This window comes from Cupressus sempervirens, chromosome 11 (assembly GCF_028749045.1).
Source record: "Cupressus sempervirens isolate cs-2001-9-10 chromosome 11, ASM2874904v1, whole genome shotgun sequence".
Classification (NCBI taxonomy): domain Eukaryota; kingdom Viridiplantae; phylum Streptophyta; class Pinopsida; order Cupressales; family Cupressaceae; genus Cupressus; species Cupressus sempervirens.
This window is the reverse complement of record NC_143128.1, coordinates 618075860-618220038: the sequence shown is the minus strand read 5'-3', so window position 1 is coordinate 618220038 and position 144179 is coordinate 618075860.

The following is a 144179-nucleotide window of genomic DNA, read 5'->3' as shown; positions in this document are numbered from 1 at the left end:
AAAAGAAATTTGATTGGATCATAGAAAATGGTTGTTCACATCATATGTGGTGATATGGATACATTTAATGAGTTCAATAGTTGTGATGGAGGAACTGTTAGAGTTGGAAATAATGTAGCTTGCCACATAAAAGGAATAAGATTTATTACTCTTGATGGGAAAAATGACATTGATGATGCTTATTTTGTTGATGATTTGTAACATAATCTTTTGAGTTTTGGACAATTGATTGACAAGAGACATCAGCTACAATTCATAGAGAAGACATGTATAATCAAGGATAAAGATGGTAAACTAATTGGTACTGGCACAAGATCAAGAGGTAATTTTTTTCAGTTGCATCCTAATGAGATGACATGCTTAGTTTCTAAGGTTGATAATAGTTGGTTACAACACAAAAGGTTTTGTCATATAAATTTTGATAACATTGTGAAAGTAAGGAACACACTTGTTATTAGATATTTGGTTGAAATTGTAAAGCCTACTAATGTGGTATGCAAAGAATGTGTTATGGTAAAGCAGAAGAAAAGTTCTTTTCCAAGAAATAAGTTTACTACATTAGTGAAGTTGGAGATAGAGCGCGCGCGTGCACACACACACACACAAACGCACACACACACACACACACACACACACACACACACACACACACACACACACACACACACACTTGAGTGGTCGTACAAGGACAAGAGGATTCTATGGAGAGGTATTTCACAATCCTTGTTGATGATTTTACTAGGATGATGTGGGTAGCATTTATTAGAGAGAAATTTGAAGCATTTGAGAAGTTTAAGGTATTTGAGATAGAGTTGAAAATGAATCTAGATTGAGGATTAAATTCTTAAGATCTGATAGAGGTGGAGAGTTTACTTCGAATAAGTTTAATAGCTTTTGTAAAGTGAATGCCATTAAGAGACAACTTTCAACTCCTAAGACACTTGGGCATAAAGGAAAAATATACCATTAATAGAGGCAACACGAGCTATGATGTTTGAGAACAATGTTTTGAAGATATTCTAGAGAGAAATAGTTAATACAATGGTTTACACCATGAAATGAGTAAAAATTAGACAAGACAATGGTAAGAACCTTATGAGCTTTGGTTTGGACATGCACCCTCAGTTAAGTATTTCAAAATCTTTAGAAGTAAGTGTTACATTAAGAGAGAAGATGACCTTGGTCAATTTGATGAAAGAAGTGAGGAAGGTATTTTTCTTAATTATTCATTGAAAAGTAAGGCATATAGATATTTTAATTGAAGAACCAAGACTATTGTTGAGAGTGCAAATGTTAGAGTTGATGAGAAGTTTGGAATTCAAAAAAGAATTCTTGATTATAATTTTGACGAAGAGACTAATCCAAAGGATAACCATGAGAATGTTGAATTGTTTTATGAGGCTGACACATATTTGCAAAATGATATACAAATTGTGGAACAAAGAGAAGAACCAATGAGTGAACCTAGGGCTAAAGTAAGAGTTGAGGCAATTAACACCTAATAAAAATATGATAAAGAATCATCCTACTAATTAGATCATTGGGAGCAAGGATAATGAGTGATGACAAGGAATAAGGTACAAAGAGAAGGATTATGTTTTACTTCACAAGTATAACCGAAAAGTGCAGATGAAGCTAGCAAAAATGATTTTTGGATTAATTAGATTAGATTGAAAAGAATGATACATGGGGATTGGTTCCTAGACCTAAGGACAAGAATGTTATAGCAACTAAGGAGGTTTTTAGAAATAAGATGAGTGAACAAAGTAAGGTTGTGAGAAACAAAGCAAGACTGGTATGTAAAATTTATTCACAACAAGAAGGTATAAATTATTAAGAAACATTTGCACTTGTTACTAGAATAGAGAAAATTAGATTGTTTTTGGCTTAAGTGGCTAACAAAAAATTCAAAGTGTATCAAATGGATGTAAAATCAACATTTGTGAATAGACAACTTGAAGAAGAAGTTTACATTGAGTATCCTAAAGGTTTTCCTTTGACAATAGAAGGAGATATGATTTGTAAATTAAAGAAATCATTGTATGAATTAAAACAAGCGCGTATAGCCTGGTATGCAAGGTTGGATAAATATTTGGCAAAATTGGGATTTTCTAAAGGTACTACAAACAATAATTTGTATTTGAAGGAAATTGAAAATGGTTTATTGATTGTTAAAGTGTTTGTGGATGATATAATCTTTGGAGGTGATGAAACAAGTGAAGCATTTGATGGTGAAGTGAAGAAGGAATTTGAGATGAGCATGATTGGTAAGATGAAGTACTTCTTGGGATTGTAGATTGTGCAAAATAGTGATGGTATATTTCTATTTCAGAGTAAGTACTTCAAATATTTTGATGCAAGAGCATCCTGGGTGTAAGAACAATCTTGCATCACCCAAAAATATTTCATTTTTGTTTTTCTTGAATAAGAGTTTTCTTAGAGCAGAGTTATTGTTTCTGGAGGCTTTCTACTAAGTAAGTCAGTCATACGAGCTTGGAATGTCCTCATTTCAGAGGTGGATGTTCGTCTTGGATATATCAGCCTACCAGTTAAGGCTCAGTGTCATATCATGCATATTCATGGATTATTGCAGATTTTTGGTGTGTAATCTTGGTATAAAATATTCAGGCTCACCATTGAAGGACTAAATGTTCTTAGATGAGGCCCAAAAAGTTGACAAATGGGCGCTTGCCTGGATAGAAGCCTATACATCAGAAGTTGAAGATTATGAAAAGTAGTTATAATAGCCAATCAGAGTAACAATTCAAAATTTATGGCCTTCAAAAGTTGGGCTAACCAAAACTTCTAAAATAAATGTCAAAGGTGTATTTGGCCGACTCTATATGTATTGTTAAGGTTTGTTAGCCTCAGGTATTAAGTTTGAATGTCTAGAACCTTCTTGAGCGACATAAAATTGCCTATTTAAGAAATGCCTATACAACTGATCAAGTGCCCATTGTAATTCCATCACACTTACTTATCTTTACTCAACAACTTTAATAGTTACTCAATGTCCATAAGTACCATTTGAACAATCAAACATTAAACATTCACTATTCTGCTTATCCTGTTGTGGCTCGATTTCTATAGTATACTAATAAAAAAAATTACTAGTAGTTTGCTGTCCTATTATAACATACTTTTCTGAATGTAAAACATGTAAATACAAAACACCATAAATCATTCAACACAAGTTTGACACTAGGATTTTACGTGGAAACCCAATTTGGGAAAAACCACCAGCAACATGTCACCACTTTTTCACTCTTTTAAAGTGATCTCTATTAGAATCCAACATTGTTAAAGGTTACAATACACATTGTTAAATGTGACATAGTTAAATGATTTAATCACCCATATTAGGAGTTGTCTTGTCAGAGGACTTTGATCATTCTATTTAGAATGTCACCTTGCTAATGAATTTCCATAGACTATTAAGTCTTTCGAATGACTATTAGGTCAACTTTTGATTAAAAGAATTTCAATACAAACTGTTTACAATTATTAGAAATAAAATAGTAGGGTTTTGATCTGTATGTTTACAACTCACTTTTGGAGGTTCAAATTATAGATTGGTTCATGTGTTGATTCACTGATAAGTCCCCCTTTGTCAAATTTGTCCTTGACTTACTTGGTGACCCTTCAAGAAGTTATCCTTCTTCCAAAAACTTTTAACCCTTCTACTCAAACTCACTTATTAACTTCAACATCATCTGCACAAATATTTCCTTCCCTTCACTCTCACATTGACACACTTGTGCGCCTCTGTTCCAACTTTCTTTGTGTGTATCTCTCTAAAGTTCAACTCTATACCTCCTTAAATAGGTAATTTTGGCATTGTCATTTTCCATGATCACTATAGATCTGAGGGTTTATGATATTGGTCATTAAATTTGTACGATATTGTTCATTAGATTAATGCTATCTGTCCATCTTCCTTCTTTTCTAAAAACTTCTCATCCATCAAATTCAATCTTAGGTTTGATATCTAATCCTCTCGTTGAATTAAATGATCCAATTCATCAATCTTATCTTTAATATGGTTTCCATATCCCAAGAAATCAATTGAGTCAGCTGGAAATCACAATTCGTCAAACACATTCAAGATACTGTTACTTGGAACTCACTAAGTTTTGACACTCATTCATTACGTAATCACTTGTCACAATTAACATTTTGGATTGGCATTGACTAGCTTGCTCAATCAATACTAATGCTAGGTCAACATTGAATTTTCTATTCACTTACTATGGCTCAGTTGACACTAGCATCACTCAACATTCTTTAGTCTTTTACTTCATTACTCAGTCAAACATTACGTCAATAATATAAACAATCACTTTGTCTTATAAAAGTCTAACTAATCAAATGTCCATTGTAACTTCCTTTTCATAACTCAATCTTTCCTCTAGATACTTTTGTTATGAGCATTCTCTCAAATCCTCTTCATCAATTAAAATAGATATGACATTTAGATCAGATAGCAACATGTCTCATTAGTAGATTTGACATCAATGACAAAGCAAAAATTGTTCCAATCATAGTTTCCAAAAATATCCCTCTTTTGCATTTATGGAAACACCTCAATACATCTTACAATAATAGGAATACAATCTCCCTCTTTGTTACCATACAATCCAAAAAATTTACTGTCATGAGTGACCAATATCCTTAGTTTCATTTTGATTTTCATCTCTGCAATTTTAGACAACTCCTCTATCATTTTGTCTCATTCTTCATATTCAAATCTCTCCCTCTAGGGTTTATCTCTTCCTCTCTGTAACTCTCTCCCTATCTAAGTCTTTCTCTCCCTCTATGGTAATAATCCTTTGGTAATTCTCTCTGTCTTTGACAGCAATGCCAAAGATGCTCAATAACTTCATACATTTGAATTATGTAGATATTTGCATGTCTGGCTGAATTCTGTCATCTATATATGATTTATCTGTTATGTTGGTCTTGTTCTTACTAAACTTCACTACTTTAGGCATTGCTAAAGTAGAACTATTTGCATCAATGTGTATGATATTCTGATTAGCACATTTAATGCAATGCACCATATCTCCTTAAGTTGCTTTGTTTATGGGAATGGACCCTAATTTATCTCTAAGATATTCATGAGCATCTTTAGGTAAGGCTTTAGTGAATATGTTAACAATTTGTTCTTTGGTGTGCAAATATTTGAACTTCACATCTTTGTTTTGAACTAGTTCTCTCTGTTAGAAACAATAGTCCACTAAGATAACTTGGGGGTAGGGGGGGTGAATCAATTATCGAACAATCAAAAAAATTATCTTCTTTAAATAAACTTAACCATTCAACCAAAGTAAAAAACAACCATACCAATATGCTGGTGGACAAGTACACCATATATATTAACTAGGAAAACCCTTGATCAAAGGGAAAACCCTGGTGGAAATGATGCCCACAAGATGATGTACTAATATAAATATTCCTTGTTAAAGGATGGACCTTGTTAGAAGTCTATTACAACATTTAGTACATATGAGTCCCTGTTAGGAGACTTTGAATCCCTGTTAGGAGATTCTAACCCTATTAGGAGTTGTAGTACAATGTATGCAAGATGAGCCCACTACCCAAACATGCAATTTCAACTACAAGAAGAGCTCATCACTCAAACATGCAATTTACTATTACGTTCCTTCTTCCTTTGTTCTATCAACTGAACCAATCACTTTTAGACCTTGTAGACTAGGTCATGAACCTCAGATCCAAATATCAAACCTTAGATCACTCAACAAGACCTTAGCAATAAAGTTTCCTTTACTTCCGCTCTGCTCTTCTTTGCTCAACTTCACATTCTGCTCTCTGCTACTTACAATCAATTCTTCATATTATAATTCCATCTCCTATGCTAAAGAAAAATGTCCTTCCTTTATACCAAGTCCATAAAACAATTCCTTGAGTCAGCTGTTAGACCTTCTCATTATTATTATAGGACCATATTAAGAACACGTTACACTTAGTGAGAACATCAATCTTCCGACTTGTAACTTAAATAACTTTCTATACATGCAATATTATGACAAGAAAAGTTAGCCACATCATCACTAACATGTCTTCTTCATATCCTCAACCTCGATTCTTAGAATAACAACTTTGCTGAGAGATATAACAAGTTTACTACAACATGCCTTAGTAAACTCTATCTCAGAAAAAACATCACCAAAACTTACATAAATTCTTCCAGACTTATCATTTCTTCATTCGACGTTAACTGCATATATTGGATACTCAAAAGTATCTCCTATAACCTTAGATAGTTAGAATACTCAACTAGCTGTCTGTACCAACTTGATCTTTTTGTTGTTCTTCTATTAGATACTAGTGAAAACTGCTATGTTGACATCAATGACAAACTCAATCATGAATATAACATATCATCATAGTAGCATATTTACAATGCTCCCCCATAGGAATATTATTAGCATTCATGCGTCCAACCATCTCCCCTTTGGCATTGATGACAACATAGATGAAAAACATCTAGTTTCAAGAATACCAACTGCAAAAGACTATTAATCTTTCCTTTCAAATCCTCTTCATCAATCATTCTCCCCATCGATATACCTCAATGTGCTTTCCATCAAAGTATCATTCCATGCTTTACTTCTTCTTGCTTGTTTTTGCTTTCTCCTGATGATGTTCTTCCTCATGATCTTCTCCCCCATGATGTTTTTCCTAATGATATTTTTGCTTCTCCCATATGATGTTTTTTCATATTGTACTTCTCCCCTATTGGCATTAATGTCAAAGGTTTTAGCAACCATTAAACTCTGCAACAACTAATTCTTACTAGCTTAAGTGTCCAAAGACACTGTTCAAAACAACATCCAATAAGAGTCCTAGATGACTCTGTCCATCAAAGATACTCCTCCATAAAGGAAGCATCAACATTCAGTCCAGACAAACAATGGTGCTCTATTACATTGGATTGATGTACTCTTGCATCTTCTACTTTGATGTAGGAAGGGGCATAAACCCTAGCATACCTCACAAATACTCAAAAGTCTCTTTGAGAAGAGGCTTAGTGAATATATCTGCAATCTGCTATTTAGTGCTAACATACTCCAATCTAATTTTCTTTTCTGCAACTTTCTCTCTCAACAAGTGATACTTAATAGAAATGTGCTTGGTCTTCAAATGCAACACTGGATTCTTAGACATATTTATTGTGCTTGTGCTGTCACAATGTACGACAATAGGTTCATTGATTTTTATCCTTATATCCTTTAGCATCTGCTTCATCCAAACAACTTGATTACAATTATTTTTTGGTGCAACATATTCTGCTTCTGCTATACTTTGTGATGTATAATCTTGCTTCTTGCTTAGCCAAGAAACCAATCTTCCTCCAAGAAAGAAGGCTCCACCACTGGTGCTCTTTCTGTCATCCATACTACTTGCCCAATCAACATTAGTATAAACACTTAACATAAAATTATTCAATCTATTATACCACAATCCAAACTCTGATGTTTCTTTCAGATATCTAAATATCCTTTTGACTGCTGCATAATGTACTTCTCTAGGGTTAGCTTGGAATCTTGCAACAATAACAACTACATTTTCTATATCTAGCCTTGTGTGAGTCAAATATTGCAAACCTCCAATCATAGATCTGTACTTCTTCTACTCAACAATAGGCATCTCATCCTTTGTAGATAACTTGTGTCCAGTTACCCTAGGTGTTCGAATGGGTTTAAATGTTTCCAAACCAAACCTTTTCAGTAAATCTTTCAAATACTTAGTTTGAGAAATAAAGATTCCTTCTTTATTCTGTACAATTTGTAATCTTCGAAAATATTTCATTTCTCCTATCATGCTCATCTCAAATTCTTTCTTCATCTCTTTAGCAAATTTGTCACTTTGATCATCATTTCCTCCAAATATGATATCATCAACAAATATTACCAAAATCATCAAAACATCATTAATTTCTTTCCAATAGAGATTACTACTTGCCATACCTTTGCTATATCCAAGCTTTGTTAAATGCTTGTTCAACTTTGCATACAAGGTTTTGGGTGCTTGCTTCAAGCCATACAATGCTTTCTTTTGTTTGCATACTATGTACTTATCATCTGTCAAAGGACAATCTTCAGGCTGCTCTATGTACACTTCTTCAAGTTCACCATTCAGAAATGCTGACTTGACATCCATCTGATACACTTTGAATTTCTTTTGTGCTGCATAGGCTAAGAATAGTCTTACTACTTTTATTCTCACCACAAGAGCATAGGTTTCATCATATAATATTCTTTCTTGCTATGAGTAACCTTTACGTACCAATCTTGCCTTGTTCCTTACAATTTCTCCTTTCTCATTCATCTTGTTCCTAAATACCCATTTAGCTCCTATCACATTCTCATCTACTGGTCTGGGGACCAATTCCCATGTCTCATCCTTTACTATCTAATCCAATTCCTCTTTCATAACTTGTTTCCAATAATCATCTTTACATGCTTCATCTACATTCTTAGGTTCAATTTGAGATATGAAACATATTTCTTCATTGACTTTGCTTCTTGTCATCAGACCTTTATCTCTGATTCTGATGATCTTCTCAGATGGGTGATTCCTTATCATATTCTTTCCCGAAATAGGAGTTGCTATCTCAACTCTTGGCTTTACTAAAGATTCTGAGCTTTGTTCCTACCTTGGCTATCCTTTATTCTGAAAATCATTGTTAGTTTCAAGAAATACTTCATCGTTCCTTGGTTTAGTAACATCATCATCATTTGAATTGTAATCAACTATTCTCTCTTGTATCTTAAATTTCTCATCAATTCTCTCATTTGCACTTTCCATAATAGTCTTAGTTCTCAGATTATAGCATCTATAAGCCTTGCTTTTCAATGAATAACCAAGAAACACACCTTCATCATTTCTAGCATCAAACTTACCAATATCATCATCTCTTTTGATATAACACTTACTAAAAAAAATTCTGAAATACTTAACTGTATGTGAGTGGCCAATCCATAGTTCATAAGAGGTCTTGCTTGTGTCTTTCCTAACTTGCACTCTATTCATAGTGTAGACTGCTATATTCACAGGTTCTCTCCAAAACATCCTGGATACATCATTCTTAGCAAACATAGCTCTTGCTACTTCTATAACTACCTTGTTCCTTCTCTCTGCAATGCCATTCTGTTCAGGGGTTCTTGGAGCTGATAATTGTCTTTTGATTCCATTTTCTTCACAAAACATGTTAAACTCATTTGAAGTAAATTCTCCTCCTCTATCTGATCTTAAACATCTAATCTTCATACCAGATTCATTGTCAACTCTATTCTTAAATATCTTGAACTTATCAAATGCCTTAGAAAAGTCATCAACTAGAATCATAAAATACCTTTCACCATAGAAACCTTTAGTCTTCATAGGACTACTGAGATCTATGTGTACAATCTCTAATTTTGTTGTAGTAGTAAAGTTCTTACTAGGAAAAGAAGACCTGTTATGCTTTCCAAAACACACTCCTTGCAAATTGTGTTAGTAGGTTTTACAATCTTAGGGAAATCTCTAACTGCAAACATACTACTAGTCTTCACAATACTGTCAAAGTTTATATGACAAAATCTCTTATGCCATAACCAACTGTCATCTACATTTGCAACCAAACATGTCATTTTAGTAGGATTCAATTGATATACATGACCTCTAGATCTAGTTCTTGTTTGAATTACCTTTCCATTTTTGCCTCTGATCATGCATGTCTTCTCTATGAACTGCAATTGATAACCTTTGTCCACTAGTTGTCCAACACTCAAAAGATTGTGGTTCAAACCATCAACAAAATATACATCCTCAGTGTTAGTTTTACCATCAAGAGTTATAGATCCAATACCTTAAACTTGGCATGTTACATTGTTTCCAACTCTGACAATGCCTCCATCCCAACTTTTGAATTCAACAAACTTGTTCATATCACCAGTCATATGATGTAAACAACTATTGTCAGTTATCTAATTAGATTTCTTTTCAACTTGTGACACCAAAGCCACTTTCTTTGGACTTTCTTCTTTAATTGCTTCAAATCCAATTTCATCATCACTGTATATGAGCAATGTTAGTATGCTAATAGAAACCAAATTTAAATAAAGCTTCTACAAACTAAACAAAATTCATAAACTTCAAGATAGACTAAGATGAGCTCTCAATTGAAAATATGAGCCATTAATGGGCTCTCTCAATGAGAAGCTCTCTTGTTGAGTGGCTTTATCTAAATGGATAGGATGTATGCTCAATATGCTTCCAAAGGCTTCAATGGATGATTGTGGATTTTTGGTGTGGATATATGGCTTTAGTATGGATTTGGCTCTCAAAATAGCATTATAACTTTACTTCATGGATTGTGTTATTTTGCAAAGGGGAAGGATCCAATTTATAGGCAAGAGGCTTGAGGGATTGAGGGCTAAGATGCAAGGATGGGAAAAAGCTCATGGAGGGCTTAGATTGCATGAGAGGAGAACACATGGATTGTGCTTCCTTACAACCAATCAAAGACTGACACATGTCACATGGTGAGAGGATGGAGGAAAGAGGAAGGATGAGTCAACAAAGGAGGCTCAAGGGATAAAATCTTCATAAAGACCCTTCATAAGTGCTTTGTAAGAACATTTATGACTTTGTGGGCTTTATAAAGTTTTGTGGTTGAAGATATTTGTGAGAGATACCATGAAATTCGAATTTGAGGGTTTAGGGAGGTTTTAAGCTTGCTTAAGGTTGTAAAAATGATTAGAGGAAGGGTTAGAGATGGCTTAGGACTAGGCAAGTGGATGGCATGTGGATTGCAATTAATGAGGGTGGGTGAAGGAGGAGATATTTGTTAACTTTGGCTTGAGTTAGCAAGTCTTAACCCATGTTTAGGGAATGTGACAAGGTTAGGAGGGGATTAGAATTAGGGTTAAAGACATCTTCTAGAAGAGTCTAGGCTTTGGATGAGGATAAAGACTTTCTAGAATAGTCTAGAATTTCCTAGGATGAGGATGAAGACTTTCTAGAAGAGTCTATAACTTCTTAGGATGAGGATAAATTAGATTTTTAGGAAATAAATAAAGTTTTATTTATTTCAAAGGTTTGGGTTGAGGAGATATTTGTTAAAACTTTTTTAATAAACATGAGGATTAATATTTAATCTTAATTAAATATTTTGAGTTGGGATTAGGGCTAGCAAATGATGGAATTAGCCTTTAATCAAAATTAAAGAAGGATTAGAAGATTTTGGAAGAGGTTAGTGGTCTTAAGGAAATTGGCCAAGTTTTGGGCAAAAAATAAATTATTTATTTATTTTGGGTTTTTTGGTCAATTTATTAATTAAATAATTAATAAATAAGGAAATAATGTTTAAATAAGATTTAAACATTTTTGGGAGGGATTTTTTAATTAAATATTTTTAATTAAGATAAAGGGATTTAATGGCATAAAAATAAATAAATAAATAAATTAATAAATGATGATGTCATTAGGAATTTTTAAAAAAATATTTTATTTTCTAATGGTTTTTTAGGTGTCTACTAGCACTTAATACTTGTTTATTAGAATCATTTTCTTCATTTGCATACAAACACTCTCTATCTCTTCTAGGTTTGTAATTTCCTTTATACTTTTTCTCTTTTTTAGGACACTTAGATGCATAATGATCATATTTATCACAAGTCCAACATTTAAAGATTTTCTTACCACCTTTTTCTCTTGGTACCAGAAGGTCTACTCCTTCAATCTTTCTGTCCTCCTTAGATCTGTTGCTGCTAGTAAAATCTCCTCTAGCACTTGTGCTCCTTGATAAACTACGTCAAATATTCAAGGCACTAAAAGCTATCTCTGTTCAAGTCAATTCTCTAGACTGTCTAAGCTCATTCTCAACTACTTCAACTCTTCCAAGCAATGTCTCCTTTGTGAAATCTTTGGTACAAGATATCAACAACTGTATCATTTGAATTGCTGGCTTAAACGATGGTGTTAAAGTTTTCAATATCTTCCATATAACCTCATCATCTTCTTTGGTTCCTCCTTGAGATTTAATACCTACAATAATTTTTGATATCTTGCCTACATATTTTCTTATAGATTCATCTTCATTTTAGCATCTTGAAATGCACAAATCCAACTTTGTAGCCTAAACTTCTTAGAATGTGCATCACCTTCAAAACTAGTTTCCAAATCTTTCTAAATCAAATGTGAAGTAACAAGTGATTTTACCTGATTGTATTTAATTTCAAGAAGTGCAGTCAATAGTGCTTCTCTAGCTCTCATGTTGCACATAAAAAGATCTCTTTCGTCCTTGGTACAATTTTCCAAATCCTTTTCAACAATGATTTTTTTTTACTGATTTTGTCAAGATCCAATATCCTAGACCCATACATAGAAAATGTGTCTTCATCTTTTCCTTCTAGCTATCATAATTTGTTCTATCAAACTTGGGACTATCTTTCTTGAACATACTCACCATGGATCTCCCAAATTTGTTAAAATTTATCTCCAGAAATCTGATGCTCTGATACCAATTGTTAGAAACAATAGTCCACCAGGATAATTGAGAGGGGGGTGAATTAGTTATCCAACAATTAAAACTTTTATCTTTTTTAAATAAACTTAACCATTCAACCAAAGTAAACAAAAACCATAACAATATGCTAATAGACAATTACACTAGATATGTTAATTAGGGAAGCCCTTGATCAGAGGGAAAATGTCAGTGGGAATGATGCCCACAAGATGATGTACTAATATAAATATTCCTTGTTAGAGTATGGATAGATGCAATGGTACTAAGCTAAAGAGGATGTACAAGCTGACAGACCAAGGTATTTACAAGTGAGCTAATCAAGATATGGTACAAGCTAACGGACCAAGATAGTTACAAGCAAGCAAAAGCTCAGGATGATAGGATAGCGGGATGGTTCGATGTTGTGCAAGATGTGAAAGCTAAGGGTGGGATGATAGTGAAAGATATGGATTTGGCAGGATGCATCCAATGATGATGAGAGATTTTGTGACCAAGGATAGCTAGAGGAGCAGGATGAGATGGCTAGATAGGATGGTAGATAGCTAGGATTATGATGGATATAAAGAGATGACATTGGGTTTGCATGAGGATAGCCTAGAGCTAGATACCAATGACAAGCGAGGATGGACAAGACAAGATCTCCAAGGAATATAGTGCCCCCAATCAGAAGATAACATGCGGAAGGAGGTCTTATGATGGATGTGATAGGATTGAAGCTAGGATAGAAAAAGCTGAAGGGGCTAGGGAGATGGATGATAGCTGAGATGATTGGCTGAAGCTGCATAAGATTAGTGGATGGTGTGAGATGGAAGCTGGAGGATGGAGGATAGGTGGATAGATTGGAAGATGGAGATGGATGTCAAGAGATGACCAAAAGCATGAGGGTGATAGGCTAAGCTGGGGATGGCAGGATTACGCATGACGCTTGTTTGCCAAGTTTTCATCATGGTACTTGTCCAAGGTGCTTGAATTGCCAAGTTTTCACCAGTGGACGCTTTATTTTTCTTTTCTTTTTTGACTTTTCGACTTTGGACTTAGCTGGAATGATTTTGGCTTTCTTCAGCTATTTTGGCTTTTTTGGGATTTTTCACTGGCTGTTGGAATGTTCAATTTTGTTGCTAGCTGTTTGTATGCCGGATGTGTGATTTATGCAATAGATCGGATTAGATGGGATTGATGGTAGGAGATGGAGGGATGAAAATGCTGGAAAGGAGCATGAGATGGGGATGCTTGCAAGAGCAACATTGGCACATGTTGGAATGGGTGTGAAAAGAGCATATGGGGGATAGATGGTAGATGCGAGCGTAATGGAGGATTTGTGGAAGCGTGCTTGGGGATATAGGCACCCAAGATGGAGTTAGGAGATGGGGGACATGAGTCACTAGATGGGGGATTAGCAATGGTGGATGCCATTATGCATTGGGTTTCAACTTTTTTCTTGGGGATCCACATGGTTTTGGATTTTCTTTTCATAGGCTTTTGCATTGTTTTGCATTCTTTGATTGGATTTTGCCTTTTTGGAGTATGTCTTTTAGAATAGACATATGATTGCCTAGGATGTGGATTTTTAGCTTTATGCATTTTGAAGTTGGCATTCACATTGCTGTGGTAAGCTTTGGGAAGATGGTTAGGAGAAGCTTTGTGAGATGGAGAGGATATGAAAGAGCATGTAGGGGGGATGATGATGGATGATGTGCCCTGATATGTGCCTTTGTTGATCTTGTATAGAAATGGATGGAATAGGATTTTTATGATGGCTGATAGGAGGATGGAGGATGGTAGATTTTGGGACATAGGGACCCAAAATGGATTTAGTGGATGAAGGGGGGATATGGTAGGTTGTTTTGGGTTGCAAAGATGGTGGAGGGGGGATGACATAAGATTTCTTGAAGGAGTGATGGGAGGCTGGCATGGTGGGCTTGGAGATAGGCTTGGTTTGGGGGTGTGGTGTACCAACACCTTTAGATGGTGAGCCTTTGGATACATATCCAAGACCATGAAATCCTAGATTTTTTTGTGCAATAATAGGCTCTCTGATTCCTTGCTCTTGTGGTCCTAAACCTTGACCTTGATAATGCCATCGATTGAGCATTTGAACAAGCTGAGGAAACTTTTTGCTTGCAGAAAATGGTAGAAGTGATTTATTAGGTGTATTGCAATGGGGAGATACTGTACTTAATTCTTCTGCTAAGAGAGGGCCATCGTGGATGAATGTAAGTGAACCAAGAGGGTAGATTATAGATGGTGGAATAGCTTGGATAGGTGGTAAGATGGAAGCATGGAGCGGGGGAGATGGAAGGATAGGATTTTGATGTAGCTGGTGGGATGACAAGATATCTTGTAGTGGAGGAGATATGGCTTGAGGTTTTGGAGATGGAGGAGATGGTGACTGCACTATGGATGGAAGACATGGTACGATGATATCTTCATTTATGCTTTGGGGGATGTCAACATGCTTTTGGGCAAGATCTTGATAGGATTGGATTGGAGTGGATGGTGCGATAGGAGGTGAAGGGATGGATTCTTCAAAGGCAGCGGATGGATAGATGGGAGATTCAGTAGTGGAGATGGGTGAGTAGAAGATGTATGCATAAGGGTCATTACGAGAGATTTGGGAAATGCTTGGAGGCGATGTGGATAGGATTTGGAGGGATTTGACAGGTGGTGGGATTTTGATGCTTGCGGGAAGTGGACGGATTTAAACAATTTGATGGATGGTATGGGGATGATAGCTATGGGAGATGGAGGTGATATTATAGATGGGGAAGCTTCATCACTGACTACTTCACATGGTTGGATTAGATGACATGGCTTATCGACTGTTGGAGGCAACTTTTTTTGTATTTCCTCTAGGAGATTCCTTGGAGACTCGTGTGTCGAAGGTGGAGGTGGATTGACAGGAATAGCTAGTGTGATGGGGGTGGAAGATTGGAAGCTTGGTTGATGGGGTGATGGAGGGGAAGCTAGAATATCAAATGGCATGACTAGATAGTTTGGAATAACTCTTGGATTTTGGGGGATGCTTGAGGGAATGTTTCTAAGGCTTTCAATATACTCGTCATAGTCAACAAGATTTTCATCATCATTGGAATAGGAGGTGGCGGAAGCAAGGACAATGCGACCAAACACATCATGATAGGATTGGTACTTCATGCTTTGATGATGAGTTTGATGGGGATGGGGTCTTGCGTATGGATGAACACAGAAGCTCATGGTTGGATTTTGGTTAAGCACAGATTTTGGATTGGCTGATGAAAGATTTCCTAGGGAGAGTCAAAGTTGCATGACAGACCTAAGGAGGATTGGCTGGAGATTTTTGGCTTTCCTGTGGATGGAAGACTTCAAGGGCATGTTGTCAAAAAGTGAGAGTTTTGCTTTCCTATGTGCTGGATTGGTGGAGATTGTGTCAACCTAAGAATAGACTAATGATCCTATGGGCATGACATGAGATTGATCACTTGTGGATCCCAACCTTTAGCTCAAGGTGATGAGGGATAACAGGTGACAAAGCTAGATTACCCTAGACAAAGCTCTGTCAAAAGGATAACCTTGTTGAGGCTGGTGGATTGGTCAGATTGATTGGATAACAAATTCTAGCAGAATGACAACAACTCTTTAAAGGCTTGGGTGTGATTTTGGATTGGGTTTCTAGCTGGCTAGGGGGGATGATTTGGAGAGACTTTGGATTTGGGATTGTTCTAAAGCAAGGAACTAGATAGATTTGGTTGTAGCGGGGGAGCTTGGATGATTTTATGATGAGGCAGTGACTACGCTAAGTATGCCTTGAGTTGGGAGATTTTTGCTTTTTTTGGATTTTGACCAAAGTTGGCAAACATTCATTCAAAAGCTATGAACAAATAAGCAGACAAAATTTTTGAGCAAGCACGTCAAACACACCAACATCCTAGGAAGCTTTCTACAAGGATGAAATTTGTTATAGCTAGGGAGTCCTCGATATATGCAAGGTACGTAAGGCCCAAATCCGTAGATGAAACCAAAAAGATGTCACACAGCCGAGAGGAGCGGTAACCCACTTCTCCTCTTTCACTTCTCAAGGGTATAAAGTTCCTTGAGGCTTAGCCCGAGTGACAACATTTTGATCCCAAGAGAGGTGTCTTTGGATTCACCTCTTGATCTTTATACTCCACCGGAACGCTGGAGTTGAGGTCGTCCCAAGGGGTGATGAAATCCCCAAGCAGGCCTCCTAAAAAGTGTAAAACAAGACCACATACATGATCTTGGGCTTTAAAAGACACGCGTTCATTCCAATTGATGATTTAAATTTTGTAAGCTATGATTGAAGACACTTGTGATTATGGCATACAATGTTCATTCCAATTTGACAGCGTCATTAGCATAATGAAAGTCGAGAGATCGTCAACATAAGAAATGTGAGTGCCATTGAAAATACGTCAAAACCATGCGATGTTCATTGATTTTTAGATAGTCAAGATTGAGTGTGAGTTTATTTTAAGCCCAAAACAAAGATGTGTGAAACTCGATTGCCAAGTGCGCGCTCGGAGGCCCTCCACGTCAATAGTTGTTCAATTTTAGTGCCCAAACTTGAAGTGTGATCGATTTAATCTAGAGTTTTGGTCATTTGAAATTTTTGATAAAGTTAAAGCAAACGTTCAAAGACCAAGTGAGTGAGTTAGATTGTGGAACATTTAACACCTTTTTCAAGTAGACCCATCCCCATAAATGGTGCTGAGATTGCAACCAATGGTTGAATTGATGGGTGATTAGAAAAGAGGTGAGTCCAAGGAACTACTCAAATTGATTTTTGCAAATTTGTATTTAACTTAACAAAGTCTCTTAAATATCCAAAAATCAAACTTTACCTAAATTGCATGTGGAAAAGAGATTTGTTTTGTTCAATTTTAGAAGCTCCAAATGAAGTGTTTGATATTGCAATAGTTAATTGATCCTTGGAATTCAAGATTGGATTTGTTGTTTTAATCATGCATTCAAGAAAAATTTGATTTTAATCCATGGTATTTAAGAGTGTGTTTAGCAACATGCATTCAAAGACAAGTGATTAAACATTCAAGTTTTTTCCTTTGAGCATTCAAGATTGAGATTTTGTGTGTTGTTTTAAGAACTTTGAAGTGCTTTGTTTTAACCTTAGATCATTCAAGATTGTTTTGGACTCAAAAGTGAAAATGACTCTTTGGACTTTGCTTTTCATTCAAGATTTTGTGTTCTAGTTTGCATGTTTTAAGCCCAAAAATGATATTCCTAGATTGTTTTGATGCATGAAAAATTTAAGAAACATCTAAGATTTTGCAACAAGACATTTGTTTGGAACAAATAACAAAAGTTTTAGGACTCTTAGTTTTCATGAGATTTTTAAAAGAATTTTAAAATATTTTCAAATGAGGTTCATTTTATCCTTGATTGATGCTTTGAGTTTGATTTAGATTTTAGTGTGCACTTAGTGTTGATTTTGAACCTTTTGAAATGGAAACTTGAAGTTCTTTTTAAATTCCCAAAAATGAAGTGTTCCTAACTTTGCATGAATGCATCTAAAACCTTGATGTTGCAAGGATGCAAATGATTAGATTGGTTTAGTTTTACTTGTTAAATTTTTTTTTCTTTTTTGCAAATTTTTAATTTTTTAATGGATTTAAGTATGATTTGGGGGTTCATTTTAAGCACTAAAAAAAAGTGTATGATTTTGCTTCCTTAAAAAAAAAATGGCCAAGATCTCCCACAAGAAGAAGAAGAAGAAGTAGATGGAATAAGAAGAATATAGACAAGAAGAGGAAGAAGAATTTCAAGTTCTTTGTCCACCTATAAGCTTGAAAAATCTGCAAACACTATGAGATAGATTATAAGTTCCTTTGTCTTCTTCATGCTCATGTGGATCTACAAAACCAATTTATACAATCCTACCAATCACAAAAACAAGTAAAATTAGCCAAAATCAGCAAATGACATACAAAACTTGACTAAAAAAGCTAATGAAGATGACCCATACGGGGTCCCATCGAGCGTGCCAAAATGTATATGAGCAATGTTAGTATGCTAATAGAAACCAAATTTAAATAAAGCTTCTACAAACTAAACAAAATTCATAAATTTCAAGATAGACTAAGATGAGCTCTCAATTGAAAATATGAGCCATTAATAGGCTCTCTCAATGAGAAGCTCTCTTGTTGAGTGGCTTTATCTAAATGGATAGGATGTATGCTCAATATGCTTCCAAAGGCTTCAATGGATGATTGTGGATTTTTGGTGTGGATATATGGCTTTAGTATGGATTTGGCTCTCAAAATAGCATTATAACCATACTTCATGGATTGTGTTATTTTGCAAAGGGGAAGGATCCAATTTATAGGCAAGAGGCTTGAGGGATTGAGGGCTAAGATGCAAGGATGGGAAAAAGCTCACGGAGGGCTTAGATTGCATGAGAGGAGAGCACATGGATTGTGCTTCCTTACAACCAATCAAGGAGTGACACATGTCATATGGTGAGAGGATGGAGGAAAGGGGAAGGATGAGTCAACAAAGGAGGCTCAAGGGATAAAATCTTCATAAAGACCCTTCATAAGTGCTTTGTAAGAACATTTATGACTTTGTGGGCTTTATAAAGTTTTGTGGTTGAAAATATTTGTGAGAGATACCATGAAATTCGAATTTGAGGGTTTAGGGAGGTTTTAAGCTTGCTTAGGGTTGTAAAAATGATTAGAGGAAGGGTTAGAGATGGCTTAGGACTAGGCAAGTGGATGGCAAGTGGATTGCAATTAATGAGGGTGGGTGAAGGAGGAGATATTTGTTAACTTTGGCTTGAGTTAGCAAGTCTTAACCCATGTTTAGGGAATGTGACAAGGTTAGGAGGGGATTAGGATTAGGGTTAAAGACATCTTCTAGAAGAGTCTAGGCTTTGGATGAGGATAAAGACTTTCTAGAATAGTCTAGAATTTCCTAGGATGAGGATGAAGACTTTTTAGAAGAGTCTAGAACTTTTTAGGATGAGGATAAATTAGATTTTTAGGAAATAAATAAAGTTTTATTTATTTCAAGGGTTTGGGTTGAGGAGATATTTATTAAAACTTTTTTAATAAACATGAGGATTAATATTTAATCTTAATTAAATATTTTGAGTTGGGATTAGGGGTAGGAAATGATGGGATTAGCCTTTAATAAAAATTAAAGAAGGATTAGAAGATTTTGGAAGAGGTTAGTGGTCTTAAGGAAATTGGCCAAGTTTTGGGCAAAATTTTTTTATTTATTTATTTTGGATTTTTTGGTCAATTTATTAATTAAATAATTAATAAATAAGAAAATAATGTTTAAATAAGATTTAAATATTTTTGGGAGGGATTTCTTAATTAAATATTTTTAATTAAGATAAAGGGATTTAATGGCATATAAATAAATAAATAAATAAATAAATAAATAAATAAATAAATAAATAAATGATGATGTCATCAGGAATTTTAAAAAAAATACTTTATTTTCTAATGATTTTTTAGGTGTCTACTAGCACTTAATACTTGTTTATTAGAATCATTTTCTTCATTTGCATACAAACACTCTCTATCTCTTCTAGGTTTGTAATTTCCTTTATACTTTTTCTGTTTTTTAGGACACTTAGATGCATAATGATCATATTTATCATAAGTCCAACATTTAAAGATTTTCTTACCACCTTTTTCTCTTGGTACCAGAAGGTCTACTCCTTCAATCTTTCTGTCCTCCTTAGATCTGTTGCTGCTAGTAAAATCTCCTCTAGCACTTGTGCTCCTTGATAAACTAGGTCAAATATTCAAGGCACTAAAAGCTATCTCTGTTCAAGTCAATTCTCTAGACTGTCTAAGCTCATTCTCAACTACTTCAACTCTTCTAAGCAATGTCTCCTTTGTGAAATCTTTGGTACAAGATATCAACAACTGTATCATTTGAATTGCTGGCTTAAACGGTGGTGTTAAAGTTTTCAATATCTTCCATATAACCTCATCATCTTCTTTGGTTCCTCCTTGAGATTTAATACCTACAATAATTTTTGATATCCTGCCTACATATTTTCTTATAGATTCATCTTCATTTTAGCATCTTGAAATGCACAAATCCAGCTTTGTAGCCTAAGCTTCTTAGAATGTGCATCACCTTCAAAACTAGTTTCCAAATCTTTCTAAATCAAATGTGAAGTAACAAGTGATTTTACCTGATTGTATTTAATTTCAAGAAGTGCAGTCAATAGTGCTTCTCTAGCTCTCATGTTGCACATAAAAAGATCTCTTTCGTCCTTGGTACAATTTTCCAAATCCTTTTCAACAATGATTTTTTTTTACTGATTTTGTCAAGATCCAATATCCTAGACCCATACATAGAAAATGTGTCTTCATCTTTTCCTTCTAGCTATCATAATTTGTTCTATCAAACTTGGGACTATCTTTCTTGAACATACTCACCATGGATCTCCCAAATTTGTTAAAATTTATCTCCAGAAATCTGATGCTCTGATACCAATTGTTAGAAACAACAGTCCACCAGGATAACTGAGAGGGGGGTGAATTAGTTATCCAACAATTAAAACTTTTATCTTTTTTAAATAAACTTAACCATTCAACCAAAGTAAACAAAAACTATAACAATATGCTCATAGACAATTACACTAGATATGTTAATTAGGAAAGCCCTTGATCAGAGGGAAAATGTCAGTGGGAATGATGCCCACAAGATGATGTACTAATATAAATATTCCTTGTTAGAGTATGGACCCTATTAGGAATCTATTACAACATTTAGTACATATGAGTCCCTGTTAGGAGACTTTAAATCCCTATTAGGAGATTCCAACCTTGTTAGGAGTTGTGCCAACCCTGTTAGGAGTTGTAGTACAATGTATGCAAGATGAGCCTACTGCCCAAACATGTAATTTCAGCTACAAGAAGAGCTCACTGCTCAAACATGCAATTTATTGTTACGTTCCTTCTTCCTTTGTTCTATCAATCGAACCAATCACTATTAGACCTTCTAGATTTTGTAGACTAAATGCATCTCCTATGCTAAAGGAAAATGTCCTTCCTTTATAGTAAGTCCATAAAACAATTCCCTAAGTCGGTTGTTAGACCTTCTCAATTAATTACTATAAGAACATGTTACACTTAGGGATAACATTAATCTTCTATCTTGAAACTTAAATAACTTTCTGTACACACAATATTATGACAAGAGAACTTAGCCACATCATCACCAATAGCTCTTCTTCATATCCTCAACCTTAATTCTTAGAATAACAACTCTGCTAAGAGATATAACAAGTTTACCATAAAATGCCTCTATAAACTTTATCTCAAAACATACAGCATTAAAACTTACATAACTTCTTCCAGACTTATTGTTTCTTCATTTGATGTTAACTGAATGTTCTAGTTACTTAGAAATATCTTCCATAATCTTGGATAGTTAGAATACTCAACTAGCTATCTGTACCAATTTGATCTTTCTACTATTCTTCTGTCAAATACCACAGAAAACTGCTATGTTGACATCAATGTCAAACTTAGTCATGAATGTAACATATCATCATAGTAACATATCTACAATGCTCTCCCATAAGAATATCATCAACACTCATGCTTCCAACACTCTCAAGTGGTGATCCTTGATAGTAATGCGTTTAATCTTAGTGTGGATCATTGGATTTTTTGATACGTTTATAGTAGTTGTGTTATCACAATAGATAACCACTAGATCTGAAATTTATTCCTTCATCCCTTTCACCAATTGCTTGATCCAGATAATATTTGAATAGTTCACTGCAACAACTACATACTCAGCTTTAGCTATTGATTTGGAAAAAAAATTATGTTTCTTTCTTGTCCATGAAACCAATCTCTTTCTTAGAAAGAATGCACCTCTACTAGTGCTTTTTCTGTCATCAATATTTCTGACCTAATCAGAGTCAGTGAATACCTTCAATTCAAACCTATCACTTCTCTTGTAATACAATTCATAGTCTTCTATAGCTTTTAGATATCTCAATATCCTTTTCCCCGTCATTTAATTCTCGTTAGGATTTGTTGAGAATCGAGCATCTATCCCAACTGCTAATGCAATATTTGGTCTACTATGAACAACATATTACAATTCTCCAATCATTGGTCTGTATAGTATCTAATTCACATCAACAAATTCATCATTTTTCGACAACTTATTTCTTGTAGACATAGGTGTAATCATTGGACTTGATTCTTCCATTCCAAAAGTTTTTAGTATCTCCTTGATATATTTGGATTGAGAAATAAAAATACCAAATTTTATTTGATATACTTGCAATCCAACAAATAATTTGATTTCACCAAACATTTAAGTTTCAAATTCCTTCTTCATTTCATCAGCAAATGATTTTCAAAGTGCTTATTTTCCTCCAAATATAATGTCACCAACAAATATTTTAGATAACAGTACTTTGTTTTTTTTACCAATCTTCAAATATAGGTTATTGTTATCATTTGTCCGTTCAAAACCAATCTTTACCAAATGATTGTGTAGTCTTTCATACCATGCTTTTGGGGCTTGTTTCAATCTATAAAGAGCTTTGATTAGTTTATATACCATATTCTTCTTGTTTGGATCCACAAATCCTTTAGGTTGTTCAATTTACACTTCTTCCTCAAGTATACCATTTAGAAATGCGGATTTGACATCCATTTGATATACCTTGAAATTATTGTAGGCTGAATATGGAAGAAGAGTTCTGACTCCTTCAAGTCTTGCTACAAGAGTAAAAGTTTCTCCATAATCAACTCCTTCTTCTTGAGTATATCTTTTGCATACAAATCTTTCCTTGTTCCTTGTTATTTCACCATTTTCATTCAACTTATTCTTCAAAAACCTACTTTGTTCGAATAACATTTTTGTCATTTGGGCTTGGTACTAAGGTCCAAGTATTGTTCTTCTCAATTTGTTCAATTTCTTCATTCATTGCTTGAATCCAATCTTCATTTTCTAGGGAATTCATCAATGATTTGGGCTCAAATTCACAAAGTAATCATGTACCATCTTTGAGTCTTTTTCTTGTCATAACACTCGATTCAACATCACCAATGATTTGTTTAGGTTTGTGATGTCTTCTTACAAACTTGGCTAACATAGATGGTTTACTTCTCTATTCTTCAATAGGTTCATCTTGAAAAATAATCTTAGGATCATTTTCTCTTTCATGTTCAAGTTTTGTTCTAGAGTCTACATGCTCGACATTGTCTCTTTGATGGTCAACATTGCCTGTCAGTAACTCACCATCTTTAGTTTGTTACTTGACACCCATTATCTACTGCTCAACAACCTATTATTGCACCTTAGTATTCCCTGTCTTCTGGGGAATTGCAACTTCATTTTCTTGTTTAGGAGGAGTTCTTGAACCATCATTATACACAGAGATGAATGAACTATAGTCTACAAGTTATTCATTACATGTAAGGTCATTTCTTTATGCAAACTAAAAAAAATTTACATTTGCACTTTCCACAGCTTTGTTAATGTTAGAGTTCAAACACTTATAAGCTTTACTCTTAGTGGAATATTCTAAGAATATACCTTCATCACTCTTTGCATCAAGTTTTTCATTCCTATTATCTTTGAATATATAACATTTACTCCAAAGATCTTGAAATATTTCTCAATAGTTCAAAAGGTGTAGCATTTGTACCTTTCTTGACTTGTACTCTATTTAGAGTATAGACAATAGTGTTAACAACTTCTCCAATATTTTTGTGATACATTCTTCTCCATCATCAACGTTCTTACACAGTCCATTATTGATATGTTTCTTTTGTTAGGATTAACCTTAGACAGAAATAACAATTCAATGCAAATATAAACAATATGAAAAAATAATAGATCACATAAAAAGGAACACAAGACACCAAGATTTAACATGGTTCACCCAATCCTTGGGTTACGTCCACCAAACATCAAGTCTAATATTATTACAATCCAATGATTACAACCTGATTACAATCCGTAATCCCTTATAACTCAATACCATCAGAAGAAGTAATTTTTGCATCACACCTTATGAAAAAATCCCTAACCCTAAGCCTTTTTATACAAGTATTTTTGCCACTTTAGTGTTAAAATTAGTTACAACATGTCGGCCATAGATTGGTGAATATAAGCAATATCCATTTGGAGAATATTAGCCATTTACAAATAGTAGCCCACCATTAGCAAATAGTATGTATGGTACTTCCTTGATTAGTCACCACAAAATAACAATCGCCCACTTGGGGACTGATCAGACTCCACACAAGACAACAATCTCCCACTTAGAGACTGATCCTGTAGCAATACGACTACCACATTGGGCTCCCACCAGATCAAACCACCCTGGACTTTGTTGTTCTTTTATTCCTATTCAATCTAGAAGACTAATTGAAGCTAAAGAGGAATTTAGCTTCTCCCTTGCCACTACCTTTGTAAACATATCTGCTTGATTGTCATCTGTATGTATCTTGTCCAACTTTAACTATCCATCATCCAAAACTGACCGAATGGAATGGTACCATAACTGAATGTGTTTTGTCTTTGAATGCAAAACTAAATTCTTTGCGAGATGAATGACACTCTGGCTATTGGGAAACAAATAATTATCCCTTTGAGGGTGTCCCAATTCTTCCAAGAAGAACTGAAGCCATATCATCTCCTTAGCTACCTCTGCAGCAACAACATACTCTACCTCTATACTTAATAAAGCATTAACTTTCTATAACCTAAAAACCCAACTCACGGCTACCCCACCAACAGTAAATACATAACTTGTAGTATTCTACTTGGTATTAATATCCCCTACCAAATGTAAGTCAACATAGCCCTGTAAGTCAGTAGTAGAGCCCCCAAAGTGTAAACACTTACTAGATGTTCCTCTCAAATATCTGAGAATCCATTTGGCTAAATTTCAATCCTCAATTTCTGGATGACTCATATACTTGCTAACTACTCCCACTGTATGTGCAATATTTGGCCTTGTACATACCATAGCATACATGAAGCTTCTTACAGATGAAGCATAGGGCACCTTGGACATCTTATCCTCCTCTTCTTGAGTCTTGGGACACATCTCCTTAGTTAACTTTAAATGACAATTTAAAGATGTGCTGCTAGCTTTAGCATTCTCCATAGAGAAATGTTGCAACATTTTTTCAACATAATCAGCCTGAGATAGCATCAATTTCCTATTCTTCCTATCTCTGGAAATCTTCATACCAATGATTTGTTTTTCTGCCCCTAAATCCATCATAGCAAATGCATGTGCTAATTGTTGTTTTAGCCCCTTAATGTGATCCATGTTAGACACAACTATATGCATATCATCAACATATAAATATAAAATAATGTAACTATCATCATCCAACCTCTTAAAATAAACGAAATGATTTGAATGACATCTACTATATCCATGCTCATGCATAAAATTGTCAATTTTCAGATACCATTACTAAGGTGCTTCCTTCAAACCATATAAACTTTCTTCAATCTGCACACTATGTTGTCCTTACCTTTGACCTCAAAACCCTGTGGTTGAGCCATATATATTTCTTCATCTAAATCACCATGAAGAAAAGACTATTTTAACATCAAGTTGCTCCAAATAAAAATCTTCAGTAGCCACAATAGTTAAAATAATGCAAATAGAAGTCATTTTAATAACAAGAGAATATCTCATCAAAATCAATGCCTTTTTTCTGTGAAAATCCTTTTACAACTAACCTAACTTTAAATCTTTTCTTACCTCGATCCTCTTCTTTCAACCTAGAAACCTACTTATTTTGTAAAAACCTTTTACCTGCGAGAAATTTGGATATATCCCAAGTCATATTTTTCAGCAAAGAGTCCATTTTGTTTTTCATTACAGACTCCCACTTAATCTTAGTATCCACTTGCATAGCTTCATCATAACATTCAGGTTCACCAACATTTGTTAGTAAAATAAAATAGAAAAAGGGAGAAAATCTTTCTGGAGGTCTAATTACCCTTGATTGTCTAACATTCATTGGTGTGTGTGATATTTGTTGTTGCAGTTGTTGCACATCGTGAGGAATTACTAGAACATCATCTTTTGGAGTATCATATAGCACTATATAATCATCTTCTTTCTTCTCATGTTGCCGCAATAGATCTTTGTACAACACTTTCTCATTGAATATGATATCCTTGCTTCTTACAATTTTACGATTTTCAAAATCACAAAGCCTATAACCAAATTCATTAATGCCATATCCAAAAACTACACATTTCTTTGACTTAACTTCTAGCTTGGTTCTATTTTCATAATATATATGATAAAATACTTCACAACTGAAGGTTTTGAGAAAAGAATAACTCACCTTCTTACTAGTCCATGCTTCCTTTGGAATACCACAACCCAAAGGAGTAGAGGGACCTCTATTAATCACATATACAATAGTATTGATAGCCTCCACCCCCATGTATAAGGACAACCCGACATGCAACCTCAAGCTCCATTATAGTCCTATTCATGCGTTCAACCAGTCAATTTTTTTGTGGAGTCTTTGGAACAATTTTCTATCTACAAATACCATTAGTGGAGCAATAATCTTCAAATTCATGATTGCAATACTCACCACCATTATCAGATCTGAGACATTTTAATTTCTTACCAGTCTCATATTCAACTAAGCATTCCCATTTCTTAAAAATTTGAAATACATTAGATTTTTGTCTAAGGAAATAAACTCATACTTTTCTAATTGTATCATCAATAAAGGTAAGATAATAATGAGTGCCACCAAGGGAAGATACCTGAGCTGGTCCTCATACATCTGTATGCACAAGCTCTAATTTCTCCCTTTTACTTTCCTTCGTAGTCTTCACAAAACTCACTCTTTTTTTATTTTCATACGCACAACTTTCACAAAAATCCATATTAACACATTTTAGATCTGGTAAAACTTTCTTCGAATGAAGTACTTTCATACCTTTCTCACTCATGTGCCCAGATCTGTAGTGCCATAGTGTTGTATCAAAATTTACAACAACTATTTGTTCTCCCTGCTCAACTGCAACATCTATCCTTGAACATTGATGTTTCTCTGAAATAATCAAAATAGAAGGAACAATATGACCTATACAAAGATATAAGGTGCCTACTTTCACACCTCTTGCTACTACAAGGGAACCTTTTGAAACCTTCAAATTTTTATCATTTAAAGTAATTACACAACCCTCATCACTAAGTTGCACTACTGAAATTAAACTCCTACTTAGCCTTGGAACATGTCTTACCTCATGTAGTAGCCAATGATTCCCATTCTACAACTTAATCTTTACTTTTCCCTTTCCAACAATCTTACAGGGTTCATTATCCCCCAAATAAACAATCCCAAAATCCCCTTGGACATAATCAATGAAATAACTTGTATGAGGTGTAGCATGAAATGAAGCATCAGAATTTAAAACCCCATGAATCATCAACACTTTCTAAAGGAAAAAGCAAAACATCCTCTTCGGATTTGTTACTTACCATATTTTCCTTCTTGTCTCCATCTTGCTTTTCTCTTTCATTTTTCTTTTGAATCCAACAATATTTCTTCGTATGCCTTGGTTTCCCACAATACCAGCTATCGTTTGGTCCTCTCAATTGAGACCTCTTCCCTTTTGACTTTCCTCTTGATTTCTCATGATTTTTGAAATTACTTCCTCTTAGTTATTCTGCCTCTGCTTTGTGCATTCAAAGCACTTCCTGATGTAGATCCACTTGAGGATTTCCTATGAGTTTCCTCACTCAAAATAACACCGATCACATCATCATATTTTATTGTATTAGATCCATAAATGGAATTACTCACAACCATTACCAAGCCATTCCAACTTTCAAGAAAATAACACAAAATCAAGAGAGCTCTAATTTCTTTATCAAAATTAATACCCAAAAAAGATAACTAACTAGTAATAGTATTAAACTCATTTAAATGATCTACAAAAAATCCACCTTTTGCCATTTTCATAATAAATAAACACTTCATGAGAAATACCTTATTTGGAGCGGAGGGCTTTTCATATAATTTTGCTAGGGTTTCCATCAACTCTTCTATCATCTTCACTTTTTATATATTAAATGCCAGTGATGGTGTTAGGCATAATCAAATTCTTCCGAGTTCCTTTTTGTCTAAAAGAGCCCAGTCATCATTTGTCATAGATCCTTGATTCTTGATTTTTCCTTCCAATAGCTTCCATAAGTGCTTCTGATAAAGATAGTCCTCCATTTGAATCTTCCATAACTGAGAGTTCTTCCCATAAAATTGTCAACCCTCAACTTACCCTTATTCGCCATCGCTCCCACTCAACCGTGAGACTCCCTCTCAATTGTGAGACTTTCCTTTAGAGGATAACTGAAAAACAACCTCACTCTGATACCACTTGTTAGGATTAACCTCATATAGAAATAACAATTACATGCAAATATAAACAATATCAAAAAATAATAGATCACAGAGAAAGGAACACAAGACACCAAGATTTAACATGGTTCACCCAAATCCTACGGTATGTCCACCAAACAACAAGTCCAATATTATTATGATTCAGTGATTATAACCTGATCACAATTTGTAATCCCTTATAGCTCAATACCGCCGTAAGAAGCAATTTTTGCATCACACCTTATGAAACAATCCCTAACCCTAAGCTCTTTTATACAAGTATTTTTTTTTGCTTTATGGTTAAAATTAGTTACAACATGTTGGCCATAAATTGGTGAATAGAAGCAATAGCCAACTGGTGAATATTAGCTATTGGCGAATAGTAGCCCACAATAATTTATGAAGTATGTATAGTACTTCCCTGATCCATCACCACAAACTAACATCTTCTTTTAGCTATCCCATTCTAAGGAGGGGTCCTTGGTGTTGGCATCTATCTTTTAATTCCTCTTTCATTGCAAAATATATTGAACTCATTGGAAATGAATTCACCACCTCTATTGGATCTCAAACACTTCAAACTCTTCCGTGTCTCTTTTCAACGTTGGATAAATACTACTCAAATAACTAAAAGATACCAGATTTAGCTTTGAGAAAAATCATAGTTATCATCCTAAAATAGTCATCAACAAAAAAAATGAAAACTTATCTCCACAATAACTTTGATTATCAATTGGTCCACATAGGTCAATATGAACCAATTCTAGAATATCACTATATGTGAATGTCTTTCTCTTGAAACTAGACTTTGTCATTTTTCCCAATTGACATTGTTTACACATAACATTGTCACGCTTCTTCAGTTTTGGAAACTCTCTTACTTTCTTCATTTTACTAATATTCACCAAATCATCAAAATTCACATGACATAACCTTTTCTGCCATAACCAAACGTCTTTCTATTGTGCAAACAAACATGTCTCATTAGATAAAGCTAGATAGAATAAGTTACCTCTTGTCTGATCACCACTTCTAATCAATTTACCATCAACATCATATATTTTGGCCTTCCTTGGATGGAATTCAACTCTGTATCTTGATTTGTTCAACTGTGTAACACTCAAAATATTATAGTTAAGTCCTTCAACCCATTAAACATTGTCACATTTGATCTTGTCGGTTAATTGAATTGTACCTTTACCTTTCACAACACATGGAATATCATTGCCAAACTTAAAAACACATCCACCTTTGTATGGTCCAATGTCCTGAATTTTTTTTAATCACCACCGATATGGTTAGAGAAACCACTATCAATTATCCATCTACCACTCTTGTTCAAATAAGAGATTAATGCAGTTTTTTCATGTTCATCAAAATATTCTTTCATAGAAACATAGACAACTTCATTGTCATTACTTTCAGATTTTGTCTCAGTTTATTCTTCAACAATATAACAGGAATTCTTACCTTTGTCATCCTTGTTCTTCTTGTAATCTCAGTCATCTCTTCTTCCTTTGTACTTTCTTTCCTTTCTTTCATCCTTGTCTTCTTTGTCTAGACATCTAGCAGCAATATGACCAATCTTGTTGGATGAAAAAATAATAATAGGTAACTTACCTCTGCATCTTCCAAATCTTTTAGCAATAAGGGCTTCAAGTTCATCAAGCTTATAATCAAAATTGTCACTATAACTCTTCACATGTTTTCCTTTTATTTTGCTAATAACCAATTGTGACTTGAAAGCAGATTCAATAATAGTAGGTCTCTAGTTATCAAAGTTAGACATCTCAAAAGTAGCAAGTCTACCAATTACACCTTCTAAGGTCACAGTGTTACTTGGAGCACATCTCAATTTCTGTATTGTAGTAATTCTAATGACATATATAGGGAGTAGAATCCTCCATACCTTTCTTATCACTATTTTATTTTTTATTTCTCCATTTGCACCTTGAATAGCATTGCCAACTTTTTTGACTCTTGTGCACTATTGTATTGTATTCTCACCTTCCATCATTCTCATTTCATCAAATTTACCTCTTAGGTTCTCTAATTTGGCTCTCAAGACATTGTCATCTCCTCCATATATGATCTTCAATTTGTCCCACATCTTCTTTTCACCATCACATTCTTTTATATAATCAAACTCAACATAGCTTAGGCTTGAGGCAATCTCCAACATTGCTTGATTGTGTTCTTGCTTTCGCTTCAGTTGTTCAACTATTAGAGGAGTAGTTATTATTTTCACATACTCATGTCCACAAAGTTTATAGTAACATCACTGATATTGGATATATGTAGCCTCATGAAAGTTTTCCTTGTTCAGCTTTGGTACCTCCCTTTGGTGAGTCATGATCTTTAGCTTTAAGTACCTTCAAAATTCTCTATGTAAGTACCAATTCTCTGATACAAATTGTTAGAAATATTTAGAATAATTGAGAGGTAGGGCGGGGGCAGGTGTGGGTGTGAATCAGTTACTCAAGGTCCATACATACCATTTGAACAATCAAACATTAATCATTCACTGTTCTACTTATCCTGTTGTAGCTCGGTCTCTACTGTATACTCATAAACAAAACTACTAGTAGTTCATTGTCCTATTATAATAGACCCTATTAAATATAAAACATGTAAATACAAAACACCCCTCTCATTTATTCTAAAAATTTCTAACAATTTTTATCCATTGATACTTTGACTCTAAGTGAAATATTGAGTCTTTTGGGGACTTTAAAATGAAGGTAAGATGCATTGGAGTCACAAAGATGAAATAAACACATTATAGAGATAAATGCATTCAAGTAAAATATGGAAAATGTATCATAATAATCCAAAAAGAGGAAATTGAAATCTTGGAAAGTCAACTCCTAATAAAAATGTAAATCTTTTGCAGAGGAGATATACCATCATAATAGCTGGCTTGTTGCAAAAGAAAAAACATTCAACCTCACACACAAATCTTGTGATTAAAATGAACTCACATTTCTTTTACTATAATACTTGCATCCATCAAAATTATGACAAACACCTCATCATAATCTAGTAAACATGGGCAATTTTTAAAGAATTTTTTTTTTTGATATAATATGCCTTGTTTGACAAAAAAAATGTTGTAATTTGAGCCCAAATTTATTAGTGATAGTTGATTTTCGTGTGGAATGTGATATTATTTCCTATGCTCCATTGTTGTACTTCATGAGTATCATAATTATTGATTTATGAGAAGCTTATGTGGAATTAATTTTCTCGCTTTCTTTTCTTTCTTTTAAATGGAGACTTGGGGTTAGTTATCTTGGTGTATAGAAGGGAAGTGGCTTGCAATAGGGATTGAGGCCTAAATAGATGTCAGGATAACTAATTGTAAGATACTTAATTAAGTGATAACACTACACATTAAATGGGGGGATTTTAAAGTGAATTCATAAGATAATTGTTTTCTCAACCATGCTTTGAGTGCAAGCATAGCCTAGGATGGAAGTTGGAGAATATTCTTGATCAAGGTCTTCCATAGTTAGTAACCCTTGCATATATGAGAGGATGTTGAAGTTTAGAAAGACTACTACAATTATCTTAGAGTTGGCTTATGTGATGACACTTCCCCATATACATCTTAGATTTCCTATATATATGTTGGTTGCCTCTAGGATCATCTTTTTTGTATATGTTAGTTTTACCACTTATAATAGAGAGCTTTAAAGATTCCTTTCCTAAGATTTTTGTCATATATTTTATGGTTTTTTATTGGAGTGGGACTTGATGTTATCTCCTTAAAGTGGGAGTGGACATTTAATTCCACGTAGTCAAGTGGTAGTGATTCTATTACCATTGATATTTTCATAGACTTGTACCAATGTTGGATGTTCTTGTAGAATTTATACCTTGTTCTTCATAATGTTGGAGAATTTCTCTTATTTATTTCCTGTGTATCACATATCTTGCATAAGTTGAGATCCTTATGGGATATGCTATTGTATTTGTACTTGGACTATTATTACATACCCTACGGATTATGCAATGAATGGTATTTCATTGAATATACCTTATGATATTAGATGTATTTATATTCGTTTATGAGATGATGTATTTGATGTTCATATATGGTTTTGGGATATCGTACTTAATGTTAATCTAATTAATAAAATTACCACATATGTAATTTTACGTTAAGGAACCCTTGTGAAATGTAATCAGTGTTGTATTGCATTCATATGCATGCAATAATTTCTTTATGGTATTGCTTCTGCTCTATTATCATTGATGTTATATAATTTTTTAAGAAAACAATTGTTTAGTAGACTTAGTAACATATTTAGGCTAATTTTTCTTGGGTCCCCTAGGGGGGCATTACAATTTATACACATGATAGCTTGAGGGAAATATTTGTACAAAAATTCAAAATCATTAAACACTTAATAAATTTATAAAGGTCCTAAAGAAATACCTTCAAATAAGAAAATGGTCCTAAAGAAAGCACATAAAATTAGAAAATGTTCTTGAAGAAAGAGATAAACATCAAATTTCTTGAAAAAATGGTTATCTTGGTAAAAACATGACAAACAAGCACCTTGATAAGAGTAAAAACATCATAAAAATTTATGAAAAATACTTATCTCGATGAAATGCTGGCAAATGGACACCATGATAATAAAAGAAAAAAGAAAAAAGAAATCAAATATGATAAAATATTGCAGCAAAATCAAGTGGTGAAATCCTAGCAAATAGATGCTACTAGCACCAAGTTAGCTCCTTCATCTATCAAGTGCATAACAATGCATTCATTTGTATTTTCCATTCTTGTACATTTTCATAATAAGGCTCCATATGCATATCAAGTAGTCCTACAACAAGCTCTAATCAAGGTTTGGAATTTGTCCTTGTTCATTATCATTTTGTCTTATCAAATTAGAGCAAAATCCTAATCCTAGTAGCAATTATATTGTCTTAAAAATTATACTCACTTTGTACATCCTTTTATCCCTCCTTGGTATGGTTTGGTATGTTATGACCTCTTATTGCATTTAATGTCTTAAATCAAGGTCTTTCTCTCTCTCCCAATCTTGCTTAATACTATAAGTTTTCATTAATTTATATGCATGGTTCCTCATTTATTCCTCCAATCTTGAAAATTTGAATTTAAGTGCATTTGTTTACTGATTTTATCACATTTGTCATCATTTTTTCTCCAACCAATGACATTTCTTGAACCCCAAGCCACCTAACCTTGGATTTGTACCTTAACCTCTACCCTAGATAAGGGCCAAGGTTGACATTTACCTTTGGGGTAAGGGTAGGGTTGAACCTTTACCCAAGAAACAAATTTTAGTTGGTTCTTAGGCTAGATGCAAAGTGTGATATTTTTTTCTAGCCTTGTGTTGTTCACCTTTTGAATTTTAACCCTTGAAATACTATAAAAGGAAGTTTACTCACTTCATTTGATTATCCATTATCATCATAGTAAATATATTCTCAATCTCTCAAGATACATTCAAAGATTTCTCAAGCAATAAAGAAAGACATTCTCCTTCATCCATTCAAGTATTTAGAGGGAAAAGGGAGATTCTTTTAAAGGGTTGTAGATCTCCAATTTTCTAGGCCACTAAGCTATTCAAATATATATGAGAAGGAAAGAGAGGAATTTGCAAATATGATTCCACTTATAATCCAAATTAGATTAGGTAGAACCTAAAGGAAGAAGCACACCAATACAAAATTCAAATCATAATGGGGGAATGCAAGACAAGGAAATGTACTCGTTATCCCTTATAGGTAATGTGTATGTAAAATTGAACCAATTGCTTAAATAATGTAAGTTTAGATGCTATGTCTATACAATTATCCCAATTAAGATATAGATCTACGGTAAAGATATGACAAGAAATAAATAATGAAGGAATTGCCTTAAATTATGTAGAGGAAGATGTATTTTAGCTCCAAAAGTCATAGATCTAAACCCTTTATTGAATGTCTGGCCATGGAAGTTGGAATGAAATGATGAAAGGAACTCTTAGTTCTCAAATTTTTTGGCTAAAAACCTACAAGCTTTGCCTACTCTATGTTGGGAAATCAACACAATCTTGGTCAACAAAGAAGGCTTAGACATAATCAATCAACCTCTACACTTTAGGGTTTGCAAAACTTAGGTGGTTTTACCTTCTATCTTGACTCTTAAAGAGGAGAAAATTTCCAATGTAGACTTTTAACTAATACTCTTGAGTAGGAAAGAAATTTCTCAAGGAGAAATCAAGTTTGAAAGGGATTTTTAAAATGTAAATAAAATGATGGGAGAAGAAATATATGTATGCACATGAGCAAGACAAATATTATCACCTTCAACAAAATAACACTTTTCTTCAAAAAAAAGGCCAGTCCTTTTCTAATGGAAGGATAGATTCAATTATAATATTTACTTCAAAAATCAAATTACTTGGAGATAGGCACACTTCCATCAATTTATGTATAGAGAATTCAAAGTTCTTAAAAACCTAGTCAATTGAGTTTAACTTCAATAAGATGAAGACCATTTACACCAAACCCCTATATAAGTTTTTCTTATTGAGGATTTTCCTTGATTTTAATCTATCAACAATGACATAAATCCAAGAAGACAACTTGAAAATAACAATATTTATGATCAATTCTTGAGATTTGGAAAGGAAATAGATATTTTTATTGATTCTAAAAGTAGTAAAAGTAGGGTTTGACTAGTAACAATGCCTAATTTATACTGCATATACACATTTTGATAAAATGCCCTTTGTATCTTTTTCTTTTTATATCTTTCTTTTTGCATATCTCTATAAGGTCTTGGTACCCTTTCTTATAGAAAATGAAAGGGTGTAAAAAACTTCAGACCTTTACAAAAGAAACTAACTAATAACTAATTGCAATCATTCACCAAAATTTACAATCATAAAGACTTAAAGAAGCTTAAAACAAAACTATAATTCTTGAATCATATCTAAAATTTCTTCAAAATCTTTATTCCCACAAAGGTCAACGAACTCAACCAAGATGGCACAGACCTTAGCTATGTTTTCTTCAAGCTCCATTTCATGAGTACCATTGACATAATTGGAATAGGTTATCTGTAGTTCCCAAACAACTGCATACATGCTATTCAAGATGTCCAATTAATCTTCCTGGCTAGTGATAAGTTAGGTTTAATGACTGGCTTTGGGTATCTTCTTCATTATAAGCCTGAATTGGTAATCCCATGGTGAAGAATCCCTAGACTTGCACAAACATAGAATAAAAAAATCTTGCACAACAAGAATGTTATAGGTGAATCATCCGTATAATGTCCTTTTAAGAAATGGTCGGGTGATGCATTAAATTCAACCAACTATTCACATGCATAGATATAAAGAAATTGTCGCATCTATTTCAACTTTAATTTAAGAAAAATGAAATTATACTTATCCTTTTAATGTGCATATCTTGTCATAGTACTAAAGCAATATTGCTTCAAAATAGTTATTTTCTCAATTGCAGTAGAAAGAATTCATCCCTTCACAAAATTGCAAAATCGGCATGTTAGGAAGTCACAAGCTATGAAATGGAGAAATCAAATAGAAGAATCCATGTTCAATGTGAAATCATGATATCAGAATCAACAAATCCCTCTTGATCCAAAATTGCAAAATTGGATGACTAATTTTCTATGCCTAGCAAAATCATAAAATCAGAGAACTATCATTCATTGCTTAGTGAAATTACAAAATCAGAGAAGCTAAGTCACTTTATTTCCAAAATTTTGAAATTGGGATCTATGTTTTACCACATAATAGAAACTCTAAAAAATTGTTAAATCATAGTTTTGCACATCCAAAGCATGAAAATAAGGAATGATTTTCTTATCGAGCATAAATTTTTTGAAGCTACATCAGTTACAATTTCTGGAGATACATATTCATATGAATTTGACAAGAATCCAGCTATCTCTGCAATAAGAAAGCAAATAAAATTGGCCCTATTCTAATAATATACAAAAATGACATGCCATTTAAAAGAAAAAGGGCAATTGGGCATGAACATTCATGTATACTCCTATTCGTGTCCTAAAAAATAAATGAATGCTCTCCTGCATTTTTAGACATCACAAAAGGTCCTAACCATAAAGCATCAAATTTTCTATGCTTGCCTTGTCTTGATCCTTAATATTCCATTCTAGAACCCAATCACCAATTAAAAAAGTTCTATCATTTGATTTCTTATCATGAAGAATCCTTAAAATTCCTTTGATCTAAAGTACATTCTATTTTCAACAAAAATCTTTTTAGGAACCTAGAATCTAGTCAGGATATTATTCATCATAAAATCAGTAACAACCATGCTAGTGGAATGTCTAGTTGGTATTGCTTCCACCCATTTAGTAAAATAATCTGTGGCAACAAGAATCTAATTGTGTCCATTGCTTGATTGATTGTTGATTTCACCTATGATGTTGATTCCCCACATTTGAAATGGTTCTTCAACTTATAGGATTCTATGATGAAAGGCTCTATCATACTTACGCTTTCTCAAAATATTTTGGCATACTTAACATCTTCTAACATAAGCAATGCAATCTCTAAAAATATGTGGCCAATAATATCTTTCCCTTAATATTTTTTGAGTAGTGGTTATATTAGAGAAATGTCCTCCATAAATCCTTTCATGTATTTCTTTAAGAATTGCAAGTGCTTGCCTCATATCTAGGCAAAAATGTAAAATTTCATCCCTATTTTTCATGTAGAGATCACCTTGAATAAGGATGTCTTTTTCAGCTTCCAACTTTATAGTTCTCTTCTGATTCTCACTTAGGCCTTCATGACATTTCATACATCTCAAATAGTAGACAATATTATAATACCAAGGACACATCTCAATACTTTCTTGAAGATATTCTTCATCCACTTGATTTATTTGTGTTTCTTCCAAATTTGAATCATCCATAATTTTTGCTAACCCTTGAACTCTAACCAATTTGGTTATTTGGATATTTATATTAAATTCTTGTTTTTGATTGATCAATCTACATCTTCTCCCTGTAGTCTTAGTTTGTCTAAAAATATCTTCAATTGCAACATTGTTGACCTGTCATTTTGCACAATGTTGAATGACAGGGATCCTTTTGAATCCCTTTCTTGAAAAGTTGATCGAGGACCAACTCCAAGGTTTTAGGTGGGCTTTTCAACCTATTGGGTTTTCTCAATTGAAGATAAATGTGTATGTTCATGAGTAGGCCTTTTCTCGTTTGAACCAATCTTGGACAATATGTTGTTTGAAATATAACCACGAAAGAGATATATTTTTGTATTTTCTATTTTATGATGAATGCAATTTATAAATGAAACTATATGAATTTCTATTTTAATCAAATGTTTGAAAATAAAATAACAAGATAGAGTAACGAGCGATTAAAGAAAATAAATGAAAGGGAAATTCCTAACGGACATAAACCAAGCTGACAACACGTTTGCAAATTAAATTATCAAAAGGACCAAGTAGGAAACCAATGAAATTAGGAGCAATGTTTCCTCAACTCCATTGATGCAATCATCAATGGGAACTCAATATAAACCAAAATATGTTTCACATTTCATCAAATTGCAAGGCCACAGAAAGTGTGCTCATGTGAGACAAGATGCTATGCAGGAAAAAAGATGGTCCTTTTTCGAATTCATCACAACAATGAAACTTGTTAACATGAGGCAAACACTAGAACTAAAATTTCATACAATCATAACTAGACAATAAAACCATTGGCTCCATTATTATTCATGAACATGTAGTCACAAAAATATAAAACTCCAAAAATAATTACACTCAGAATGAGAGCACTAATAGCAAATATTATTGCATCAAAATAACAGCCTAGAGTACATAGTACATCCATGTATTTATAAGAAATCATCTCCTCCATTTGTGTTGGGGGTGAGAGATCTTTAAATGCAAACCTATTGAAAAATCTAATATAAAAAATCTAATTATATACAAACTGACTCTTTAAATGGTGTTAAGTAGGTATACACCCTTGTTTATATTATTAATGGGTGCATGAGCCTTTACATGATAGAAAAGAATAAAGGAATAAGAAGATAAGAAGACAAAAACTGTGAGATGATCTAGATGTCTTTGGAATCTCTAAAAATGGGATCAGAACCTTCTCTAGGCATTTTTGGGAGTTGAACTACCATCAAAATGCATTTTTGGTGAATGAAATATGCTAAATTAGGAACTAGTAGTTAACTGTCAGCGCACTGCTTCTTCTTCAAAACTGTTAGTGCACCTCTGTAAAAAGTGACCCTATGCACTTGCACACCTTGGTGACAGGTTCCAAAAATCTTATTAGTGTCAAAATTGAATTTCCAGCATCTGGGTTTTCTTTCCCTTTAGACCAAAATGATCTTTGGATGTTTATTCTTGAATTTCTCTATCATTTTCACTATTTGTCTAGCTTCCAATAACTCTAAAGCCTCATACTTATTCTTCACTACTTTTTGGTCATCAATGACTTCTATCCAAGTATCCACAAAATCTTCAAGCTCAATGTCTACTTCCAACAATGCTTCTTCGATTTTAAACGCTTGTCTGATGTCATCTTTTGATGAAGCTTCTTCAAATGTTCCTCTAAACTGTTGAACTACTGATTGCACTGCAAATAGCTTGGCCTTAGAATGATCTTCAAAAATCTCAAGGCATGCAGAATTATAGTAACTATCCACTTCCAAAAATTTCTCTTGAGCTTTGTCTTTAATCCATTGGATTTCCTAATGCAATCACTCGATTACTTTATTTCTTGTTGATATCTTTTCAATCCAATCATCAAGCTTATCAAGCTCATCTGTAGTGTATACCTCCATAAGCATCTGATACCTCTGAGTCTTTATTGATCTTAATGATTGTAAGTCCTTGGCCTAGGTATGTACTTCATCTATCAACCCAAAATATTGGTTTACTATAGAAACCAACTTGTTGGCACTTGACTGGATGTGGTACAATAGGTTCAAATTGCCCTATATTATTTGCACTCCCCTCTCTTCAAAACTATCACGCCATAGCTGACATGCCTTCAAAAATGAGTCCAATTGTGTTCCTAACTACTTTTTTCCTAGTGTAGCTCTAAGGGTGACCTCTCAATTTTCAAGGTCAATAGGCCCTACTACTTCACTGAGGTAGTCTCTTAATAGCTCCTTCTGCTTCGACAATTTTGTCAGTTCTGATTCATCCTAATCTATGTGTTGGAATACATCCTTCAGGCCTATGGTAATCAACACTTTGGTCATGTCTACCATGGGATTTCCCAACATGACCTCCTTGATTTGATAATTCTTTGGTGTTAGTACTTTGGTGTCGGCATGAGGAGGAGGAATGACGATATGTGTGAGAAGGTCTTGGTCTTGGTTCTTCATCACGAGGGCCAGTGTCCTTGCATCACGGTTAGGTGGCTTAGACCTCTTTACTATTATAATCAATTCTTTCATTCCTTCCTCTGCTATCAATTCCAACTACCTTTTCTATCGAAACATAACCTCACTCTTTAGTCATGATGATGTTGTGCCCATAGGTGACATATACTTGGTTGAAGAGGTTGGTTCTCCAGCAAGCTCCTTTCCCTTATCACTTTTCTCTGGAGTCTTCTCATGTTGATGAGGATCTTTAGAAGGAGTTTCCATGTTTTTCTTAGCTAAGGACCTAGCCTCTATATCTCAAGGATTTTGTTTAGTTTCTTCCAATACTTGTCCCTTGGATACTTCATTGGCACAAAGGTATTGGAATTCTCCTTCCTTGATTTTTTCTTCTTTTGCTTCTGCTCGAATGATTAGAGGAGGTGGAGTTACTAAACCTTTATCTAGAATGGCCATATCCTAAGATGGTGGTGGTGGTGGTGGAATGCCTAGAGGTCCTTGAGGTAGAGGTGGAAATTGATTCCAATCCTCTCCTAAAGGTTAACTTGTGGGAGTATCTTTGATCTTCTCTCTCACCATCTCAATGCCATTGGTATAAAATCAAAGTCTGAAAGATCAAAGACATCAGTTCCTTTACTCTCCATCTCTGTTATCCACTCTTTTTTTCATCTTCTAAAGTTGACACATTGATAGGCTCTCTTGGAGTAGATGGAGGTGTCTATTTAGAGCTTCTGCTCTCTCTTCCTTTGTGGTTTTGTCCAAGTGGATTCTCTAGCTTAAGGGGACAAACTCTATTTTCCCCCTTCTTCATCCTCAGCTTTTGAGATGGTCTTTGGAACCTATGGGGATGGAGTATATTTCTTCTTCAATCTCCTTATCCATGTACCCACCATAGTTGTGTTGTGGTTTCCACAACACACACCCCATTCCTAACTAGGAATGGGGACCCCCTACCTTTTTTTTCAAAAAACTCTTAGACTCACAGTTCAAGAGTTAGGAGAAAATTGTTTGAGTTAAAGAGTCATTAAATTTTTTGAAAAACACAAAAATATTATAAAATTAAAAAAACAAAAAAAATTAGAAAATTAGAAAAATACAAAAAATACAAAAAATTAGAAAAAACACAAAAACATCAGAAAAATTTTAAAAAATAAAAAATTGGAATAAAAAAATAAAAATTCAATCACACACATGTGCATGTGGGTGAGTGCATGCTGCACACCGGTGCACATGTTTAGGCATGTCGTGCACTAGCCCAACACATGGAAGGGTTATACACCCCTCCCAATCAACACTTCACATCCATTTCTCATTTTGCTTTCTACACGTGACCACAAAGTATGAATGACATGCTATTTCCCTTGGCCCTAGGCAAACCGCATGGGTGCCCATGTCTTCAATGCTGCATCTCCCAAGTGCCACTAGTGCCTTATCACACAAGCACCACAAACATTGACTGTGTGCCATAAAAAGTAGTCGTGTGCTATAAACAAGGACTACATGCTCCACCAATGCTATGTGCCACGAACCTTAGTTGCGTGCCACAAATAGCAGCCGTGCACTTCACTAGCATTGCATGCTGCAAACAGCGACTACATGCTCCACCAACATGGTGCACCATAAACCATTGACCGCATGCTCATAAGCACTCTACAACCTCCATCGGCACCATGCACCACAAGTGCCATGCGCTCGCAAATGCTACATGCCATTGGCTGTCGCACACTGCAGCCTTGCAAACCCTAGCCACGCGTGCCTCCATGTTTTCACCCTATTTAAACTTAAATTTTTTTTAAAAAAATAAAAAAAATAGACTTTGAAAAAACTTAAAATTAAAAAAAATATATAAAATTTTGAAAATAAAATAAAATAGAAGGGGATAAAGTAAAAATATGAATATAAATAAAGTGCCCAAATAGGGCATTTTTTTTCTCCTTTATGCTTATTTCAATTCATAGTTTTTACATTTTTATCTTTGACTAATAATTTTTTTTTCTTGCAATGTGTAGGTGATTAAATGGCGTCCACATTTGGAGTAGCGCCCAAACTTGTAGTCTTCAAATTCCAAGGTATACCGTCAAAGTCAAGATTCCATGATGATTACGCAGAAATCAGAGATACCAACCTCAAACACACAAACTTAGGAGAATTCTTAAGAATTTGCAACAAGCTAATAGAGAGGTCAAACATGATGTCCACATTGATCCATTCTAGATTGGTGACCACAACATCACATCCTCTGTAAGTACAATTAGTTGAACTGATCATGGCCCTGTTATAGCATTTTATTCTTGATGAAAGAATAGTCAAGAGTGTCGTCAGAGAAGTCATGTTGGATCTATGACCTAACAACATTAGAGGATCTCCCATCTTCCTAGAGACAATCAGTTTATTAGGCTATCATATGAAGTAGCTAAGAGATGGTAAAAGGAGCATCAACAAGAGGAAATTGGCATTATACAATCCTCGTATCTCATTGAGAAGCCTCCTTGGGGAAGGATAAAGGAAAAAGTGGATATGACTTGAGGATACATGAAGGAAAACATTGGATACTCTATCATTCTCATGAGTAGAGTCATGGGCTTATTTGCAGCAGGTCACCTCAGTATATTTACAGTCAACTTCATTGAGACCATTAGACAAGCGAAGATACCACTAGACTGGGCCACTACACTAAGTGAGAACTTGTGTGAGTAATTAAGGATGGAGAAGGACAAGAAGAAGTTTTACATGACTTCTTACATGGTATATCTGCTTGCAACAAGGGCAAAAAATTATCCTGGTTTGTACACGACAGGTAGTATGTAGGACCCCAATGCCTAGCCATATATAGTTTACCCTCAACTGGTGAAGAAGAAGCTCTTAGCACAAAGTAAGGAATATAGAATAGTGAATGATGCATTCATCTTTGCAATCATTTGATTCATTGGGGGAGACTATGGGAAGAGGTTATCTAATGAAGCCAAAACATAGGTCACAGCTCTTGGAGCCTACTTCATCCAATTCAAGATGTTCACTTATCTACGTGTAGTTGGTGCCTCCCTCAACCCTAAGAAGCTCCCAAGATACCCAAGTGACAAATTGGTGCTATTACAAATATCTCGACAAATTGAGTCAGCCTATGAGAAGATTAAGAGGCAACGAAGACCTTGCTGGGCATGGCCATTGGTCATTGGACCATATCAGGTGAAGAGGAAGCAGGATATTCTGTCCTTTGAATGGAAGTGGGAGAATCATCTTCTTGAAGAATACAACTCTCCCTAGCCAACAAAGACCTTAATGGGCATGGCCATTAGTCATTGGACCATATTAGGTGAAGAGGAAGCAGGATATTCTATCCTTTGAATGGAAATGGGAGAATCATCCTCTTGAACAATACAACTCTCCCTAGCCATATTTTGATAATTTCAAGAAAGTGGAGAGTCTGGTAGGAAGAGACTTCCATCATGAGGATGCTATTGAAGATCACTAGATGAAAGCCACAAATGACTACAATGTTCGCATTAGGGACTACTATAGGATGAGTTTGAATCTAGCAGAAAAGGCTCTCCAATTGAATATCCCAGAGGAGGTAAAGCAACAAGATTCTAAGGAGTTATTGGACCTCCTATTCAACTCTGAAAAAATTGGTGAAAGACCCATTATGAATGCTGAGGTTGACAGAGAGGAGGTTGATGATGTTAATCATACAACGAGACATCTTATCAAAATGATGAAGGATTGGATCAAGAAACCTTTTTCACTTGATCCAATGCTTGATACTATAATCTTCCATGCACATGCTCACCCAGAAAGAGGTAGAGAAAGGAAAGTAACAATTCCTACCTTCGCAGCTTAGTCTCCTATCAGGCCATAAATAATGTGCTAGCTTGATCACCTAGTTGGATATTATCACCCTTCTGAAAGGAAGGGAAAGAACAAAAGAAAGAAAATCTCTACTTAGAGGATTCAAACAGAATAGGCACCTCCCCAATAGTAGGAATAGAGTCCACAAGGGCCTCAAGATACTGGAGCTACCCAAGTGCAAGATGAACTATAGTTGCCTCTCATTGTGTCTTCTCAAGAAGAAGAAGGAGACATTCCACAAGTCTCCATTCCTCTTATGCAAGATGAGCTAGCTTCTCCTTCTACCTCCAAGAAACAAAAGAAAAGAATTAAGATTCAGATGAAGAAAATGAAAAGGATTAGTAGAAGATTAGTGTCTAATCCATCTATCCCCAAAACCATTCTAAAGGGAGAAGAAGAAGAAGAAATAGAATCAGAGGAGGAAGAGGAAGAGCAAGTGCCCCTACAAGGAAGAACTCGGCTAGCAAGAGCCAGAAAATTAAAAAGAAGAAAGAGTGCCTAGGTACCCTGCCATCCACTCAAGCAAAACCATTAGAGCTCTCTTCTTCAAAAGATGAAGTACAGTAGTGGGTGGATGAGCAGAGTGAAGAAAGCGATGATGTTTTCTTAATGTCAAATTTTGATTTCATGCCTATAGGTACAGATTTGATCGAAGATAAGATCAAGGACACCCTTATAGGTGGAACTCCACAAGAAGACTGGACATAGATTTTTCCAGATAGACAGGGTCTTAAACTTACTCCTCCATTTCCACATAGAGTTACAGTGGTAGAATAGGGCTTGGTGACTACTCCACCTCAGAGTATAGAGGAAGAACAAGTTCATAAGGAGTCATTATCAGAGGAGAGACCCAAAAAAATGGCAACCAATAAAGTGTGAGAAGGGAAAATGGTGGAATATTCTCAACCACTTTCCCATGACACCGAGGTACATGCTATAGGATCTACTAAGAATGAGGCTACACAAGGAGAGCCCTCCCAATAGGATACAAATCCTGGTAGGAGTGACAAAGGGAAGGAAGTTGTAGAACATACTCCTTCATAATTAGGAGCCAGGTCCTCAATAGGACACATCCCTAGATGGATTCAAAATGAAATTATGAGAAGTACTAAGCCTCAATTCCATGCTTGAGAGGAAGACATTTGTGACATTACAGAGATTTTGAAAAAACCTGAGTCTCCATCACATAAGGGAGCACCATTGGCATCTGTCATCACCATATAGAACCAAAATTTATTTGCACAAGTGGATCTCCCTCCTAAAGCTATAGATACGAAAGGCCTTAGTATCAAAGATTATAAGGTGAAGGATGTTATGTTGGGAAGGCCTACATAGGATTCAGCCTGACAAATGATGACTATGGGAGTCAAAGAGGTCCTCAAGTACATGGAACAAGAGGAGATTGAACTCCATGCACTTTGAAGGCAAGTTGAGATCCTAAGAGGATATCTAGGTGAAGTCATTGGTCCTTTTGATCCTAAACACCCTAAGCATACTTTGAACATTGTACTTAGAGAAGGGGGAGGTGTACAATTAGACCCACTTTTGAGAGCTTTTCAGGAGTGGTGAGAAAGTTTTGAGGAGAAAGGTGTCACAACCATCATGGGAAATTTGAAGTTACTACATGCTATGTAAGAGAATTTGAATAAGATCGTAGCAATTTTGAAGTAGGATTTCAGTATTATGGATGAGGTACAAGCCTGGAGTAAGGATTTGTAGACTCTACAAGCCATAAAAGGCCAAAGATATCAAGTTTTGATTAATGTATATATTGGAGAAGAATTAGACATGATTGATGACTGGATAGAGAAAATAGCGGATAAAAATAAAGTAATGGAGACATTACATGAGGATATTCATCGGCTCAAGGACCAAGCTTGAGAGTGAATTTTGGAAGCAAAAAGACACTACAATGATGCATGCTTGGATATTTTTGAAGATGAGGAATGAGGGAAATTTTTACCTGTAGAAATAGTAGTGGAGAATTTTAGGAAGATTTTTGTGAAGGTTGTTGATGATGAGGACATTTGACAAGCCTTCAGGATAGAAGAAGCCCTGTTAGAGTTAGATACCAAACTCAGGGATTTTGCAGAAAATCGAATTAAGGTGGACAACTATGGATAGAAGGTAAAGAATAAATATGAGCCTTTAGATCTTCCAAATGTTACTAAGATAACTAATATGATAGAGAAATTCAAGTACAAACATCTAAACTTAGATTTGGGATGAAGAAGAACAAAACCCAGATGCAAGAATTTCAATTTTGACACTCAGTAAAATTTTGAGATTTTGACCCTGTCAAGGTTCGCAGCTCCGTAGCTTCATAGCTCTGTAGGTGCACAACTCCATAGGAGGTGTACTGACAGTTAACTACTTGTTCCAAAAATAACACTTTCCATGCAATGGGAACACATTTTGATGATAGTTTAACTTCAACACATGATTAGTGAAGGACCAACTTCTATTTTTGGCACCTCCAGATGCTCCTATTTTGACTGAAGGATTCCTCCTACTTTCTCTCTCATGTTTTCTCTATTTTTGAAATGTAAAGGGCTCATGTATCCAATTGATGAATAAAATATGGATGGAGTCTCTCTAAGCACCAGATTAATTGTTAATTTATATATATTTAGTTTGTTTTAAATGTTTTAAAAGCATTTTATTCCATGAAGATATCTCTCACTCTCAACACAAATTGAGGAGATGATTTCTAATAAATACCTCATTATAAAATGTAATAAGGGCCAGCATTATTATGCAATAAAATTATACTTTTGGTGCTCACATTTGGAGTGTAGTGATTCTTTCTTGAATGTGTCATTGTTTTGTGAATTTTGTTCATGAGATTGTGATTGAGCCAAAGCTTTATTGCGTTATTTCTAGTTGTGTGATCTTTTAGTTCTAGTGTTTTCTATAGATTTATGAATTTTGCTGACGTAACGAGCTTGAGAAGAGATCACCAAATTGTGTCTACATAGCTTTTTGTCTCGCATGAGCGTACTTTCCATGGCCTTGCAATTTGATGAAAAGTGAAATATCATATGATTTTTAAAGTTTCTCACCGACGATTGCATCAGTGGATTCTAGGAAGCGATACTCCTATTTTCATTGATTTCGTACCGATTTATTCAAAAGCTTAACTCACAACATGTTGTTTTCTATAGCTTATGTTTGTTAGGATTTTAATTTAAAGTTATTTCAATTTTATGTTATTTTTTTTTAGTTTCATTATTTGCTTTGCTAACCCCTTGCTAGAATAGGAACTCATTTTAGTTGCACTGTTAGAATTGCATTCATTAAAAATTAGAAAAATACAAAAATATTTTTCTTTTATGTGTGATTTTGAGACAAAAAATTGATTTACTTCATTCTAAGATCATAATAGAACTAGCAAAGGTCTCCTCTTGAACAATCACATTTATCTTCAATTGAGCAGATTTTGGTACGTCACAAGACAAATATTGAACCTTGGAGTTGATCCCAAAAGGATTAGCTTTTCAAGAGAGGAATTGCACAAGGGATTCTTTCTATTGACCTCGTGCATAATGACCGCCCAATAGAAGTTTAGAAAATTTCCTAATTTTTTGATAAATTCAGGTCCGCAACTTTGCAGGTAAGTAGGTCCCCAAATCCCCAGCTACACAGGTTCGTAGATCCACAACTTCATAGTTTCACAAAACTCTATGGTGCACAAAATTCAGAGAGCTAAGAAACTGTACTTTTGTAGAGGTGCACTTTTTCCAAGAGTTGATGCAAGCTAGAGGATATTGATCCAAAATCCCCATTTCAATAAGCACTAAGGTCTACGCCAAGTGCACACGAGTTTCTCAAGCTTACCAACTTCTGTAAACCATGTAGTGACAAGGGAACATCTTGAGTTCAACTACTTCCTTTCAAACTTTCATTATTTTCTTCAACTCCACCTCCACTCCAACCACCTAGTGGATCACCACATATTCCTCCAATAGCTACTCCTGAACAACCACCGTTAGGTCCACCAAACCCTCCAATGGCCTTTTTCACAAATGCTATAGACTCACCAATAGACTTCAGAGGTGCACTCCATGACCTCCCTAAGAATCCTAAGAAGTTTTGCCCAAGATTCATCTATGGTGAGACTCAAACCATCGAAGATCATGTCAAGGTATTCAAGGAAATTTTCCACTGCAAGAAGGTTTCTAATGAGGATGTGGCTCTTTTCTTATTCCCCTACTCTTTGGGGGAAATTGCCTTCAATTGGTACGTTAATTTGCCACCTGGGTGCATTGGAGATTGGGATACATTTGAAAAATTGTTCTTAGAACAATTCAAAACATTCATCAATCCAGCTGTGATACATCACCAATTTATATCAATCAAAAGAGATCCAGCTGAGATAGTTTCCTGCTTCAACCATCGCTTTCACATGGCCTACCACAAGTTGGAAATTCCATACACTATACCAATTGAAGCCATTATTCAAATTTATCTAAATGCTATGGATCACCTTACTATGATTTTTTTGAGAAGACTTCCTATAGCAAATATCAACACATTGGATAAAGTCTTCGTAGAGGCAATCATGTTTACGAAGCAAGCCTATCCTAATGGAGGAGGAATGATGCTTTTAGCACAAGTAGTCACTATGATGCCAACATACCCAGTGGGAGCACCCATGGTGTCTAGCCAGTTCATACCTATGAAACTAGTTCCATTACAATAGGAATCCACTCCATAAAATCAAGCGATAACATATCCAAGGTATGAGCCCCCAAAAACAACTTTCTTTGAACAAAAGACCATAGTTCCCGTAGAAACATACAATAACCTCATTTCAGAAGTTGGTCAAATGAAGAAGACTATGCCACAAATGAATAATGAATTGGCCCGTCTTAGGTTGTCACAAGGACAAAATAACAACTTCCAAAGAAACAATGCTAGCCCGTACAACAACAATTTTGGTCAGAATTATAATAGGAACTTCAACGGTAACAATAACAACAATAATGCAGGAAACAACAATGGAGGAAACAACTTCAATGCTCCTGATCATAACAATGGCTTCCAAAGATAGAAATGACAATGGAAGAATTCCTACTAATAACAACAACAACATTCAATATGCTGATATCAATCAGTACGATGGTATCCAAAATGTGCTCAATAATGATAGTTCTTACTATAATGGCAATCAGGAGATGAATCAAAATTCACAAGTAAATTAGAATCCTCCTCCTATACAATTCAATGCTATGTTATTGGAATCCTACAATTTTACAAAGAATACACAAGTGGAATAACTAGCAAGTGATGAATTCTCATTCTCATTTAGTCAAGAACCTAATATTTAGCATGATGAGATGTTTGCTTTTTGCAATGACAATCAGAATACATACAATCTCAGAAATGGAAAGGATCCCTTGACGGATGGGATTCCTCCAGGTTTACAACCAACTCCACTTGATCGAAGAGCAAATAACAATCCACCGTCGATAAGACTAGTGTATGGAGGACAACAAAACTAGAACCCAATTAATGTACCAACAATATTAAAGAACCCTTCTTGGTCCATTGAAAAGTACAATGTGGTAGAGGATTTGAAAAGGACTAAGGCTAATATGTCCATGTTTGACATTCTACATAATTTTTCACAACAACAAGAAGCACTCATGAAGACATTGGATCATACTAAGGTTTCCCACAATACAAATACTATTCCTCAAAAGACAGTATCTCAACAAGTAAATGTTGCAAAAGCAATGCCCACTATGTTCAAAGACAAAGTTGAGGTACCCCCATTTTTTTTTAGCATTAGGATATATGGGAAGAATCTACACAATTGCCTCATTGATTTGGGAGCTTCATGTAACATAATGCCATTGTCAATAGCTCAAAGGGTGGGAGTTAGTCCTCAACCCTCTAATCGAGTGGTGATATAGTTGGATAAAATAGAGGTAAAAGTCATTAGTGTATTGAAAGATGTGCAGATATAGTTGATAGTTGACCCTTGCATTTAGGATATTATTGACATACATGTGGTTGATATGCCAAAAACATATGGGTTGTTTCTAAGTAAAGAATGGATGAAATGTCTGAGGAGATGGTTTTCTATAGACTTCACTCAATTGTGGTTGCCATGGAAAGGATTGAACAATCAAATCAAGATAGATGCTAAGCCCAAATTGAAAACAATGATCATAGATTACAATGCCTAAAATGAGATAGCATTTTTACAATTGGATTTGGGTTCATACAAAGTAATGGTATTGGATATGGCTCCAACCAATACACGTCAAGATCAGAATGAAGAACTCAAGATGCCAGTACCCAAAACTAAAATCGTGACACAATTCATAGACAATATAGTGACTAATTTACAATGTTTAAGAGAGGAGCTAATCCCATCATCCTCCTCCTTCTAGGATTCTATTGGTTACACAAAGTTAGTCACTCTGAGTTCAAATGCTCCTCATGCCAAGAAGTAGTTGCAAAGGCACTAACATACATAATGGAAAACAAGGATAAAAACACCTCAACAGATGAACTCACAAAAAGCCAAAATTCAGTGAACTCATCCAACCTTGTTGAAAAGATTGAAGAGGTAATTGAAGATCTAAATGTGTCATACAGTGATACTTGTTCAAATGGTGGAGGTTTGTCTTCTCCTCCTCCAGGGATGATTAAAAGTCCAAAGAAGAAGATGATATGTGAAAGGTAAATGATGAACTTTAGTAGTCATTCATCCTGAACCTAAAGTTGAAGAAATCAAAAATCTGATAGGGGAAATTCAAGATAAACAAGAAAAACACACACTTCCTCTATCTATAGGTTATGAAGGGGACTCATCAAATCCTACACAAGGAAAGTTACAATGGGTTCCTAAGAAATAGTCATTCAAGGCTCAAGTGAAAGAGAAGTTAAGGAAAAATAAGCATAAAGTTAGAAAACCCAAGGAAAATGCAATTTGGACACTCTCCTTTGATGGTTCTAGGGGCAAGATGGGATCCAATGTAGGCATTGAATTGGTCAACCTAAAAGGTAGTTCTTTCTATGCCGCATATTGGTTATAGTTTAAATGTACCAACAATGCTACAGAATATGAGGCATTAATTCGAGGACTTCTCTTTGCACTAGAGAAAGGAGTCACAACTCTTAAAATCAAAGGGGATTCTCAATTGGTCATACGACAAGTAAAATCCATATACTCCTGCAACAATAAAAGATTACTTGCTTACAGAAAAAGGGTATGAGATATACTAGATGACTTTGAAGCCTTAAACATCAAATCCATTCTAAGAAGAAATAATATGATAGTAGATGCTCTCACCATCCCAACAAGTACTTTGCAACCAGTCAAAAGAACCAAGTTAAAAAGATTTTTAGTAGAATTGGTTGATGTTCCATCCATTCTTGACAATATCACAAACTTTCAGGTCTTTCAAGATGATCAACATATACTTGAGTTTATCATGTGCAGTCACCATTTTAATGGACAAGAGATTGATGATACACTAGATGACAAGCATGAAGATGATGAGCTTGAGGATGAGGACGAGATTCTAAATTTAAAAACTAACACTATTCCAAAAGGAATGGTTGAACTAGAACACATCTTTGACCCTGATGAATCAACACTCAATAGAAGGGTAACCCAAGAAAAGGGAATTGAAGAATGTGACTCGTACAAATTGGGTACTGATGGAGAACCAAAAATGGTACAAATGGGAAAAGCGTGCAATCAATAAGAAAGAGAAGACATGCTCAAATTGCTCACTGAGTATAAGGATGTCATTTCTTGGAGCTATGAAGAGCTAAAGATTTATGATCCTAAGATTTTCACACATGACATCTTGCTAAAACTTGATGCCAAACCATTTCGACAAAGACAAAGACTGATAAATCTTCTCATTGAACCACTAATCATGAAAGAAGTAAAGAAGTTATTGGATGCTAAGATCATATTTCCTATCCACCATTCCACATGGGTGGAAAATTTGGTTCCCATATGGAAGAAGACTAGAGAGATTCATCTTTGTGTTGACTTTTGTAACTTGAATCTACCATCTCAGAAGGATAATTATCCTCTACCCTCATTTGATGAGGTCTTGCAAATTGTAAATGGTTCAAAAATGATGTCTTTCCTGGATGATTACTTAGTGTACAATCAGGTGATGGTTGATGAAGAAGATAGACTAAAGATGACTTTCACAATGAAGTGGGGAACTTTTGCCTATAGAAGGATGCCTTTTGGACTAATTAAAGAAGGAGCTACATTTCAATGAGCAATGGATGAGGCTTTCAAATGATTGATTAATAGATGTATAGTCATCTACATGGATGGCTTGACTATCTTTTTGAAAGATCAAAGTACCCACATTGCTGATCTAAGATAGCTATTCAATAGATGTCATAAATATGACATATCTCTCAATCCCAAGAAGTGTTCATTTGGCATTACTAAAGGAAAGCTCCTGGGAGATGTTATTTCTGAAGATGAAATCTCCATTGATCTAGATAGAGTTGAATCTATTCTGAAATTAGCATCTCCACATAGTTGGAAGGAATTGAAGTCTTTCTTTGGAAAGATAAACTTTGTGCAAAAATTCATAAGTGGATTTGTAGAGATAGTTCGTCCCCTTAATGATTTACTCAAAAAGGGGGCTAAAATAGAATGGTTCTAGAGATAAAGAAGTCATTTGAAGATATCAAGGTTGCTATTTCAACAACTCTAGTTTTGGTGAGTTCTAATTACTAGTTGCCTTTCAAGATCTATTCCTTTTCTTCCAAACACTCTTGTATAAGGACCCTGACATAGAAAAGGGAAAAGGAAGATGAAAGACCAATTGCGTTTATGAGTTGTCCTTTGAAGAATGTAGAGTTAAATTATTCAAACTTGGATTAACAATCTTTTTCATTAATCAAGGTAGTAAAAAAGTTCCATCATTACATACTAAGAAGTACGGTGTATGCAATTGTACCCAATCCAGTAGTGAAGACACTTTTAATGCATAATGAACTCGATGAAAGGAGAGGAAAGTAGATGACCATACTTTAGGAATTCGATCTTGAAATTCAATCTATGAGATTAGTTAGAGGTCAAGGGTTGTCAAAAATGATGGCTAATAACCAAGATGGAAATGAAAAGGAATTCAAGTTTGACAATGAAATAGATAAGGATGATTAGAAGAAGATGGTTGTATCACAAGTTGACATTAATCAGGGAGTGGTAACAGATGTTTGGTATCAATACATTGTTTATTATCTCCTACAAGATCAATGCCCAAAGTAGATGAACAGTTCACAACGTAGGGGACTTAAAATGAAGTGTGAATCTTATATGTTGCATGACAAGTTGTACAAAAGAAACTATGAAGGGATTTATCAAAAGTGTTTAGGTCATGTTGAAGCAAAAGAAGTCTTGGAACACTTTCATGATAAGTATGGTATAAGACATGTTTCGATAGAAGAAACGATCCACATGATTCTAAGATCAGGTTATTTTTGGCCCTTGATATTCAAAGACACTTTCGAGCATGTATGCTCTTGCCATATTTGTCAAACTAGTACCAATAGAGAAAGGAATCTGACAATGCCCTTATAGCTTGTTTACAAGATACACCCTTTCACAAAGTGGGGGATGGATTTCATTGGTTTGGTCAACCCAACATCATCAACTAGACACACATTTATTCTTAGAGCTACGAATTACTGTACATGATGGACAAAAGTAGAAACATTCAGAAATTGCACTGCTAAGGTGGTGACAGGCTTTTTAGAAGAACATATTGTTACTAAGTTCAAAATACCATTCACCTTTGTATGTGATAACGGGTCTGCTTTTGCATCAGGATTCCTGAACCAATGGGCATTTGAAAATAAAGTCATTATCAAGTTCTCTTCAAACTACTACCTGCAAGGAAATGGGGTAGTGGAATCTACAAACAAGAACTTGATCACAGTGATAAGATGATTATTGAAGGAGAATCCTAGGGATTGGCATATGTAACTCAAATATGTCTTATGGACAGATTGAGTGAGAGTCAAAAATGCTTTGGGAACTTCTTCCTACTTGCTTGTGTACAAACAAGAGCTAGTATTTCCACCTAATCTCAGAATTCCCATCTTAAAATTCATGAGTGAGTATGCTGAAGATGCTGAAAATGTACAAATCAGATTGATGGATCTTTTAGAGATGGATTAAAAATGAACAACTGCATCAGAGCACATTGCTAAACATCAAGTTGTTGTAAAAAGATGGTTCAACAAGAGAGCCATGATTAAATCATTCAGGATTTCCAACCTTGTTCTACTCTGGGATAAGGTGAAAGAAAAACCAGGTAGCCATACCAAGTTTGAATGCTTATCAAATTGTAGAAATTCTTGGAGAAAACACTTTTAGGATTAGTTCCTTACAGGGGGATATTTTTTGCTTGCCCGCAAATGGGTAGCTTCTGAAGCATTATTTTGAAGCCTAAAAGATGAGAAAAAAAAACAAAACAAAAAAAATTTAGTTAGATTTTATTTTTGCATTTAGCTTAGATTTTTATTCCTGCAAGTATGTTTATTTCTACAAGTGTGTTTTCTTTCATGTTGCGTGTTTGCTTTCAAGTGTGTGTTTCTTTTCAAAGTTGCATTAGTCCTTGGGGGTAAGTTGTGCTTGAGATTTTCTCTCAAAATTTTACTAACCACTCTTTGGTTCCGATTTTAGGAAGAGGTATTTCTTTGTCAAAACATTTGGATGATTGTGTGTCTTATACAAACCAAGCAACCAAAATTTCTTGTTGAAATAGGGGATTTTCAATCTAAAAATCAAAAGCCTAGACCAACAAGTTCTCAACACTTTGAAAATTTAAAAATTTGATTGTTTTAGGTGCTGTCAAATTGAAGTCAGAGGTGACAAGGGATGATTAAAACTTCAATTGGTTCAAACAGGAGGAGCCTCCTTGAGAGGTTGCTAAGATCATTGATTGGCATGAGAGTTTCAAAAAAGTTCTAAAAGAGGAACGCAAGGGATGTTCACAAGAGATCAAGTCCAAGAAATGACACTAGTGTCCTAACTACATAGTCTAAGCATAGCTAGGATACATAAGGAAAAAAAAGGAAAAAAAAAAAAATGGTGTTAAGACTGAAGGGTTTTGAAGATCTGAAATGGAAAAGGATACATTCTCAAAACAAAGTATCTTTTATTCCAAGTATTGTTTCATCAAAAGCTACATTTTGAATGACAAGGAGCAATTATTTCAAATGGCCAGAAAATTAAAAGAATGTGGCATCTCGCCAAGAGCCCTCAAATTGATTCTCTCATCTAGTCAACCAATTGATTGATGAAAAGCCTTCATGGAGATTCCAAATAAATGAGTCAGGAGGGGTGGAAAATTGTGTTGAGTTGTCAAAAACTCTAATAGAAAACATCTTGAGGCGTCAAAGGGAATGAATACACAATTCACACATTGAGTTTGAAGGTTTCAAATTCTGAGATTTTGGTTGCTAAGTCACTTGAAAGACGCTCGAGGTACCCAAAGTTTGGTTGGTGTTTGACACACGTTGGAGGGAGGTTTGTTGATGAAGAAATGCCTTGGTCATTTCTTCCTTTTTTCAGGGCTATTTGTTGTGGTGTCCACAACACATGCCCATTCTTCACTAGGAATGGGGAGCCCCCTACTTTTTTTTTTCAAAAATCTCCCAGACTCATAGTTTGAGAGTCTAGAGAAAATTATTTAAGTTAAAGTCTTAGAATCATCAATTTTTTTGAAAAATAGAAAAACATTAGCAAATTTGAAAAACACAAAAAAATAGAAAACTAGACAAAAATACAAAAATTAGAAAAAACACAAAAACATTGGAAAAATTTAAAAAAATAAAAAATTGGAAAATTTAAAAATATAAAATATAAATTCAATCATGCACATGCATGCACACCAAGGTGTGCCACACACCCAGCTCAGCACAAGGAAGGGTTATAAAACCCTCCCCAATCAACACTTCACATCTATTTTTTGTTTTTGCTTTCTACACATGACCGCAAGGTATGAATGACACACTATTTCCCTTGGCACTGTGCGCAATGCGCGGGCGCCTATGTCTTCAATGCCACATCTCCAAAGTACCATGGGCTCCTTATCACCCAAGCACCACAAACATTGGCTTTGTGCCATAAAAAGTTGTCACATGATACAAACAACAGTCGTGCGCTCCACTAGTGTTGTGTGCCATGAACATTGGCCGTGCACCACAAATAACAGTCGTGCGCTCCACTAACACCGCATGCTACAAATAGTGGCCACGCGCTCCACCAGTGTGGCATTCCATAAACCACTAGCCATGCACTCACAAGTGCCATGCACCCTCTGCCAGCGCTGCGCACCACAAGTGCCTTGCACTCACAAATGTCGCATGCCCTTGGCTATCGTGCACCGCAACCTTGCAAACCCTAGTTGCGTGCACGCCTCCATGTTTTCACCCCATTTAAATTTTAAACATAAAAAAATTTAAATTTTTAAAATAAAACAAATAATATAAACTTAAAAAAAATATTTTTTTTTTGAAAAAATAAATAAAATAGAAGGGGATAAAGTAAAAAAATGAAAATAAATAAAGTGCCCAAATAGAGCATTTTTTCCCCCTTTATGCTTAGTTCAATTCATAGTTTTTACATTTTATCTTTGACTAATAAACCATTTTTCTCACAATTTGCAGGTGATTAAATGGCATCCACGTTTGGAGTAGCACCCAAACTTGTAGTCTTCACATTCCAAGCTATACCATCGAAGTCGAGATTCCATGATGATTACACAGAAATTAGAGATACCAACATCAGACACATAGACTTAGGAGAATTTCTAAGAATTTGCATCAAGCCAACAAAGAGCTCAACCATGATGTCTGCATTGATCCATTACAGATTGGTGAACAGAACCAAACTGATCATGGCCCTGTGATAGTGTTTTGTTCTTGATGAAAGGATAGTCAAGAGTGTCACTAGAGAAGTGGTGTTGGATCTATGACTTGAAAACATTGAGAGGGTCTTCCATCTTCCTGGAGCTAATCAATTTATTAGACTATCATATGAAGCGACTAAGAGATGGTATAGGGAGCATTAGGAAGAGGCAATTGTCATTATACAAACCTTGTATCTCAATGAGAAGCCTCCTTGAGTAAGGATAACAGGAAAAGTGGATATGACTTGGGGATACATGAAGGAAGACATTGGATACTCTATCATTCTCCTGAGTAGAGTCATGGGCTTACTCATAGCAGATCACCTTAGTACATTTACAGTCAACTTCATTGAGACCATTAGACAAGTGAAGATACCACTAGACTGGACCACCACACTAAGTGAGAACTTGTGTGAGTAGTTGAAGATGGTGAAGGACAAGAAGAAGTTTTATATGACTTCTGAAATGGTATACCTTCTTGCAGCAAGGGCAATAAATTATCCTAGTTTGTACACGAGAGGCAGTAAGCAAGATCCCACTGCTGGGCCATATATAGTTTACCCTTAGCTGGTGAGGAAGAAGCTCTTTGCACAAAGTAAGGAATATAGAATTATGAATGATGCGTTCATCTTTGTGATCATTCAATTCATTGAGGGAGATTGTGGGAAGACGTTATCTGATGAAGCCAAAACATAGGTCACAGCTCTCAGAGCCTACCTCATCCAGTTCAAAATGTTCACCTATCTATGGGTAGTTGGTGCCTCCATCAACCCTAAGAAGCTCCCAAGATACCCAAGTGACAAATTGGTGTTGTTGGAGATATCTCAACAAATTGTGTCAGCCTATGAGAAGATTGAGAGGCAATAGAGACCTTGCTGGGCATTGCCATTGGTCATTGGACCATATCAGGTGAAGAGGAAGAAGGATATTTTGTCCTTTGAATGGGAGTGGGAGAACTATCCTCTTGAAGAATACAACTCTCCCCATCCATATTTTGACAATGTCAGGAAAGTGGAGAGTTTGGCAAGAAGAGACTTCCATGATGAGGATGCTATTGAAGATTATTTAATGAATGCCACAAATGACTATGATGTTCTCATTAGGGACTACTGTAGGATGACTTTATATCTAGCAGAAAATGCTCTGCAGTTGATTATCTTGGAGGAGGTAAAGCAACACAATTCTAAGGAGTTACTAGACCCCTTGTTTAATGCTGACAAAATTGGTGAAAGACCCATTATGAATGATGAGGTTGACAAGGAGGAGGTTGATGATGTTAATCATAAAGTGAGGCATGTTATAAGAATGATGAAGGATTGGATGAAGAAACCTTTTCCACTTGATCCAATTCCTGATACTATAATCTTCCATGCACATGCTCCCCCAAAATTAGGTAGAGGAAGGAAAGTAACAATTCTGACCTTCATAGCATAGTCTCCTATTAGACCAGAAACAATGTACATGCTTGATCTCCTAGTTAGATATTATCACCCTCCTAAAAGGAAGGGAAAGAAAAAAAGAAAGAGAACCTCTCCTTAGAGGATTCAAATAGAACATGTGCCTCCCTAGTAGTAGGAATAGAGTCCACAAGGTTCTCAAGATACTGGAGCTACCCAAGTCCAGGATGAACTGCAATTACCTCCTATTGTGTCTTCTAGAGAAGAAGGAGAGATTCCACAAGTCTCCATTTCTCCTGTGCAAGATGAGCCAGCTTTTCCTTCTACCTCCAAGAAATAAAAGAAAAGAATTAAGATTCAGATGAAGAAAAGGAAAAGGATCAGTAGAAGATTAGTGCCTAATCCATCTATCCCTGAAACCATTCTGGAGGGAGATGAAGAAAAAGAAGAAATAGAATCAGAGGAGGAAGAGGAAGAACAAGTGCTTCTATAGGGAAGAACTCAGTTAGAAAGAGCCACAAAATTACAAAGAAGAAAGAGTTCCACGGGTACCCTACCATCCACTCAAGTAGAACCATTAGAGCTTTCTTCTTTAGAAGATGAAGTAAATCAGTGGGTGGATGAGCAAAGTGAAGAAAGAGATGATGTTTTCTCAATGTCAAATTTTGATTTCATGCTTGTCGGTATAGACTTGATTGGGGATAAGATTAGGGATACCCCTATAGGTGAACTTCCGCTAGATACACAGGGTCTTGATCTTACTCCTCCATCTCTACCTAGAGTTATAGTGGTAGAATAGGGCTTGGTGACTCCTCCACCTCAGAATACAAAGGAAGAACAATTTCATAAGGAGTCATTATCAGAGGAGAGATCAAAAAAAATGGTAACTAGTGAAGTGTTAGAAGGACAAATGTTGGAATATTCTCAACCACTTTCCCATGACATTGAGGTACAATCTATAGGGTCTATTGAGACTAAGGCTACAGAAGGAGAGCCCTCCCAACAAGATACAACTCCCATTAGGAGCAACAAAGGGAAGGAAGTTACAGAACATACTCCTTCATCATCAAGAGCTAGGTCCTCAATAGGATGCATCCCTAGATGGATTTAAAAGGAAATTATGAGGAGTAATAAGCCTAAATTTCATGCTTCAGAAGAAGACATTTGTGACATTGTAGAGATTTTAGACAAAGTCAAGTCTCCATCAAATGAGGTAGCACCATTGGCATTTTTCACCACCATACAAAATTGAGATTTATTTGCACAAGTGGCTCTCCCTCCTAAAGGCACAGATGCAGAAGGCCTTAGTCTCAAAGATTATGAGTTGAAGGATGTTATGTTGGGAAGACCTACACAAGATTCAACCTAACATATAAAGACTATGGGAGTCAAAGAGGTCCTCAAGTACATGGAACAAGAGGAGATTGAACTCCATGCACTTCGAAGGCAAGTTGAGATCCTAAGAGTATATCTAGCTAAAGTCATTGGTCCTCTTGATCCTAAATTCCCTAAGCATACTTTTAACACTATACTGAGAGATGGGGGAGGTGTACAATTAGACCCATTTTTGAGAGCTTGTCAAGAGTGGTGAGAAAATTTTGAGGAGAAAGGCGTCACGATCATCATGGGGAATTTGAGGTTACTGCATACTATGCAAGAAAACATGAATAAGATCGTAGCAATTTTGATGCAGGGTTTCAATATTGTGGATAAGGTATGAGCCTGGAGTAAGGATTTGTAGACTCTACAAGCCATAAAGGGTCAAATATATTAGGTTTTGATTGATGTACATACCAGAGAAGAATTAGACATGATTGAAGACTGGATAGAGAAAATAATGGATAACAATAAAGTAATGGAGACATTACATGAGGAGATTCATTAGCTCAAGGACCAAGCCTAAGAGTGAATTTTGGAAGCAAAAAGAAACTACAATGATGCATGCTTGGATATTTTTGAAGATGAGGAATGAGAGAAATTGCTACCCATAGAGACATTAGTGGAAAATTTTAGGAAGATTTTTGTGGAGGTTACTAATGATGAGGACATTTGACAAGCTTTCAAGATAGAAGAAGCCTTGTTAGAGTTAGATACCAAACTCAGGGATTTTGCAGAGACTAGAATTGAGGTGGACAGTTATAGAAAGAAGGTAAAGGATAAATATGAGGCTTTAGATCTTCCAAATGTGGCTAAGATAACTGAGATAATAGAGAAATTCAAGGGCAAACATCCAAACATAGCTTTGGGATGAAGAAGAAAAAAACTTAGATGCCAGAATTTTAATTTTGACACTTAGTAAAATTTTGAGATTTTGACCCTATCGAGCTCCGCAGATCTGCAACTCTACAACTCCACAGGTCTATAGGTATGCAAGTTCATAGCTCTGCAATTTAGAGGTGCACCAACAATTAACTGCTTTTTTAAAAAATAGTGCTTTCCATGCAATGGAAACACATTCTGACAAAAGTTTAACTTCGACACATGCCTAGTGAAGGACCAACTTCTATTTTTGGAACCTCCAAATGCTCCTACTTTGATTGAAGGCTTCCTCCTACTTTCTCTCTCATGTTTTCTCTTTTTTGACATGTAAAGGGCTCATGCATCCAATTAATGAATAAAATATGGATGGAGTCTCTCTAAGCACCAGATTAATTGTTAATCTATATATATTTAGTTTGTTTTAAATGTTTTAAAAGAATTTTATTGTATGAAGATATCTCTGACTCTCAATACTAATTGAGGAGATGATTTCTTATAAATACCCCATTGTAAAATGTAACAAGGCTGCCATTATTATGCAATAAAATTATGCTTTTGATGCTCACATTTGGAGTGTAGTGATTCTTTCGTGAATGTGTCATTGTTTTGTGAATTTTGTTCATGAGATTGTGATTGAGCCAAAGGTTTATTGCGTTGTTTTTGGTTGTGCGATCTTTTAGTTCTAGTGTTTGATACAAATTTATGAATTGCACTGACATAATGAGCTTGAGAAGAGATCACCAAATTGTGTCTACATAGCTTTTTGTCTTGCATGAGTGCACTTTTTGTGGCTTTACAATTTGATGAAATGTGAAATATCATAAGATTGTTAAAGTTTCTCACTGATGATTGCATCAATGGATTCTAGGAAGCACTGCTCCTATTTTCATTGGTTTCCTACTAATTTATTCAAAAGCTTAACTTGTAGTGTGTTTTTTTTCTGTAGCTTATGTCTATTAGGATTCGAATTTCAAGTTATTTCAATTTCATGTTACTTGCTTTTAGTTTCATTATTTTCTTTGCTAACCCCTTGCTAGAATAGGAACTCATTTTAGTTGCACTGTTAGAATTGCATTCATTAAAAACTAGAATATTAAAAATTGATTTACTTCATTCTGAGATCATAATAGAACCAACAAAGTCCTCCTTGTGAAAAATCACATTTATCTTCAACTGAGTGGATTTTGGTATGTTGCAAGACAAATACTAAACCTTGGAGTTGATCCCAAAAAGATTAGCTTTTCAAGAGAGGAATTGTGCAATGGATTCTTGTTGTTGACCTCATGCATAATGACTGCCCAACAAGTTGTTTCGATCCTCACTTTATTTGGAACTAGGGGAAGCTTCTTCCTTTGTAATTGTAGGTGATGCAACCCTCTATTCCTTTGTTTGTTCCTCCTCCTGTTGTTCTAGATGTGCCTCATCTACAAGTTGATTTGTTGGCTCAGTTTGAGGGTAGCTTGCCCTTGCTTGGGTTGTTCCTATTGTAGAGGCACTTGTGCTTCAACCACTTGTCTCGTTGCCCTAGGAGGTACCATCTTCCTCTTCTTTCCCTTATCAGCCTTGAAGTACTCAACCTCCCACTTGTGGTAATGTATGATTTCTAGCCTCACTAGGGATTAAGTGGGGTAGGTTGGTATGATAACATTTGCACCTTTACCTTTCTAAGGTCTAGCTATGGCTTATAGAGGTATGGCCTGAGGAGCTATATCCATCCAAAATGGCTTCCAGATATATTCCCTTGTCAATTTGACCACATGTTTAGCTCGATGATATATGTCATCATTTTCCTCTTGCCCTATTTGAGCATTCATCATAGGCCTGTTGTAGATTTTGTCTCTAGTGTACAAAGGATCCATGACTTAAGGGACATCCTTCTCTATGGCCTTCAAAGGAATCTTCATTTGAGAGCATTCTCTAATATGTATAGACTCATTCTACAATAGTCCCTTATAAAAACATCATAATTATCTATTGTATTCATCAACTGATCTTTGAGGGCATCCACATGTACAAACTATTTCCCTACTAGATGTTGGACCATCCCAATTTTGTTGAAGAACGGATGAGGGGACTTGTATTCTTCCAATGGATACTAATCCCATTATGAGTCAAAGGTGGAAATGTCTTGTTTTTGCTTCATCTCGATTGTGCCAATTGCAATTTTTTCTTATTTTTTTTTCTCACTCTATTATGAGAATAATTGAGTTGGTGGGCTATCTCTAGGAGTATGAGCCTATTTAAGGGTATCTTAGAAGCCTTTTGGGGCAAAGGAGATAGCCGACTACCCAAAGATAAGTGGAGGTCTTAAATTGAATGTAGTAGGCACCTACCTCTATGATTTTGACTACTGCCTCTATTGACATTCTCTTCGCATAATCACCTTCAATAAATATGATGATGGTGAAGATGAATCCATTACTATCCACACTATATTCCACACTCTGTTGTGGGAGCTTATTTTTCACTAGTTGTGGGTATACCACATAGGGCCAAGTATTCACATCTTGCATGCTTCCCTTTTTGTACAAGCCTGGATAGTCAGTGGTTCTAGTTATTAGCAAATACACCATGTATGATGTCATGTAAAAACAAGGATGAATTTTAACAACAACTAGTTGCTCATCCTATTTATCACTTAGGATGGTGGCCCAATCAATGGACATCTTGACAGTCCTTATGATTTCAATGAAATTAAGTATCCATGTTTAAAGATGACCTGCTGTAGGAAGGCCCATTACTTTATTAAGGAGGACAATCGAATATCTGATGACATCTTTCATATATTCTCTAGTCATATCCACCTTGACTACTCTTTGGCCCAAAGGTGTTTTCTCAATCAAGAATGAAGTATGTACTAGCTCATTAGCCTCTTTGTTATTATCCTTTTACTAATCCATCATATGAGATTTGAAAGTATTATTCTACACTCTGAAGATGGCATACTTTCTCAATGTTTTGGGGTTAGAGGTTTAGGACTATATCTCCTATGACACTTTTTACCACCTTCTCCTTAGTCACATAATGCTCCACCAACATCATTATCAATTCAGAGGACTAAATTAAAGTGGGGTGTGATGCTACATTTACCAATCCACTCTAGATCAATGTGGATATCATTGGTGACCTCTCATTTGATCTTTTGCAATTCTTAGGAAGGCATTCTAGTTGATGTGGCCCAACTTTGTATCACTAATCTCTGTGTGCCCATCCTGGTCTTAATTTTTAGGTGCTCCTTGGTACTTGAAAGTAACAGGTTTTGATGCCTTTTTCTCTACCATGGAAGATGATGATGATGCCATTTAATCTACACAAAAGAGGAAAACGTTAATCTTATGGATATCAGACGACAAAAATGAGACCTAAAAAGACCCTAGACTTATTCCAAATAAATCAAAATTAGTCATAAAAGAGAAAAATGCACCCCCTTAGAATAGCATGTTTTGCATCTTAGCACACCTAGCACACCCTTACAGGTGTGTCAGTGTGCTTGTTTGGCCTAAAAATGGCTAAGTGTGCAATTTCATACTAGCGCATGTGCACACCTTGGCAAGGTGCACACATGCCAACATGCGATGTGGCTTGTGCAAAAAAAGGGGGACCCTAGTCCTTCTTTTATAGTGTAGAGGTATGTACGTGTATACCTCTTAGGAGGTCCCTTAGCTTCCTTTTTTAGTTTTTAATTTATTTTTAATGCTTTTAATGTTTTTGGATTTTAGGTATATTTTGGTTGTGCAGTGGTGTGCATATGCACACCTCTTAGGGGTCTACATGTGCCAACTCTCAAGATGATCTTTACCTTGTGATTTGTGTGTGGAGGGGTACTAGACAATAGAGTGGCATAGTAGAGCAGAGTGCAAAGTTCAACTGGAAGTGTGAGCAAGTGAGGAAGCGAGAGGGGTTGGGATCTATTTATAGACCATGATAGTTTTCCCAATGCACACCCCCGCAAGTGTGCACCTCTAAAGGTGCACACCCCCAGAGTGGGAGTAAAGTGCACATGTACATGTGGGCACTTAAAGCTCTATTAACTTCAAAAATTGATTGTCTCTACCTCTCTAACTATCCAACCCTTCCTAGTCAGAGATTGGGATATGACCTAAACCCAGGGGAGGATCCAAAATGATTGAGGCTCCAAACTAGACGCCTTAGAGGGGAATTTAAAACTAGGGGGTCCCCATTTTTTGAATGAAAATGGGGCATGCATTGTGAAACCACAACAATCATTAGGAACATATGCTATTGCATCAACATCTAACAAGTATGGCCTAAAAGCCTTGACAACTTTTACCAAAGAATATGCTTATTTTTCATTGGTATCATTATTCATGTAATGAAATAACTTGCACAATAGAAGAAATAATATGAAATATTATATAAATGCTTGATAATAGCTAGGAGTAATAGGCCGCTTCGACGGGGCAACCTCCAAATATCTCCAATGAGAACACACTTCAGAATATGATGATGAAATAAGACTCACAACCTCCTATATATACCTAATTATGCTTAGGTTGAATAGACACAATCCTTCATAACACCTAGGCTGACCTACCCACCTAAATTATAATATAATAATGATAACATGACTTAATTAAGGATTAAGATAGCCACAAATTGACTATTCAAAACCCTATATACAATAATATTAAGGGCATAGAAATTCAGCTCTGAACTTTGTAGGCTTCTACTAAGAAAGGAAATAGGTTGTTCATATCCTTCTTTATTCTTTTGAAATATTACTACATCAATTGTACAACATGATGCAAAGGAAAATATTTGAAATGACTTTTCAAAATTGGGAGCTTTAAGAACATGGGCTTCTTGTATTGCCCTTTTTATATATGCAAATCCTTAGAACGCTTCATCATCCCAAACCACTTTAGCTCCTTTCTTCAACATTTTAGATAAGGGCTTAAAAATTTCTTCATAATTTGACACAAATCTTCTTACAAAATTAATCTACCCAAGGAATGATTGAATGAATTTAATAGTCTTGGGGACTTTTATATTATTTGATTGTTGCAACTCTTTAGGATCTATTCTCACTCCTTCCTTAGAAATAATATGTCCCAAAAAAATCCCCCTATGAATCCAAATTGGTATTTCTTAGGGTTAAGCTCAAATGAAATATCCATTGCTCTTATAAAAGTTTCTCCAGCATTTGTCAATTTGAATGGTATTCTAGCATAAATATATGTTCCCCATAGAGTATTAAATTTTGTCTTGTATTTGTCTATTTCTTTGAATTTTACTTGATTATAGCTAGAAAAATCATCCATCATCGATAAAAGTTCATTTCCTATTACCTTTTGCTGCAAAACCTCCATGTTTGGGAAAGCATAGTTGTCTTTTAATGATGATATATTTAGGTTTCTAAAATCAACACACAGTCTTATATCTCCATTCTTCTTTCTAATAGGAATCAAATTAGAGACCTATGTATAATATCTAATGGGTTAATTATGCCAGCATCTCCTATTTTAATAAATCCTTCTTTCATTTTGGAGCTATAATAGGACTGATTGGTCTTTTCTTTTTTTCTAAACTTCTTAGCATATGATTTTAGTAATATTTCATGTTGAAATAAATCTTCTCTATATGCTTTTATATTATCATCAAACCATGCAACCACATGTCTATATTTTCTCAACAAGATAGTTAATCCCGATCTTATTTTTTTTCAATAAAAACTTCCCTTGGAGAGCATTTAGTTCCAAGTTGAAAGTTTGAATGCAACCCTCCTTAATTTATGGTTGTGGGCCACAAGCTGGAAAGAGAGGGACCCCTACATACCCTACTTTCTCAACTTATTCTTGCAAGATGACAGGGGAATGTGTTTTGAGTTTTTAATGTTCATTTTAGGAATCTTATTGGACTTAAGTTGCAAAATCTCTTTTCCAAAGACAATATCCTTTCCATCTTTGAAAACTTGCCAATTGTATACATTATTAGGAACACATGGTCTATTTTTTATTTCAACCTGAACAACTTCTTGCAATGGAATATTAATTTGTTTAATAGCTAAATTTTTCATTGTATCAACTTAAAATTTAGTAGACCTATCAATCCACTTAATTGAAAATGCATCAAAAAACTCTCCCCATACATAATTTGTATACCTTTTCAACCTTGAATTTTTTTTAATAAATTTATCTCTAATATGATATATTATTAGCCTGAATCTCCAAATACTGAAAGCAATTTTATTTTACTAATTTTGGAAATATTTAGATCCAAAATCAGAGCTTCATATTGAACAATATTATTTGTACATTCAAAATTCAATAGAAAAGCATACCTGAATATTTTACCTGATGGTGATGCAAGACTTACTCTAGCTCCATTACCTTTTTTACTAGATGCTGCATCAAAATTTATTTTCCATAATTCATTATCTTCTTCCTAAATAAGAACTATGTTTGTGTCTTCTATAACTTGAATAGGTTTACTTATACTTACCTGGAAATTGCCAATATCTATCTAGCAAAAATTGACCCTATTCTCAGGTTGGAAGTTTTCAACAAAATATTCATACCTTGTCTTATATTGATCTTGATGCTTTGGCCATTAATTGGAATAGTTGCATAGGATAAGTCTAATTGTATGTGTCCTCCAAATAAATTTGACCATTGTCTTGAAAGAAACACATCATAATAGGTAGGAACTTCAACTACAACAATATCTATTTTATACGAAATACTAGGACAACCAAGAAATATGAATTCAACATTCTTAACTACACCTACTACATGTGTTGATATGTTATCCATAGCATAACACTTTCCATAAAGGATGTCTACTTTGAATCCTAATTTTTTAATGACTTTAGTAGGCATTATGTTCATAGTTACTCTTGAATCCATTGTGTAATTCCTTACTAATTTGTTGTTTATTAACAAAGTTAAGTAAAAAGGGGGCATTCTCATTGATGTTTGCCCCTAGAAAGACAATAGGAGTCTCATAAAAATTGACACACTCTTCTTTGTTAGTTTCAAAAAAAAATATAAAACTTCTTTTCCATATTCTGGAATTTCAACTATTTCTAAAAATGGTATTGAAATCATCAATTAAGATAAATAATTATAAATAAATGAATTGTTACTTACCATTTGTCTATTCAATGAATAATGAGCTACCGTAAGATCGATCTATTGTTGATCTATGGTCATCATATTATCCTTACTTCTCTTATGTAAAGTAGGCACTTCAATCTTCTTTCTTATATCTGGATTTATAGTTTTATTCCTTAATTTGTAATTACTCCTTGCTTGTTCTACTACTGCAATTGTATGAACTCTCCTTTCCTCTTCAATGGTTGTCTTGGTTATAGGTTTCTCATCATCAATTTTTTTTTGATGAATACATTTTTGCTTCACTCTTTTGGTATACATGTCAGGAATATGCTCTTCTTTAGATAAATAATCTTCTCCCAAAAATGATTCAGATGATAATGTGCTCACAATTTTCTGATAATCTCCTAGGCGAGTTCCTTCTTCTAATATGTTTCTTGCTACTAAACATTGTTATGGAAAATGTGGTAGTTTACAAGCCTCACATGAGACACTTATTTCCATGTAATTATTATTTTCCTTCAAAGGATAAGGGCTAGGTTTCATTGTTCCTCACTGGTCTACCATCTTTCAAGGATGTATTATAAGGAATATCTTGCAATCTATATTTATTTGTTTTGTAATAAGGTTTCTCATTCTTGTTTGACCTTGTTCCCAAATTCTTATTATATTTGACATGAAGGTCTTTGATTATACCAAAAAATTTATCAATTTTGCCTTCATCTATTCTTGGCTTAGGATTTTTAGGATCAAATAGCCTTGGGTCATCTCTCTTACCAATTTCACTAGTAGCTTTTCTATCATTCTGAATTGGCATTGCAACCTTAAAAGCTTCTTGTAATGTGCTTTCTTTATGTGAATTTGTCTCACTGTGAGTCTTACTTTGGAAAGCACTAAGGTAAAAATTTATTTGGAATAAGCCAATAGGTCAAATATCTTGTGGGATCCTATTTAAAACTTTACTAAACTTTTTATTGAACTCAAATATTGATTCATTGGTGTTCTTCTTAATGTTGGTTGATTCATGTGAAGAAAAAGAAGAATCAATATGATTTCAAAATTGCTCAAAAATAAATTAAGAAATTCTTGCCAACTTGATATAGATTCATTTGGGAGACCTTTGTACCACTCAACACCATCACTTGTTAATAATTGGACAAATAATTTCACAAAAACATCATTATATTCCTCAACTTCTTCAACAACATTTTAAAAATTAATCACACGTGTTTCAGTAGAATAACTTTCTTCTCTAGAAAATTTAGGTAGTGCTCAAATAATTTGATATGGAATTTGAATATTTGACTATCCCAGTGACGTCCAATTGCTTATATCTCTCAATTATTTTGATTGTTATTATTGTTTTTTTTCCAATTTTCATCAGTCCCATCCCTTTGATTTTTGTTTTAATTAAGAAAATGACATATCTCTCCAATCTTATTATATAAAGGATTCTTATGTATAGTATTAAATATATAATTCCTATTTTTATGAGGAGGGGTATATTTGGATGACTCTCCTTTTTATCTTGTATTCATTTTGAATCCACAATTTCATCTCTTTTGAGGCCTAGATTTTCCAATAGTTCATAGGGAATTTCCTCAAAAATTTTGGCACTTTATCTGGACACAACTGAATTTGGAGAGCCTTAGTGACCTTTTTTGAATCCTCATCATGATCTCATTCTTCTTTTGTTTCATCATCTAATTGATGAGTTTTAGATTGTTCCTGATTAAGGAACAAACTTTATGAAATGGATTTTCCTCTCCCTGTTCATTCTTATCTTGGTCATTAATATAAAACTTATTTTATCCGTCAAAAAAATTCTTGTATTTTGTGAATGAAATGACATAATTTTTTTTGTCCTTTATGTTCCTTTTCTTTGGAGTGCATTCAAGATATTCTATTCCTAAATGAAATTATCTTCTTCCCCACATAAATTTTTGGGATAAAGGTCTATTACTCTTCTTCTTTTCAACCAGTAATAGTTGATCATTCATGAACACATGTATTCATGAATTATAAATAGAGTCACCACCTCTCCCAAGGATCAATTACTGGATCTTTTAGGTTCTTCCCTCCAGTAGAATGCACTTTTGAATAATAATGATATTCCCCTTCTCTCTTCTAGTCTTTGAAACTGACAGCTTTGGATAATTGGACAATAGAATTGTGAACAATTATCTCCAGTAGAGTCATCAATATGTTGGTTCTCAAATTTTTTGGTTGAAAACCTATAAGACTTGCCTACTTGATTCTCAAAAATTAACACAATTTTGGTCAACGAAGAAGGTCGAGACATAATTAATCAACCTCCACACTTTAGGATCTGCAAATCCTAGGTGGTTGTACCTTCTATCTTGACTCTTATAGAGGAGAAAAATTACCAATGCAAACTTATAATTGATACTCTTGAGCGGGAAAGAACTTTCTCAAGCAGAAATCAAGCTTGAAAAGGATTTTTAAAATGTAAATAAAATGATTGGTGAAGAAAGATATGTACATAGATGAGAAAGACAACAATTACCACCTTCCATAAAATTGTACTTTTTCTCACAAACAAAAAAACATGAGTCCTTTTTTGATGGGATAAAAGAATAAATTACAATATTTACTACAAAAATCAAATTACTTGGAGATAGGTGCACTACCATCAATTTTTGGACAAAGAAATCAAAGTTCTAAAACCCTAGTTAATTGAGTTTAACTTCAATAAGATGAAGACCAATTGCACAAAACCCCTATATCAATTTGTCTTATCAGGGATTTTTCCTTATTTCAATCTATCAAAAACAACATAAATCCAAGAAGACAACTTGCAGATAAAAATATTTATTATCAATTCCCAAGCATTGGAAAGGAAACATAGTATTTTTATTGATTATAAAAATGGGTACAATTGGGTTGTGATTAGTTGTAATGCCTACCCTATATTACATATACATGTTCTAATAAAATGCCTTTTGTATCTTTCTTTTTTAATCTCCTTTTTTGTATATCTCTATAAGGTCTTGGTACCCTTCCTTATAGAAAATGAAATGGTGTAAAAAGCTTTAGAACTTTACAAAAGAAATTAACTAATAAATAATTGTAACCATTCACCAAAATTTACAATCACAAAGCTTTAAAGAAGCTTAAAATAAAACTATGATTCTCGCATAATATCCAAAATCCTTCAAAATGTCATTTCCCATGAAGATCATCAAACTTAGCCAATATGGTATGGAACTCAACTTTGTTGAAAATTTAAGAGAGTAACTAAGAGAGGAGGGGTGAATGAGTTACCAAAAAAAGTAAATACTTGTCCCTTAGATGTCACAAGCTACAAAATGGAAAAATCAAACACAAGAATCCATGTTTGATGTGAATTTGTGATGTTAGAATCAACAAATCCCTCTTGATGTGAAATCACAAAATTGGATGACTAACTTTCTATGCCTAATAGAATCACAAAATTAGAGAACTATCATTCATTGCTTAGCAAAATTGTGAAATCAGAGAAGTAAAAGTCACTTTGTTTCCAAAATTGCAAAATTGGGATCTATATTTTACCGCATAGCCGAAACTCCAAAAAATGGTTAAATCAAAAATTTGCACATCCAATGAATGAAAATGAGGTATGATTTTCTTATGGAGATCAATTTTTTTGAAACTCTGTTTGGAACAAAACCCATAAATCTCCTAGTAAAAAGGGAAAAAAAACTAGGTCAACCTGTTGGAAAGACATCTTATGAAATGGTTGCAATAGTCCAACGACATTGCAATGAACTTCTCCACAAAGCTCCCAGAGAGTAGGTTCTATATTTTTAAGATCCAACTAATATCCTTATTGCTACATATAGAAAACAATGGTTTTTGTGGTTGGGTTTGATGAGGGCTTTCCTTGGTCAATCCCTAGGTTAAGGAATTAACCATAAATGAGAAATGTAAATGTAAATGATTGAAAACAAGATATATGTTAGGGTTCACCTTGTACAAAAACCTTGCTAATAAGGATTTTATATTTAATGTATTGTAGATATTGAATTAGGAATGTAGGGTATCTCCACACTTTGCAAATCATCTACAATAATCTCATCATGGTGTGTTGGATGTAAGTGTGCATCAATAAAGAAGATGATGAATGCTTACCTATAGATCTCTTCCCTTGATGTCCAACAATAGGATAGATCTTGAATCTAGGAAATTCTCACAAATGACCCTTCAATGCTAGCTTGAAATCTCCTTGATTAAATGCTTAAAAATGCTCAACTATCTTACATACTTGAACTCCTTGAATCCAGAAGGCATAAATCTTGACTTGAGAGTCAAAGATTGTGAAGATGATCTTATGTTTTGAAAATGAGACCTCCAAATCTCCCTATATATGAGTTTTTGGGTACGAAGACAATAAAAGATGACTAGAGAGTATAATTAAACTATTTAAACTACCATGGATTTTCGGGCCTTGATCCCCAAATCACTATGGACTATGTCAACCTAGGTTGACCTAGTCATAGACTAGGTCAACTTGAAGTTGACTTAGTCTAGAACAAGTTGAAGTTGGTCCCAAATATTAGGTCTATAGGTCCATAGAAAGAAGAGGAAAATACTAGAAGAAATAGGGTGGAAAGTGGAAGAAGATAGGAGAAAAGGATGTTGAGCATGAGTATATTCATGGTTCAAAGAAGGCATTATGAAAAGGGTGCTAAGAGTTATTAAAAGGAAAGTGTCTCCATTTTAAGATGGTACATTTAGCCCCCACTTTAGTGGGAGTATGAGAAATTAGATCAAGAGAAAAGAGCTAGTTGTATCATAATCTAGGAGGCAAAGAAATCATCAAGCCCCCAAGAGACTTGAGTCTTTATCACATCCAAAATCATAATAAGAGAGATAGGCACTTAAAAAGGGTTGTAGTTACTTGCAAAATAAGGTTGATGTGCCTTATTATGAATCACACAAGAAAGGAAGAGGGGGAAAGGTCTCTGCAAAAGAGGATGGCATTGAACAGTCTAGCAAGTGTCTGTGGCATTCTAGTCAACCCATCGAAGATGATCCAAATGGTATAGCAAGTGTGTGTGACATGCTAGTCAGTCCATCAAAGGATCCAACTTCAAGGACACTCCATGTCCCAAAAATAAGAATAGATAGTGATCTAGGAATAAGGATGTGGGCATCCTTAAGGGAATAAAGAAAGATCATGCTTCCTAAACTATTAGTAGAGGGTCCAAAAAAAGGATCAGACCTCCCCAATTGTCAACGGCTTAGAGAGAAACACAAAAAGAGACCAAGCCCCCAAGAACTATGAAACTAGAAGGAGGGAGAGAGAGAGAGGTAAACAAAAAATAACAATGGATAGATTTGGGAATAACTTAGAAATAATATCAAGCACTAAAGGTTAAAGTACTCTGAGCTATATGCAAAATTTGTATTTGTATTTCATGGTCACAGGATGAGAAGAGTGCATGCCCCCACATTAGACTGATCTACTAACTTTGGGTTTAGTAAGATCACACGATAATATGTAATATAGTATCAAGTATGAAAATATTATCATTCCCCAAAGGAAATAGAACTACAATGGAGGAAAATACACATAAGAGTTATGAAGAAGGGTCTTTTGGGATAGTAACATGGAGACCAAAAAGAATTAGTGTTACCCTATCATAAGCAACCAAAAAGACTATTGAAAAGTCACTAGTACAAATAATAGCACAATTACAATGTAACACATAACAACATAGAAAAAAAGAGATACAAATAGAAGAATACATATGACAAGGTGATCACTTTATCCTCTTTTTGTCAACAAAGCAATATTGTACTACAAATAAATTGTCACATCTATTTCAGCATTTATTTAAGCCAAATGAAAAGATACTTAGCATTTTAATGCACGCCTTGTCATAGTACCAAAGCAATATTTTTTCAAAATATCAATTTTCACAATTATTATATGAAGAATTCATCCCTATGTGAAATCATAAAATTGTAATGTCAGGAAGTCACAAGCTAAAAAATTGGAAAAATCAAACACAGGAATCCATGTTTGATGTGAATTTGTGATGTTAGAATCAACAAATCCCTCTTGATGTGAAATCATAAAATTGGATGACTAAATTTCTATGCCCAATAGAATCACAAAATTAGAGAACTATCATTCATTGCTTAGCAAAATTGTGAAATCAGAGAAGTAAAAGTCACTTTGTTTCCAAAATTACAAAATTGGGATCTATATTTTACCGCATAGCCGAAACTCCAAAAAATGGTTAAATCAAAAAATTGCACATCCAATGAATGAAAATGAGGAATTATTTTCTTATGGAGATCAATTTTTTTGAAACTCTGTTAGGAACAAAACCCATAAATCTCCTGGTAAAAAGGGAAAAAAACCTAGGTCAACCTGTTGGAAAGACATCTTATGAAATGGTTGCAATAGTCCAATGACATTGCAATGAACTTTTCCACAAAGCTCCCAGAGAGTAGGTTCTAGATTTGTAAGATCCAACTAATATCCTTATTGCTACATATAGAAAACAATGGTTTTTGTGGTTGGGTTTGATGAGGGCTTTCCTTGGTCAATCCCTAGGTTAAGGAATTAACCATAAATGAGAAATGTAAATGTAAATGATTGAAAACAAGATATATGTTAGGGTTCACCTTGTCCAAAACCCTTGCTACTAAGGATTTTATATTTAATGTATTGTAGATATTGAATTAGGAATGTAGGGTATCTCCACACTTTGCAAATCATCTACAATAATCTCATTATGGTGTGTTGGATGTAAGTGTGCATCAATAAAGAAGATGATGAATGCTTACCTATAGATCTCCTCCCTTGATGTCCAACAATAGGATAGATCTTGAATCTAGGAAATGCTCACAAATGACCCTTCAATGCTAGCTTGAAATCTCCTTGATTAAATTCTTAAAATGCTCAACTATCTTACATACTTGAACTCCTTGAATGCAGAAGGCATAAATCTTGACTTGAGAGTCAAAGCTTGTGAAGATGATCTTATGTTTTGAAAATGAGACCTCCAAATCTCCCTATATATGAGTTTTTGGGTACGAAGACAATAAAAGATGACTAGAGAGTATAATTAAACTATTTAAACTACCATGGATTTTCGGGCCTTGATCCCCAAATCACTATGGACTATGTCAACCTGGGTTGACCTAGTCATAGACTAGGTCAACTTGAGGTTGACTTAGTCTAGAACAAGTTGAAGTTGGTCCCAAATATTAGGTCTATAGGGCCATAGAAAGAAGAGGAAACTACTAGAAGAAATAGGGTGGAAAGTGGAATAAGATAGGAGAAAAGGATATTGAACATGAGTATATTCATGGTTCAAAGAAGGCATTATGAAAAGGGTGCTAAGAGTTATTAAAAGGAAAGTGTCTCCATTTTAAGATGGTACATTTAGCCCCCACTTTAGTGGGAGTATGAGAAAGTAGATCAAGAGAAAAGAGCTAGGTGTATCATAATCTAGGAGGCAAAAAAATCATCAAGCCCCCAAGAGACTTGAGTCTTTATCACATCCAAAATCATAATAAGAGAGATAGGCACTAAAAAAGGGTTGTAGTTACTTGCAAAATAAGGTTGATGTGCCTTATTATGAATCACACAAGAAAGGAAGAAGGGGAAAGGTCTCTGCAAAAGAGGATGGCATTGAACAGTCTAGCAAGTGTCTGTGGCATTCTAGTCAACCCATCGAAGATGATCCAAATGGTATAGCAAGTGTGTGTGACATGCTAGTCAGTCCATCAAAGGATCCAACTTCAAGGAAGCTCCATGTCCCAAAAATAAGAATAGATAGTGATCTAGGAATAAGGATGTGTGCGTCCTTAAGGGAATAAAGAAAGATCATGCTTCCTAGACTATTAGTAGAGGGTCCAAAAAAAGGATCAGACCTCCCCAATTGTCAATGGCTTAGAGAGAAACACAAAAAGAGACCAAGCCCCCAAGAACTATGAAACTAGAAGGAGGGAGAGAGAGAGAGAGGTAAACAAAAAATAACAATGGATAGATTTGGGAATAACTTAGAAATAATACCAAGCACTAAAGGTTAAAGTACTCTGAGCTATACATAAAATTTGTATTTGTATTTCATGGTCACAGGATGAGAAGAGTGCATGCCCCCACATTAGACTGATCTACTAACTTTGGGTTTAGTAAGATCACACGATAATATGTAATATAGTATCAAGTATGAAAATATTATCATTCCCCAAAGGAAATAGAACTACAATGGAGGAAAATACACATAAGAGTTATGAAGAAGGGTCTTTTGGGATAGTAACATGGAGACCAAAAAGAATTAGTGTTACCCTATCATAAGCAACCAAAAAGACTATTGAAAAGTCACTAGTACAAATAATAGCACAATTACAATGTAACACATAAGAACACAGAAAAAAAGAGATACAAATAGAAGAATACATATGAAAAGGTGATCACTTTATCCTCTTTTTGTCAACAAAGCAATATTGTACTACAAATAAATTGTCACATCTATTTCAGCATTTATTTAAGCCAAATGAAAAGATACTTAGCATTTTAATGCACGCCTTGTCATAGTACCAAAGCAATATTTTTTCAAAATATCAATTTTCACAATTATTATATGAAGAATTCATCCCTATGTGAAATCACAAAATTGTCATGTCAGGAAGGCACAAGCTACAAAATGGAAATATCAAACACAGGAATCCATGTTTGATGTGAATTTGTGATGTTAGAATCAACAAATCCCTCTTGATGTGAAATCACAAAATTGGATGACTAACTTTCTATGCCTAATAGAATCACAAAATTAGAGAACTATCATTCATTGCTTAGCAAAATTGTGAAATCAGAGAAGTAAAAGTCACTTTGTTTCCAAAATTGCAAAATTGGGATCTATATTTTACCACATAGCCGAAACCCCAAAAAATGGTTAAATCAAAAATTTTCACATCCAATGAATGAAAATGAGGAATGATTTTCTTATGGAGATCAATTTTTTTGAAACTCTGTTAGGAACAAAACGCATAAATATCCTGGTAAAAAGGGAAAAAAAACTAGGTCAACCTGCTGGAAAGACATCTTATGAAATGGTTGCAATAGTCCAACGACATTGCAATGAACTTTTCCACAAAGCTCCCAGAGAGTAGGTTCTAGATTTGTAAGATCCAACTAATATCCTTATTGCTACATATAGAAAATAATGGTTTTTGTGGTTGGGTTTGATGAGGGCTTTCCTTGGTCAATCCCTAGGTTAAGGAATTAACCATAAATGAGAAATGTAAATGTAAATGATTGAAAACAAGATATATGTTAGGGTTCACCTTGTCCAAAACCCTTGCTAATAAGGATTTTATATTTAATGTATTGTAGATATTGAATTAGGAATGTAGGGTATCTCCACACTTTTCAAATCATCTACAATAATCTCATCATGGTGTGTTGGATGTAAGTGTGCATCAATAAAGAAGATGATGAATGCTTACCTATAGATCTCCTCCCTTGATGTCCAACAATAGGATAGATCTTGAATCTAGGAAATGCTCACAAATGACCCTTCAATGCTAGCTTGAAATCTCCTTGATTAAATGCTTAAAATGCTCAACTATCTTACATACTTGAACTCCTTGAATGCAGAAGGCATAAATCTTGACTTGAGAGTCAAAGCTTGTGAAGATGATCTTATGTTTTGAAAATGAGACCTCCAAATCTCCCTATATATGAGTTTTTGGGTACGAAGACAATAAAAGATGACTAGAGAGTATAATTAAACTATTTAAACTACCATGGATTTTCGGGCCTTGATCCCCAAATCACTATGGACTATGTCAACCTGGGTTGACCTAGTCATAGACTAGGTCAACTTGAGGTTGACTTAGTCTAGAAAAAGTTGAAGTTGGTCCCAAATATTAGGTCTATAGGGCCATAGAAAGAAGAGGAAAATACTAGAAGAAATAGGGTGGAAAGTGGAAGAAGATAGGAGAAAAGGATGTTGAGCATGAGTATATTCATGGTTCAAAGAAGGCATTATGAAAAGGGTGCTAAGAGTTATTAAAAGGAAAGTGTCTCCATTTTAAGATGGTACATTTAGCCCCGACTTTAGTGGGAGTATGAGAAAGTAGATCAAGAGAAAAGAGCTAGTTGTATCATAATCTAGGAGGCAAAGAAATCATCAAGCCCCCAAGAGACTTGAGTCTTTATCACATCCAAAATCATAATAAGAGAGATAGGCACTAAAAAAGGGTTGTAGTTACTTGCAAAATAAGGTTGATGTGCCTTATTATGAATCACACAAGAAAGGAAGAGGGGGAAAGGTCTCTGCAAAAGAGGATGGCATTGAATAGTCTAGCAAGTGTCTGTGACATTCTAGTCAACCCATTGAAGATGATCCAAATGGTATAGCAAGTGTGTGTGACATGCTAGTCAGTCCATCAAACGATCCAAATTCAAGGAAACTCCATGTCCCAAAAATAAGAATAGATAGTGATCTAGGAATAAGGATGTGTGCGTCCTTAAGGGAATAAAGAAAGATCATGCTTTCTAGACTATTAGTAGAGGGTCCAAAAAAAGGATCAAACCTGCCCAATTGTCAATGGCTTAGAGAGAAACACAAAAAGAGACCAAGCCCCCAAGAACTATGAAACTAGAAGGAGGGAGAGAGAGAGAGAGGTAAACAAAAAATAACAATGGATAGATTTGGGAATAACTTAGAAATAATACCAAGCACTAAAGGTTAAAGTACTCTAAGCTATAAAATTTTTATTTGTATTTCATGGTCACAGGATGAGAAGAGTGCATGCCCCCACATTAGACTAATCTACTAACTTTGGGGTTAGTAAGATCACACGATAATATGTAATATAGTATCAAGTATGAAAATATCATCATTCCCCAAAGGAAATAGAACTACAATGGAGGAAAATACACATAAGAGTTATGAAGAAGGGTCTTTTGGGATAGTAACATGGAGACCAAAAAGAATTAGTGTTACCCTATCATAAGCAACCAAAAAGACTATTGAAAAGTCACTAGTACAAATAATAGCACAATTACAATGTAACACATAAGAACACAGAAAAAAAGAGATACAAATAGAAGAATACATATGACAAGGTGATCACTTTATCCTCTTTTTGTCAACAAAGCAACAAGGATTTTTTAAAGAAAACAAATTAAAACATATAACAAAAATACAACATGAAAGGAAACACAACACAAGAACACAAAGATTACCATGATAGAGGAAGTCCATATTAAGCATTCTGTGTGCCCTCTGCTAGGGAAAGGATGTCAAATCACAAGAGGAACAACATCCATCATAGTTTAAATAACAATAAGTTCTAAGAAAGGACTTTGGGAGTCACTATGCTCATTACTAGAAGTGATTGTAAGCTGCATAGAAAGAATATTGGGAAAATCATTATGCATATGTATTAATTCTTCTATTGTGATGTGGAACATAATCAGACTCAAAGATTTATTTGATGCAAATTGCTCTTAGATAATTTCTATGGGGTTTTGGGGGCAGTGCCCACAAGACAGGGTCAAGGGGAAACACCCCATGTGGGGTCCTTGGGAGCACACGTATAGGGTGGGGTTGAGGGGAAACACCCCTGAAGCCAAAAATGACCTTATATTGTAAAAGGTGTTAGCTACTATTTTTCTATTGGATGACTTATTCTAGCCCAAATTTTGTAAGTGACAAAAGCTTGTATAAAATGGCTTAGTGTTATGGATTTTATCATGTATGGTGATATTGTAGCTTCTTGCAGTGTCTTTTTCCCTACTGATGGCTCTCAAACTAGCTTAGACGCTACTTGGAATGGGCTTTGAAAGTGTCATTTATGTGCTAATGATAGACGAGTTCTTTCTTTGGGGACCAAGCAGGCTAAATTGAATAGAGCATATGACCCTTAAGACGTACTATGCTAACATTGTGAGAACAAAATCTATTTTAGTAGAGTGTGCATCCATACGATCTCTAGAGGTACTCAATTTTCTAGCCCTTTGCTTGACTGGCTCAAGGAAACCACCTACTCGTCCTAGGTGTATATGCAAGGAAAGCAGATCTAGTAGCACCACCTTTGCATCAGGAGTAGTAGTTTCATCAGTAGCATCCTATTATAGTATCTGATCCACGGTGGTATTGAGTCATAAGGGACTACAAATTTTAATCACTAGATAATAATATTGGAGTTATTGTTGGTGGACGTAGTCCAGAGACTAGGTGAACCATGTTAAATCCTTGTCTCTTGTGTTCTCTTCAATGCGATTTATTATTTTTTGATATTGGTTATATTTTTATGTAATTATTATTTTTGTCTATGGTTAATCCTAACATCTTCATCACCACTAACATGTTCATCATTTAAAGTATCTTCTATATCAAGATTAATAGAATATAAAAGACAAACAAAATCATCTCTTTTATCCATATGCACAGTGTTATCTTGTTTAGCTTCATCCAAAGACTCACACATAGTTTGATCAAAGGAAGGTAAAGGTTGAGATGAAGATGTAGGTTGAGAAGCAAGAGAATGAGCTTTAGCCTTAGCTTTAGCTTGATGATTCTTGTGTCACTGACATGCATGTTGATTATGAATAGTCTTATGAGATATAGTAGGAGGATTAGGATCAACTATTATAGATTATGAAGAAGGAACATCAATAGGTTTAGATATAGTGCTTGGGGGATAGATTTAGAGGTAACATAGGTTTAGAAATAGAAGGATTAGATAGAGGAGGGAAGACAAGAACATGTGAATAATTCTTAGGAAGACTAAGTTACATGATCTTGGCTACTTTATGTTTTGTATAGTTTCTATAGAGATGATCGAGATGAGTAGGTGGTTTTTTAGGACAAGATGACCAATAGAAATCAATCTTAGCACAATCTCTAGGACGTGATGACTTATAAAGGGAATGATTAATAGTAATAATATCTCCATCACTAAGATATTTAATGATGCAGAGCCACACCTTGGAAAACTCAGGAGGAATCAGTCACTCAATTGAGTTTCTTCAAGGGGCATCTACAACCTTCAGGATCACACACTAAAATCAGATTCAATAAACAAAACTTTGAAAATAAAATCTCCCAAAATATCTTCTTGCTGCCTTCGGATAGACCTGCACTCAGACATGAATAACTTTCGAACCAGAAAAGATTTACTCAATCTAACCGTTGATATTTGGCATAACTAGGTTTCAAACAACATATAAAAATTTGAGAGAAATCCAACGGTTCAAACCAGAGATATTGACCCCGCATCAGAGTACATTTTTCTGTAATTGTTATTTCCTAAACTGATTGCCATGAGAAATATATGAAGCATAATAGTAGAACCATAATCTTGAAAAAGAAAACACAGGAGACCAAAAGAGACATAAAAATTCACATTCCTCCTCAAGTTTGAATCATTTTTTACATAAAAGATTGGCTTTTTAATAGCCAAAGTCTGACTGGCCTTGCTGTCCAGTAGTAATAAAAACATTTTCTTTTCCATCTAAGAATAGGAATCTAAAAGACGTTTTAGCATCAATACCATGTAGCAATCATGGATATTCTTGTAACTGCTAAGAATAGGAATCATCAATACCATGCAACAATCATGGATATTCTTGTAACTGCTAAGAATAGGATTAAATATATAAAGAAAACCGACTTTCCTCCAAATAGAAGGACTATGAAACGGTTTCTTTTATTCCATAGCCATTTTTTTCGTCATTATGAACACTCTTAAAATTGCCACCAACTTTCTAATGAGATTCTTTTAATTATTGACCACATGGCATTTCTATTACTAATTTTATCCTTTCTAAAACTGACACTAACATCATTAACCCTTTCCTCTAACTCTCTAACATATCCGACTAAAAACTATAACATTTATTTAATAAAACACCTAATTCTATCCACTAAGACATAATCCTAAATTATTAAAATTGACCATTTAAAATATATGGAGAATCTTGTACCTTTGAAATGATTTAATAATGAGATGCGCCTGCATCATACTCCCGGGGACAGAAAAATTCAAGTCCCATTGAATTGCTGCAATCTTTTTTCGGAGTTTCCAATTGTATGTAAGCAATAATGTCACCATAAGAATGATGGAATTGATGCCGCTTGCCAGAAGATTCTGATTCCAAACTGTAGAATGAATACCTTCCATGGTACCTATGTTGAATCTTGGAACAAATATATTTAACAACCTCGTATCACCTGCATAAAAATACCAAATTATCATACCAACATCTGCTTCTTGTTTGTATATCTCTAGAGCATCATAATGATCAACAAATACTTCATTCTTTTCATCAATAGTCTTCTCTTTAGCATCTGATCTTTGCACTAAATCTTTTCCTTTTCTGATCATTTGTGTCAACATCTCCATCATCTGGGCAAATATTGTCTGCAACCACACCTGTCACCAACTCTTCTTCATCTGCAAGAGCCTTTTCCTCACAAGGTTCAACAACAACCTCCTGTTGTTCACTCTTAGTCTCTACACCAACATTCACTTGCTATCTATGCCCTTCTAATGGATTGTTTTCCTCTTCTTATCTAACTCTTCATCCTCTACCTGTGTGCTTTGAATCACTTCTTCCTTCTTATCCTCAGCCTCCAAAATCTTTTTCATAGGAGTACCTTCCAGCATTGTACTCTTCTCTATTTTCAAAGGACATGTTACTATTCCAACCACAGATTGTTTGCATTCAAATCCAATAGGGCTTGTCTTGTTACTGCTCTCGTCAAGAGATACTTGCTGCACTTCTTGTTGTTGCACTTTGTGTTCTTACTGCACTTCTTTCAACTTAGCTTTATTCTCTTTCAACTTAGCATCATTCTCCTCAAGTCTCCTTCTCAATTTGTTTATCTCCTCTTCTATCTTGCTTAGCTCTTCTCTTTGTTTTCTCCTTTCTTCTTTCTCTCTTTTCTTCTTTTCCTCTATCTCCTTCTGTTCAGAATCCTTTCTCTGCCGATACCTTCTAAAAATATACAATAAAGCTATTTTTTCTTGTCTCATCATTCCTCAGCTAGGTTATTTTCTTCTTATCTAGTCTCCTGGACTTCTTCTCAGACTATTTCTCTCAATCTTTCCCAATCACACAAACATATACACAACTACTTTTTTCCAAATCTTTTGCTGATCTCTGATACCAAAAATGATGCAGAGCCACACCTTGGAAAACTCAGGAGGAATCAGTCACTCAAATGAGTTGCTTGAAGGGGCATCTACAACCTTAAGGATCACACACTAAAATCAGATTCAATAAACAAAACTTTGAAAATAAAATCCCCCAAAATATCTTCTTGCTGCCTTCGGATAGACCTGCACTCAGACATGAATAAATTTCGAACCAGAAAAGATTTACTCAATCTAACCGTTGATATTTGGCATAACTAGGTTTCAAACAACATATAAAAATTTGAGAGAAATCCAACGGTTCAAACCAAAAATATTGACCCTACATCAGAGTACATTTTTCTGTAATTGTTATTCCCTAAACTGATTGCCATGAGAAATATATGAAGCATAATAGTAGAACCATAATCTTGAAAAAGAAAACACAAGAGACCAAAAGAGACATAAAACTTCACATTCCTCCCCAAGTTTGAATTGTTTTTTACATAAAAGATTGGCTATTTAATAACCAAAGTCTGACTGGCTTTGTTGTCCAGTAGTAATAAAAACGTTTTCTTTTCCATCTAAGAATAGGAATCTGAAAGACGTTTTACCATCAATACCATGCAGCAATCATGGATATTCTTGTAACTGCTAAGAATAGGAATCATCAATACCATGTAGCAATCATGGATATTCTTGTAACTGCTAAGAATAGGATTGGCTTTTTAAAGAAAACCAACTTTCCTCCAAATAGAAAGAATATGAAACGGTTTCTTTTATTCCATAGCCATTTTTTTCGTCATTATGAACACTCTTAAAATTGCCACCAACTTTCTGATGAGATTCTTTTAATTATTGACCACATGGCATTTCTATTACTAATTTTATCCTTTCTAAAACTGACACTAACATCATTAACCCTTTCCTCTAACTCTCTAACATATCCGACTAAAAACTATAACATTTATTTAATAAAACACCTAATTCTATCCACTAAGACATAATCCTAAATTATTAAAATTGACCATTTAAAATATATGGAGAATCTTGGACCTTTGAAATGATTTAGTAATGAGATGCGCCTGCATCATTTAAGGCATTCATGAATAGGAGAAGCTATAGATTGCACTGAGGAAAGCCATGGAATACCAAGCTTAACTTGAAATTGATTAGAACTAGGAATAACAATAAAGGTAGTAAAAATAGATTAATGTTAAAGAGTAACATGTAAAGTGATAGAACCTTGAGGATGATAATGAAAACCATGACAAGTTTGAATCCATATGAGAATTGTATAAGTATCTATATGCATCCCTTTGTTAAAAATGTGTTCTTTGGTGATAACATTCATAGTGAAAGAAGGGTCAACCAAAGTACCATGAGAAGGAATATGATCAACTCTAGTAGTGATGTAAAGAGGACCATTAAGTACCTTAAACATATCAAACTAACTAAAGGTAATAAGAGGTGTCTTTTTAGGTTCAAATGGAGAAGAAATCAGAGGTTGAGGTTCCAACTCAACATGATTAACCACATAATTCACTTCTTGTATCTTCTCATCATAATTAATGTTAGTTAGAAGAATAAGGTTGATTAAATACATTCATTGAGTTTGAAGGTAAAGTATTAGAGTAAATTTGCAAATTTTTATTAGATGATGTAATGAATTTATTTGTATTATTAACTTGAGCATCAATAGTTATAACCTCAGAATCAATAGGATCCTAAATAGTGTTCTTCAAACCATAACACTTTTGAGTATCATGACCAGGTTGACGATGATATTGACAAAAAATATTTGAATCAAAATATTTAGGTAGTGGGTTACTAGTACCAATAGGACAAATAAGATGAAGGTTAAGAATTCTAGCATGAATCAATTTAGTCACAACCTCAAACGGAGGTTTAGATAATTTAGTGTACTTATGATTAAGATGATATATAGGGGAAAAAGTATATGTATCTTTATATGTAGTAGCCACTTGATAAAAAAAAAAAATTTGTAGACTTGATTTTGAAACAATTGTTAGGTTTAGATAACTTGTTTGAATTTTTGGTGGCATCACTCTTATCACTAGAAACAAGAGCCATTAGAGTAGAGATCTTGAGTTGACTCACTTGTAACTAGTATTGGTGAAGCACTACACATAAATGTGAGAAGGAGGTATACTTAGTGATGAGGGCACAATCCAAGACAAAAAATGAACACAATAGGAAAGGGGGAATACTATTAAGTGAAATGATATGCTATTACATTTAAGTACAACAAAAATAGATCCCCGACATACCCTATGGGCTTACAATGTTATCAATTCTTGAGAAAAACCCTTTTCACAGTACCTTTCCCCAAACTCCCGCAAAAATTTCCTTTACAATGCCTAAAACATACTTAAGTAAAGAAAATTAGGTTTAGGGTTAGGAATAGATTTTAGAATATGTCAGCATCCACCACCAAAATAGAAGGTTCTAGAAAACTCGTCAAAAGTCAGTGTAAAATTAGAAGAATCCAAAAATGGTAGTCCAACTTTTGGGAGGCATAACTTTTGATCCAGTACTCCAATTGATGAACTGTTTTCTATAAAGCTCTCCAAGTGCTCTATAGCCTTATGGACAATATTTTCTTGCCCCCATTTTTTGGGCTTGTATGAGGCCATTTAGTGCCTCAAATCTGACTTTAAAGTGCTCTTAAGAAGTCTCTAGACAACTTAAAATTGCAATAACTTTCAAATTGTAAAGCCTTTTGACCTAATTCTTTTTTTGGAATACTTTAAATGACAAATATAATCATCCCTCCAAATTACACCCTCTAACTCATCATAATTATGGCTCAATTACATACTAACCTATTTTCTACATTGGCACATATCCCAAGGTGCTCAAAAACTCTAACCTAGAAAACCAATAGTGGAACTATGAGAGTTGGAATCTCTATTTGACCCAAATGGGTATCCAAAAATGAAAACACTTTAAACAAAAACAAACATTAAGCATATTTTTGGGTGATACAAGATTGGCCTTACACCACTAAATGCTCTTGCATCAGACACCCAAGGTAGATTGAAAAGTGACTCTATAACTTTATAGCTAGTAGAGAAAAATCCAAATGGGAAACCTCCATTGAAAATATCCAAGTTGAGTCTTCTATTGGTCATCCTTTCCACTTCACCAGGTATTCTTCATACTACCTATTTCTGGTACTTTGACGCAGACAACTATCCAGAATTTCTTCAATCTCTTCCTTTACAGAAGTAAGAATTGGACATGACTCTAGCATCAACTCCTCATCTACACCATCATCATGATATTCTATTAAGTTGGCAATATTGAGAATATGAGAAATGTGAATCCCATTTGGAAACTCCACCTCATATGCATTCCCTGAATCATGTTTCTTCAAAATTTTGTAGGGGCCAAATTTGTTCATCTTCAGCTTGTTGTAGGTACCCATTGAAAATTGTTCCTTTGTCAAATATACCATAACTTGTTCTCCAACTTGGAACTCATGTCTCCTCTTTTGATCTGCCCTAGCCTTATACTATAGGTTCATCTTGGTAATATGTGCTCACACCTCCTCATGTAGGTTATTGACATGCTCAACAAAGTCTTCTACTTCAGTGTTTGTCCTCTCCCCTTGCTCCATCTTCCTTAGCCTTGGTGCAGTCCTTAGACTACTCCCATATACAATTTGGAATGATGATCTACTAGTACTCCTATTTACATAATTTTAAAATTTTTTTTTGCTTGTGGTAGAATCAAATCCCATACCCTGGGTTTATCTCCTACTAAATACCTTAGCAAATTGCCTAGACTTCTATTTACTACTTTTTTTTGTTTATCAGTCTACTGATGATGTGCAGAACTAAACTTCAATTTCGTCTTCAACTTATTCCATAAAGTCCTCCAAAAATACCCCACAAATTTAGTATCTCTGTCAAAAACAATACTTTTTGGGAGACCATGTAGCCTCACCACCTCTCTAAAAGATAAATCTAGAATATGCATTGCATCATGAGTCTTGTGGCATCGAATGAAATGTACCATCTTCAAGAACCTATCAACCACCACAAATACTGAGTCATTACCCCTTTGTGTCCTTGGAAATCCAAGAAAAACATCCATACTTATGTCCTCCCAAAGCTTTGATGGAACAAGAAATGACTGATAGAGTCCATTATTTTGACTAAATCCTATGGCTATTTGACATACTTGACAACTCTACACAAACTTCTTCACATCCTCTGACAATTGAGGCAAAAATTTATGTTCTCTAATTATAGCAATGGTCTTATCTTGACCAAAGTGTCCTACCATCCCTCCACTGTGCTTCTCCTTGATCAAGTTCTCCCTCATGGAACATCTTGGAATGCACAATTGACTTCCCTTCAACAACATACCATCCTGAATCATGTAATCTAGCCACCTAGTCCTATCTAGAGTAATATGTTCTTTACAAGACTTCCAAGCCTTTGCAAAGTCAGGATCCTTAGGGTATAGATTCTTGAGTTCATCAAACCCAACCACTTCAACCTGCATTACTGTCAACAACAACTATCTCCTACTTAATGCATCTACAACCCTATTGGATCTTCCACTTCTATGTTTCAATACAAATGTATAGCTTTACATGAATTCTACCCACTTCAAATGTCTTTGATTCAATTTATCTTGGCTATTTAGGTACTACAATGCCTAGTTGTTAGTATACAAGACAAATTCTTTTGGAAACAAATAATGACTCCATTTCTTTAAGGCCTAAACTATTGTATATAAATCTTGATCATTAATAAAATACTTCTTCTTTGCATCATTCAATTTTTCACTCAAATAGGCAATAGGTTTACCTCCTTGGTTCAACACAACCCCAATAGCATTATCACTAGCGTCGCAGTCCACTTGGAACACTTTGTTTAAATTAGGAACTGCCAACATAGGTTGCTCTGTTACCTTCTGCTTCAGCAATTCAAAACTCCTGGCAGCTCCTGTAATCCACTTGAACTCTTTTCTATCCCCCCTCATTTTTTCAGTTAGGGGTGCACATATACTACTAAAATTTCTAATGAACTTCCTTTAAAAACTAGCCAGACCATGGAATGATCTTACCTTAGTGGCAGACCTTGGAGTAGGCCATTCCAAAATGACCTTTACCTTCTCTAGGTCCATTTTGAGACCTTCAACTGATACAACAAGCCCCAAATAAACTAACTCCCTTTTGACAAAGCTACACTTCTTCAAATTAATCAACAATTTCTCTTCCCTAAACCTTTCAAGGACACTACAAATGTGCAATAAATGTTCATCCAAGGACTTACTGAAAATAAAAATATCATCCAGATAGAGAGTAAAAAATTTTCCTAAAAATTTCTTTAGTACCTCATTCATAAGCCGCATGAAGGTGCTTGGCACATTGGTCAGTCCAAGTGGAATGACTAACCACTCATATAGACCCTCCTTGGTCTTGAATGTAGTCTTCCACTCATCTCCCTCTCATATCTGTATAACCACTCATATAGACCCTCCTTGGTCTTGAATGTGGTCTTCCACTCATCTCCCTCTCATATTTGTTTCTGGTGATAACCACTCTTGAGATCTATCTCTGTGAAGTACTAAGCTCCACTCAAACAATCCATAAGATCATCTATTATTGGAAAAGGAAACTAGTACTTGATGGTTATTCTATTTATGGCCTGAGAGTCTATACACATTCTCCACTCTCCATCCTTCTTTGGTGCCATTGCTATAGGTACGTCACTTGGACTCATGCTCTCTCAAATCAAACCTTTCCTCAACAGCTCTTGAACTTGTTTGTTTAGCTCCTCAGTCTCATTGAGAGTCATCCTATAAATAGCCTTGTTAGGAAAACTAGCTCTAGGGACTAAATGTATTTGATGACTGATTTCCCTTATTAGTGGCAACCCTTTTGAAACATTATAAAAGATGACATCTCTATACTCATTAAATAGACCTAAAACTTCAAGTGGAACTTCAATACTACCTTCCTTATCCTATCTAGGAATTAAAGCATAGCATATGTGCTGATGTTTCATGCCATCTAGGAATTTTCTTCCATCAATAAGACATACCCTAGCACTACTACATACCTTTTCACCCTCCTTTATCAAGGGTTTCAATTTGTGGCAAACTCCATCCTTTGTTAGAGAGTATGTATTTGTATGACCATCATGCATAGTATGCTTATCAAACTTCCATGACCTTCCCAATAATAATTGGTAGACATCCATTGGGATGATGTCATAGAAAGCTTCATCATGGTAACTTGCAATCTTGAAATTTACAAAGAATTGCTCACTAACTAGGACCTTATGATCATCTTGTACCCAAAAAATTTGATAGGAATGGGGTTGTTTCTCCCCCTTGAGCTTTAGCTTTGAGACCATCTCCTCTGACACCAAGTTGTTAGTGCTTCCACCATCAACAATCACACCACAATATTTACCCTTGCACTTGCACCTGGTACAAAAAAAATTCCTCTTTTGTCTAGGTTTAGTCTCACCACTCAGTAAGATCCTTTCATTTACTAGAATCTCTCCTCTTTCTACATCCTTTGAATGTGATCACTGTGCATCATCATCCACATGAGCAACCCTTGCTTGACCATCAGCTCTCCTATCTATCCTTTCTTGGCATTGAGGGTATTCAAAGGCATGATGAACTTCTTCATTACAATGAAAATAGGTACCACAAAAGCCTCCCCTTCCTAAACCTTGTTCACATCCTCTACCTCTTCCTCTCTGATCTCCAAAGTTTTGATCAGGGGAGCAGTTGAAACTGTCATTCCTCTGATTTCAGCTAGTAACCACATCTTCATTTCTCTTCTAGTTCTCATTTTGGCCTCCAAATGACCTGCCTCCACCCCTTCCTTCTTGACCGTTCCCTCTTAGCCTTCCATTACAATTTTTGTTTAGTTTCTCCTCAACCCACAAGGAAAACTAGTATGCCTCTTCAATGCTAGTCATTCTTTCAGACTTAAATCCTCCTGAATGCTAGGTCTTAGCCCACTAACTTAACAATAAACCTTCTCTTTGTTTGCTTCTACATGCCTTGCTCTAATAAGGACTCAATAAAATTCCTCTGTGTATTCTTGGATAGATTTTCCCACTTGATTTAACCTTTGCATCTTTTTGAACAAATCAAGCTTCTAATCAACAAGAATGAACTACTTCTTTAGTTTGTCCACCATGCAATCCCATCTTGTGATTTTCTCCTTTCCTCTTATATTTCTTTCCAACTGAATCTCTTGCCACCATATTTTGACATGGCCTTTCATTTTTGCCTTCACAAACTTAACCCTATCAGGGTCCCCGATATCCTCATACTCAAAAGATCAACTCATCTGGGTTTAGATTTTTTGAAAACATCAATTTTAGGTCTTTTTACAAGCTTGGAAATGGCCCTAAAAAGCCTCTCCTCTACCTAGTTTGGGACTTCTCCATCTCCTTCCCCTTCTTGCCCAATATTTCCTTCTTCATTTTCTTCCTCACTTTCATCACCTATGACAACATTTATCCCTCTACAAATCTCCGCCTGCAATGCCTAGACTTGTCTTTGGAGGGCTCTAACCTCAAGAGTAATAACTCTGGCCCTTCCACCATGCTTCCTTCATGGAGGCATCTTCTTGTATTAAAATCCACAACCACATAGTCCTGGTGCAAACTACCTCATAGTCAGCACTCTATCTACACACTCAAGAAAACTTGCTTTGATACCACTTGACGAGGGCACAATCCAAGACAAAAAAAAAACACAATAAGAAAGGGGAAATATTATTATCAAAAATGATATTCTATTACATTTAGTATAGTAAAAATAAACTCCATGACATGCCCTATGGGCTTAGAATGTTATCAGATTTTGGAGAAAAACCCTTCTCATAGTACCGTTTCCCAAACTCCACCAAAAAATGCCTTTACAATGTCTAAAATGTCCTTAAGTAAACCAAATTAGGTTTAGGGTTAGGAATACATTTTAGAATATTCCATTTGGCATCTACCACCAAAATAGGAGGGTCTAATAAACTCATTAGAGGCCAGTGTAAAATTAGAAGAATCTAGAAATGATAGTCCAACTTCTGAGAGGCATAACTTTTGATCTAGGACTCCAATTGATGAACCATTTAAATTTCTAGAAAGCTCTCCAAGAACTCTATAGCCTTGTGGACTAGTGTTTCTCGTCCACCATTTTTTGGGCCTATACAAGGTTATTTAGTGCCTTGAATATAACTTTGAAGTACTCTTAGGAGGTCTTTAGGCAACTTAAAACTGCAATAACTTTCAAACCGTAATGCCTTTTGACTTGATTCTTTTTTTGGAATGCTTTAAGTGACAAGTATACTCATACCTCCAACTTAAACCCTCTAACTCATCATAACTATGGCTAAATTACATAATAACCTATTTTTTGCATTGGCACATATCCCAAGGTGCTCAAAGACTCTAATCCAGAAAACCAATAGTGGAACTATGAGAGTTGGAATCTCTATTTGGCCCAAATTGATATCTAGAAATAAAAATAGTTTAAATAGAAACTAAAACTAAGCATATCTTTGGGTGATATAGGATTGCCCTTACACCACTGGATGCTCATGCATCACTTAGTAAGGAGAATCTTGTCTATTTTGTATATTAGAAGTAAAGATGCATTGAATACCATGATCAAGCACATGATAAGAAATATAAGCATAAAAAATGTTTGAATCTACCAATAAAATCAACAACTTTCTCTTTAAGATTATGCTTACAATGCATTAAATTAGTTAAAGAAATCTATTGACCAATATTATTCTAAAAATGTTCAATGAAAGCATTAGCAAGAGTTTGAATAGAATTAATAGAATACGAAGGTAGAGATATACTATTGCAAGGTTCAATCCCTAAAATTATGAGGAAACAACTTATCCATAAGCCTATAGTCATGAGAAAAATCACTACATATAGTCTAGAAAGTTGTAAGATGAATTATGGGATCTCCCTTATCATTATAAGTCTCAAGATGAGGTACCTCAACATGTTGTGAGATAAAAAAATGAAGGATATCTAAGGAAACGGGATTAGAAATGTCACATGTAGGAATATTATACTTAGATTGAGTTAAATGAACTAGTTTTTTTTGTAATGCAACAATGGTTTGAACCAACGTACTAATGGTAAGATCCAAAGATATGCTAGTAAAAATATGTAGTATAGATGGATTAAGATAATTATATGAAGTGGAAGGAATATGTAAGGATGTTGATGGAGGATTAGAAGGAATGGGTGAAGGGTTCAAATAAGTAAAAGGAACCACATTATATGAAGGCAATGAAGAAGGGATGGAATTAGTAAGAACAATGACTAGGAAGAAAAACACTTAAAGGAGTAGCCAATTGTGTAGAATTAGTCATTAGAAGATAAGTGTAATGCCCCGCTTGGTAACCAAAGAGAAATAAACCTAACATGCCACAATGTTTACTAAACTATTTTATTTTTATAATAAGTTTAAACAACATCAAAGTAGCAATAATCTGGAAGCAATATGTACATAAACATAGAGTACACATAAGAAAATTACAAATACAATTTATATTCCTCAAGGGTTTCTTCACATTAAGTAACATTAAAATGTTTGAATTAATTAGTTTAAGTCTAAATTACAAAGTCTCTTGATCATAAAGAACTAATAGATACATTATCACATAAGAAAATGCATAATTACAACTAATAATATGAAAACACATGTAATGAATAAAATCCACTACACATGTCACAAGGTATGTGAAAATAGATACAATTACATCATTATACAATATAATATCCCGTAGCATCTCAAAACACATGATACATAGATACCTCAAATGAATAGAAGTCTCCAAGATGATAATAATAATGATAATGGTACCAATGTATCAATGAGCACCCAACAACTAGAAATGTAAGGGGGACCCAAATGGTAAGAAGACACTACCTCTCAATGATGTGGTCACCTAATTAGGCTCCCACTCTGACCATGTAAGAGGTGTAAGAGGTGTGAATAAAATAATACAATGGAAGCTTTATTGGATCTTGAGTTTCTCACATGTGTGAGCATATGCTTAGGAGCTAAAAGGTGTTTAAAAAGGTCTTTAAGATTAGTTAAGTGAGATTAAGTAGTGGGTAGGCTTAGAAGGATGAGAATGATTGTGTAGCCTAGGTTATAGGACAAGATTAGGATTAAATTAAATAAGATTTAACAAAATCACAGGATTAAAGAATTTAATGGAATGGAGGGAATTAAATAAATTAGAATTTATTTTAAAGGGGATTTATAGAGCACTATGCATTAAATGAATTTAATACATTAGAGGGGAATATTTAAATTAAATTTAAATACATTAGGGAAATGAACCTATTTAATTAAATAAGTAGAAGAATATGAAAAATATAACTAATTAATAAATAATCAATTATAATGTCGAGGGAAATATTAATAAATTAATATAGTGTTCAGGACAATTTTAAGTGTCTACACCTACTACATCAAGTTCAAAACACTCACTTACCTAAGGGTAGTTAGTACTATGATCAACCCAAAGAAGCTCCCAAGATATCCATCTGATAGGCTCATTTTGTTGGACATTTCTAGAAAACTCACATCTACATATGACAGAGTGAGGAAACAACATAAGAAGACATGGGTGTGGCTAGTCACCATAGGTGCATTCGAGTTTAAGCAAAAACAAGATATTATGACCTTTGATTTTGAATGGGATCAATATCCCAACTAGGAATAATACAACTCCCCTCGCCAGCACTTTGATAATATTGGGGTGGTCTAGCATTTGGCAAGGAGGAAATTGTACACGAAGATACTATAGAGGACCATTTGGTGAATGCAATAGCTGACTATGATATCTAAATAAGGGATTATTGTAGGATGATTCTATATCCAAGAGAAAAGGCCTTGGAAATGAAGATCTTTCTTAAAGTTGTCCAGAAAGACACCCGAGATCTCTTGGATCCCTTGTCCAACCACAATAAAATATATGATAGTACAATCATGAATGTATAGATTGATAGAGATGAGAATGTAGATATTAACAATAGGGCTAGGCATATAATCCAATCAATGAAGGAATGGATAAAAAAAACCTTCAACCTTGATTCAGTTCCTCAGACTATTACTTTTCAAGCCACAAAACACCTAGTAAAGGGTAAAGGTGCAAAATTAACAGTACATACCTCCCCTACTCAATCCTTAGTCAAGCCATAAATGGTGTATCAATATGAGAGGGAGGTTTAGTACTTTAGGAAAATTAAGGGAAAGAACAAGATGAAGAGAGTGCCAAAGGGTAACAAGCAAATAGAGTAGGCCCAGCTAAGTCAACAACTGTAGTTAGATCCAGCACAAGCAGACCCTCAAGATGAACAAGCAACACAAACCCAAGAGACTAAGCAAGTGCCTCCTCTAGGAGAGGATTAGGAACTAGAAGAGGAAGAATAGAGGTTGCCACTGGTTGGTAAAGAGGAAGAAGCCTCCCCCTTAGATCCTAAGAAGGCTAGGATTGAGTCTATTGTCAGAAGGACATGAATAAGAGAATTAAAGAAAAAGAATACTCCTCCCCCATAGGTTCCAAAGGCCATCCCTAAAGATAATGCAAAAGAAGAAGAGGATGAACAGATGGATACTGTTCCCTTAAGTCAAAGGACTCAATCAACTAGGGCTATGGAAGAAGAGAGGAGAAGAAGCTCCACCTTAATGTTGCCATCCATTCTGAGGCAATCCATTTAGGTTATAACTTCAAAAAATGAGTAGCAATAGTGGATTGAAGACTACGAGGGGCAAGAAACAAATGTCTTTGACACTCCTGATTTCAACTTTATGCTAGTAGGAACTGACATGGTGGGTGATAAGATATGAGATACACCTATGAACCAATCTTTGGGAGAGGATTGGAATCAATTTCCACCTCTACCACAAGGGCCTTTTGGTGTACCACCACCACCATTCCAAGATCTATCATTTATGGAAAAAGGCTCAGTCACCCCACTTCCTTCCACTATAAAAATGGAGGAACAAGTAGTAGAAGAGGAAGAGCTCAAACAAATGCCAGCTTATGATGTATCAGATGAGGGATAGATACCTAAAGAACCTCAACAAACTCCTCATGATAGAAAGGCTAGGACCCTAGCCATAGTAGACATAGAGACTCCAAGTATTGATCTTTCTCAAAAGGAGAAGACATCAAAAAGGAGTGATAAGGGGAAGGGTTCTATAGTACAAACCCCTCTTCAGCTAAGTACATGTCTCTAATGGACATCACTAGCCTAGTTAAAGAGGGAGGTTATGGTGTGAATAAAGAGGTAGTTAAATGTAATTGGAGATGAGGTGAATGTAAGAGTTATTCAAAGCTATAAAGAAGCTTGAGCCACCCATGGGTGATGCGTGACGATTGGCCTTCATAATGAAGAACCAAGATTAGGACTTTCCTACACATATTGCCATTCCTCCTCCACATGCTGACACTAAGGATTTGACTCCTAAAGATTATCAAGTCAAGAAGGTCCTATTAGGAAGACCCACAGTCGATACTACTAAAGTATTAATCACTACAAGTATAAATGAGGTGTACATACATATGGACCAAGATGAGTCCAACTTGATAATGCTAAGGAAACAAAATGAGCTTATGAGAGGCTATTTACATGGAGTGGTGGGCCTTATCCAGAGGTCACTCTTGCTACAACATTAGAGAGGAGAGAAAATTAGAGTGTACAAATAGATTCATTTTTGGATGCATGTTAGAAATGGCATCACAATTTTGAGGATAAAGGTGCATAGATTATATAGGCAAACTTGAACCTATTGCACCATATACAATATAGTGCAGATAAACTGGTATCTATATTGAACCAGGATTTTGGGTTAATAGATGAGGTACATACCTAGGGAAAATACCTTCAAGTGCTTCAATCAATTAAAGGTTAGAGGTATCGTACACTTATGGAGGTGTACTCTATGGAAGAGCTTGGTAAGTTAGAGGATTGGATCGAGAATATAGCTGCTAGTAATTAACTAATGGAGACATTACATGAGGGGATATAGAAATTAAAAGATCAAACTCAAGAGAAGATTTTGAAGTAGAGAAGTATTACAGTGATGCTTGTCTTGACATTTTTGAAGGTGAGTCAGAAGCCAAACTCATTTCAGTGCTATCAATACTCCAAAAATTTGAAAAAAAATTCAAAGATGCTTCATTTGATGAAGATATCAAAGAAGCATTTAGGATTGAAGAGGTATTCTTGGAGCTAGACACTAAACTTGAGGATTTTGTAGCAACACGAACAAAAGTTAGTAATTATTAGCTTGTATTAAAAGATAAGTATGAAGCTTTGGATTTTCTAGATGCTACCAAAGTGATGGAGATTTTAGATAAATTTAAGATCAATCATCCAAACATCACTTTGGTATAAAGGGGAAGAAAACCCAGAAGCTAGAAATTTAGTTTTGACACTTGGGAAAGTTTTGTGTTATTCGAACCTCTCATTAGAGGTGTGTAGGTGTGCAAGGTGCATAAGGTGTGAAGGTGTGCAAGGTTTTATTTTCACAAAGGTGCACTAACAATTTTGAAGAAGTAATAGTGTGCCAACAGTTAACTACTAGTTCCTAATGTAGAGCTTTCCATGCACCAAAAATGTATTCTGATAGCAGTGGAACTCCTAGAAATGCCTGCAACAGGTCAAACTTCCATTTTTTTTGAGCTTCTAGTGACTCTTAGATCCTCTTACAGCTTGCTTCTTCTTATCTACTTCATATTTTTATTATTTTAAGTCATGTAAAGGCTCACACATGTGTGAGCAAACATTGAGCCATCACTTTCATTCAAAAGGCTTATGTTGACCTTTGCATGACTTGTCCCCTTAGCCCATGTGTCTCCCTTGTGGGACTTATGTGGATGCCAAATAGATGCTACCTACTCAAGGACTCTCTCAAACATATAAATAGAGCCCTTGTCTCAAGCATTTTCCATCCCTCATTTGCATTGTTATCATCATACTTTAGAGTTAGAGCCTTCTTAGAAATTTGCATATTGCTACTAACCCTTTGGTAGTTGTTTACTTGTATTTTTTTCTTATTTATGATAGTATTGTAGTCTTAGATTTATTTTCTACATCCACTTCTTTTATCCATTGAGTGCTCTCAAGGATGGTTGCTTCCATGGCCATCTCTTGAAGTATTCTTTATCATTTAGCTTAGTTGCATGATTCATTATTACATCTTCCATATCATTGGGATTCATAGTTGTATTTGGGAGAGCATATCTACATCCCTCACACTTAAGTACACCAACAAGGCCTCTTATGAGCACCCTTGTTGAGTTGCTTTGAGGTTGTGTGGGGACTCTTTCTTATTGGTTGCATTAGTATTAAAACAGAATACTAGTTAGTAATTTTCTTGATTTCAATATGCTTTTATGCACATGCTACTAACATTTTATTATTTACGTGTGCTCTTGACAGGTTAGGTTTTCACACATATAGTAGGCACTGATCTTTGTAATCCTTCTTGTTATAGGTCTACAAACATCCTTTTAGAATAATCGCCCTCTATGAATCAAATGATTGTAAATATAAAACCATCACTCACTATTTGGTACTCCTTGCTTTAATATGAAAGCTTCTTCTTCACCAGTAGAGGATATATTGCATAGCGCTAAGCATTGGCATCTTGCATGCTCCTATTCTTGTAAAGACCTGGGTAGTCATTTATTCCAACTGCTAGTAAATAAGCCATGTATGATGTCATATAGAATCTTGAATCATCTTTCACAACAATGAGCTATTCATGCAAATTATCACTGAGGATAGTAGCCTAATCTATTGGAATTTTGGTCGTTATGATTGTCTCTATGAAATGGACCATCCAGTTATCAAGATTTCTAGCTACTAGTAAGACCATGACTCTTCTCAAAAGCACAATAGCATATCTAATGTCATCCTTCATATAACCTTGAGTCATGTCTACCTTTCCAGCTCTACGTCCCACTATTGTCCTATCAATGGAAAATGATTATTGTATGATCTCTATGGCTTTCTTACCATCTTTCTTCCCAATCATAGGTTATCTTCACATATTGATTAGCTCTAGGAAGGTGAAATACCTTTTCAATGTTTCTAGGTTAGAGGTCTAGGATAATTTCACCTATAATGTTCTTGACAACCTTCTCTTTAGGTATATAGCTCTTTGCCAATGCCATGATAAGTTGAGAAGATTGCACAGATGTGGGATGTGATGCCACATTCACTAACCCTGATTTGATAAGTGTTGACACCATTGCAAAGCTCTCTTTAGGCTTGTTACAAATTGTGAGGAATACATTCCAATCGATGTGACCAAGTTTAGTGTCTCTAATCTTGAAATGTCCATATTGGAAATGTGATTTCTTTGGTATACCTTAAAATTTGAATACTAGAGCTTTGGAGAAATCTTCTCATCCATTTTATCTACACAAAATAGAAAGAAATTATCTCAAAAGACAAAAAGTCTAACCTAGAAGAAAGCCTAATTGTCAAAAAACCTAACCGAGAACACCAAAATAGTGAAAAACTAGCTTAAATCCCCCCAGAGAGCCCTAGAATGCAAAGTAGCGCATCTTTCCCACCTTTAGAAGTGCACTAGGTGCACTAAAAAGGCATTCCAAGACCCTTTTGACACAGCTGCACATGTGCGCAACTGCACACATGTGCTTAGTGCAAGTGTAATGTAGGGGGGGGAGGGGACTTCACTTAAAATTTGAATGTGCTAAGGGTGTACACATGCACATCTTGATGGGGTGCACATGTGTGCACCCTTATGTTCTATGTGAAAAGGGGAACTTAGTGTAATAAAGGTGTGCACATGTGCACCTTGGGGAGGTGCACACTTGCACACCTTTAATTAGTGTTATAGTTAAGTGCTTTTAGTTTCTTTTTAGGTTTTTTAACATAAACAAAGGTGCACACATGCCCACCTTGAATAGGTGCACATGTGCACACCTTTTGTGACTTAGGTTTTGTGTTTGTGTGTAGGTTTGATGCACTTTGAAGGGTGTGAGGGTGTGAGAAAGAGGAGTGTGCAGAGAAAAGTGAGCAAGGGGTAGGGGGTCCCAGGTATTTATAGACCTAGAATAGTGCACACCTTTTGAAGGTGTGCACATGTGGAGGTGCACATTTGTCCATCTCCAAAGGAAGATGGTGCGCACATGTGTACTTAGCGTAATTGTGCACCTAGGATAGGTGTACATGTCGGCTAAGTGCACATGTACACTCATTTGCACTGTGCTCACTTAAAATCTTTAATTTCCCTCAGTTCTAACACCCCAATTCTTCTCAAGTAGAGACAAAGGATGGATCTAGACTCTAGGTGGAGTTCCCAAATGACCCAGATCCCAAACTAGGGGTCTAGGAGACAAAAAATTTACTAAGAGGTCCCCATTTCTAGGAGAAATGGGGCATGCATTATGGAAGCACAACATATACTTATTTAAATCAATAAGTATTTGAATGTCAAATCCCTTTGTCCATATAAAATACCATGTTGTTATTTTAAATACTATTAAATCGTGAATGATTTAATTAATAATATAAATGTCTATAATTAGATTATATATTACTATCAATTTCATTTCTAAAATATTAATTTGACTTCTATTAATGTGAGGCCTCATCCCAACCCATCGTAGCATAGCTGATACATTATTATTATTTTGATACTCACGACTCAAGATGTCGAGACACTATCAGATGCTTTGAACATATTATATTATTTCATGTTGTGTGATGTTTACTTTTAGATATTTGAATTTTTCATTTAATGCTTTATGAACATGTATGTTGATGAAGTAAATAAATGTAGGATTAACACTTTGATTATGAAATTGTAATGATTGAGAATATGAGTAGAACGAGAGAAACCTTGATTAATTGAAAGATTTATGTTTTAATTTATGTGATTTCCTTGATACGTACATACATATGTGCATGTGATTTTATGGGGCTACTGATGTGTTCAATGAGTGTACAGGATATTTTAGCCGAGAAACTCGATGGAGGAACATAACTAATCCCTATGTGCCATTTGTAGAAACCTTGTTGTTCGTATCTTAATTGTTTTGTGGGATGTATGAATGTATCATTATGTGATTTAGTAAATGTTAACATTTTGTAATAGTATTTTTATAGTGTCACTTGACACTTCTGAATTGTTTAGGCATTCCAGCATGCTAGTTAGGGTTAACTGTGTAACCTATGGACCTAAGTCAGACTAAGTTAGTGCCCTTTTTTGTTAATCTATTTTTAATCAAGTTTAGTTACCCCTAATCTGGATTAGTGCTTAATCTACATTTTGAAGTTGTTAGATAGTCCTAAAAATTCCTAGCATTTGTTTGGTCCCAAATCAATTCCTAAGGCCTTAAATCATGAAATCTTAATACCCAAGGGGTTTGGGTATGGGTTGGGGGCATTTTCCACCCCCCTAGCCACTTTTGTTGACTTTTGAGGTCACTTCAAAAGTTCATTTTAGCTTTAGTGCGAAAATAGAATGTTTTCACCATGGGTTGAATGACCCTAACCCCACCTTGAGGTTAGCCTTAGGTTTAGTTGAGTTAGAAACCTCTAGATTTTTAGGCAAGTGGGGGAAGTTATTGCCCTTTTTATGTGGTTGAGTTTGGATCTTATTTAGAGGATTTTTTTGAGTAGTTTTGGTTGTTCCCCAATCCCTAGTTTTAGAGTGAAGTTTTGGAAGATTGAAGGCAAGGAGGGAAAAGCTCTTCTGAACTTGCTCATTTTACCATAACCTTTTTTGAAGGTAGGAGTTCTTCATCTCCTTTGTTCATGTTGTTCATGTTGCTCATGTTGTTTCATGCTTGGTTCATGCTTATGTTATTGTGTTGTTCATTGGTATGCTTGTATGTATACTGGGTATGCTTGGGAAGAATTGAAAACATTTTTTCTTGAATGCTTTTCCTTCATGTTTTGCTTGAATTTTGAAGTTTTCTTGTATGGGTGTTTTGGCATTACGCACACTTGGATAGGGTAGAAGTGGCCAATTTTGGGAAACGTATTCAGTTGGACTCCAATAGTGTACAGTCTCTTCTCAGGACGAGAAGAGGGAGAGAGGGTAGGGTGTTATGGGCCCCTACCTGTCAGCACAAATCACATATGAGTTTTGGCATGTAAGAATGGAAGAACGAAAGTTCTTGAGTTATAGCCCTGATTGGGCACCTATTTTGGTGTTGTGTCTGACATCTCCTATTGGAAAAATCCACCTTCTCCCTAGTTTTGTTTCAATGTCAAATCGGTTGTGAAAACCCAGTATGGAAATGAATGTCAGATTTTGTCTCCTTGTTATGTTTGTTTGTCACCTAGTCAGTTTTCGTTCCCTCCATGACCTCAGTAATGTATTACAGAAAATGAAATGGGTCCCTTGTTAAGGGCCATGAAGGAAATTTAATCTAATTTTTGAAATTTTAGGATTGAAATCCTATGTAAATTGTATTTAAAACCTTTGTTGTAATGGCAACGACGCCAGGTTTTCTTCTTGGTTCTTTCCTGGCGGAGCCTTTGAATCAGGTTGTCAATAAAATAATGATTGAGTAATATTTCTTCTCATGAAGTTTTCATATTTTTTAGTTATATGAATGTATATCAAAAATAAGATGAAATGATGATGTTCAATTATGCAAAATTCAATTTTCATATGTGTTGAGACGAAAATTATGTTATGATCATAGATTCATTTTTGTGATTATTGAAAACTAAAACCAATCTTGCATTCTTGTTAAAATGGATCATTCAAATTCTTTGTTTAACTAGGTTGTAACAAGTCCGATTAGATTAATTTAAAAAAATCTATATCCCTCTTGTTAAAAAAAAAAAAAAAGTTGATTGTAATTTCACACTTAGCATAAATAAGGACATGAAATTTTTTTTACCCCAAGAGCAAAATACTCTCTATATTTTACATGGAGAAAGATTTTAATCCCTTGGTGCAACAAGGAATATTCCTCAGAGATGCCCTTTAAAAATCATTTGTTTTTAAAATAAAATACAACAACTAAATTTACAAAATTAAATAAGTTATATAATTTCAATATCCTAAGAACCCCACCTAATAAACTTTGAACACTTAATGTTCTACCCTTTTTCCTAGGTCTCTACCTTCTCCCCTTATCCCTTTCCCATCCTTGTTGGCACTGGAACTAAAGAATATAAGAAAATCAACATTTACAATGTACCCTCAAACTTTGTCTTGTCATGGGGTGCCATGGACCAATGGTAGGTGAGCAGTTTTGGCATTAACATCTTACCTTTTTAACCTTGAATACTCCTTGTCCTAGTGCTAAGTCTTCTTGTCTTGCTGCCACCCATTAATACCCCTATAATCATGTTAGTTTGAAAGTGGGAAATTTTGATAATATCTTGTTTACCTTTGATCTTGGTTGGCCAATGGTCTTAAATCCCCTCTTCCCTCACACCATGCACATCACTGCCAGTAGTTATGAGTTTGCATCTGCACATTGCCTCATCCCAGCTAGGCTTGCGCTTGGAACATGTGCCTATGCTTGGGGAAATGAATTGCCACGTGGGCAGGGAGGTGGGTGGGGAGTAGTCTAGGTTGCCATCAAGTTAGTAGGTTAGTTTTTGTCATAATGATAGTTAGTTTATATTAAACTTAGTTTGGGTTACGGTAAGTAATATGTTAGTATTAAGTTTGTTAAAATGTTTAAGTGTTAGTGTTATGCATTTTGTTAATTTAAATGTTTTTTAATGTTAGTTTTAATATATCTTATTTTATGTAAAGTTTTTAAATCTAAGGTAGTTTAAATTATGTTAGCATGTTAGTTTAGATTTCTTTTTATGATTTAACTTAGTAGTATTATTAATTTAAATAGACCATTGTTTCAAACAAATTTTTTTATTAGAATAATGATGTAGTAAAAGTTTGTTTAAATAACGTGATAAACGTTATCTTACTAACAGGTTCGTTTTGATTAATTAGACTTACATCACTTAAAATGGTTATTTGATTAAATGAATTTTATTGTTAATAGATATTTTTTTTGCTTTAAAGATAACTTATTGATTTATGTAATAGGACTTAAATCGATTATAATTATGTTTTACTATTGTTCTAAGAATGTAAGATTTTAAGGGTAATTTAAAGTAGTCAACTTGAGGTCCTTTAAAATTAGTAGGTTTAATTTAATTAATTGATTTAGCAATGGACGTTTAAGGTTAACAATCTATTCCTCCTTGATGTTTTTAAAATATAGAGTTGTAGCCTTAAGCTTTGATAGGGGATCTCGAATCAGCCTTGTAATGTACTTATATTTTATCTTTTGGACTCAAACACTTCAAACCTAGTGAATTTAATTTTTTTTTTAAAATTTGTGTGTTTTTGCGCTCATATTTTGGGCATGACAATTAAGTCTAATATTAAAATTTATTTTCCTTTAATTGGTGATGTAACTAGAGATAACTCAAACTTGGTATTATAATTTTAATTAAGTTATCTATAATTTCTTTCATAATATTATATATTAATAACTAGATGATTATATAGTGAACTCCACAATAAATTTTCTTAAAATATAATAAAATTATAAGTATTTATTTATTAACTTCTCATTTTCATTAATAAATATAAAATCATTTATATGCAACTAAGAGTTTAACTAGACTTAAAGGATCACTAATACTAACATTCACTTTATAACTAGATGAATAATATTTATTTAATTTTTGAAATTAATAAATAATAATTATTTTTCAAAAATATTTATTTTTAATTATTATTATTTTTTAAATTAATAATTTTTTAAAAAAATAAATAAATCTAAAATTTAAATTCTATTTTGATAAAATAAAAATAAATATGCGATCACTATTTCACATTCCTTTGATCTCTCAAATCAAGCAACTATAGTATACTTAGTTTTCTATCTTTAGTATATTTGTTCTCACACGCATGCATCAATTTAGCTACAACACACTTTCCTCACAATCAATCTTTTTCTTTTACCAATAAATATTGTAATTAAATTATTTTAGATATAAGAAGAATATTTATCTTTATTTAGAAAATTCATGATAGTCACATGATTCTTATGACAAATTTATGTTGAAACCCTAGCTATTCAATTTATTGTTTTCTTCCAATTTTCTATAATTAATTTTTTCCTATATTAGAAAGGGTTTCAAAACAATATAGTCATAATAATTTTCTATAGTTTTTTCATAGTCAAGTTTTCTTAATTGATAAGTTTTCCTTTTCAAAATATCCCACATAATTCTTTATCCAAAAATCAATATAATAAATTAATAAGCATTATGTAAGCACCCAAGAAGACAAGAAGTAGACAAATCTTTCAATAAAATTCTATAATGAGTTTTCAAACCCTACCTCAAAGTGACAACTAAAATCTGAGACAACTTATAAATGCATGCAAATCCAAACCCTCTGAAACTTTCAACAATTTTTTTGCTCTAATTCCAAATTTTGCTCCCCAAAACCTATCTGTGTAGAAAATGAGTTCGAATATCTCAACAAAGAGTTTAACTCTACCTAGGGTTTCCAATTTTTGAACATGCAAAGGCCTCCTTAAATTAAATTTTTATTATTTAATCCTTTTATGCACACTTAAAGTACTTTTTAATTAAAATATTCTTTTTTCCCTCCACTTTATTAATCAATGCAAGCACTATTTAAATCATAGCTTATTATTTCAATTAATAATAATAATTAAAGCTCATTATTTAAATATTTATAGTAGAGCAATATTAAATCTTTAATATTTTAATTCTCTTTTATCCAACTTCTTAAATTAAACTTCTAAATTAAGTCTTTTAAATTGAAGCACATATTTAATTAATTTCTCTTTAACCAATTTTCTAAAATTAGGCTTCTAAATTATGTCTTTTAAATTAAAGCATATATTTAATTAGTTTTAAATTAATTAAATAATCTTATATTTTAATATTTTCTTTTTAATCAAATAATATTTAATAATTCTCAATATTATATGATTAACCCAAATATTATAGTTAAATTATTCACCAAACAAATCACATAGTCAAATCCACATAAAAGCAATATTACTAAAACTAACCAAAACCTAAAAGTAAACAACACAGACAAAGATAAACTCATGAGTTTAAAAAGGGGATAAAGTCAAGTTTAAAGTAATTAAGCTATGGCTAGGATTGGACTTGAACATTATCTTTTCATTCTTAGCATTGAGTTATTGTGATAAGGCATGCTCATCCTAGTAATTCAGGGAAGTCGATGCCCGATAGCTGCAATCTACATAAAAGATTAGCATGTACATATTGTTAACTCCAAAAATTGCACCCTATCACAAGCAACTAAACACTAGAGATTTCTAGAGAACATGGGATCAGTTAAAGGTGTGGGTGACCTATAACAAGACTGAACCTCCAGATTCTAGGATAGTTCCTATAAGTTTTAATTGGTGAATCACTTTAAAAATGGAAGTCAACAAAACTTGTGAAGAAAAGGGGTAAAAATGACTGATAATTAAGAAATGCATAGACAAAAAATGGTGGTACACTAGAAGGACTTTGAATTGAAAATAGGATTTCCTCAAACACAAGTTGAACCTTTAGCAACCTATAGACTAATACAATCTTTGACACATTGATTTGCACATAAGTATTTCAATAGAAGACCCAATATTCAAACGTATTAAATAAAACTTAATCAGATTTAACACATGCAAAAAACTACAACAAATTTTGAACAATAAAGAACAATAATAGTTATGAAAAGATTCTTAATGAGACAAATCTTAAAAGTATTAAAAAAACACTATAACATATATCAACCATCAATCTGCATACAAAGACATGACACCAAGGATAGATCCCAAATTGTTAATATATTTCTCCAAGGTTTTGAAAATAGATTTCCAATCTGAAACAATAATGAAGACACAATGAATAGAGACCAAAGGTCTCTCCTCAATACTGAATGCCTTTTCAAGTACAAATGATAGAATATATCAAAATCCTCCTTCACTACCTTATAAATGATGCCTTAAAATGAGTAACCACCTTGGGTTGAGCAGAAATAAACTCCCCTTGAAAAAGGTCTTCAGAAAGCTCCAAAACATCTATCATTATTGTTAAAATGACTCTTCATATTATACCCATGATGTCAAATCAAGGAATCCCATAAGACTCTCCTAATTTAATTGAAAAATTTCCTAAAAAATCCTATCTTTCATAACAACTAAAAGTCTAGGGGAGAATTATGACATATGGAATAAATAATGAACTATCACTCCCTTTAAAAGACTTAATCAATGCAAAATCCCTATTCTTGATCCAGCATGATTACACCTCACCTCCTCTTTGATTATGACTCTTTCAATTCCTTTATACCTTTTACCTTTTCAAAATTTCAAGTAATAATGAATTTATTATTTTAGATTTAATCAATTTATTTATAATGCATCGATGGATTAATACTAATTACATTGAATGGATGTATTTCTTATGGTATAAATAAGAACTAAAAGGGATTAAATAATATACATTTCTTATTAAATCTCTAGAAGTCCTAGCCAACCCAAAGAGTGCAACGTATTAAAAATTGTAAGAACTTCGTATAGCTATGATACCATGAAAGAATTTACCTTATTACAAAATAACACCATGATCAAGAAGCACAAGACTAGCACAATATGGAACAAATAATGTATGATCATAACAATATGCGAATGAATAACTAATTATCTTTGGATATCAAATTATTCAATGATAGATAATTGATGTACAAGTACGCTAGCACTGCTTGTATATAAAGGCTTTTAGAATTACAGGGAGTTAGCAAAATGATAAGCCTTACAACTAAGCATATGTCCACCAAGAGTGGATTATCTTCCATTGAGAAAAGGAGTTAGTGCGATGATGTGAGGATAAGCCTACATAGGTGTGTCACATTAAATTATGTTGTAGATACCATGTGCTTAGTTAGAGTGTGAACAATTGTGTTCTCTACATGACAACTCAGTTGGTTGTGCAAACTCCAATGTTGTAGACACCATGTGCTAAAATAATTTGCTAACTCTTGTGTTGTCAGCATGACAACTCAAACGAGTATACATACTCCTACATGTCTAACCTAATAAATAATAAAATAATGCATTTATCCTAAATAAAATTATGTAAAGTCTAAATAATAATTATTTAAGTGCAACTTAGGGGAATGCACTTAAGCTCACAAAAGCTATGATGAAATGCATAATGGGTCCTGGCTATTAGGCCATGTTAGGTACTCATGTACAAATGCAATGTTGTACATACTATACAATTCAATGAAATATCTCTCTGAAAATAGACAAAGAGGGAACACTACATGGGAAAAACACTCCCCCCAAAAGAGAGATAAGTACAATAGAAAAAGATGCATGTATGGATGGAGTAGTCAAGACCTCCCCATTATGACATACATCATCCATATACAATAGAGAATCCCTTGATGAAATCCCCCCTTTAGTGAAGGATCTCCTGATGATGAGTGCTTGAAGACGAAAGAGAATCCAATGTCAACAAACAACATTTCTCCCTTTAGGAAGAAGGAACACCAAGTATAGGTGCAAGTATGCTTCACACTGTGGATAGGAAGATGGAAGAGGGATCCATATATAGTATGTTGTGGATTTTCCCTCTGAAGTCTACTCATATGTCGACAAGTCCTTGATGAATGTAGATTCCATGAACCAATCTAGTGAATACCCAAAAGAAGGTGGCAAACAAGGTAACATGTCCATGCATGAAATTGAATCAACCTCCAAAGATGATGAAGCATCCTGATAGGAAGATATGGGAAGAGAAACAATGTCAGCTCCCCTCAATAATGAATGCACAACCATGAAAGAAGCTCCTTGATGATTGAAGAAGCTGCACCATGAAAGCTGAAAGATGTTCCTCCTTGTAGGAAGAAATGGTGCCATAGGTCTCGTAGAGAATGCTCCCTAACTAGTAGGAAGAATCCCCAAAAGATATGATGTCTAAGGAAACTAGAATACAATCTCCAAAGACTGACATGTCTCCTCTAAAGTTAAAAAGTTCTCCTCCAACTACTGTAAAGAAATGTTCAAAATCATGTCAGCCTCAAAAGAAGGATCAAGTGGTTGAGGGTCAAAGTATGTCCTCACAACAAGTGAAGAAGAAGTCTCCTCAAAAAAGAGAAGATTGATGTCATAAATGATGTCTCCCACATCTTCAATGTAAGACTCCACAAATAGCCCTGCAATGTCTGGAAGGAAGTCATCCCATGAAGCTGAAATAGGAAGACATGGTATTTCCTACTACATTGAATCAGGAGCATTTGTAGCTAGAACTAGATTAGTAGAAGTAATAGGAGCATCAAGAGGTAGGATCTCATCTAGAGGTGAAGGTACCATAAATGGAGTGATTGAAGATAGAACATCTTCTAGAAATGGAGGAACTGTAGGATCTCCATATGCTTTCCAAAGAGCCATCCAAATGTCATAATGTTCAGTGAGCTTTCGATTGACAGCAAGGCATTCAACATTGATACAGAAAAAAATGATTGACCCAATTATGTTAACAGGTGTACGATTAGTGTAAGAGGGCAATTCTTTGGAACATAGATAAGGAAATACTTCCTTAATGCTCTCTTAGACGATCAATTATCAAGGTACTCCATTTTTGATAGTTCCTCTTTGTCAACCTTCATCTTATACCAAGATGACATGTGAAATAAAAATCCATAAGATCAATAAATGTATGCACCCCCTAAAATAAAAAAATAATCAATCAACTCCCCTAATGTATGATTTTCACACTTTATACTTAGTGCAATTACAATAGCCACTTGCCAATTTTGGCCTTAGTGGTCTTCTGATTTGTTGTTTACAATGTTCTTTTGGAGTTCAAATATGATATTAAGCATTGTAGCTCAAAGATACAACAATTTTGAAGTTTGATCAAAGCATTACAATGCAAAAAAGTACCTATTTTTGAAAGTGGTATTTTTGTCCACACAAATCTATAATCTGATTGTAAATTTTGAAAGTAGACAAAAAATTATTCACTCTAAAAAATAGTAGAACCTAAAAATGTGTCCAAATGAGACCATATGGAGCATTTGAAGGTGCAAAATGTAGGATTGGACAGGTGCAGTTACCAAAATTTGAAATTTCTGACAAATTCGTGCACCAAAACCAAAAAATGATAGCACCAATGAAAAATTTAGGATATTCTAGCCAAAATTTAAAAAATGCACTAGATTTGGAGTCTAGATGATTGAGATAAGGCTTCTCCAAGTCTGACTATCAAATCAAAACTGAATATGGTGAGGGGTCTAATGAGAAAAAAATTGGGTTAAATTTGACGTCCAAAGGACCATTGTGGTAGTGCAATTAGGCATGTTGATGATGTCACTACTAGCATGGTGTATGGAATTATATAGAAGTCCTACATGGTAGAGTACATATGTACGATGTGTTGTGACATGACTATAGAGGTGTCCTGTTGACATGTCAGTTTAGGTGGCAGGATGTATTAACTATGCCTATTTTATGGCCTATCTAGTCATATGCATGAGCTGAAAGATTGCTAGGGTGGTAGACACATGGCCCGTCAAACAAGCATTGAGTTGTTAGGTTTTAGGGATCCACGTGGTGGACTAGGATGTGACTAGGCCTATTGTGGCCACATGTTTGCTGATGGCCAAAAGATTTCTATCGACGAGTGTGCTCTAGTGAGTGGTGAGATTAACAATGCCAGGGGACAGTGGTGTTTAATCCCACATGCACCCCATTGGTGGGTGTGATGGGGAATAAAACCCACAACACATAGGAGGTAACTTGGCTTAAGGAGCCGCCTTGATTTTTTTCACTAGAAGTTGTGTGAGGTTAGATAGAAGTAAACTACCACTTGTTGGAATATTTTTTGAAATGTGTTGTGTTGTCGGCTGATATGGAATATGCCAAAATTTATAGAGAATATTCCACCATGGAGGCCAAGATTTGACCACCCAGTTCCTGCGAATTTTTTTCCTCTACAGGCCTAATAGGCTAAAACTTTTTTTCAAAAAAAAAAATCCAAAAATTACAAAGAAAAAAATATAGATCTAAAAATGATCATACCAAATTTGCAAATTGGGCCTTCATGTGCTAGTTCACAAAATTTTTTTACCTCAAATTTGATTATGGCCTAGGGGGGGCAAATTTATAGTCAAATTTCATCGAATTGATGCTCCAAGTGCAATGGTGAGGTCTGCTTTGGCTATAGATGCTCCCACTAACTGAAGATACTCTAGATCTAAATTGAGGTCCTCCAAGAGGTGAAGCAAGAATGGTCTTCAATGGCTATGAAGTGATGCTCCTATGGCACTAATACCATGTAACAATTTGGTATAGCTATGATACCATGAAAGTATTTGCCTTAGGCTAAATAACACCAAGATCAAGAAGCACAAGACTAGCACAATATGGACCAAATAATGTATGATCATAACAATATGAGAATGAATAATTGATATTTTTGGATATCAGATTATTCCATGATAGATAATTGATGTACAAGTACACTAGAACTAGATGTATATAAAGGCCTCTAAAATGACTAGGAGTTAGCAAAATGATAAGCCTCACAACTAAGCACATGTCCACCAAGAGTGGATTATCCCCCATTGAGCATAGGAATTAGTGAAATGATGAGTGGATAAGGCTACATAGGTGTGTCACATAAAATTATATCATAGACACCATGTGCTTAATTAGAGTGTGAACAACTGTGTTGTCTAAATGACAACTTAGTTGATTATGCAAACTCCAGTGTTGTAGACACCATGTGCTAAAATAGAGTTGCTAACTCTTGTGTTGTCAACATGACAACTCATATGAGTACGCATACTCCTAGGTGTCTAACCTAATGAATAATAAAATAATGCATTTATCCTAAGTAAACTTAAGTAAAGTGTAAATAATAATTATTTACACTAACAAAAATGACTTATTAAAATTGCAAAGGAATATGAGAAGGTTTTAATTTAAAACTCAGTTTATAGGGTGTAACGTGGCTTGATCTCTTTCTAGTTTTTTGGAATGAAAACCTAAAACATGAAACATCTATTTTCATTTATCATGTTATCAATTTGAAATGAGGAGAGAAAGGGGCTATATGAACCCTAGCCATCATAAGAAAGAAACTAAAGATTTCTCTGCATTATTTGTTCCTTTGTAAAGTCTCTCTCTCTCTCTCTCTCTCTCTCTCTCTCTCTCTCTCTCTCTCTCTCTCTCTCTTTGTCATTTTGTTGGATCTTCTATCTCCCATGTAGAGGTAATTCTTATCATGGTTTCATTCTCTAAAATTTTTTGTTGGCATCTTTCCCTCTACAAAAAGGTGACTCTCTTTCTAATGTATTTTTCATTCTATTGGGCCACCATTCTTGAGAAATTTGGAGCTATTATGTACCTGGATTATGAATATTTTATGCATTTCTAATCATCATTGATTTCTGAAAGTTTGATTATTTTCCAGTAGATGCATAGATCTTCTTACTTCTTGTAGGTCCCATTATTGAGTTTTCAATATATGTTTCTTTAATAGTAGTTTTTTTTACATAACCAAGGGTTTCATCGAAGAGGCAAGGTTGCAATGAAGATCCTCTTGTGGGTTTCCATGTATTGAGCCCTATGAGGCTTTAATTTCTTTTTGATAGAAACCCTTCATTATTTCTTCAACTGGACACACCTTTCCTCTTGTTTCTCATGATAACTGGGGTTTCCTTTGTTGCTAAGAATAAAATGTTATCATGGTCTATTTTAGTGATTTTTATTTTTTCGTAGCTACATCCATTATCATGTGTATTATAAAAAACCTTAGCACCTTCATCAAGTAGCATGCCTTTGTGATGAATATATAGTGAACTATCTTCAGGAACCTTTTACTATCAACATTGATCGATTATGTGTATAGTTTCTATCTACCATTTGATGAATTTCTCAATTCCATTCTAAAGCTATGACTAGGTCTTCCAATTTGGCCACCATTTTTCTAAGTTTCTGGGACATTTTCAAGAGCCCACAGGTCTGATTTTAGTATTTACCTTCTAATGGTGAATATTGTGAGTCTTTGCTCTTTTATAGCCAATGCATACATATGTTGTTTTGAGAGTACAAAGAAATCCATTTTCAATTGCATAAGTTGCATACTTTTTATATTTTCACTTTGGAAATTTGTTTCTATAGATCTCTGTTTAATGAAAACAATAATATTATAGCATCTTCTATAGTAGAACTCATCCTTTGATCTTCAATTGCACTATTTAATTCTTTTCATTACCATTAGTTTTAGATTTCATAATGCAAAATTTCCTAAAAAATGTTAGCCCTCTTTAATGTTGTTGATTCTGGATACCTAAAAAAACATGTTTGATATTCTATTGTTGTAAACTTATAATTAAATCCTGAAGGTTTCACGTATATGGTTGACTAAATTAACTCGTGTCTTACTGTATCAATAGTTGTATCAACCATTTCTGATTTCTCTTACATCTCATTTCTATTTATTCACTAGCTTGATTAAATCTGCATATTAAGAAGCGCTATGATTTCATTATGTAACTAGTTCTGAAAATGTCTTGCATTATAGATTTTGAACATGATTTTAATCTTGAAACTCCTATTTATTGTATCAAATTTTTTTTTTTTTTAGATTCAAGTTGAAAACACCTTTTCAATTCATGTTCAAAGATGTATTGTAATCTATGAGTTCTCTACTTGAAGCATCTTTTTTGTAGCATTTGACAATTCTAAAGTTGTATTTATCTCATCACTCCTTTATATATTCAACTAAAACAAAAGTTTCAAGTCACCTTGTCCCTTTGATGCTTTTATTTTTTGGTATTGAGTTTGCTACTTTCATACTTCATCATATTTGTTAAGATCATCCTCATAAGTCTTGTTTCTAATAAGTACGTTAGGCTTAGTAAACCTCATGAGATCCTACAGTTAAATCCACATACTTATTAGATGCAGGACACTGAACAATAAGAGAAATGTGTTAGTAATAAAGAGTTTTCATATGATTTCTTGCCTCCTTTACTATTGATATACACTCCTATTTTATGAAAATGCATAGCATCTTAGGAATATGAAAGTGATGGAGAGGTTAGATACTAGCATTCTTTAGATCCATTGGATCTAACATTTTTTCTCTTATCATGTAGGATTTGGAGCTTGGAGAAAATGTGATGTTGAATACAAATCAAGTGGGAATGAGAGGACACGACTTGACCAGTACAAGAAATGACTGGTGCCCATGACCCTTTCCTTACTCTTTTAATTCTATCGTGTTATTCATTTTTAAAAGAGTAGGAACATGTAGCAATAGTCTAGGGGCTACTCTCATGGTCAATTGTGCAAGAGACATTTTTTATTTTTTTATTTTTTGGGTGAAAGTGGCATTGCCATTGATTATATATTTATTATAATAAAAGTTGGTTCAAGGGCTTGTGAAGGGAAGAACACAACAAGAAACCCATCAATCATTACCAAATACAAAGGAGAAAATAAGTCAAGTAATAGAACTATCGTGGACATAAACTAATATAAGAGCACCAAGAACCGTTATAAACATGTGTTTACATTTTAATTAGCTCAAAAAACCCCATCCTCTCTTATTACATTTAGAACCCTATATAAGGGCCTAATATTAAAACAAAAGCTCTTTTACCAAATCCCTATTTTAAAACTAAATTTCTCAAAAAAATCAAAGTTTTCCTCCTTGCCACTGTCGACCATAAAAAATCAAGTTACCACCATATTCATTAGCAACTATAAACTGGTCTAGCTTCCTTACTTGCACAAGCTTTTACCCATTGTACAAAACACTTAGCAAAAAAATGTCCTATGGTGGAAAACATTTCTTGAAGCCAACCTCAAAAATTACCATACCTTGGATCCCACTCAAAAATTCAGCTGATTATACTCTACTACCATCTTGCCATTACACTTAATAGAACCTCGCTTAAAACAAAACTACTTTCCATCGATCACTCTTTAAACTTTCTCCCACTCCATTGGTTCAGGACCCCCTCCTTGCAACAACTTCAAATGCTCCTAAGAGTTATCAATTTGCATTGTATTTACACAAATTCTCTCTAAAACACCCATAGTCTCTCTTCCTTCAATAGTGTCAACACTACTCATTGATTCCCCATGAAGATGATTAAATAACTCAACTATAGCCCATACCTTTTCTCTCAAACTATTTGCAACTTGTAAAGGGATAACATCTTTGTGACTCAATATAGTTTGTTTAACCAATCCCATTCTTCCCTCACTCATTGCTTTTCTAATCAACGATAGAAATTGACCAAAATTTGCTTCACCCCTCTCCTTTTGACTAACAAACACTCCCCTAATTGGGGCATCACCCATAGAAAGCTCATACTTACGAATGGCTACCCTTCAAAGTAATACTTCTTTGAATTACCTTTTCTACAATGCTCTCAACTTTTTCCATGTCTTGAAGGAGGTTGACCATGTTAGTTAGAAAATAGGATAAAACTTGAGAAGGAAAGTTGGCCCATTGCACAGATGGATAAGGCACCTCCAGACCTAGAACACACATAATGCTCCTTTGGAAAATATTACAATCCATTTTAAATATCTCATGTAGAACTTTCTACATCAACCATCCTTGCACTAGAATTTCCCATGCTTTTACCTGAATTTGAACTCTAAATTCTCTATTCACGTTCTCCAAATTCCATCTTCTTTCTGGCACTCTCCCAACACTCTATATCCCTCAAAAACTTGGCTAATTTTTTTATTTAAGATACAACACCATGATCTTAGATGATGCATATACACATGTTTAAAATCACATTATATTGCCACCTATCCCTAGCATGATCTAGTACTGCAACCTAGGAAATCCTTTCATCTTCCCTAAAGATACAGTAAACCTCCATCTCATCAAACATATTGTACTTCTACTACCTCCATACTAATTCATCATTAAATCCATTTCCACTAATAATTCAGAACATCATTTCTAACTAATGCCTACTTTGTACTTTCTCAAAATAATAAACAACCTAAATTTTAAAAAGTGGCCCACATGTTGACAAGTTGTAATATGAGATCGACTAATTAAAGTAGCGCACAAATTTATTTATACATTCTTAGTGTGTGGAAACACAACGTAACAATTTTTAATTGTTTATTATCCTAGATCTAATGCATACTATATATTTACATTTGTCAACCCACCTTCAACTAATTTATGAACAACACCATTTCCTCTCCTAATTTTCCTCAATAGATTAGATAATTTTTTTATCCTATTCAATTTCCCTAAATAAATTACAAAATCTCCCCATATCAAAACTTTGTATACTTGTTTCTTCTCCCTATAAAACACAACCTAGATTAGACAACATGTTTGCTACATTATTCCCTTCTCCCAAGGTGTGAGAAAATGTTTTAACTTTAAATGAATCTATGATATTCCAAGCTTGCTCCAAGATATATCCAAACTTCCAATTCCCTAATTTTCTTTGTAAACATGCATTAATTACCAATGTAAAATCTCCCTCAATATGTATACTTTATATCTATAATCTTCTCACCATTTCTAACCCAAATAAAAGTGCTAAAGCCTTTGCACTATTATTTGTACCTAACATAATCTTTTGTGCCAACATTGCCACCACATTTCCCCCATGATCTCTTATACACACTCCAACCCCTAAGGCCCCAGGATTACCTCTGGAGCAGCAATAAAAATTCAACTTTAAGACTCCCACATTCGGAGGGATCCATCTCACATTTTACATTCAGCTTTTAAAATCAATTCATTGTTCAAGGATTGTAAAAATTAATAGTATTGTTATGATGAATAATACAAGGACATTGTCTATTCTTTTGGCACATAATGAACATGATCTCAATAAGCATGAATTGAATGAAGATGTAAATTTTTTATGCAATTTGTATGAAACCTTTGCAATGCATTAGGACTAAATTTGAACATGAGTAAAAATTTAGTAATATTTTTGGCGACTTCTTGTTGATTGTTTGCCTATGGGACATTTGACTAGTTGCCTTTAACTTTTGTTGGGCATCAGAGTCTAAGATTTATGCATTCCTAAGAATTGGGCCACACCTAACATGAATTCTAAAGTTGCTGGTTGGGTTTAGAATGCATGTGAATGAACCTAATGAGACTTAAAAACTTTGGTTGGACTGATTGACATATATAATCAAACTAAAGGATCAACTTTAGAAGTTGAAACTTTCATAGTCATCCATCTTAGGTATGCATCTATGAATGGATTGAGGTGATTAGTATATGTATGTGTATGCATATAGCTAGGACTTGATAGCAATGTTATGAGTATGGAACTAATAGTATGACTTCAAATAGCTACCATATTAGGTGTGTACATATGCATGCATGTACTAATTAGGTGCATGCAATCAACATGTGCATTAATACATGTATGCATGAGATGAGTAGGTATAAAAATGAAACTGAACAACCTAGACTAGCAACTTGACCAAAACTAAAAACTTAAAGGAAAACAGGGAACTAACTTAGGAAAGAAAACAAATGACATGTGTTTGGATAACAATAGGAAAAACTTAAACTAGAATGCAAACACACTCATTGAAAACAAGAAAGACTAACCTATTATATACAAGATAGGACTAATAACTCATACCTCAAAACATGGTTTGAGGTGAATCCCATTCATAGGGATGGTTAAAACATCTCTCACCATTGTAATAAACTAAAAGACAATATGTTATTTATATTCAACTATCAGAAATGGCCCAGGCATGATGTGATCAAATTTTCTTATGGTGAAGTGGTCTTCTTTTTAAGACATCCCACTTAAGAACAAGATCTCCTTCTTTGAAGATTTTGGGTCTAGACTTCTTTTCAAACACCTTTTTAGTTTGAATTAGTTGGTACTCCATCTTTTGTAATGCACTACACCTTTCTTCCTCCAACTCTAGGAATTTAGCATACCTCAACCTTAGTGGATCATTCTCTTCAAAAAGAAATAAATTATTAGCTAACTCCAATGAAGGGAATTCTTTAGAAATAGGCAGCTCAGCTTGCTTTCCATACACTAGAACATAAGGTGAACTTCCAAGAATTTTTTTAGGAGTTATTTTGTCAAGCCACAAGGTTGATGTCAGCTTAGAATGCCAATCTCACTTGTTTTCTTCTAAAGTCATTTTTATTATCCTCAACAAGTTTTTATTGGTGCTTTTAGCCATACCAATACCTTAAGAGTAATAATTTAATGAAGTGTTGAGGTAGACACCATTTCTCAAAGCCCAATAAGTTGTTCTAGCCCCCATAAATGCTAAAGTGTTATCTAAGGTTATAGATTTAGGGACCCCAAACCTTGTGGCCAATTCATCATAGAAATTCAAAATAGAACTTTCATTAGCCTCCCTTTGTGTTATAGCTTCTGTCCAATGAGTAAAATAATCTGTGTTAGAGTAATAAAGTATTTTTTTATTAATTAAATCATATTGATTTAATTATTAAGTCACTTATTATCTCTAGTTTAATTAAGCTAAACTTTGGGCAAATAATAATTAATTCTTTTATTAATTATTATCATACAACCTAGGTTTTACCCATTAGGGTTTTGATCTCCTTTTATAAGGATTGATCTCTTTGAAATTGATTTGTTCACTTTTGATGATAGCAATCTCTTTTTTTTCTTATCAAGAATGTCTCATCTATGGATCTGGAAATTTTAGCTTCCATAGGTTTTGTTTATCTCTTTCTATGACAAGTGTTTGCATGAAGGTGATTCTTGGGGGCTATGGGGTTGATCTTTCATCAACTTCAACATGGTATTAGAGCTCTAGATCTTCATGCCCCTATTATGTTTATGAGAATATTGGCTTGGCTTTTAGATCTATGCTTTTTGTTTTAGAGGGTTTCATTTATTAGAGTTATTTTGTATTGAATATGGGGAATCACTGATTTTTGGGTCCTTTTGACCCCAAATGGACATCACCGTTGAGCTAAGAGCACTCAAAAACCCCTATTTTTATATTAACTTTCTCTAATTTGGACATAGATGGAATTTGAGGGAACATAATATTGCTTCTAGATTGGGCACATTTCTTGAGGCAATGATTTTATAATTTTTTGGCACACTTCCCATGGTGATGAGTTTCTAGCTTTTGGTACATTTCTTGAGGCAATGATTTTTTGATTTTTTCATTCTTTCAATTCCTTTATAACTTTTACCTTTTCAACATTTCAAGCAACAATGCATTTATTATTTTAGTTTTAATCAATTGATTTATAATGCATCAATGGATTAATACTAATTACATTGAATGTATGTATTGATTATGGTATAAATAAGAACTAAAAGGGATTAAATAATATATATTTCTTATTAAATCCCTAGAAGTCCTAGCTGACCCAAAGAATACAATATATGAAAAATGACTTATTAAAATTGCAAAGGAATATGAGAAGGTTTTAATTTAAAACTTGGTTCATAGGGTGCAAAATGGTTTGATCTCCTCCAATTCTTTTGGAATGAAAACCTAAAACATGGAACATCTATTTTCATTTATCATGTTATTAATTTTAAATGAGGAGATAAATGGGCTAAAGGAACCTTAGCTACCATGGGAAAGAAACTAAAGATTTCTCTACATTATTTATGCCTTTGTGGAGTCTCTCTCTCTCTCTATCATTTATCTAGATCTTCTATCTCCCACATAGAGTTAATTCTTATCATGGTTTCATTCTCTAACATTTGTTGTCGACATCTTTCCATCTACAAAAATGTGACTCTTTGTCTAATGTATTTTTCATTCTATTAAGCTGCCATTCTTGAGAAATTTGGAGTTATTATGTGGCTAGATTATGAATTTTGTGCATTTCTAATCATCATTGATTTTTGAAAATTTGATTATTTTCCTATAGATGCATATATCTTCTTACTTCTTGTTGTAGGTACCATCATCAAGTTTTTAGTATATGTTTCTTTATCATTGGTTTTCTATTCATAACCATGGGTTTCATCAAAGAAGCAAGGTTGCTATGAATATCCTCTCATGGGTTTCCATGTATTGAGTCATATGAGGCTTTAGTTTCATTTTGATAGAAACCCCTCATTATTTCTTCAATTGGGCACACCTTTTCTCTTGTTTCTCATGATAACTGGGGTTTCCTTCATTGCTAAGAATGAAATGTTATCATAGTCTATTTTAGTGCTTTTTATTTTTCCTCAGCTACATCCATTATCATGTCTATTATAATATACCTTTCCACCTTCATCAGGTAGCATACCTTTGTGATGAATATATAGTGAATAGTCTTCAAGCACCTTTTATACTCATCAATGATGAATTATGTGTATAGTTTTTGTCTACCATTTGATGAATTTCTCAATTCCATTCTGAAGCTATGACTAGGTCTTCTAATTTGGTTGCTATTTTTTTGATTTTTTGGGAAAATTTCAAGAACTCACAGGTTTGGTTTTAGTATTCACCCTCTGATGGTGAATATTGTGAGTATTTTATTTTTTATAGCCAATGCATACATATTTTTTTGTTTTGAGAGTACAAAGAAAATTATTTTCAGTTGCAGAAGTTTACATACGGTTTATATTTTCACTTTGGAAATCTACTGCTATAGATCTCTATTTAATGGAATAAAAAATATTATGGCACCTGTGATGGAATATTTAGAGTACATGGTTGGGGGGGTTGAATCAATTATCCAATGTCAAAATGTACAAATAAAACTTTTCAATACTCACCAAACATATGAGTACATGCATTGATTAGATCATCCAATAACTCCATAACTTAGTAGGTTACTATCTTGGGTCAAAATAACTTTGTAGAAATGTAAACATTAAACATCACAAACTCATTCACACTCTTTGACATAAGGATTCAATATAGAAACCCAATTTAGAAAAACCACAAGTAACATGCTACCAATTTTCACTCTTATGAAGTCAGTCCTATGAGGAGCCAACCCTGTTAAAGATTACAATGCACATTGTTAAAAGTAGCCTTGATTAAAGGATTTAAATCACTCTATTAGGAGTGAGCCTTGTTAGAGGACATTAGAACATTCCATTAGAATTTTACTCAATTAAAGGATTTACTAATGACTGTTAGGTCAACCATAATCCAAGGTATTTATCTAGACTAATACAATTGTTAGAAAGTAGCAGTAGGACTTGAGCTGATATCAAAAACAACTCACTTGCAGATTATAGATGTCTAACTCAGTCCTCCATTCTTCTTGGCATTCATTCCTTTCACCTATGATTGCTAGTTCACCCTTCAAGCCTTCACCTCCTTAAGCCTTCTTGTTTAGTATTCCAATAGAGGGTTCTTCCCTTCAGCCACCATATGAAGCAACACCTCCAAACTTCTTGTCTTTCTTAGATTCACACTCTTGACACTTTTCTTCTGGCATTGTATCCCCTTATATAGAGAATTTGATCTTTTGTCCCTTAATCACAATAATTCATCTTAGGGTTCGTTCATATTCATCAATTTTTCCCTCTTTCTACTAGGTTATTATCACAAAAATTTACACCGCTGTCTGAAGTTTGATCTAAAGGAAACCTTGTGAAACATGGAAATAATATCCAAGTTGTGGGACTTGAACTATGAGATTAACTCTCATGAGAAGGAAAAATTTCTTACAATTAGGATGCACCTAACTACTACTTAAGAGGGAAGGGAGAAGGAGAATGCAGGAAAGGAAATTTCTAAAAGGGAAAGGGGGTGATGCCCCTAATTGAAATGGTTTCAACTTTGTCCTTATATGCACAATACATCAATGAAAATCCCAAATACATAGGTCTTAACTCTATTCTACTCCTAATGAATCACATGAAGGTCAATGACTAATAAAAACATTGAAAGGAAAAAACCTTCACAATACAATGCTTATCATCAAATTAAAAACAATATGCAAAATCAAGGGAAACTAAAAAGAAACATTCAAGGAGAGGCAAGATACATGCATAGACTATGAATGGCAAGAATAGGTAAGAAACTAGCTATTTCATTAATGGAAGGCAAGGAATATAGCTATAGAGCACAAGGCTGCTACAAGTAAACATAACTTGGATTTTGACTATTGTGATTATCTCTCACTTTATAGCAACTGCAAACTCTGACATGTTTTTTAGCCCAGTGATGTTGTGATAGCCATTTTGTTGACTACTTCCCTCCATCACAACTTTGCAATTTAAAACCCCTTAATGTATAATTAATCTATGATCATGTAATTGATAGTGAGTCTCGTCTTTGTAATATGAACTTGAATGCTAGCCCTGATAGTTGTAAAGCCACACTAACTTGTTAATGGTTTTTTTGCATCCTCATAGCCCTAGAATAGTTAGATCTCAAACTGGGGCAACAAGGCAATGGAAGGGATATCACACCATTGCAACTTGATACTCTCATAAAGATATTGACATACTATATGAAGAATTTAAAAGATTTAGGGAAATAAAAGAAAAGAACATCTAACCAAAGTTTTTACATATTCTTTTTTATGCTTGCATGGTAATTATGAGTAATTCATCAGAACATGGGACATGAATATCACCCTACGACATTTCACAAGGATGGAAACATTGGAACAAAAACTAGGGGTGTTAAAATGGCTAACATTTTTGGAAACTAAGAGGTGATGCTTGCCTACTAAGCATAGATTGGTGGCCTTAGCAATCCATTGGGCTATAGAGTCACAAAAATGAACCCCATTCTACAAACAACTAGAAAAAATTGCAACCTCTGCAACCAGAAAAATTTGAAACCTACTATTTCACTGAGAAATAGCATGTGCTCATGCACTTCTTGAAAGGTGGAAAACACCTTGCAGGCCTGATTTTTTAATCAACAATTCTTTTTTTATATTCTGTGAAAATCAAGAAGAATTTTCGTTTAGATTTCTTACAATTTTTGATAAATTGTTTTTCCCTCATAAAAAACCTAGAGCAATAGTTATGTCTTGTTATTTATTGAAATGTTTGAATTATCATGTAAATTACCAAGTAAGGACATGTGAAATTTTGCTTATGCTTAAATATCCCTAAGTCTTAATATTTTTCCATGATATATCTCATGCCTCTTAAGTATTTTAAGTTGTGATGTTGCGAAAGTTGTTTAGGTGCAAAATCACTCTATTTTGATTATTAACCACTTTGAGGGGTGTGAGGATTCAAAATGGCATGATTATAGTTAGTGCAACATCACATTAGTTATGTTTAACTATCAAGTTTGAGTTGTGAAGGGTTGACAAGTTGTTAATCACAAGGTGATAGCTAGTATCGAGTTTAAGGCATGAAGAGTTGCAAAGTAGTGATTGAAGACCATGTAATAAATAAAGAGTTAGGGTCCAAGTGGAATGTTCTTATTGGTTATAGGCATTGTTTCTAATAGAGGACCATCATCTTCTTGATGCCATCTGATCTTGTTTGATCAATGATGGTAGCTTTCCCACATTTTGAAGTTGTATGATGTCTAACTAAAGTGAGAAAGAAAAAAAGAGACATGTGTATTAGTGGGCCTAAAGGAAAGGTTTCAATAATAGCTAAGGCTTATGGTTATCACATGATCATAGGTCAATACAGGCTTAAATATTTTCAACTCGTGATGATGTGAAAGGTAGCAGTTGTTAACTTGAAATGTTATTGCATGCTCGCAGGTGGTTAAGGGAAACCTAAGGTTAAGGTGGTAAGGTTGCAAAGGCTTGAATTCACATTGTCACAAGGTTAGATGTTGAGTTAAGTGTTCAAGTTATCAAGCAATGACAATAGAGAAGACAATCAAGTTAAAACTTGATTGTAGCATCGCACAAGTAAAATGAAAACTAATGTTTTAAGTTGTGAAGTAGTAATTGGTGAAGGAAATAGTTAATGAGAACCATTTCACATGATCACAAGGTTGAGCCATGAAGAAAGATTGTAAGCTATGAAGATGAAAAAGATATCTAATGGTCATAAGAAATGCACATCACATTTTCAAAAAGGTTTGAAGTGAAATAAAGATAAAGGTTGTGATGGTGCGTGAAGTAATCAAGCAGTTAAGTTATTAACCATCACAAAATCACATGCTAATATAAGATTTTTATTTAAAGAGTTGAAAATGTGTGAACAATAACCTAACAATTAGGGTCATAGAATCACAACATCGCAAGGGGTTTGTGTTAACTTGAGGTCAACATTGTGAAGGAGTGAATGCTTATGATCACATCTTTGTGGGTCACAAGTTGTAGTTAAGAAATGTGTTTGCAAGCTTGTGAATAAAGGATATGTTAAGGTTAAGATGGCTAGCCCAATGTTACACAATTTCAAAGATAGTTAAGGTATTGAGTTGCAAAGGTGTGGAATGAAGCAACAATTAATCAAAGATGCTCATTGTAGGATCGCACAGTTAATCTAAACATCATGTTTGATAGTTGTGAAGATGTGACAAGGTGATTGCTTGAGCCATAATTATTTCACAACTAAAGGAAATGTTAAGTCTTAAATTATGGTGAAGGTGTGAGTTAATAATTTTAATACTCAGTGCATGATCACAATAATTAATATATTGAAATAGAAAGAAGATGTGAAGCATTGATAAAGTAGAAAATAAAGAGAGCACAATTTCATAGTCTGGACATAGCAATTAAGGACAATGGGAGCAAAGTTGCAAAATAGCTAAGGATAGTTGATTTTGCATGGTCATGGCCAAGAATAAGGGAAGATGGAAAATCATTGTGAGGAAGTGATAAAGGGTTTTCACACCATTGTAAAGCTCAATTTTAAACATATAAAACAATTTTCAATGGCCATGTCTGAGATGGAGGGAAAAGTATGAATTGGAAACATGGATAATTGAAAAAGTAAAAATGCCACCATATTTTCAAGGTTTTCAAGTGTGTAGATTTTTAAATGCCATTAATGCCACACTCCTATTACAAAGATAGATAAATTCTAAGAAGCACTTATATTTCATTACTAGATGCATGAATTTTTGAGTTCTTTAGAGCATAAATAAAGTTGTAGAGTAATTGAGCAATTTTCAACATCCAACATTCAGAGTTATTGATATTATTTTGCAAAAAAGGTGTAGAAGGAAGGAGAACTAATAGCACAAGTTGTAATTGAAGAATCTTCTTCAAAGGGGAAAATCCCTAGCCCATTCATGGTTGAATGGATGTAGATTTTACCTGGTTGTTCAAATGCACATATTATGTAGGGATGTAGTAGTACCTGATAGAAGTGGTAGTGAATTATTCTGGTATTTTTACAAGAATAGGACAAAGAAGGTCCCAAATTGTAACCCTTGGGTTAGGAATCTTGGAAAATTAATCATCCTAGAGGTCTTTGTGGATGTCAACCTAATGAAAGTACTAATAAAATGTTACAACCCAATAAACAAGTCTTTTCATAGGAAGGATAGAGGTATCTTCTTGGTGCTAGAAAATGAGACTTTCATTGAAGCATTCGACTTCGAAGGCCCTATGTCATTGCCAACTGACATAGAGAAGTTTAATAAGAATTTCAAGAGCCATAAGAATTTTTACATGAGCAGGGTTATGACTAAGAATATCCCTCAAGTACACAAAGAGAAAGGTGAAACACCAAAGAAAAAGGAAGTTGAAGGATCATGCCTCTTGAATTCTTCTATAGGTATTTGAAGAATATTGTTTTTGATTTGAACAAAGTCCTAGGTTCAAATGGAACCATGAATGCTCTAGGAGGACATTACGTCATAACACTAAACATTTAGGATCCCAACACTAATGTGAGATATGATTTTCTAGAGTACATCATCACCAAGATGCATGATGGAATTGTTGCTACCCAGGAGGGAATAATAGAGAATTTTAGATTCTTACACTATTCTGTGCTCATGCATCTGATCTTGTTCAGAAATATGGATCTCTTTGATCAAAGCTTCTTTGAGTGCATAGAGGAGTGAGGAGAAATATCACCTGTGCAAAGATGGACTAGGGTATGGAAAAGATCTAGGGAATTCAAATCTGGGGAATTCAAGGGTTTCTTATTTAAATTGAAACAAAATGAGCTATCCCTACAAATGAAGCCAGGTGACTCTGATGAGGTGGTTGCTGAAATGGTTCAAAAACTACAGGAGTATGACCCTGCTAGTGAAACGCTCATTGTAGAAGAAGCCAAAGAGCTAGTACATAGGAGTGGTATGATTTTCTTCCCTAGGTGGGACATCAGCTTTTCATTTTTATTAGATCAGACGAGAAGACAAGAAAATACCATATCATTTGAGGATGAGGACTAGATGGGAGAGTTGAGAGGCTTAGGGTATAATATTGATGCCCAAACTATGAAATATGGAGCTTAGGTTCAGAACACCAAAATCCTACTCTCATGGAAACTAAATAATCCCTTGGGGGGAATGTCATATTTTTGAATGTTCATTCTACATCTAATAGATAGAATTATGGACTAGAAAATTGAGCAGAAATGATGAGGAAGAACATGATAGATGTGCTTGAAGAACAACTGGAAGGAGCCTATGAGAGGTATATTAAAACTAGGAGGTAGTATGAGGAAGAAATGAAAAACACCTATGTCTTGGAAAGGAAAAACCTTTAGTTGGAAAATAAAATTGTAGGACTAAAAAAAATTGTAAGATCTACTACAGAGATTTGAGAACAGGGTATCTAGACAAATGGCCAAGCAATTGAGATTGAAAGTACATCAGGTCAAGCCATGGTAGTTGATGAGAAGGATTTGGAGTCCAACAAGGAAATTTAAATTTGAATCATTAAGACCTTGCTAGCTCACAAGGTTAATGCATTGAAATTGGTCTCCCAAAATGTGCATAATATTTATCTTGTCTTACATGGGGATGAGTATAAATGTTCAAAGGTAGTTTCTCTTTTGTCTCCCCTTTTCACTTCTTGGGGTCCTTATACCCCATTTTTTGATTATCTTGTATCTCTATTATCATAAAAGAAAGATTTCCCAAAGGTAATGATTATAAATACCTTAAAATGATAAGAAAGGTAAAGGATTTAAATGGTTTCTTTGTTGGCAACTTGCAATTAATCCAGAATAAAATGAAAGTAATTTCTATGGGAACACCTAGTTTTGTGCCCACAATTTTGGACAGTGATGGAGGAGTTAGAGATTGGCTGGAATGGTCATCTTCTTTTGAAAATATTTTGAACCATACTAGATTCTTGGCATACTCCAATGATGAGGGAAGTATAGTAGTAGTATATTATTTAATTGATATGCTATACTAGTTAGAGGTAGAGATGTCAAAGATAATTATTGAGGTTAAGGTTATAACAAATGCCAAGTGGAATAAATGCCTCAAGGAATTAAATCTAGTTAGAAGTGCCACCTAGCCTAATGTGGATATAGACATTGCTATCAAGGAGGTTATTACAGATATAAAGGCTATACCATCTGCTAGTAGTGACTAAGCAGTTCAAGGATACAATTGGAGATAGAAGAGACAAAAAGGTATGGAAAATGACAAACAATTCAAAGGAAAACAAAATTTAGTTAAGGCTCTTACAGTAAATGTCGCCTGTCGATCTTGCAACTACCTTCCTATTTTGATCGAGTGCATAGAATGTCTCGAATGTAACTCTGTAGAAATATCTTGCCTCTTTTCTATCCAATAGATTTTTGACATGTATCCTCCTCCCATCTAAAGCTTGTTGAAATCCTATATAAGGATTTTCAAGATGTGGAGTAGAGGTTCTAAATTTTATTACTGTAATACTGAAAGGTTGGTTCCCATTTTATTCTTGTAAGACTACCATTCTCTAAATTTTCTTTGTTATGAACAACATTGTAATTTCTTATCAGCAATTAGTCAGTACAATCATTTGTTGTGTATTTTCTAAGTTTTTGCATAGATTTGATGTATTGGTTTCAAGAAAATGAATAGAAAGCTTTATTGAAAGTTTCAATCTGAATCTTGTCTCCTCTTTATGGGTTTGTAATTTTTTATGATATATGTACAAGGTGCATATTATCCAATTGCAGCTTGGCTTTGAAGTTGTATGCCTCTATGTATTTTGTTGTTGGGTCAAGGACTTGAGTAAATTGCTTGATATGCATTGATAGAATTGTAGGGATCATGGAAGGATTTGATAAATATAAGTTTCATTTTGAAGATAGATGTATGCTTGCAAGGTGAATGGATAGACCTGATATCTAGATATGAGTATATTTTGAGTATCCTTATGTATGTTCTAACTTATTTAATTTGGCCAATGGATAAGAGATTGATCAACTTGGAGATTGCATGTATATTGTTATTCATGTCTTAGTGATGCTGAAATCAATCTTTAATCAAAATCCTTTTCCCTTATAGTTGAAGAGTTGAAAAGAGTTTCCCTCACTTAGTTTATCAAGTTCATGACTCAAGTTATTACTAATTCATGTATATGATTGTTTGCATAAGCCATATAAGATTAAGGGTATTATCTAATTTATAAGATTCAATTGTATGCTTTAAAAATAGCACCATATAAAGAATCTGAGGTTCACCCACCTATGTCTTGCAGAGCCTGAAGAAGAAGGAGTATAGCCTAATAGTTGGCCTCAATGTCTAAATGCGTATGTTGAATATGGGAATTATTTGCCCCTAGATGTATTTGTTCCTATCATTGGGTTATTAAAAAAATTATAAATTTACAACCAATATACCTAATCTACTATTTACAAAAAATTATAGAGATGGAAGGTCAAACAAAACCATTAACTAGTTTGTTGAAGTAGCTACCCTTTTTCGATAGGTGATTTCTTCTTTCATGCATATGGGAAACTAAATAATATTACAAAGCATCACAAGCATGCTGCTACAACTTGAAGCACCTTCCCAATGCTGAAAACAATAAAGCTTTCCAACACTAGGTCACCTTGGTCTTGAGAAAGATCAACTCGCTCCTTTTGGTGATCTTCTCCCTAATGCTCTAGTATGAGTATGAATAGGGGGAACTTACAAATTTTTTGCAAAGCTAGCTGCCTAATGGGGCATTCTCTTGATGGTGCTAGGTCTAGGAAGCTAGCCTTGACTGTTTTGTGCTCCGCAAAATTTGTATCATTATGGATAGCAGGGGCTGGCTCTGATGGTATGGTTGGTAGTATGCTCTCCTCTAGCCCATGTGAATCATTTCAAACAAGGGGTTACACCTCCTACACTCTTATAGGATCTTGTGATGTAGGAGGGAGGTTGGTTGTGTCTCTTTTTCCTTTGATGTACCAATCATCATGCTCATTAACCTTTCTTGTAGTTTCTTCTCACATAGTTCCTACTTCATGCTCTTGGTGTTGGGTCTCTAGCCTCTTTGTAAACTCTGCCTCAAGCTTCCTTGAAAGCTCTACCTCAAGCTATACTCCTTGTGTTTTTGGTTGTTGCAACAAGGCTTCTCCCTTTGGAGTGTGTGATACTTCATGAGTAGTAACTAATACCTCTCAAACTTAAGGTAGCAAAGGCAAGGCCTCATCTTCAACTATATTGTGGGAAGCTTCTGACTGCAACACTAGATCTAGCTTCTTTTCCTTCTATAGTAGGTCCTTGCACTCCATCTTAGGCTCTAAAGACAAACTTTGGTATGATTGGTGGAAGCTCTAAAAGCTGATTTGAATCTTGTATTGTTTGTCCCATTAGGCATGCCAAAAATTATTTTCACAAAATATTGCACCCTTGCTTGAAGTTTGACCTAAAGGAAACCTTGTGAAACATGGAAACAATCTCCAAGCTGTGGGACTTCAACTATGAGATTGAGTCTCTAGAGAAGATCAACTTCCTTACAATCAAGATGCACCTAACTACTACTTGAGGGGGAAAGGAAGAAGGAGAATGTAGGAAAGTAAATTTCTGAAAGGGAAAGGGGGTGATGCAACTAATTGAAATGGTTACAACTCTACCCTTATATGCACAATATATCAATGAAAAGCCCAAATACATAGGTCCTAACTCTATTCTACTCCCAAAGAATCACATGAAGGTTAGAAACAAATAAAAACATCAAAAGGAAGAAATCTTCACAATACAATCCTTATCAAAAAATTAAACACAACATGTAGAATTAGGGGAAACATTAAAGAAACATTCAAGGAGAGGGAAGATACATGCACAAAATATTGAATGGAAAGAATAGGTAAGAAGATAGTTATTTTATTAATTTAAGGTAAAGAATAAAATTTCAGAGTAGAAGGTTACTGCAAGTAAACATAACAAAACAGAGAAGAACCCCTAAAACGTATTTACAATTGCCTTTTATAGAGTTTTGGCAGAACTCAAATATCTCACTAAAACCCTAAACTAAACCATTGAGTTCAAGTTGTAGAAGAGCAATAACTACTAATAAAAGAAATATTTGATTAGATGTACATCCCAACACTAAAAAATATGACACTTTATGTCCAACTCAGGCCCTACAGAGATAAAAATGATGACCATAACTACTCTGACCAGTAGATGGATACCAAGGTCATGGTAGAATAAAATTTTCATTATCAGGTGTTAAGAACACCAAAAGGTGGTTGCAGGTGATCAAATGATTTGTTTACCATTGATGAGCTTCTTTTGATAGTGTTCATAATAGCACTAGGTCAGCTGTGTCATCAAGTTAATTGATTCCAATAGTCAACCTCACCATATGGTCCAATATTTTTGAAGCATTCCACCAGATCATCCATGTCAAGCCTTAGATGACCATCAAATTGACTTCTTCACATCCTCACAACTATTGATGACTTAACATTTCCTTTACTTGTGATGTTGCGATGAGGTTATACTTTAACTTTTTTATGCCATTGCAACCTCATAACTCAAAAAATTTGTTCATGGCTTAACCATGTGATGCTGCGATATTTTTTAACTTGACTATTTTCTTACTTATCACTGCCTCATGACCTGACAAAAATTCAATGCTTTCTATCACATGACATTGCAATAACTACCTTTAACTTTTTGGCAAATAGGACATGTGTGATCTCATCATTTTCTCACTTTAGCTAAAGTTTGCGCATTTCTATAGAGCAAAAAAATGATGGTCATCAATCTACTAAGATCTGATGATCACGAAAGATCCTGGTTATAGCTATATTTCTTTATGAATTTGGGCCCACTAGGACACATGTCCAATGATCACATTCTCTCAATTTGAAATCTTAATTCAACATTTAAACATATGAAAATGTGAGCAAAGCATTTCGTCGCTTCGCCACCTTAACTCTAGGTTACCCTTAACAATGTGCAATGAAGTGACAACCTAGACTTTGAATATTGCAGTTAGCTCTCTCTTCATCACAAATGCAAAATTTGACATGTCTTATAGCCCAAAAATGTTGTGGTAGCCATTTTTTTGGCTTCTTCCCTCCATCACAACTTTGCAACTTAAAATTCCTTAATGCATAATTGATCCATGATCATGTGATTGATGGTGAGTCATTCCTTCACAATATGAACTTGAATGCTAGCCCTAACAGCTATGAAGACACACTGACCTATTAATGACTATTTCACATCCTTGTAGCCCATAGAATAGTAAGATCTCAAACTGGAGCAAAAAGGCAATGCAAGACATCTCGCACCATAGCAACTTGAAATACTCATAAAGATATTGACATACAATATGAAGAATTTAAAAGACTTAGGGATATAAAAGAAAAGAATGTATAACAAAAGTTTTTATGTATCCCCTTTTATGCTTGCATGGAAATTATGAGTAATTCATCACAACATGGGACATGAATATCACCCTAGGGTATTTTATGAGGATGGCAACATTGGAACAAAAAAGGAGGTTGGCTAAAATGGCTAATATTCTAGTGACTCAGAGGGGCTACTTGCTTGCTAAGCAGAGATAGGTGATCTTAGCAATTCATTGGGCTATAGAGTCACAAACAATGAACCCCATTATGCAAACAACCAAAAAAAATTACAACCTTTGCAATCGACAAAATTTGAAACTTTCTATTTCACAAAGAAATGGCCTGTACTCATGCACTTATTGAAAAGTAGAAAACACTTAATCTACTATTTAAAATAATTCACAAAGATGGAAGTTCAACCAAACCCATTAATTGGTTTATTGAAGTAGCTTCCTTTCCTCACTAGCTGATTTTTTCTTTCATGAAGGTGGGCAACTAAAACTAACAGCAAGCATGATAAGCTTGCTATTGCAACTTGAAGCACCTTCCCAATGCTAAAGCAAGTGAAGCTTTCCAACATTGGGGCACCTTGGTCTTGAGAAAGATCAACTCTCTCCTTCATGCTCTAGAATGAGCATGACTAGGGGCAACTTACAAATTTTTTGTAGAGCTAGATGCCTAATGGGGCATTCTCTTGGTGGTGTTGGGTCTAGGTAGTCAGCCTTGACCATGTTGTGCTTTACCAAATTTGTATCCTTATGGCTAGCAAGGACTGACTTTGATGGTATGGTTGGTAGTATGCTCTCCTCTAGCCCATGTGAACCCTTGCAAATAAGGGGCTACACCTCCTACACTTGTATAGGCTCTTCTAATGTGGGAGGGAGGGATGATTTTGTCTCTTTTCCCTCTAATGTAGCACTCATCAGCCTTTCTTGTAGTTCTTTCTCACATCATTCCTTTTGTGCAACCAATTCCCTTACAAGAATTGCTTCATGCTCTTGTTGTTGGGCCTCTAGTCTCTTTTCAAACTCTTCCTCAAGCTTCATTGGAATCTCCACCTCAAGCTATACTCATTGTACTTATGGTTGATGCAAAAAGGATTCTCCCTCTAGAGTGTGTGATGGTTGATGAGCAATAAATGATACCTCTTCCACTTGGGGGAGCAAAGGCAAGGGCTCATCTTCCACTATATCATGGGAAGCTTCCTATTGTAACACTAGATGCAGATTCTTTTCCTTTTGGAGTAGGTCCTTAGGCTCCATCTTAGCCTCAAAAGCAAAACTTTGTTCCTCAAGAATAGGAACAACCTTTACTACTTTTTCCTCAATGAAAGAGGGTAGCTCTTTAGATGAGACGACTGGGTCCTCCTTCTTTTGTTCAACTACTACCTCACATGGGGAAGATGACTTGTTAGATAGACATGAGGCCTCAATTTCATAGAAATTAATCTCCCCCATCCACTATGATGTCCACATGTAACAATAGACTCTATGATGGCTTGATGAAGAGAGAAAATCTTCTTCTTATATTGTCCTCTCTATTGTGACATTGCATGTGGGCTGAGGAGAAGCCTCATGCACATTAATATGTTCCTTATCGAGGACAAGGATTTCCTTCTGATGTTCTTTTTCCTCAATCTCCTACTACAAAATATGTTCCTTAGTTGGTGGTTTCAAATTTATTATCTTTGATGTGGAAAAAAATATATCCACTTCTTTGTGAACAACAAAGAAGAGACAATAATCATGTTGGGGCTTACCATCATTGACATGTGGATGTGTCTGAACTATAGGTTGAGGTTTAGGGCAGCTTGGAATAGAAATATGGAGAGGGTTGCTTTGTCTAAAGCTACAAAATTCTTCCTTGGAGACTCTTGCACTCCATCTCTCTGCATTTGGGAAAACTTGAGTCTTGCCTCATCAAATGCCTTAGATACAAATGGTTTGAACATAGGGATCATTCTCCCACATCTCCTTGTCATCATGCAACTCCATAAGAGAATAAATCATAAGGATCTTAACATAGGAAAAGGCCCCACAACTATATCTAGGTATGGATTTTCAACATAGTTGAAAAACTTTGAAAATACAGAAAACTCAGATCCCAAACTATTTGAATAGTCTTGAAGCTCAAAAAATTCAAATCAAGGTCTGATTTGACCCTCTTTTCTTGCTACTCCTAGAACTCTTCAACTGTGATAAACTTGGAAGAGGAAATCTTCACATATTTTGAGCCATGGATGACATGATGGGTTGGAGTAAAATTAGCCTCCTGGTGATCTGGGCAACTAGGCTGGTCACAACTAGGTTGTGGCTAATATAGAGAGTGGAAGGGTGGAGGAATAGCCTCTTCCTGATATGGGGGAAAGTGGGAGGCATCTCTATGAAGGGGATCCATGATAAAGCATTCAAGCAAACACCTACATAGAAATCTTGAAGAAACATAAAAAAAATAGAAACATACTAGCACTTGTTCTATTGAAACTGATAGGTGCATAGAGTCACCATGGTGTTAGATGAATGCCTCCAAAGGCTAAGGTCACTAAGAAAAAAACCCAATTTCTCAATGAATAGATCTTCAAAATGGCTGACTAGCAAACTTATCAATCTGAATCTGTCCCACCAAGTGTGCCAAAAATTGTGGTATGATTGATGGAAGCTTTGAAAGCTTATTTGGATCTTCAAAAAAAAATTGTCACAAAATTTTGCACCCTTTCTTGAAGTTTTACCTAAAGGAAACCTTGTGAAACATGGAAGCAATCTCCAAACTGTGGGACTTAAACTTTGAGATTGAGTCTTTGGAGAAGGCTGACTTCCTCACAATCAAGATGCACCTAACTACTGATTAAGGGGGAAAGGGAGAAGGAGAATGCAAGAAAATAAATTGTTGATAGGGAAAGGGGGTGATGCACCTAATTGAAATGGTTACAACTCTGCCCTTATATGCACAATATATCAATGAAAAGCCCCAATACACAGGTTCTAACTTTATTCTACTTCCAAAGAATCACATGAAGGTTAGAAACTAATTAAAACATTGAAAGGAAGAAATATTCACAATACAATCCTTATCAGTAGATTAAACACAAAACAAAAAATTAGGGAAAACAAAAAAGAAACATTCAAGGAGAGACAAGATACATGCACAGATTATTCAATGGCAAGAAAAGGTAAGAAACTAGTTATTTCATTAATGGAAGGCAAGGAATGTAGTTCCAGAGCACAAGGTTGTTGCAAGTAAACATTACAAAATAGAGAAGAATCCCTAAAACATATTTACAACTACCTTTTATAGAGTTCAAGGAGAACTAAAATATCTTGCTAAAACCTTAAACTCAACCACCAAGCTCATGTTAAGGAAGAGCAATAACAACTCACTAGAGAAAGATCTAATAAGATGCACATCCAATGCTAAAAAAAATTGATTTTTATGTGCAACTTGGGCCCCTATTTTCATTTAAAATTTGTCCAATTGAGACAGTTGGAATTTGAGGCAAAATAATATTATTTCTAGATTGGGCACATTTACTGCGGCAATAGTTTTCTAATTTTTTGGCATGCTTCCTGAGGCAATGATTTTTTGACTTTGGCATGTTTCTGGAGGCATAGATTTTCTAATTTTTTCCACGTTTCCTAAAGCAATGAATTTTTAATTTTTTGGCATGCAAATCAAGATTGTTTGGTACACAATTTGAGATTTTTGGTTGTGCAAATTGAGATTTTTGGGCATGCAAGTCGATTTTTTTACACTCGAATTGATCTTTTTTTGGCATGCAAATAAAGATAGTTTTAGTATGAAACATGCACACTTCTTGAGGAAATTTTTGGTTCTGGTGGGCATGCTTTCAAGGGAATTTGACATGAATCCCAAGGTGGTAAAATTTTATTTTTCCCTTTTAAAACTTTTTTGACTTACATGTGGTTTTTTGGCCATAACTTGCTCATCTGGACTCCATTTTTTGCAAATGAGATATCATCAAAAAGCTAGTTCTGAGACCATTGTGAAGGTACAAATTATTTAGAATTTTAATGTAGTTTTCTTTCTAATTTATGCAATTAAATTTAGGAGTTCTCTTCTATGCTTCGAGAGACATCTTTAGACATTCTATTTTCCAAATTCTACTCCATGCACATCCCATTTAGTTTTCTTAGTTTTTGCATTCTACTAGATATCTTTGTTGTTTCAGGTGATATTTGATGGGTTGTACTATCTCTTGTATTAGCCTTACATCTCTTTTAATATTTTTTGACATCCTTTTGTAGTATTTTTGCAAACACACTAAGATAAAGTGCCACTCTATTGCATTTCAAGATCTTACACATCTTTGTGTTTTGTTGTACTTGCACTACATTATAAATTATCTTGGGGGTTTTCATTTTGGCTATATTCACCATCTTCTTTTGTCAAGTGAGTGTTCCTTCCATGAAATTAGCCTCATGATGTGCTGATGACACATGCCATTATAGGTTCCCAATTCTTCTTCTTCTAGGAAATATTGCATTTATTTTAGTGTTCATATCTTACCTCTCAGCATTGTAGGGGGAATATGTTGATGAAATTACTTTCTTGGTTTAATGGAGTGAGCTATGTATTTAGTATTTGATCCTATGTACTAGGTGATTTCAGTGGTTGGAAACCCATGCATTTTGGCGAGATGGATCATTTACCATATAGACATTCTTTCATTCCTTTTTTTGAGACCATGAAGATACCTTCCATCTTTGATTGATCAACTCTTCAGACTTAGTCTTCTCTACTTGGTCATGTTCTATACAATGGATGTTCTTCATATCAATAGTTTGATAGTGTTTGCAGCTTCATGCTTCAGTGGTGTTCTTCATGATCATCTTTTGTTCCTATCTTCTAGGACATTCCCTAGTTTGGAGGCTTTTTCAGTCCTTCACTAGTTCTTTTCAACATGATTTCCATCTCTTTTTGGAGTAGGGTTTTTCCCATGTGGTTTTCTCTATTTCTTCTCTTTTCAAAGATTTGGTTGTGTTTGGGTACCTCATCAGTCCTTGTTGTTAGGACCAAAATTTCCTTTCAGTAGTAGTTTCTAGGTTTTTATCTACTTCCTAAGCTTATCTTAAGGTAAGATGTTAGAGTAATCAAGTATTTTCTTATTAATTAAATCATATTGATTTAATTATTAGGTCACTTATTATCTCTAGTTTACTTAAGTAACTTTGGCCATATAATAATTAGTTCTTTTATTAATTATTATTATGCAACCTAGGTTTTACCTATTATGGTTTTGATCTCCTTTTATAAGGATTGATCTCTTTGTAATTGATTCATTCACTTTTGATAATAGAAATATCTTTTTCTACTCATAAGGAATGTCTCATCTATGGATTTGGGAATCTCAAAATCCATAGCTTTTGCTTCTCTATTTCTATGATAGGTGTTTTCATGTGGGTGATTCTTGGGAGCTGTGGGGTTGATCTTTCATCAAATTCAACAACCTATGGTAGTGAGGATCCACTGTGGCCAATGTTAGAATTTGGATTTGTAGGACTTACAAAATCGATGCCCCATTTCAAAAATGGTTGATCAACTAAAATAGGATGTAGGGGTAAAACAACCAATCTCTCCTCCCAACAAACAATGCACATTGCTTGCATTTCCTTTCCCAAGCATAAGCATCTTTGAACATGTTGGGCCAATAGTACCTGACACTCATTATTTTATAAGCTATTTTTTTTGGGAAAAAGTGACCCCATGTGTCATGAAACTATTCTAAAAGCTTTCTAGTCTGATTATTATCAATACATATCAAGAGAACACCATTCATGTATTTTCTAAACTAAACACCTTCAATTAAAACATATGGTATATATTATAACCTAAAACATCTTCAATTCGCTCTATCAAGTAGTGGAGGACACTCTCCAGTTTGTAGGAAATAGATCATTTCTGTCAACTGGCTAGTTGGTTGTTCATCTGTAGCATCTAAATCACCATTAAATAATGTTATTTCATTATCACACTCCTCATCTTGGAAGGGCTGATCCACTATGTGTTCACTTGACCCAATTCCCCTTACTAATTTAGTACTTTTTATGTGTACATCATACTCCATCACCTTGGTAATCCAACCTACATGCTTTTTGTTAAGATCTTTGCTAAGAAATAAATCCTTGACACTTGGGTGAGATATCATAAGGTGAAGTTTATTATTAGACAACAAATGCCTGAACTTTTTGAGATTTTTGATGAAGAAAAAAGTATCTTTCTTTACAAAACTATAATGTTGCTCATAGCTTTCAAGACCTCTATTGTAAAAAGAAATAGCTTGTTCATATCCTTCATCATTCTTTTGTACTAGAATGACTGAAATAACATCCATACTCCCATATGCATATAAAATTAAGTCCTTAGAAAAATCTAGGTTAACCATGGTTGGGGCTGATGATAGAGCTTCTTTTAATAGTTAAAAACTTTTCTTACCTTCTTTGGTTCATATGAAGACTACATTCTTTTTAAGCATTATTGTGAGAGGCTTAAGTAAAGAAGCAATGTCAGGCATGAATCTTGTCACAAAATTTATTCATCCAATGAAGCTTTGAAGCCCTTTTTTGTGTCTTGGAAAAGGAAGCTCAAGTATTGCTTCAACTCTTTTCAGATAAACTATTATACCTCCCTTTGATACAATGTAACCTAATAATTTTCCCACATGCATGGAAAATATACATTTCTTTGTATTTAATGAGATTCTAAATTGTCTGCACCTCTCAAGAACCAACATCAGATGAGAAAAATAATCATCAACATCCTTCAAGAACATAGTTATATCATAAACGTATACCTAAACTATTTTGTACAATAATCTCTTCAAAGTCATATCCATTTCCCTCTAAAATGTGGCACCAACATTAGATAGGCCAAAATACATTCATTGATAAGCCATTGTACCCCATTTTATGGTAAACAATGTTTTATACCAGTCTTTCTCCTTTACTTGTACCTGATTATACCCTAAAAAACTATCAAGTAATGAGAATCTTGTTGAACCAAAAAAAACTTAAAGTATTTGTTCCATTGAGGGTAGTGGGTAATGATCTTTCAGTGATGCTCTATTTAAATCCCTAAAATCAACACAAAGTCTAATTTCTCCATTTTTCTTTCTTATTGGAACCAAATTAGAAACCCAACTAGTGTGTTTGATTTCATAAAAGATACCACCTTCAATCAACCTTGTCAATTATTTGAACATTAAAGGTTCTAGTTTGCAATTGATAGGCCTTTTTTGTTTTGTTTTATAGGCTTAGCATTTGGAAGTAGCTCAATAGTATGTTGAGCTATATCTAGATCAAAACCCTTGAGACCTAAATACTCCCAGGAAAAAACATCTACAAATTCTTTGTATAAATTAGCAAATTTAGATTTTTCCTTTGCTATATAGACTTTACCAACCTTCAAAAAATTTCCTTCAGTCACTTCAACACTTTCATAACATTCTTCATTTACTTGTATACTAGCTTTGTTTTTACTTAACTCATCATCTCTACTAAAAATAGACTCCAAAGTGACCAAACCCTTTGGAATTTTATTTGACTTAAGTTGGATAATTTGATCATCGTAATATTGTTTCAACTCGTCCTAATTTGAAACATAAAATACATCTTCTTCCAAAAAAAAGGATAAGAATTTTCTCATTGCTATAAAAAACATGCTAGTTAGTGCTATTATTAGTAATAGATGGTCTTAGTACAACCTTGACATGTTGTTGGGTGTTCTCTTTGCTGATTTTTGCACGTATGTCAAACTAAGCACCAACTACTGCAAGTCTATTAGCTTGATGATTCTAACTTCTTGGTATAGAGACAATATTGAAGGTAGACAAATCCTGTATGATATACCAAATTTCATGTTTATATAGCTTCAAAGTGTTGTTCTTTGTTGTGTTTAAACCTCTTACTTGATTGAAAATCAACTCGTTGTCCCTATATACCTTTATACAATCAACTCCTCTTTTCTTTGCCAACTCCAAACCTTGAATCAAACCCTTGTATTCTAAAATATTATTAGAGCATGCAAAAAAGAAATGAAAAGAAACATAATACTTCTCTCCAAAAGGTGAAACTAGCATAGTGCCTCCACCAACAACGTTTTTTCTTTTGGACATGTCAAAGAACATTTCCCACAGTCAATCTTTCTTTTCTTGCATCTGATTTTCTGACTTAACTAAATTTGGAATAACTACATCTTCCTCATGAATAATGTAATTTCCCAAACCAGCATGCTTAAAAATGGAAAAATAACTTTCAACTTTTTGATTTTTGATGCACATTCATCAAGATGAATATCTGGGATATCATCTAGATGGGTTCTATTCTCAAAAGTATTACCATGGTCTTCATTAAATAAAACTAAGTTTGCATTTATGGCACTAGGTACATATGGTTCTATATGATATTTTGCAAGCAATTAGGACTTAATTGTTACCTTGGTACCATATCCAGTCCTAAATAACATGTGGGACTAGTCAAATGATAAATACCCCCAATCTCACCAGTAAAATCTCTAGATAAACAAATGGAAAAATATGGTGGTAAATCTATCACATAGGCATCCTGCTAAATAGAAAAATTAGGAAAGAAATAGAAGGTGAGGATTGCATTGTTAATAACATGTAAGTACCAATAGATTTTCCATCAAGCTAGACAACTCCCTTTTCAACTAGTTGGTATTTAAGTCCCAACTGATCTGCTACCTTTTTAGGCAAGACCAAGCTTGTAGCTCCACTATAAACCATATGGTTATGGACTAATTTATCGCCAATAACTAATGAATGATAAAATGGTGGAGGCTTAACACTCTTACTTAATTTAGTGTTGGTCTCCTTGCTACTATCTTGTCTTTCATCATTGTGATCAACATTTGTCAATACAACTTTTTAAGGTTGTTCACAACCTCTTTAATAGTCACCTCATCAAATAATGTTTGCCTTAGAATATTAGTCTTCCCTGGAATTGCCAATGTGTCCCACATTGACATAGTCACTCTCACCCTCTTTATATTGTCTACTATATTGAATGGAACAACATGATGTAATCTTTGATGTGTATTAACTATAGCATGGTTTGATTGCTTTGGAATGCTATCTTTGACTATAGGAATATGAGTACTAGTCGCAGCCTTTGTAGTAGGTATTGAATCATGAGTATCAGGTCCTTTGCCTTTATTTTCTTTTTTCTCCATTTCAAGAGCTCTCTTCTTTTCTCTAGTGTTGGCTAATACTAGTGAGTCATTATTTACTATTCAAAACTTCTCTCTACTAGTTAAGGAATGTAATCTTAGGAGCACGTGTATCATCTTTCTATTCAAGTACATCAATAGTTGCATTATTCTAATTCATGACTATATTTTATACCATCAAGGTCTAATTAATCATCTTATTTGTGCAAGTAGTCTAATTATGTACTTCATTACAAGGATAACACCACTGAAAATCTACAACCAAATTATTTTGCATATGTACAATATCTTTAATAGGATTAGTATTATTAAGAGGCCCTAGGTTATAAGGTCAAAAAGGTCTTTGATTAATATTTGGCCTATAACTAGTTGTATTATCTTGATATCGTTTCCTATTTTCTTGAATCTAGCCTTGGTTTTGCTGATGGTAAGGCTAATTCATGGCATGATTTTGTTGTTGATAAGGTTGCCTAGCTTGATATTTTTGTCTTTTCAAATTTACCAACTTGTTGCTAAAGGTTTGCATCAAGTTCTTAAACTTAAGTTGACTATTCTTAATCTCTTGCAACTCCTATGAGGGGCTTGCTACAACTATTTCTTGGCTAGGAATAGCAGGTAAGGTATTAAAAGGTAAGATTGCTAATGGCATATTTGGTTGAATATCTAGGAAGATAGGGAATGGAGGCTTAGGGGTTATCTTTCCTACTTGAATAAGACTATTTTGAGCTCTAATAGAAATATCATATGCTCAAGGCATCGAGACACCTCCCATTGATTGGATCATCACAAAAATATCACTATTTAAGCTTCTCAAAAAATATAAAAATGCATGATCTATTAAAGGTCTTACTGAGATAGGTATTTTGGTCCAAGTCCTTTTGGATTATATTATTAAAGTCCATCATCTACTCTTGGGGAGAACAATTTATAGTTGTGAGCTTCTCTACGAGAGACAAATGGTCTGATTTATCTTCAAAATGCCTTGTTAGTGCATTTCCTAAGGAATCCCACAAATCAATAGAATTGACAACTAGACTTTTGAACCATTGGAGAGCTTTTCCCTTTAATGAAGATGAAAGAAGCTTAACAAAAACATCTTCTTCTATGATATGATGAACATTTCATAGTGTTGCAACACCTCTGATATGCTCAAATGTTGTAGTTTGAGTTTCTTTGGTGAAATTAGATAAACTCTTCAAGGTAGCCAAAGGTATGTCATGATGTTGTGCAAAATATAAGGGGCTTCCTTGATTGAAAGGCACAAATGCAAACCTTCTCACCATTTTTGGTAGATGTGTTTTTTATTTTTGTATAGGAGCTTTGATTGGGGCTATTGGAATTGTGAAACCACTTGTACTTGTTGTTGTAGCACTTGTACCTGGTACTATTATAGTTGAAACAAAAAAAGTATTAGGCTCAAATGGATCAAGCCTTAAAGTTGGACATGTTGAATGCCTTGAAATTTCTTTCACTTGACCAATTTTTCCTCTTGTAAACATGAATATTAGGTGCTAAAACTTGTGTTCTCTTGAATGGTTTAGTCTTGGAAAGATTCCTCCCATACCTTTTTGGAGTTTCCAGCTATAAGTATTCAAAAATCATGGAACTTCTTATTAGAACCTTTCTCATAAACTTTAGTGAAAAATACTGATCTCTTGGTAATAGAGTTTCCATATACACAAAAATACCTCCCGATCTATTGAATAATTTGTTGATTATGTATCAGAACAAAAAAATCTTCATAAAATTGATAGGGGTCCCACTAGGTGTGCCAAAACTGTTAACTCTATAAATTGCACCCTATCTCAAGCACCTAAACACTAGAGGTTTTTGGAGAACATGTGATCAGTCAAAAGTGTGAGTGACCTATAACAAGATTGAACCTTCAGATTCTAGGCCAATTCCTATAAGTTTGAAATGGTGGATGACTTTAAAAATGGAAGATCAATGAAACTTATGAAGAAAAAGGTTAAGAAGGACTGATAATTAAGAAATACATAGACAAAAAATGGTGATACACTAGAAGGATTTTGAGGTGAAAATAGTATTTCCTCAAACACAAGTTGAACCTTTAGAAATTTATGGACTGATACAATCTGTGACACATTGATCTACACATAAGTATTTCAAAAGAAGACCCAATATTTGAAGGTATTAAATAGAGCTTAATCACATTTAACACATGTAAAAAACTAGTACAACTTCCAACCTATAAAGAACAATAAAAATCATGAAAATATGCTTAATGAGACAAATCTTAAAAGTTTCAGAAAAACACTATAAGGGATATCAACCATCAATTTGCATACAAAGACATGACACCAAGGATAGATCCCAAATGCTCATTATATTTTTGCAAGGTTTTGAAAATACATTTCCAATCTTAAAGAATACTGAAGACACAATGAATAGAAATAAAAGGTGTCTCCTCAATACTGAATTTCTTTTCAAGTACAAGTAATAGAATATATAAAAATCCTCCTTCACTACCCAATAAATTATGCCTAAAAATGATGAACCACCTTGGGTCAAGTAGAAACAAACCCCCCCTAGAAAAGATTTTCAGAAAGCTACAAAACATGTTCATTAGTGCCAAAATTACTCTTCATATTATACACATGATATCAAATTGAAATATCCCATAAGACTCTCCTAATTTAACTCAAAAATATCTTACAGACTCCTAACTATCTTTAATAACAACTAAAAGTGTGGGGGAGAATTATGACATATAGCATAAATAATGAACTATCACTCCTTTTACAAGACTTAATCAACACAAAACCCTATTCTTGATCCAATGTGATTACACTTCACCTCCTCTTTGACTATGACTCTTTCAATTCCTTTGTACCTTTTACCTTTTCAAAATTTCAAGTAATAATGCATTTATTATTTTAGTTTCAATCGATATATTTATAATGCATCAATGGATTAATACTAAATATATTGAATGGAAGTATTTCTTATGGTATAAATAAGAACTAAATGAGGTTAAATAATATACATTTCTTATTAAATCCCTAGAAGTCCTAGCCGACCCAAAGAATGCAACATATTAAAAATGACTTATTAAAATCGCAAAGGAATATGAGAAGGTTTTAATTTAAAACTTGGCTAATAGGGTGCAATGTGGCTTGATCTCCTCCTAATATTTTGGAATCAAAACTTGAAACATGAAACATTTGTTTTCATTTAGCATGTTACAAATTTTAAATGAGGAGAGAAAGGGGCTAAAGGAACCTTAGCCACCATGGGAAAGAAATTGAAGATTTCTCTACATTATTTGTGTCTTTATGGAGTATCTCTATCAAACATTTTGTTGCATCTTCTATCTCCCATGTAGAGGTAATGCTTATCATGGTTTCGTTCTCTAACATTTATTGTCGGTAACTTTCCCTGTACAAAATGTGACTCTTTATCTGATGTATTTTTCATTCTATTGGGTCATCATTCTTGAGCAATTTGGAGTTATTACGTGGCTAGATTATAAATATTTTATGCATTTCTAATCATCGTTGATTTTTACAAATCTTATTATTTTCCTATTGACACATAGATCTTCTTACTTCTTCTTGCAAGTTCCATTATTGAGTTTTCAATATATGTTTCTTTATCAGTAGTTTTATATTCATAACCATGGGTTTCATCAAAGAAGCAAGGTTTCTATGAAGATCCTCTTGTGGGTTTCCATGTATTGAGTCATATGAGGCTTCAGTTTCCTTTTGATAAAAAAAACCCATAATTATATCTTCAATTGGGCACACCTTTTCTCTTGTTGCTCATGATAATTGGGGTTTCCTTCATTGCTAAGAATGAAATGTTATCACAGTCTATTTCAGTGGATTTTAGTTTTCCTCAGCTACATCCATCCATTATCATGTATATTATAAAAAACCTTTCCTTCTTCATCAAGTAACACAACTTTGTGATGAATATATAGTGAACTATCTTTAGGCATCTTTTATAGTCAATATTGATGGATTATGTGCATAGTTTCTGTCTACAATTTGATGAATTTCTATATGCCATTCTGAAGCTATGAATAGGTCTTCTAATTTAGCTGCTATTTTTTTGAGTTTCTAGGACATTTTCAAGAACTCACAAGTTTGTTTTAGTATTTACCTTCTGATGGAAAATATTGCAAGTCTTTATTCTTTTATAGCCAATGCATACATATGTTGTTGTTTTGAGAGTACAAAGAAATCCATTTTCAATTGCATAAATTTGCATACTTTTTATATTTTCACTTTGGAAATCTACTGCTATAGATTTTTATTTAATGGAATTAAAAATATTATGGAACCTTTGTTGGAATAGTTGGAATAACTTAGAGGGGGGTTCAATCAGTTATCCAAG